This window comes from Centroberyx gerrardi, chromosome 1, assembly GCF_048128805.1.
Source record: "Centroberyx gerrardi isolate f3 chromosome 1, fCenGer3.hap1.cur.20231027, whole genome shotgun sequence".
NCBI lineage: Eukaryota > Metazoa > Chordata > Actinopteri > Beryciformes > Berycidae > Centroberyx > Centroberyx gerrardi.
Window position 1 is genome coordinate 24109715 of NC_135997.1, and position 144179 is coordinate 24253893.

At 42.9% G+C, this 144179-nt stretch overlaps 1 protein-coding gene across 1 annotated transcript; it reads left to right on the plus strand.

Moving 5' to 3' along the window:
* Nucleotides 1-8606: 8606 nt before the first annotated feature.
* unc13c (unc-13 homolog C (C. elegans)) lies at nt 8607-112225 on the plus strand. The gene is made up of 33 exons (XM_078284168.1): nt 8607-12233; nt 12324-12726; nt 18952-18974; nt 19718-19764; nt 21333-21411; nt 24409-24462; nt 29939-30158; nt 31719-31946; nt 37572-37713; nt 40051-40220; nt 41988-42103; nt 42355-42518; nt 47194-47350; nt 48190-48258; nt 57746-57835; nt 59276-59404; nt 65298-65431; nt 67808-67893; nt 83470-83596; nt 85945-86041; nt 90024-90167; nt 90404-90481; nt 92277-92354; nt 93035-93061; nt 96758-96846; nt 97264-97401; nt 99040-99163; nt 100085-100144; nt 102235-102315; nt 105148-105295; nt 108574-108666; nt 110508-110667; nt 111940-112225. The coding sequence occupies exons 1-33, from the start codon at nt 8607-8609 to the stop codon at nt 112223-112225; spliced, it is 7668 nt and encodes a 2555-aa protein (XP_078140294.1).
* Nucleotides 112226-144179: the final 31954 nt, after the last annotated feature.

Sequence of the window (144179 nt, forward strand, 5' to 3'; positions counted from 1 at the left end):
GAGTACGCTGATGAATAATCTGCACCCCGAATGAGCAATCATGTATGACTGAAATTTCCAGTGAGAGCCGTAATTAGATGATGTGTGAGTACGTGTGCGGCTGTTTGTGGTGTGTATGTGTGTGTGTGTGTGTGTGTGTGTGTAGGGAGGGGGGGCTGGGAGGCGAATGATGATGGATACAGAGGGGAATGGTTGTCGGTAGAGGCTGGAGGTTGGCTCAGCTCATAAATGTGAGTGAGACGTGTGTGTGTGTGTGTGTGTTTGACAGAACTGAAAAAAACTGCACTTTTGTCGCCCCTTAGGCATGTTCACAAACCCATGCATGCGCGCACACAAGCACTAACACGCACACACGTGCACGACACACACACACACACTTAACGAAAAATTATTACAATAGTCATATAATATTCTATTAGGAACCTATGCGTGTCTGTGGTGCTCAACAATGGGTTTATAGTGACCTTACTGTATCTCCCATCATTACTGTATTCCTATAGGAACATATAGTTGTGCTATGGTATTTGTATAGTATCCTTCTATTTTAATAGGATCTCCAGTTATTTTGCGTAAGGGACACACACACACACACACACACACACACACACAAAACCTATATTCATTCTCAATGCACCCTCCTTTCCCCCTTTCCTTTCCCTCCCCTCTCTCTCTCTCTCTCTCTCTCTCTCACTCAAGGCGTCTCGTTGTGTGTGTGTGTGTGTGTGTGTGTGTGTATGTATGTGCGTGCGTGTGTGTGTGACTGAGCTCATTTCTCTCAGCCCGGCTCAGTGAGCAGAGAGAGAGAGAGAGCGCGCGAGAGAGAGAGAGACTCCCAGCTCTTTCAGGGGAGGGACAGACATTCTCCAGCCAGGGAGCAGAGCTTCAGTCCGGGCAGCCAGGAGCAGCACCGCCGTCTGCCTCTCCATCACCATCACCTCCCGTTGCAGCCCGCTCTGGACCAGACACCCCCGTGCTGTGACACTGTCTGCAAGCAGGGGGTGTGTGAGTGAGTGAGTGTGCGTGTGCCTGTGTCTGAGTGTGTGTCATCCGTGGAGCAAAGCGGGATATTCTTTTTTTTTTTTTTTTTTTTTTTTAAAGAGAGCACCTACGGTTCACATCTTCAGCAAAACGGGAACGGGGGAAAAGCAGAGGAGCGAGGGAGGAAGGAAGGGAGGGAGGAATGTGGCATGGAGGAGAGGTGTGTGTGTGTGTGTCTGCGGGGAGGCAGGGCTGTGGGATGTGGTGTCTGACGGCCGCGGAGCGATGCTGTGCGCTCTGGTATTAGCAGGCAGCTGCGCACCGAGCCGCGCTCCCCTCCCTCCCCTCCCAGCCAGCCAGCATCTCTGCTCTCCTCGCACCGACCATTCGCTGTAACCGGGGAATCGGCTCCACACGGCTCGCTTCGCTCACTGCGATTGGCGTCCTGCGAGGGATTTCACACGACCAGGTATGTGCAGCGGCGCAGTCCATTTGGGCGCTGGGTGCGTGTTTGCATGGCACGGGGGATCTTTGCTGTGTGCTTTGACTTCAGCCTATTTCTTCTTGTTGCTTCCCTCCCCTCCCTCCGTGGCCCTGTCTATGGATTAGTCAAACGTTATTTGAGAATGATGCGGTTTGATGGCATCATCTGTCGATATAGCTGGGATGAATGATATGAAAAAAACGACTGGTGATCAGTGTTATTTACGTAGTCTATGTGATCATCGGTCGATTTCTTATTTCTTATTATTTATTCCAGCTATGGTACAAACAGTGTCGATAACACAAATGTGCCGTTACTCTCATTCTCACCTTTCCCCATGTTATTTTGCATAACCTACAACGTGAACGCATGTGAGCAATGCTGTTGTCTCACACTGGGCAAATGCGCGGAGAGGCTGGTTCTTGTCATGCCGGCCAAAGGGACGGTGATATTTTGATTCATTAGGGGAGACAAGCTGTTGTGGTGCTGGCTGGTTTCCTATGGTTGGCAGTCAGATATTTCAGTGTTGGGAAATACACAGACTAGGAGACGGAAGGGCAGATTGTAGCTGAGGATGGGCGTGTGGATAATATTGGTGATCTGACGATACACACACCCTCACACGCTCAACCCCCACTCGTGTGCACACGCAGCCCGCTGCTGCCGCTCTCTTCTCCGAAAGCAACATACACACATGCATGCTTAAAAGCATTCATGCGCGGAGAGGCGCACGGCGCACATGTGTGTGCACGCACACGGCTGCACACACACACACACACACAAACACACGCATGCACACACCCCCATGAACACTAATCCACACTCACAGCCATAATCCATAATCATGTGCTCTGGAGACATGACGTAACACATGAGCATCTTTCATCTATACATGCATTTTCAAAGATTTACCCTGAATATTGTGCTCAAAGTCACGCCAGCATGATAACAACAGGACCAGCACATCACAGCATGCAGCGTAATTGCTTGCAACATCATTACCTCAAATTGGCATACTTACATTTTCATCAGGAGAAAATAGCAGATTGTACTATTGTGAGAAATAGGTTAGCATGCCTCCAACTGACACTCATTTTCATTAGAGGGGAGTAGCGGAGATTGTACTACTGTGAGAAATGGGTTGTTTTAGAGCTCTGTGCTAATCAGATGCATTAGGATAGAGAGGAATAGGTCCCTGGACATCCATGCAGGCCCCGGGGCGTCAGTGCCTCCAGCGTAGGGAGTGGGTGTGGCTGAGGTGCTCCCCCTCTCTCCACCGGAGGTTTCTGTAGTCTGACTCACAGACGGGAGGGGCTCTACCTCAGGGCCACAGGAATGCCCAGGTTTTCCTTTACAGCAGGGACAGGCAACTCTTTTTGAAAAGCCCTTATTTGACCAAGTGAGTTGCTTTAAGAACAAATTCTGTTGCAACAATGTCCTAGGGAAGTAGTTGCAGGGTGAGTGAGAGTTACATACATGCACATACTGACATCATGGGAGCAGCTCAGTCAGTACAACCGCAATCTTGTACTGCTGGCCACAGAGCATCTCCACTGGAGCAGTAGGGGGTTAATGCCTTGCTCAAAGGCACATGGACAGTAATTGTTATGGCTGGAAGGAGCAGACCCAGAGGGTAGCGGGGATAAAAAACAATATAGACAAGTCATAAAGAGGGCTGTGGAAGACATGACGTGTATGAACATGTGCTGTTCATATCTGAAACCCAATTATATTATGTACCGAGGCATATATGATATAATAAACTCAATAATAGCTACCTAATGTAGGGACTGTATTTAAGGACAGGAATGAGCTGCTTTAATGGTAGAGGGTAGAAAATATGATGTGATGTGTGCGAGCATGCTACTCGCATAAGATACCTATGTATATTATGTATGAAGTCATCCCATAATATAAACAATAACTAATGTCCATCTTATCTCTCCATAGAACGTAGTGTTAGTTTCCATCATACTGAATCTGCTTACACTATGCCTACATACAGTGCTGAGGATTAACAATAGTGGAGATGGATTACCCGACATTTAATCTCATTCTATATGTGCTCGTCGTCGTACAATTGATCTGAAACGTTGGCTGTGAATGAACTGTAGCGTTTGAGTCATGGCATTTTGCCACTGGCTTTGCTTAGAGAGCCATGTCGGTGCAGATTCTGTGATCAGTTTGATACACACACACGACTGTGGGATAAGGTGATCTAGTTATCTGTCATCCTTTTCTCCTAATTCTTGCATCATTACCCTCTAATGGGACGATACAGGAAATACCTTGTGGGCATTATCAAGTCATTTGCATATCAACTCTCGCTCTGGGAGACGGTGAATGCTTCATTTGTCAAACCTTAACATGCAGATGTCAGGATGTAGACTCTGTAAAGGGAAAGGCAGCTCCCTAATTGGTAATCAACACTCATTAAACACTACCACTCTTTTAGTGTGACTTGTCCAGGCAGAGTGCAGCCACAGAGCAGCGCAGTACTTCATAGAGGTGATGTTCCAGTGGCTGCTAGAGTATACAGTGGCTCATCCCAGAGGCTGTCAGCATGTGGTCAGCTGTGCTCATAGCTCAGTGCAGCATGTACAGTGGTGGCAAAAAATAAAATAAAAATGCATGTTCTGTGGAGAAACAAATGCAGGCCAAATGTAATCCATTATGATAATTGGTCAAAATAGTAACCAGCATTAGGTGTAATTCGTAAGGAGAATTGTATCATAATGGTAGAGACAGTCATTTAATGAGATGATTTGTAATTTTGCTTTCTGCATACTAGGCTATATGACTGATAGTATGTGAAATGTTAAGCATGACCTTTTTCCTTGTCGCGGGATCTATTTTCAGATATCACTGTGTGTGTGTTTATATGTGCATGTGTGCATGTGTTTAGAATCAGAATAAAATGTAAGTACATTTACATGTTGAAAGATTTTAACCCAGATTGTGCAGTTAACAGATACAAGATGATATAGATATAGAACAGGGAGTATAGATTTCTGAGATAACCAGATACAATAAGACATGAACTCATGAAAAGTATAGTTACACTCTGTAGTGTTAGGTGCAGTTGCGTATGGTGTCTTTATATTGCACTGTAGCATTATGCTTGCTAAAAATGTGTATATACAGTATAAAGTGTAAGAGGTAACAATTAGCATGATAAATATGATAATGTATTCGTTGATGCGTGAGAGCTAGTTTTGCCAGTTTAACAGTGTGATTAGTGAGGGGCCTGTGGCTTGTTGGGGACAGTCACCACATTTGGAAAGTAAACTATTCAGTAGGTGTGTTTACTGTTTGTTCAGGTGGCTTGCGTGTGTGAAAAGTGTTTAAAATAGACATGAGAGAAAGAGTAGACTAGATTGTCTTTTCATAGGGTGATGATAGCTGTGTGAGTCATCTCGACTTTGGCTTTTGTTCATAAAGTCACACTGAGACTCTGATTAGCTCCGTCTGACTTCCTGCCTGTTGGTGGGCATTGTGATTGGCTACCTGCTTCTTGGCTGGCTCAGTGATTGGCTGCCTGCAGGCTCCCAGACAAGTGTTTGTCTGGGGTCCCATTTTCAGAGCGTGTCCTGTGGTCAGGATCCTGCATTTTTTTTGGCCCTTGGTATTTATTGGGATGGACACCAAGTTAGTAGTTCTCAACTAGGTTTGCAACAGGACCTAAATTTGACCTCACCTGATGTTGCACCACATGTAATAAACAGCAAAATAAAGAAGTTTTATAACCAAGGTAAACATCCGCAAGATATTAATGCATACTCCTCTAAAATGTATTGTGGTAACGTCTTTAAAGATTCCCCCAAAAACCGCTGTTGTTGCTGCCGGAAATGTAAAATGCATCACTTCCTGTGAGCCAGAGGATTTTTCACAGGAAGGACCTACCCAACACTGGGTGTTTAGAACAGCAAATGTAAAAGATTTTATGAACTTGGTATATGTTGAATTACTATTGTGTTATATCAGTTATTGACAGAGAGTTGCAAAACTGACATTTATTTATATGAAAATGACAGATAATTTCTTTAAGGTCCTGGAAGAATCCCTGAGTTGTATTGTTTTTGGCTGAGACATTGCCAGGGGCTAACCATTAAAGTAAGCCAAGAAAGAACAAGAAGTGTAGACAAGAAGAGGCAAAAAAATGCAATTCAGTCAAATTCAACTGATTTTCTCACCTAGGAAGGATTTTTATTCGCTGAGTGCGCACCATGCAATTGACAAAGATATATAACACAAACAGATATTGAAATGGGAAAAAGAATAATAACCAAATATAAAGCAATGAAAAGTTCACACTTTATTTGTTAATTACAGTGTGTGGATAATCTCAAGGACATGTAGCTTTGTGTCAGTTTGGGAAGCCTTTGTGAAAGCAAGGGCTGTTTTGAAAAAGAAAGTGATGGAAATCATGAGTGTTATCATAGCAGGATATAATTGGCATTCCTTCACACCTGCTGTTCACACAGGGAGGTGAGGTTTCTAAGGGGTACACCGATGGAGTGGAGGTAGTCTAAAGGTTAGAGAGGTGAATTTGTGACTGGGTACTGATTGGAATCCCTGGACTGGCCAGGAAAATCCTGGTGGGCAAAGCAAGACACTTAACCCTTAACTGCTCATTGGACAACAGAAGTAGGCTGTTGCTGTACTGCGCACCTCCCACATTATACATTATATATAAATGTACAGTTTATATATAAATGTACAGTATAAATGTGAAGCAGGGCATTGCTGACGAGTATATATGAGTAATGGTTAAAAATAAATGATTCAGGCACAAATGTTCACAAAGAGCTGAGGCTGGAAATAAAACATTGATTTTCAACTCAAATAAGTAGGCAAGGGAATGAGGATTTGGTCAATACTAAAAGACCCATCCATCTGAGTGAAAAGTTGATAGACACAAATTCAAGATAGGTTTCCAAAGAGATGCACTTTTTGAATTCATGAGAGTCTTGGAAATGTGTTGAAATCAGTTGACGCAGTCTTGGGCATTTTTTAAACAATATCTGGTGTGATTTTTTTTATGGGGGACACTTTTGGGTCGTGAACCATCAGTTCAAAAGACTGCCCTTGAGGTCTGGCTTTATGCCAGTTTACGATAGGGCTGAGTCACGAACCGCCTCATACCATAAAATATAGTCCCTCTACAGCTCATCCAATCGCCGTTTCAATTCTATAATGGCAAATTTTGATGTTTTACTTAACTAGGACAATTTTATGACAGAATTTTCAAATAGTCCGTAATTGACAGATGATAGTATGACAGAAACGGTCAAAGCACTTTATGCACCAAGTGGACCTACTCCATCTGTCTAAAAGTGACAGATGGCTTAGATCCTTATCCTTTCTATAAGGCATATTAGCTGCTGCTCACCCAATGGTTCACCCAAATTAAGTTTCTTAAAATTAAAAAGTTAAAATCACACAAGACCTTTCAATATTACGTATACTATATACAGTATGTTTGCCTTGTACAAACATTCTAGCCCCAGGCCTGGCTCAAACCTTATCCCATGAAGCTAACAAATAGTCGAGCCCCTGGATTCATTCCATCATACAGTACTGGCAGAGGCGGCACATCCATGCTGGCAACCTAGCCTTAAGCTCTATTTGCTAATGCCTGGTCCTTCTTCAGAGCCCAGCAGTAAAAGCTAACTGTGACGCTATGTTTCACAGCTCATTTGAAGTGAGCATGTCTCTGTGGTCATGAGACTGTGGATGCATCGGGCTCTAAACCCCAGAACTAATGTGGAGCAGCTGTCAGATCCTCTGCACAACAAACATCCCTCTTTCCACTCAGTTGGCCAGTTCCACTCTATAGCAAATACACACCTCCCACAGCCAGTCCAAGCTGTTCAAGGTTCAACACTATGCACTATGACTCAGGAGGTCTCTGGCCTCTGTTCTATGCTCCTCAGCCAGCCATCGTGTCCTCTGCATGGCTGTATAGTCTGTCCTAAACATACAGTAGACACATCACTGACGATTCAGCACAGGCACTGAACCATTCGAGTTATCGGTGACTGGGAAATCAAATGGGTTACAATATACTGTATGTCAGTAACTTAATCATCTAAATAAAGCGTCACTGTCATCATTATCATGATCGATAAATGGACAATTTACAAAAAGTTTGAGTATGTGCACCCTGAGTATAAACCAAATATCATCCAGGTTATTTAGCTTCAGCATTATTCATCACAGCCCAGAGACCTATTGTATTATATCATTTTGATGCCTGAAATTTGACGTGCAAATCCAAGCTAGCTATTTGGTTATCATTAACACACTGCTGAAGCATGATCAGGGTTTAGTTTGGTATTTACACTAAGGCACTCCTGTGTTCCACGGGGACTCTGTCTAACAGAGCGTTGGAGTACTGAAGCGATTAGAATAATTGGCCATCTCCTGCTGTAGAAACTAGGTACATCAATGCGGCCAATGGCTCTACTGAGCCTGACTGACACATAAGCACACACAAGCACATGCATGTGCACTCGCGCACACACACACACACACACACACACACACACACACACACACAGTAGTTCTTTCTCTCTCAGCACCAAAGGTGTACAGCAAAAGTGATTTTCTGGTAATGGGTGACTAGGATGCTCTGTGGGATTTGTAATGCCTGGGAATAAGTGTTAATTGAATAAAACAAAATAATTGTTCTTTGAATCGTATGAATCTTTGCATAGTTATATACAATAGCCTTTTGGATTGCTCACTGTGAGACTGCAGACACAATGTGTGTTTAAGTTTTAATGGGTAGATTAACTACTTTTTCACCTCACTGATGGCAAATTAATGACTTTCAATATAGTGCATGCCCTAATTGTTGTGCTTTGTGTTTAACAGTGAGTGCGAGCCAAACATCTTCAACCAAATTGTAAAGTAACTATTCTCTCTTTTTTTTTTCTTTCACAGAGATGCGCCTTGTCTTGAAGAGGGCCACTGGATTTAAAAGTATTTGTGAGTCTCCACTCAAACTGTGGTTTTAGTGATTCCGAGCTGGGCTTCCACTGTCAAGCACAGGTTGATTGTGCCTGGCTCACCAACGCTGTGTTCTCAGCCAACTTCTCCTTCACTGCATGAAATAAAACACTCTACAGGATTGCCCTCCATGGTTTCTGCCCTAATCAAGACCATATCATCCTACATTGAAAAGATTTGCAAAGGAATGTTTACAAAGAAATTGGCGAACCCCATAAAGAAGAAAGAGAGAAGCGAAAATAAAGAGCCCAAATTGACCACTGATTTGCAAGCACACAATCTAACTTTATCTACCACGCTGAAGACTACAGTTAAAAAGATCTCCAAATGCTCTTCGGCACGTAACATATCGCTTGAAGAAGACGACGGCAAGAACGACTGCTCATCCCTTTCACCCACATTCAGTTATCGTGTAGCCATAGCAAACGGACTCCCCAAAAACTCGCTTCTTTTGAATAATAATGAAAGTATCTTTCCAGAGGTTCTTTCAATTGATAGCAGCTACTCTGACTCCTTGAGTGAGACCAAACCTGTCCGCAGACTGGATGAACATAAATCACACACTATGCCAGTAAGACGGAACAGGAAGAGCCTCATCAGTTTGGCTCCCTCTGATGGTAGTTCAGAGGGTGAGCGGGTGGAACGCTCCAGTCTACACACACTCCGGCTGGGCGCCCTACGCAAGCTAAGGAAATGGAAGAAGAGTCAGGAATGTGTCTCCTCAGACTCCGAGGTGAGCAACTGGAGGAAGACCCTGGGCATCCGGAGCAAGTCCCTGGATCGCGCCGGCCGGCAGCAGAAGAGCTCCACCCTGGAGCCTGGCTCCTCCTCCACGGGGTGTATCAGCCAGACCCAGGATGTCATGGAGATGATCTTTAAGGAGCTTCAGGGGATCAGCCAGATAGAGACAGAGCTGTCTGAGCTGCGTGGCCATGTAAATGCCCTAAAGAGCTCTATTGATGAAATCTCCAGCAGTGTGGAAGTAGTTCAGAGCGAGATTGAGCAGCTTCGCTCAGGATTTGTCCAGTCCAGAAGGGAAACACGTGATATCCATGACTACATAAAACAGATTAGCCACCAGGCCAATAATTCAACACTGAGGTTCATCAATGTTCCTGAGGAAAGGTCAGAGAAAACGGAGAGTGTTATATATAAAATAATGAAAGACAAAATGGGATTTATTGATGCCCATAAATCAATTAAAATTGAGCTAGCTCATAGGTTAGGGCAACAAAGAGAATGTTCCAATGCAAAACCCCGCCCTATTATTGTTATTTTTGCAACACCTCAAGATAGGGATTTAGTCTTGAAAAAATGTTATAAACTTAAAGGGACAGGTATTACAGTCTCTACTGATAGCTTAACCCATGATGGAAAGGAGAGAAAAGACAAAGCAATGTCTTCCTCACAAACCTATGAAAGCATGGATATAAAGGTCTCAGGAAAGGATAAAGTAGTGGAGAGTGATGACTGGGACTCAATGGACAGTGATAAAGAGTTAGATGAATTGAGCAGAAATAAATATGCAATGGTGATTTCAAAGCCTGTTCACAAGAGCAAATCAGAGAAGAGGAGGTCCCATGACCATAGCCGGTCAGGAGATGAAGCAGGGTACTCGGGCTCAGTGCACTATGCTGATGACTCTTATGATGACCCAGACAAGCATGCAAAGGCATACTACTCTGATTTGACCCCTGGCTGGCTTTCCCAGAGTGACTACTCCACTCCTAAACTCAGCCGCTCTGAGTCTGACTGCTCAAAACTCTGCCAGTCATACTCTGAAGACTTCTCAGAGAGTCAGTACTTTACACGGGCTAATGGCTGCTCCCTGCTGTCCTCCTCAGATCAGGAACTGTGGCAGAGGAAACAAGAGGACATGGCCTCCTCCTGGTATGCTAGCCCAAGCCACCCACTCAGCCAGGAGAATCAACCCTATGCGGAACACAATGAGGTTGAGACCACAGAAACTATTGACAGTGGGGTGAGCAATGGACTTGTATGCATGTCAGGGGACAGAAGCCACTACAGTGGCTCCCAGGTCTCTCTGCAGGGTGACCTCTCACCCTGGAAAGACTGGCATCATCTGGAGCAAGGTGCTGACTCTGGCCTGGAAGCCTCCATAGAAGTCAGCAGCCCCTTTGACCCATCAACCATCCCTGGTTTCCCAGAGAACATCACTAAATGCCAGGAGGTTGATTTACAATTTGAAGGGGATGAAGATTTTATGATGCTTGACAGAGATTCCGCCCTGCCACCTATAACCACTCACATCATTCCTCCTATCACAGAAAGAGAGTCTGCCATGAAAACATCTGTTCGCCAGTCTAAAGAGGGATGTAAAGCGATCACTAAAGAAAGCGCTAAAGTGGCATCTAAAGATGCCTCTAAAGCTTCTTCTAAAGTGACACATAAAACGGCGACCAAATTGGCTCCTAAAGATGAAAACTCTAAAATATCATCTAAGGAAGGCCCTAAAGTATCTGCTAAGGTTTCACCTAAAGTGGCCTCTAAAGCAGCTCCTAAAGAGTCATCTAAGGACCTTCCTAAACCAACAGCTAAAGAATCTCCTCAAGGTGTCCCTAAAGAGGGTCCTAAACTCACACCCAAAGAGGCTACTAAGCCTCCCCCTAAAGAAGTGACTAAAGTGACATCTAAAGTCACTTCTAAAGAGGCCACTAAAGTCACTTCTAAAGAGGTCACTAAAGTCACTTCTAAAGAGGCCACTAAAGTCACTGCTAAAGTGACCCCAAAAGATAGCCCATTATTGACTCCTAAAGAAAGTCCTAAAGAATCACCTAAAGAGAGTCCTAAAATAACACCAATAGTGAGCCCTGTTGCAACCCCTAAAGAGTCTCCTAAAGAGTCCCCTAAAGAATCCCCTAAAGAATCCCCTAAAGTCATTGCTAAAGAGCCCCCACAAGTTACTCCTAAAGAGGGTCCAAAAGTTGCTGCTAAAGAGGTTACCAAAGAAGCTGCAAAACTGACCCCAAAAGAGGGCCCTAAGGAGGTTCCTAAAGTAGCATCTAAGGAGGCCCCTAAAGTGACCCCTAAAGAAGCTCCTAAAGTTGCACCTAAAGAAGCCCCAAAGGTAGCCTCTAAGGAGATTCCTAAAGTGCCCCCCAAGGAGGCTCCTAAAGTGGCCCCCAAGGAAGCGCCTAAAGGGGCCCCTAAGGAAGCCCCTAAAGTAGCTCCGAAGGAAACATTCCCTGAACTGGATGTCAATCATAGCTTTCACCAGACTCAACCTAAGTCTGCGACCATGTACCGCAGTCAGAGTGAGATTCGATCAGAGAAGGTTGAGGAGGTGCCCAAGTCCTGGAGCAGTAGGCTCAGCATAGATCTCAGTGAGAAGTCCTTTGGCTTTGGCTTTGGCTCTACACTGCAAAGGGCCAAGTCGGCCCTGGAGGTTGTCTGGAAGTCTGGCTCTCAGACCCCTGCTCCCACTGAGGAGCCCGCCAACTCCTCTTCCTCATTTATGGGCCGCTTCCGCACCCTGTCTACGTCCACTGCCAACGACTCCAGTACTACCATAGACTCAGATGTCTACACAGAGCCGTTCTACTACAAGGCTGAGGAAGAGAAACCAAATGCAGCAGCAGCAGCAGCAGAAGTTGGGGAACAGCCAGTGGACAATGAGACTCACTATGTTGAGGTGATGGAGCAGGTGCTAGCTAACCTGGAGAACAGAACTAATGCCAACGAGGCAGAGGAAACAGATGAGCCTGTGCAGGAGTATGAGACTTCTCAGGACTATGTTGTGTCTGATGACATTGAGGCCTCTCAAGACAATGATGCCTCTCAGGATTTTGAGGCCTCTCAAGATTTTGAAGCCTTAGAGGACTATGAGGCAAGCAAAGAGGCGTGTGTTCTGGAGTATGATTGCAGTTTGGATGAGCAATATGATGAAGAGTATAGCGAGGACTATGAAACCCAACTGACTGAGGACACAGCTGAATATGACGCCATGGTGGAATACGTGGACGTAGAAGAACCGGATGAGACAGAGGACAATGATGTGACAGAGGAGATGGAAGAGGGGGATGAGGAGTTAGAGGAGATAGAGGAGATAATGGAGGAAGCCTCTGAAGTGTCTCAAAAACAACAGCAGGAGGATGAAAACAAAAATGTTCCAGAGGAGAAGCCTGCAGAGGCCCCACCCAAGAAGCGTGTTCGTCCGACGTTCAAGGAAGCAGCACTGAGGGCCTACAGGAAACAGATGGCTGAGCTGGAGCAGCAGATCCTGGCAGGGGGTATGACTCTTTACTCCTTATTATCTGTCAAAGTGTCATTTTGATATTGTAGTGATTACATGCTCTTACATATGCATCACACGGCCATAACATAGTGCATTTATATACTATTACTCAACCATCAGAAATCTGAGAAAGAAGCACCTGGAATTTTTTTAAAACTTCAATTATGTAATAATAGTAAGTCCTAAATGCTGCTACAGTGTTAGCCTGCAATCAAAATAAAAATGTTAGTAAAAATCTGAATGTTAGTGTTTTGCTATTACTCACAATTGATATTAACAGTTATATGATATTAACAGTTATGATAACAGAAAGTTCTTCATGTTTTTCAACATTTTGCTCATAAAAATCCAAAAATATAGGAACTCACACCAGTTCAGGTTTCATTGGTTTATCTTTCAATGCTGTGGTGGAGACAAGTTTAAGACTTGGAACTTTGGTGGTATAACATCCTGGGATTTATGGGAACCTCAGACTTTGTTCCACCGGCATGGAGGATTTGTGGGACTTGAATTGACTTAGGAAGCTTGATTTGCCCCTTACATCTCTTGGAATTGGTAATTGATTTTGAGTGGAATGACAAAGTGAAGAGAGGACTTTCTCTGAAGGTGGATGCCAAGGTTAAGTTTGGTGTTAGACTTTGTATCCCCATGGTGCATTGCTAGATTCTCTTAGAGTGAATTAAGGATTTGGAGATAGATTTGTCAGGCATGTTTTCTCGGGATTTGTCATGTCTCATTGAAATTTAATAGACCTAAAATGCTACAGCAATCCTAGTCCCTGAAGCATATACAGTATAACAGACTTCAGTCTGTTATTAAGGATCATTGGGGCCGCGGACAGTAAAAGCAACTGTGAACAATACGATTCTTTACATAGCCACATACCACCTTGCATTGGTGTATGTTTGCGATGTTTGCCCTTTGGCCATTTTTTTAAATTCAATTAGCAGAATATTGTGCCATTACTCTAATTTGAGTAACCGTTTTTAAAACGGCATATTTCTTTCGTTTCTTTGCAGTGGTTGCCTTAAAAAATCATAACAAACAGACTGGAGCTGATATGTTGAGGCTTACTCAGACAGAGATATGGTTTAAGAAAAACAGGATTGTATAAGTGGTTAGGATTGATTAATTGAAGCAAAAATGAAAGTCTTTCAATTGGAATGAAAAAAACCCAAAACATTTTTCCATATGAGCAGTGGCAGGGCCCAGGGAATTTCCACTCTTACTTAAAATGAAAAGGCTCTTGACCTACATGTGGAGCAGCAACTGTGAGCTTCTGTGCTGTAGTACAGAGAATACAGGCTACAACTGAAGGCTATGACGAGTGTGTGATGGATATGTGCACAAACTGTCCAGTGGCCACATACACCATCCTGCAGAGAACAAATTTCAGGACTTTGAGCTACAGTATTCTTTCTCTGTGCTGTCTGATATGTTCCAGCCCATGCCTGCCACATATTAAAACCAACAAAATGCAAGTTGACATAAAACATTATAAGACAAGATATAGAGACGAGTACACTGTACACCATACATTAGTTTCTAAATTATTTTGGACATGTCATTCTGAAACCTCTAATAAGTGGCCTTAGTTTTGGTCTGGACCTATGTTTCTAATGATCTAAGATGAATATCAGGTCACATGACCATATGAACCAGCGCTTCCCTTTTATTTTTCTTGATGAGCAAAGCCTCTTAGATTTAAGCTGCCAGTACACACATTAGGAATAGAAGGTGACAGTACAGCTTCTTTAATAGGTATGACACCTTAGTATCCCTCCAGGATTAATAAAGCATGTGCCAACTCATCCATCTCAACACAGTGACAATACATGCAATATTTCACTAGATGGATGGCCGTTCTTTTAGGTGGGGTTTGTCTCACTGTAGGCAGGACCACCCTGCTTGGACAGTAGTACGGGGAACACTGATATAAAATTCAGCATGACTTACGTTGTAGACTGCTCTCAGATGAGCAGAGATCCTTTTCTAAGATACATATACTAGCCCTGGGTGTTATTTTGGTACATTTATAGCTGTCAGCCTAGATAAAGCCAGGGTGCTGGAGCAGTGCTCCCTGCCCTCACTGTGTAGATGACAGTGCAGCAGGTCTTTGGGCCCCCTTTTAGGATAGATAGTTAAGAGTGGAGTTCTCTCTCTCTGTCTCTTTCTTTTTCTCTTTCTCTCTCTCTCTCTCTCTCTCTCTCTCACTCTCACACACACACACACACTTTCTTTCTCTCGCTCTCTGTCTTTGCCTTCCTCTCTCTCGTTCTCTTAGCTGATGTGTGTTCTCCGTGCTCGTGCTCTGAAGCGTGCTGGCTGGGCTGTTTGGGAGCTGTGAAGGGAGTCTCAGCAGTACTGCCACTCCTGCCAGGCCTGTCTTCACTCGGCTACAGCAGTGTCTGTATTCAGATGCTAATTCACACTCCCAAGGGCATTCTGTAACCAGGTCAGCCTTGCTTGGAATATTTATAGAGGTCTGCTGCTAGTGAAGTTGCTGCTTGCTCCTAGGGGAGCCGAGGAGGCAGACCCTCTTCATGCTTAGTGCGCCATATCTAGAGGAAGTGTGGATATGAAAAATGCAGATAAGGAGAATGAGGAGCCTCTGTTGTTTTTAGGTGATACAGTCCCACTCTAAGCACTCACTGCTCCAATATCACTGCTGTCAGCTGACTGCCTTTGGAAATAGGGAAAGCCTCTACTCCCCAATTTACGCTCACAGCTGGGAGGAGCAATGACTCCTGTTTACAATACATCTGTAAAAGCAGGAAATATCTCTGCCCGCCGTCTCCTGTCCAGTTTTTTCAATACATCTTTTGTTTCTCTGCGGATACTTTCCCTCGGATGAAGACAGATCTCTGTCAACAGCCTGCCTGTCAGCCACTGGCATGGATGGAGACCTCACATATGCCTTTTGTGTTCCTTGGCAAAGCTCTTACATAATGTAGCGTGCTTAAGTGCTTTCTATCAGAGAACGTCAGATACCATTAGGCCTGTTAAAGGGAAAGGCCACCCCCAAACAGAATTTGCATATGTTATTCCTATGACTTAGACAGCTGAATGTGGGATAAATATGAATGCGTCCCTTTGCAAAAAAATAATAAAAAACTTGGAGGCATTAGTCACAGCTTTAGCAGTCATCCTTAGCACTCTATTAGCAACCTTAACTGTTACTTGGTAACATATTATCCATTATTTTGCTCTCCAGTGAAATCACAACATAGTTTACTCTGTTACCTCTGCCTTTCACACACAAGAAGAAAGATGAGAAATGAGTTCTTAATGATTGGACAGTTAGAACACCGTGATGGTGGAGTTAGCAAAAAATGTTTAGATATGCAGGTGATATTGACTTGAACAACTCTCTCACAAAGCACATCAAATGTAGAAAGTTTTGTTTATGTTGTTCGTCATGACATTATTATCATCAGTGTATTTTTTCCGCTAAAATTGCAAGACAATAATCTCAGACATCTACATCTACATCAAACAATAATCTAGCCTATATCAGTACAAACACAAATATTTGGCTTTGATTAGATTATGGTCGATTAGATTACACCATGTCATATCACAGTATTTCCTGATTGGTTTTGTGGAGATGAGCCCCCAATGCTCTATTCCTGGTTCATGCCTACAGGGATTCCTTTTTTGTGTTGAAATTGAACAAAATAAACCCTTTGACATCAGCCTGCCACAGCCACAATCGTTTAGTCACAGTTGAGAAAATAGGAGCTAGGGAGAACAGGGAGTGCTAGTATTGCAGATGTAGTTGACTGGAACAGTATGTGCTGCCCTCTGTGGCGGGAAGTAGTCCTATGTCCTATGTGGTATTGTAACTGTTTTGTGGTATTGTTTGAGTCAGCATAGGACGGGCAGGGGTCCGCTGCAATCTTTGTAGCCCATACTGCTAAAACTAAATTTACCAATTAAATTGAAAAAGGAGCCCATGTGTAACTTAAACTTCAAAGTAAGCATGGACATTTTGAATTGCTTTCACAGGTTCCCGCTCCTACAGTATTTTTTGTCTGTTTTAGTAAATGTTTCATTTCAGGAGCATGTGCTTCTTGGAACTATCCACCTACCTGTTGTTTGAAAATAAATAAAGAAAACTACACTGTATCTTTATCTTTACTAAGGAGTTTTCCCAAGGCATGGCCTGATTTGTTTACAATCTAATTTTCTTCCAAATAGGTGGCATATACTGTATATTGTTGTCACCGAATCAATAAGCTGAATACATTTCTTATATCACAAAACCTTTATAATTACCTTTTTATGATTGTCTTTCCAGCGCAAACAACTCTTTTATTGTCATGTTCATGGCAAGGACATGCTAATACTCCACCATACTCCCACATACACCCTCAGCACACAACTGTGCTCATGGCATACTTTTTTTTTTTTAATGAAGGCCAACAATGTTATTTAAGTGTTAGATTCCGTTTTTTTATGTTTATAACCCTTCACTTCTGTGAATTCAAGCCAGTCATGACTGATTTCCTTGTCTCTTGAAATTGTAATGATTTTTATACTGATATTGAGGACTCGCCTCCTTGTGAGTGTGAGTGAGTGTGAGACTGTGTAAGTGTGTACACACACACACTTACACAGTCTCACACTCACTCATGTGTGTATGTGTGCCAGCGGTCCCGTACATGTGTCCTTGTTTGTGTATGTATGTATAAATGTGTGCACATGAGTGTGTATGTGTGTCTATGCATATGTGTGTTTGAGTGTGTGTGTGTTGGAGCTGAGGTCGGTACCTGGCCATACTATCAGCCATGTGCAGGCTTTGCTGCTCCAGTGAGCTCCGGTCGATGTGCTGTGTGACCATGTGTGTCGCCACTGAAGTGCAGGATTTACCGCTAGTATTGCTATCTCAACACATTACCCACAGCACAGCCAAGTTTCCTCCACCAATCGATTACATTTTTATTACACAGATTTAAGGCCCCTCCGAAATGACCTTTATATCAGTGCCCTAGCCTATCTTTGTGGCCTGGCCTTAGCTAGTGTAGCTGCAGGCTTGCTGCTAGTGAAGATGGCTCTATCCTGTGTAGCTGTGCTGTAAGTGGCTTAGCTGGTCGCTGTCCATGGTACCCACATACAGCTCAGCTTCTCTTTGAATTGTTGCTCTGTGGTGTGTGCAAAGTCTGGGGTTTCCTCATGCAGTGGCAACATGGCGTCACTGTAGTGCCAGAAAAGACATTTCTCCAAAAATTCCAACTTTTCAAGAATTGAGACAAACTGGCTGGTTTACCTCTTGACTACCATGCAATTTTTTTTGACATTTTACAATTTAGCAATATAACCGGCAACCACTCATGGTGAAAAGAGAGGCGCTCATGGTACTGTAAGGCACTTTGGATAAAAACATCCACCAAATTACATTATGTTATCAATAAATGCTTAGGCCCAGGGTCATTAACTATTTTGATGGTTATAATTAAATATTTTAATGATGTATTTTTTCACATGCAGGAGACAACATCAACTTTTAAGTAAAACAACAAAAAGCAAATTAAAACTGGCAAAACTGTAGATAGATGCTTTCTGCAGGTCACCAACAATGTCTTACCCAGTGTTAGTACCGTAGTTACTGTACCTGTCAACAACAAACAGTGTATCACGTCTTTCTGTGCAGAGCAGACATTTGATCTCTGAACAGCTGTTTTCTGTGTGAAGCACATTTGATCGTGATTATGCTGACATTTATCACCCATGGATCAATAGCAGGGTAATTACGCCTGTGCATTTCATGGTTATTTAAAGGGCTTGCCCTCTCACAGTTTGTCTCTGAAATGGCAATATGATACCAACCGCTTATGTTTACCTAATATCCCATGTAACCATGGCTATGGGTGTTAAGTCATACAATGTTATTGATCAAAGGCACTGTTTACTATTTGTGCTATATTGATTTAAAACGTCCCATGTACTACATGAATGATCTTCACATTCTAACTGAGGATCTGAGGCTGTGTGACAATGCTTACACTGTGTTTCTACTGTATGTGTCTCTATTCATAGCCCTTATCCCTGAGGCGCATGTTGACTCTGTCTCCATTTCTGCATAAACTTGTTTGGCAAAAGAGAGTTGTGTCATCACACTGTACAACTAGATTAGTGTCCTAACTAAGTGTTTACCTATCTTTTAGTGAGCAGCTCCTTTCTAACTCTCTGCCCTCCTGTCCTCTTCTTCTCTTTTCAGATAGCAGTGCTTTGGACACTCAGGTTTTAAGTCATTGTTAAACATTTACCACCTAGACCCTTGTGATTTCCCTGTTTCCATTCATGTGTACATCTGTGCATGTGTTTGTGTGTGCATGTGTGTTTCTAGGTGTGTCTGTGTGGTTGTGTTTGTGTGTGTGTGTGTGTGTGTGTGTGTGTGTGTGTGTGTGTGTTTATATATATAGATGTAAATGGATGTGAAATAATACATCTACCCATGTGTGAGTGTATGTGTGAGTGAGTGTGTATTTGTTTACTTGTAGATAAATGTTAAGCAATATGTGTGTATGTGTATGTAAGTTCCAGCCAAGCATTAGAGAATGCTGCATGCACATTTTAGCCATCTTGCTGTCACGTTGTGCTGTTTATCTTTTTCTTCCTCTCTTGTGTTTCAAACGCTCCCTCCTCAGTGGGGAGGGAGCGTTATAAAACAGGCAAATCTGGCCTGAAGCGGCATGAGCGGCAAAACTCTCAGTCTTGAGCCCGCAAATTACAACGACGTGGAATAATTCGGTCTCTTGCCTGTGGTGCTTCCCTCCCTTCTCCCTGTGTTGTACTCCTCTTCTCCTCCCATTTATACTTTACCTCACTTGTGTCCTAAACTGACCTCCACATTTACTGTATCTTCCCAAGTTCTGTGGCTGTTGTGTGCTGCCTTCCCCTTAGTTGTGTGCACTTAAAGCGGTCATATGCTGTGGTTGTGTTGGGCTGTATCTTAACATTGCGCTTCTCTATTCTCGCTGCAGACTCGCAATGTCCTGGATCCCAAAGTGCTCGGCCTGCAGTCTGGAGGGTGAGTGGTGCCTCGCTTCTTGATCTGTGCAACAGTGATGTTTTGTATTAGAATCAGAATCAGAATCAGAATCAGATTTCATTTCGCCAGGTACATTTTCACATACTAGGAATTTGACTTGGTGAAGTTGGTGCAGTGCAATATACAAGCATTTAGACAGACAGACAAGCAGCAATCAAGCTTTGCAAATAGAATTTAAATATCAAATATCAGATACAAAGAAGAAGAAAGAAGAGATTCCTGAAAAATATATATAGTATATATACAATATATACAATAAGTGTGGTGACTAAGTGGGTCAGCGAGGGGCTTTTTACAAGGGCTCAGTAGCAAGTTGCATTTGACCAAGTACCAAAAATGAATAAATAGTACAAATACAAATACGATAGATACGACTATGTATTTACAGATGTACAATTTGTGTGGAATTGTACCATGTTAAGTCACATGTAGCAGAAATGTTACATGTTGTTTCTGTGGCCCTGGTATAATCACTAGCCTTGTTCTGTCATGTACCACAGAGAAAAGACAAACTGATTTGTGTTCATCTGTAATGGAACTTATCCTCTTGGCCTCACATGTCTGGATGAGGTCTTATCTGGAAATGCACATAAATTGTTGATCACGAAAATCTATGTGATGGATAGATGCAGTCAACTGTTGTCATTTGATGTCATGAGGAAACAGCATGGATAATCATCATACGTAGTTATTCAGCCCCCCCCCCCCCCCCCCCTCCGACCCCAGCTCCTGCCGCGACTCCGGGCAGCCATCTGTAGCATACGGCGCGCATAGCGGCAGAGAGAGAGAGAGGCAGGGGCCCTTGGGTGAGGCCAGGGCCTGCGCGGCTCGTCACGTTGAGGAAGGTTCAGGATTTTTATCTTCAGGGTCATACCGCTGACGGAACAGCTGGAGGAGCTTTATCTGTGTGGAGGCATTGGGGCCATGATGTCATGTCGAGGTCATTAGAGAGGGCTTGAGTGACGGCTGAGGTGATGCCGCCGAGTGCCTTGCGGGAAAGGAGCAAGACCGGTGGGAGAGGCGGCGGGGGAGCCATGTTGTGTGCCCAAGGGAGTTAGAGGATAGAGAGAGAGTGAGGGCACTGGAGTCTTTATGTGGTCCCAGACAGGTGAGAGAGAGAGAGAGAGAGAGAGAGAGAGAGAGAAAGAGAGAGGCATAGCGACTCATTTTAATGTCTTTCCATTGTTGAGGCTAGGAGCTAATTGCTAGGCTAAATTTCTTGCTGTACTGAGCCATCACTACCGAATGAATAATAATATATATCCTTTAATGGGCATTGCTGGAGTGGTTATCTTGTGACAGATTGAGATAAAGAGCGAGAGAGGCACTCTATGGAAACAGGGTGAGACGGATTACAGGGAGCCCCAGCGTAGGTGGTCAGCGCCAGGGGAAGAGGAGGGGAGGGGGTGAGACAGGTTAGGTAGGAGGCATGATCCATGGTGTTTGCTGGCTGTGTAAATCAAGGCCCCCCTTTCAGCGTAGTAATGTCTCCCCCAGCTCGGCATTATTATGATATTAATACACCCTAAATCTGTCTGCTTCTCCAGGGCTGGCAGTATTCTTTATGGTATTGACAGCATGCCAGATTTACGCCGCAAGAGGACACTGCCTCTTGTCCGAGACCTGGTGAGTCATCTGCCTCAACAAGGTTATGTGTGATTTATGTCAAATATATCTGACTGACCCCACATTATGCCACACCGGTGGAATCCTGCTCTGTATAGGAGGCAGCCTCAGTCCTGCTTCAGGCAATAACAGGAGTTTTACTTTACTGGCACCCTGAGAAACTTACAAAGCGCTGTAGAACACCAGTGTTTGTTTCTCATCATCATGTATAATAACCATAGGACTTAAATATTAACAGTGTTTTGTGAAGTGAAGTCTCTTCAATGATTATCAAAACAATAAGAACTTCAACTGGATTTGTAATTTCAAATATAAACATATTAAGTATCTGATCTGACAGGGATGACTGACATTATTTACCTCATTCGGCTGTGTTCTGCAATTCAGAAATGAAGCAGGTAAAAAATAACATAACACTTACATAGTGATAAAAAGACAGAAAGGAGTTGATTAGTGATAAAAGCAACCGCTTAAAACACTAGCAAGCTACTTAGCGTAGTGTGCCGCCATGCGGGAATGTAAAATTTAACCTTAGCCATAACTATAGCTCGATTAATTAGCCTAGAGAGGGTGTTTAAGGCGTTGCATCACGCTGATGCTCCCCCATTTGTTTTTATTGGAACATAATGTGTCATAACGTATCCCACAGAGAGGCCTACAACAGTGCAGTCCACTGTAGCACTGTGCCAGCACCATCGACACACTGTTAGTCTTTCTGAATGACAACATGCCGTCTTGATGCCAATAGTATTCCTGTCTGTTTATGACTGTTTGTCCAGTATGTTTTGCACAGTACCTGTCTGTCTTGTCAGTGTATGTTTCTCATCATCATATATTGTAGCCTATAGGACTGAAATATTATCCTTATGACAGCTCTTTAAGTGAAGTCTCTTTAAGCCACCCTGTCCATAAACTCTTTTAGTAAACTCTTAAAATTTAGAGTTTCTTGTCAAATTATACCAGACAAAATGCGTTTTATGCAAATGATAATGCAGCTTGATGTCATACACATAGATGCTGATGAATGTTTATATCACAGTGAACAACATGAGTTGATGCTGTATTTGTCCATATCTCTCATGAAATTAATAACCAACAATGTCTTGGTAAGTATGGGTTGTCGTTTTTTTTTTTTTTTTTTTGGATCTTGCGTGTATATTTGCCATTCCTACATAGACCCATAACAGCTATGGGTGATATTTTTCAGTGAGTTGTCAGATTTCAGCCTCGCCGATGCTTGACCATTTTTTTTTGCTTGGCAGGTTTTGAACATTAAATTGAATTTGAAATGTTGACAACTCAACCCAAAAATATATCCGAGGACTTCATTGACTTCTGATTTAACTGTGTGAGGCTTTTAAATCATGTAAAAGTGACACTGAGCAAGCCTTTTACACGTGGGATGAAGTCAGTAGTCAGCAATCTAATTGGTCCCCTCTCATGCCTCTCCTTTGTCAATGTCCCCCATTTGCTGTGTGATTGCTTCAGGGCAGCAACAGCGTTCTGATTGGTCGGGACGGGGGGGTTCCCCCACTTTATGGTGGGGTGCAAAAAGAAAAAAAATGTTGAAAATCGATTTGCAAAGCACTTTACACTGAATGGATAACATCTGGACACAGGATCATATTGTATTGCCCGCAGCAACCTCAGCACAGTGGCAGTGCATGTTGATAAACTTACATCAACACTCACAGTTCATGTAGAGGTCACGTTCCCTCCTACATTCTCCATGGCTTCCATGGATCTTTACCATAGCTGGGCTGTACAGACAAGAGGGTCGTGGTAAAGACTGATCCAATATTGTCAGCTGTCCATGTCTGCATTCCTCTGTTACGTAAGCTCCACTAGTATGGGATAAATGTCTATCTATTTCCCTCTCTATATCTCTGGTCACCCAGGCTCAATGGAGATTAACATAGTAGCTAGTGTGTGTGTATCTGTTTGTGTGTGTGTATGCGTGAGCTGTTTGTGTTTGTGAGGGTGCCCTGTGCGGGTGTGCACTTTGTATGTGAGTCAGTGTGTGTATATCTGAGCATATGTACGCGTGCATTTGTGTGTATGTGTTTTGTGTGTGTGTGTGTGTGAGTCAGTGTTGTGCAGTACAGCTGGCTTCACCCATACTTGAGCGTGTGTGTCTTGTGTTTATCTGTTTGTGTCAAACTAATGCGCAGAGCAGACAGCAGAAAATATTATCAAAGCTTCATCCAACAGAGAACCAAATTTAAATGCCAAGCATGACTGCAATTTAGTAACTTTCAATGCATGAATAGATAAGGAATTATGTAAGTGCTGTATAATTTCTCTCGATGAATAGTTGTCTTTCTAGAGCTCTATGCCCAAATCCAGCAGTCCTGCATGGCAGTTGAGGCACCTATGCACTCAGTATGGATAAATACTGTTCCTCTGCTGTTTGTGCTTTCAGCTGTTCACCCTCCCACTCCTTGCCTAATGCAATTTCTTTATTTCTTTCATCTTCTATTCATGGCTCCCTGGAAATCACAGGCTTTGGTAAGTTTCTCTCTCTCTCTCTATGTCTTTGCACGAGTGAAGAACATCAGATGTGACACACTGTAGATGAATGCCTTGTCTTCCAAGGGCTCCACTAAAGAAACTTCACAGAAACTTGAATGTTCAATAAATGAACTAATTGGACAGATGAACCAATCAACACAGGTCAAGGCAAAATGTGAGATACTGTGGCTCATTTTGGCTGTGGCTCAAGTCACAATTTATTATTCCATATGAATATTTTGCAAACTCATTTCTATTTAGAGTTGTACTTCTATTCTTTTTTTAAAATAACTCATCATCGCCCTTTTACCAACTGTTAAACTATATATGATGTGTATTAGATATATGATGAGTCAGCAGTTCTACATGTGAATCCATTTACATGTAGAATTGCTGATGGGCAAAATAATGTGGGTGGATTTAAATGTGTTCTCATCTCCCTTTTCCTCTTCTTTCTCACTCACTCAGACCCTCGCTGCTCGAAAGGCAGGCATCTCGTTCGCTCTGGTGAACCGGTCCACCCTGAACAATGAGGACCTGGTGAGTACCTACACGCCCGCACGGCCTGCACAGAAATCACTGTCCGGTCATGGTGAAGTCTTGGTGGGAGGCCAAAGCTCTACAGGAGCATGGAGCGTTGAGGGGAGGGGACACCAATCCCATGTTCTCTTTATCTTTTTTACGTAAGCTTTGCCAAGACTGGGGACGCAGGGTAGAAGGGTGGGGGTTGACCGAGGACACAGTCTGGATAGTGCGGAGGCGGGGGAGGTTGGAACACGGACAAACTTTCATAGCTCGCTGTTTGCTGCGGCCGTACTTTATGGCTCGGGATCACATTGCCAGGAACACGGGCCTCCAAAGATGAAAATTAGATGGATTGCATTAGTCACTGGCCTCATTTCTTTAACTGCGCATGCAGCATGCCGTCACTATTCAGCTTGATATTTTTTCCCACTGTAACAACCGTTGTATGTATGTATGTACGTGTGTGTGTGTGTGTGTGTGTGTGTATGTATGTATGTATGTATGTATGTACAGTATGTATGTATGTATGTATGTATGTATGTATCTATCTATCTATCTATCTATCCATCCATCTATCTATCTATCTATCTATCTTCGGTTTAATAAAGTAAAGATGCTTTCTGTGCTATCTGCGGTCAGCTAATCGCTCTTTGTGCTGTGCTCTGTCCGTCAGATGAATTTGGCACAGTACAGAAAGAACTGAAACGGTGGAGGTTATTAAGAGATGGCCCCATCACTTCATTTAGACAATGACCTGCGTTTAATAATGAACATTGTGTTTCAGAGAAGGCAGAGCCATAGAGAAAGGGCGGAATGTCTCAATCGATGGCGAGAGAATCTTTTGCGCTGACCTCCAAAGCTCTGTCTGCATTAATTGATTGCAATCCTTCCCTCCCAAAGGGAGGAGAGTGTTATAGGAGGCAAACAGCAGCAGAATGCAGTTTCTCAGAGAAACAAACAAGCAGACAATTTCATATCTCCTCGTACACTTGTCTGCCTAAGCCTACAAGATTGCGGGATTCAAATGAACTCTGTGCATCATGCACACATTTCTTCAGTTCTTTTCAATTCAACTTTTCCATGGCCCTTTATTTGCGCACATCAGTGTATTTATATGTTCAAATGACTCATCTATTCCACACACTTGACTTGGTCTTCATGGTCCACGTGCCCAGTAGCCTAAAGTGACAGGGTTTTGATTGCTTACTGAGGGCCATGGGTATGATTGAAGGGGCTGTTTGGACTTTAGGGATGGACGGCTAATGTCCCTGATGAGGGACAAACGACACGATAGATGGCGCGTGTTAATTGGTGTATGAGGGGAGCTGAATCTTGGGCAAAGTTGGAGATTGTGCAGCAGTGGTAAATAGGGTTTGAACTTTAGGGATGGATGTCCGATGTTCTGATTAGGGATGAACAAGGCGATGGACGGAGTGTGTTAATTGGTGGTCGAGGGGAGCCGAGTTCCGAGCAAAGCTGCAGATTGTGCGGCCTCGGTAAGTAGGACGAGCAGATGTCAGAGTTTTATCTGCTGCATTAAGTCCAGGAGAGTGCATCCCTGTGAGGACTGAGAGAGCGCTCAGTCAACGACCATATGCTGTTTAGGAGAGGATATAAGAAGAGAAAAAGGAAAGAAAGGAAGGAAGAGAAGAGGAGAGAAAAGAGGGGATGACAAGAGAAGAGCACAGCAGATCAGAAAGTGACAGTGTCACCATCACCCCATGGCCCTGATGTCTCTGATGTCACTAACCCGGCAGCCATGTTGAACAATCTGCCCTCTAGTCCCTTGGCAGAAGTTTAGACCAATTTAGACTCCTTCCCTCTTCCTCATCCTCTCACTGTCTCATCTCTCCCCACCTCAATTTCTCTCTCTTTTGCTTTGTCTCTCTCTTTCTCTCTCTCTTTCAATTCAATGCAATTTAATTTGATTTAAGTGGCATACATTGCCATATCCAACATACAACACCAGCAACAACAGTATTGACCATTAATAAAGAGTAAAGAGGGTGTTACGAAAAATCTATTAGCAGCTGAATATAAATTCAAAAGTATTTCATTAAGTATTTCAGAATGGATAATCAACAACAACCCTATTGAACGCATTTCTGTTTCTCGCTTGTCTCCCATGTTCCTCTGCTTTTTAGAGCAGAACGAAACGGTACGTGTGGGCTGGCTGACGGCCTGCGTGTCCACTAGATGTGCTGAACGGCACGTGATCTAAACACCAGAACCTTTTAACCGTGACTGTCAACATAAACCGTTTACCTGCTGAGACAGAGGGAGACAGAGGGAGAGACTCAGTTTTATTGCCTGGACAAAGGAGGGAGAATGGGACAGCCAGACATGGGTCAAATGGTATCTGCAAATAGTTCTTCAGATACATGGGGTTTACTGCTTCAGGGCAATTCAAATAGCATCAGACAAGTTGTCAATCACAAAAGTATACAACTCCACAGTGACTTTCAAATACTTGGCTATGATTCCCTTTGATTACTGCCTTGGGTAATTTCAGATAGTTTCATATAAATTGCCATTCAGAAAAATATACTAGATTAACTTTAAAATACGTGTTTCTGGCACTCATCATATTGTCCAGTGGGGCAAATCTCACCCAATTTGGCACCAAAGAAGGCAAATAAGCAAACCATAAAATGTAATTTGCAATTACAGAAGTCTGGGTGAAGTGTGATTCAAGGAATCCACATAGATTCCTTGTTAGGGCTGAAGGTGTACAGTAGGTAAAACCAGAGATTACAGGTAGAGAAGGTTGGAGTTGGATGAGGAGGATGACGACTGCAATGAAGCGGTTGACAAGAAGAACGGGTGGTGAAATTGGAGAGGAGTGAAAGGAGGAGCGGAGAGATTAGATTGTTTTCTGTCACGCCGTGCTCAGGAGGAGGCCGTGGCTGCCGATCAATTCTGCCAGTGTCTGTGCACAGCATCACCAGGGTTACCTCACAGTGTAACACATGAGACTCACACATGGAGCACACTTCCCACGCCTGCCGCTCAGTGTGACATGCCCTGTCAGGAGAGAGAGAGAGACAGAGAGGCAGAAGAAAACTGGCAGAGAAATAGAAAATAGAATGCCATATATTGTACCGGGACTAAATTCAGTTTACAAGGCCAATACACAAGTGAGCAGCATACACAATAGTGGATGGCATATGATACAAAAACTAGTTAACAGCATTCTCAGTTGAAGTTAAATTACGTTATAAATCTGATCTTTCTAGGAATGGAAAATGAGGTGTACAGTGCAAGTTGCTCCATGGGAAGCATATCAAAACATCCAGGGTGGGAAATTGTAACTTTAGGTAAAATTAGGTAAATTTTAGCTACAGTTGGTAAATGTGTCTGTTCTAACGACCACTCTGAAGGGTAACTAACCATCAGGTCTTAAAGGGAGCCGCAGCAGAAGTGTAGACTGGGGTTGACTAGTGGCTAAGTGGCTAATGCGATCTTCCATTGACCGTAAAGTAGCCTAGTATGTCTTCTGTAACTAAACAAAGCAACAAATGCTGTTGAGATTCTCCTCTCGGCACACTAGGTAGTATAAGCTTTTAGACGATTTGCACGTTTCTGTTATTTTAGGCATAGACACTTACAGAAAAGACTTTGTTTACAACGATGGAGAACTACAACGTAGAATGTACCAACTGTTGATAGTGGGGTGATCCGCCTGAGTAGAGAGTAGACACTGTCGCACATGGGTAGGTATTCACCTCTTTAGATGCAATTTGAGACTTTGCTCAAGTATAAGTTCAGGCTCACAACATGTTTTCAGAGTAGCCTGTGAAGCTGTAGCTAGCCAGCCAGCTAGCTAGCTACCGTAGCTTGTTCCTTTTGCAGGAGATGGAACATTCCAACTAGCGCGGCTAGGCTAAAAGCCTGCCAGGTAGTGTGTTTCAGTGTTCACGTAAATAATACTGAATGGATTTTTATGAAATTAAGCCAAGCGAGATGTGTTGATGCCCTGTAAACAACATTCATGAATTTAACAACATTAACTGTTGTCAGTCAGCTCAGGGAGAAAGATTGAGAAACCAGGAATTTTTAGCGCCTCTCTGCTCGTGGAAACTTCAGCTCACTCAGGCTGTGTCAGTATAAGAGGGTTCAGCATTATTAAATCTGGTGAGGAGAAGGTTTCCTGGTGTGGCCCTGGTCTAGATCGTGTGAAATCTGTGGATAACTCTCAGACATCTGGTTCATCTCATCTTCCTCAGATTAAAAGGGAAGTCATTTTCTCTCTGTCTCTCTCAATGTTTCATTAAAGGTCCTCCAGGGTTTGGGAGGCATGCTGTGGCGGCTCAGAGCAACAGCGACGCAAAACCCCACGATGTCAGATTGCCCTGTTGTCTTGTCATCTGGTGTCATTTAATCATCTGCGCGAGTTTGCGCGCGTGCCTGTGTGTGTGTGTGTGTGTGTGTGTTTGTGTCTGTGTGTGTGTCCAAGTGTGCAGTGTGGTAGTCTTTGCTGGAGTACAGTAGTACTGTTCAGATGTTATACATTGTCAGCACACTGGGGGCTTTGGGTGAGAAGAGAGGGAGGGGGGGAGGAGAGGGGGTGAAGAATGGAGCTCAATAGAAATGGAGAATAAGTACCTCCCCAAGATTTATTTTACCACCGTACATCTCTCTCTTGTGCGCTCTCTCTCTCCATCTGGACAATGCTCACTGTAAAAGCCTTATTTACTGCATCCATTGATTCTCCCATCAAGAATTGGCAAATCCTGCCCGTTATCCAGTCCTTGTAGACGGCAGGAGCGGTTCAGTAAAGCATTCACTTTGACGAGGCTTCTCTTACAGTAAGCAAACAGTCTAGACAGGCCTCTACTAGAGCAGAGTATTCGGTTTGGAGAGGCGTTTGACAGTAAACCAACCAAACCAGCTTAGATTAACAGCATCCCTAGCCTGCGGGCTAGGGATGCTGTTAATCTAAGCTTAATGTGAGGCAAGACTGATTTACTCTCATACAGCTGACCTCTCCATTGATGATCAGGTTATCACAAACCCATCAGCAAGGCATCATATGAGTTAAACCTGTTAGACTCCCTTTTCTAAGAAAAGAAAGTGCTGCAATACTGATGAATGATGCAGGTTGGGGGATTTATATAATTGCCACCGCTGTAGATGCATATCATCCAGCTAACATTGCAGATCAATCTGAATTAGGCCCACTGAGGCTGTGCTGTACTATGATATCTGGCTTTGCTGGTCCCTCATCAGGTGCAAAATAGTTTTTTTCAGTCCCAATCTCTAGATCTATTGAACTTCCCTGAAAAGCAATTCAAGTGCAAACTTGTTTTTGAACTCATCCAGTGGTTATCAAATCTGATTTTCCACAGCTCACGGTCCCATGAGGGATAGGTCAACCGGCATCAATCCTTCCTTTACCTTGATTGTATTTACTGTCATTTTTCTCATCCCTTTTTCATTCTCTTTGTTCCCTCTTGTTTCTTACACGCTCTGTGTGTCTCTCTTTTTTCAGAAACTACATGTCTTTAAGAAGACTCTCCAGGCCTTGATCTACCCGATTTCATCCACAACCCCCCATAACTTTGAGGTGTGGACGGCCACGGCGCCCACCTACTGCCATGAGTGTGAGGGGCTGCTGTGGGGCATCGCCCGCCAGGGCATGCGCTGCTCCGAGTGCGGTGTCAAATGCCATGAGAAGTGCCAGGACCTGCTCAATGCAGACTGTCTACAAAGTAAGGATGCAGATTTATTTTCACATCAACACACCAACAGCCTGTGGCTCAGTTTGATGCCTATTAGTTTGCTTGCCATAATGCTTTGATGTGCAGTTCACACTGATTTTGGAAGTCAAAGGCATGTGCTCACATACACACAGACACAGGCACACATGTAGTACAGTACACAGGTATTCATGTGGACACACACACACACACACACACACACACACACACAAACACACAGAAATGAGTGCTGACACCTCTGTCCAGATGGACTGCAAGCGGAGCCAACATAAAATAGAGAGGAGCATTGCTTGCGTCAGGGTTGTGTCATGGGAGGGGTCTGGGGAGTGATGTTCAGCGACCCATATACCAAGCATTTTTAAAATGCAACTAAAGTGAAGTGCATTGATCCTTTCCTTACATGCTGAAGCTAGATTTTTCTTCCTTTTCTACTTTTAACACTAGCTAAAAACATGTACTCAAAACAGTACATTGTAATGCCAGTCATGAGTGCTGACAGTACTGAAAGCTTTGTTTCATTTATCAAGATTTGTTTCATTGAAAACAACAAATATAGGCCATCTGGGTTCTTGCAACAGCTAACTGACAAACAAAGCTACCACTCTCTCTTCATGCTTTTAGCATTACAAAATGATTACGGTCTTACAGCCTGTTGGCAGCAGAAATGGACAAAAACAACAACAAAAAAATGAAAATAAACGTTTATATTTTGTTTTGTCTAAAAATACACAGTTTGTCTGGGAATCTGCAAGTGTATACCATGCTTGTGCATTACTTCTTCTCTACTTTTTATCCTACATCTCAATGTGTATCTATGAAAACCAGTGCTATAAAAACTATAGTACAAAACATGTGAATGTACTGTTACGGTTACTGTCCCCTTCCACTCATAGCTGCAAGTGACATGGCGCATTTACACTGCATGTTCAATCACTTGCAACCATCACAATCTCAAATCAGCTTTTTCAATCAGGCACACCCCCACTGTTGCAGTGTTGACTAACAGGAACAATGTGACATGCAAGCTTCAGGATGATCCTCACGGCAATCCTCACACACTCTAACTGGATTAGCTACACCCTGGCTGTTGTAAAACTCACTGTTTTTATTCAAATGGTGATTAATTTTTAATCGCATTTCAATCTGCACTCATAACCTCACTTGAGATACAGGATGATAACGTGATTAGATACAGAGGAAGCGGAAATAACTGGCACATGTCCGTGTTTTGCCTTATTCACACACGCAGATTCACATAAACAAAAACACACTCTCTCTCTCTCACAAACACACACACACACACACACACACACGCACTAAATGCATGAATGTGTGATTCCCCCTCCTCCACATATGCTCACACAGTCAGAGTCACAGCCACACACATTAGCTCTGGGGAGTTGCTCTATTTTAGGATGCTGTAACACTGGTTCTCTGTATATGTGTATGTATAGTTTGTATCTAGAAGTAGAAACACAGTACTGGTTTACAGTAGATTTGTTTCTCTTGTTTTGGGATGCTTCACCAGTTTTTATTATTTTCATGTTTCAGGAGCAGTGGAGAAGAGCTCCAAGCACGGTGCCGAGGACAAGACCCAGAACATCATCATGGCTATGAAGGAGCGCATGAAGATCAGGGAGAAGAACCGTCCCGAGGTGTTTGAGGTGATCCAGGAGATGTTCCAAATCTCCAAAGAGGATTTCTCCAGCCATCTGAAGACAGCCAAGCAGGCTGTGCTGGAAGGGACCTCCAAGTGGTCCGCCAAAATCACCATCACAGGTCAGCCTCATCACAGTGACTTTGTGACGTCAGAAAGCTCATTCTCCACACAATCCACTAAACACATCATGCGTTATGCAAAAAAGTTGGTTCATTTTACTTTAGATTTTACTTTAAACATCAAAATTTAATATTGCAAAATGCCTTGTAACTAGTAGGAAGCATGAGCTTTCAGACACACCCTGATACTGCAGCATCTGACCCTTGACCTCTAGACCCTGACCTATAACCCCTAACTCAATCCTCTAACCCCAAATCAACAAGATTGCCATTACAAGTCAGGCTGATCTCAAATGACAAACACTCAGACCATAATTATTATTTATTTGTGATTAACCTCCAGACCTTGATCGTTAACCTCTGACCCAGAACCAAACAGACCAATGCAGGTTTAATTTAATGAAATAGAAGTTTGGGAAGAAGCAATTTGTTAATGCCATGAGGTTTACTGCAACATTAGTCTCATGTAGACGGTGATTTACAATCTAGTCATAATCTAGACTTTTTCAATTTAGGACCTACATTTGAGAACTAAAGTTTAATTCTTAGACTGGTCTAAAGCATTGCCCTTGTTAATGACAGATTGAAATCAGATCTCAGTCTATGACATGTGGTGCTGTTAAAAAGGAAATATGGGCAACAATTACAGGAGTTGAGCAGTGGGAGAGCTCATCAGGTTGCGACAATACTTGCCAAATACGTAACAGCAGCAACTAATCACACAGTATTTGAGAAGGTGGTAATAAACACAAAGTGACAATGATGACATATGATTATAGTCTAAGAAATTTTATCTGTATACTTGTTGCAAATGACTGTGACCATTATGCCTTTTTTGAGCTCACTGGCATGCTAATCTGTTGTAAAGTTTTGCTCACAGAACCTTGTACAGTGTACACAGCGCCTTGGAAATGAGCAGCACCTCAAGCTCTCTCAGAGATGTCAATCAAAATGTCATGCTCCTGAGTGCAGTTTGACAGTACAACACTTCGCAATATGTTCCGAAGAAGAATGATTTGGGGTTGTTTTGAGCCCATATTTCTATTAGGCATAACTTTTGCACCTTTTTGGCCAATATTATCTCCTTGGTCTGCTTAGGTACATAGAACAAACATTTTCTCTTTGTGGAGTCTTAAATGGAAAATTAATGGAAAACATTGTTTTTCCTTTTCTTTCCTCTTACCATCCCCTTAATAGCATGTTATTGAATTGCCCACAACAAGTCCCATTTCCAGTCAGAATCATCTCAAACAACCAACCTTAATTATTATTCATTCACACTTCACCTCTAGAGCTTCATTGTTAACCTCTAACCGTAAACCTCCCACACCAACACCGATTTTACTATACTAAAATACGTTTAAACAAAGGAAACCATATCAGGTAACCAGTCTGTTGAAACCCTCAAAGCTACTGATATGTCTTATGTAAACAATGATTCACAGTAATGGCAAGGGATGCTACAGTTTATGCATGATTGCCAATACAAGGGATGTGATGTAACTCTCCCTTACGCAATAATCTAGGCCGAGTGCTTACGTAGAAGCCTTGCTTGAATACTGGAGGAAAGCGTCAAATGTGGGTCTGTTGCAGTGGTTATCGAGTGGAACCTTACATCTGTGTGGGGGAAGTGAATGCGCGCAGTCTCCCTTTCCTTCACAGCTATCATCAATGTACCCTTAAGTAAGGCACCGAACTCCCTACTGCTCTGGCAGAGCTGCTCAGTGGTAAACAGTACAAGACTTACAACTACTCACCCCAGGTCATAGTCAATAAGAGTGTGCACTTCATCAACTTGTCTTGTTAAATAAGGGTTGTGTATTTTTATGGCCCATGACACCACAAGAGGGCAAAACATGCCAATCCCTTACACTGATCAAACAGTCTAGTCTACAGTACCACCTCATCAGTCTCCTTAGCACCAACAACAACTTTAACATCTTCAACAACTTCAACAATGCCTAGTCAGTTTCTGTCCATATGTAAGGCCTAGTGGTGGGAAGACCGATTCCTTTAACTAACTCAATTCTTTCAGGCTGTCCGACCGTAGTGAATAGAGTCAGGACCGGTTCATTTGATGAACCCGGAACCCATTTCATAAACTCAACACCTTGGCCAAATAGGGTCTGTCAGATTCAGCTGCGTTTGCTTACTTGCCATTGTGTCCATTCAGTTGTCTCTGGAAACACGTTAAATGCTCACTGACCAATATACAGAATTGTGTATTTGTCCTGAATGCTCATTTTGTGTTCACAAGCATGTTGGCTCGCTGAGAACTGTTACGGAGACACTGAACCATTTTTAAAATTTGATTCAGTTCTGTTGGGAACCAATTTGACTCATTCACTTTAAAGCATCGTTCAAATGAACAATTTATTAGTGAATTGACCCATCACTAGCTAGGCTGTAATATTCATATATTGTCTCTTCATATTCTCATATTCCTCTCATTTGTTCTTTATTGCATATACTGTATGTTGATATATTTTTATATTTTTTCACTTGTTTAATACTAAACATATATATATATACTGTATATTCACATTCTTCCCCACAGGGATCATTAAAGTTTCATCTTATCTTACTTTTATCCTGTCTTAACATCAGTATCATTAACATATAATAGAAAACCATTGACTTAAAAGGCCACATCCCTGGGACTTGGTAATGTGGAGTCCCAAGTATCAACAGTTTGACCAGGCCCCTCTGTTATTTCACTGTTATTTCACTTTCACTTTTACTTAATTTTGCCGACTGCTCGCCCTCAGCCGGCGTGGCCCCTTGTTTTCGGGGTGTCGGCGCTCCTCGCTCCAATCCATTTCCATGGTAACAGTGCCGAGCCCGGCTCTGCTCTGACTTATTGCCCAGCTTGCATTTCTGCCAGTGTCAGTACACAAGAGGGAAAGAAAGAGAGAGGGAGAGAGAGGAAGAGAGGAAGAGAAAGGGGGAGAAGGAGGAGAGAGTGAGGAATAAAGGAACAAGATGAGAGAAAGAGAGAGAGAGAGGCGAGAAAAACCCAGGGCTGCCTTAATCTATCTCGCAGGGGCTTATCGAACTTCCCATTTTAGAATGTATTTATTGAGTCATTATTTATTATTCATTTGATAAACACCAACTGGCATTGATCCTGTAGCACTCTCACAGTGACCATGAGATATTCTGTATCAGCTGAATGCGCATTTTCTGAGCCATGGCGTTAAATATTTCTCAGTGACTGTGAGATATGAGCCTCAGAAGTACCACAATCAGCTAATTCTGATATATCCGCCAATCACCGACTCCATTACCTGCCAGTATAATGCGGCAGTGACCCCATCGCATGACCCTCGGATACTGGGGAATTAATGGAAGCTTATCAAACATGCAGGTGCCTTGCTCAAGGGAACCTCGCTGGTGGTCTTTGAGGAGAGTGTTAATCATTTACAGGGTTGTCGGGCAAAATTATACAGAGTCAACTAGATCTCCTCTATTCAGTTAGCTTTCCTTACATCATAAGTTTATCATCTGTTTACACCTCTGGGCACGCCTGCCCCATCTCTGCTCCTCTGTACTCCTCTAACCTGTGGAAATCTTTCACTTTTTCCACTTTATAATGATAAAAATGACTAACTTGAAACAACATAAGGATATATAAGAATAAAACAAGTAAAAATAAATAAAATAAACAAGAATATAATACCAACTAAATACCAACTCCCGCCAACTGTCTCTCTCCACCCTTGCATGTCTCTCTTACATCCCTCCTTTCCCTGTATGGGAGGCATTTGATTTTTCATCCGCCTGGGGCAAGCAGGCCATTGCTCCTCATTTGTCGAAACCCTCCATACCCTGCCCACCAATTCCTGTCAGCGTTTGGAGGAGGGATATATATGTACCCTGAATTATTTAGACTGTCACTTATGCATATTTAATGCCCCAGTGTCCTTTTTCCCTTTTATGGTCCTGTGAAATACTACTGTCTCTCTTCTCCTTTACCTTCCTCCACTTGGAGAGTCTGTGTGTGTGTGTGTGTGTGTGTGTGTGCGTGCGTCTGAGATTGCCTGCCTCGGTGTGTGTACATTGTATATTTCACCTTGCTGCCGAGTCTGTTTGCATCACTATGTCTAATAAACATATTTATATTGGACAGAAACACTTGAGGCACTTTATCATGACCCTGCAGACCATGTAAATGCAGATGCAGATGCAGCATGTCACTGAAACTCTTATATAATGGCTATTTGTTTCGCTGCTGCTACTGTGCACTGCTGCCCCATCACTGGCTTTGTTTATGTTTTGATGCATCAGACTGAAGAATTTTTTTCACTTTTGTTTTTATACAAAAGCTGAGAGTATGTGAAGAGGAGTTGGGAAGTGTCGCTGAAGCCAAGTCTTGACAGAGCGTGGGAATGTTGTAGTAAGGGGTGCACGATACCATTTTTTTCAGTACAATAATTTACTTTGAGTACTTGCTGATATCGGGTTTTGGTTCTGACATTTTGGTATTTTACAGTTAAAACACATGTGCCCCAGGCTCCAGGCTCCAGTTTATATATACCAGGCTATAAATTATATACTGGTATCGGCTCTGATGCTGATAGCGATAGCGAGTTGTATAGTGGGCAGACACAGCACACACAGGGGTGGAACTTAAGGATGGGGCACTAGCCTGCTGGGCTAGTAGAGTGAAATTTCTACTAGCCCAGTATAGATAATGTAATATTCACGTTCAACAAAGCAGATCACAAGTTTGTGTTTTTATTTTTATATTTCATATTTTATCAGCTCAGTATAAGTAATGTAATGTTCAAGTTTAACAAGGTAAATCATGCTTTAGAATTAGATACATACAAAAAAATATGAAAAAATACTTCTGTCGGTGAGCTGAAGAGCTAAAGAGCTGCCTGCCTGTCTGTAGTGTTGTTGCCTCAACTTTGAACTTTAGTAAGACATTATGGGCTCTATTTTGTGATGCCGCATGGCGGATGGCGGGGCATTTTTGTAGGCCGCACACAGGTTTTTTTATCGCCTGCGCCTGTTTGGCATTTTGGTGACTTGCCGTGAACTTGACTGCATCGAAGTGGGAGTAGAGGTGCGATGGGGTGTGTCAGTAACAATCAAGTGGCGCAGTACAATTTTGGTGTCAAGGGTTGCGGGGATTTTCACTTGCGTTGCCTGACTGCTCAGACCATGTCAAAAACGCAAGGTGTAGCCGTGTTATGTGCTATTTTTATTGGTTTCACCAAGCTTTTTGCGCATGAACAGTTTCCTCTTGGGAGAAGCTTTCGTGGCAAAACCGCTCTGGCGCCAGCCGCTACCATGTCTACTGCTGATGTATTTGTCCTAATCCAACCCGGTTCCCAACTGCGCCGCAGTTGCGCCACATGCCTCTGCCCACAGTTGCTTTGCGCCCTGTGCCATTGATTTACAAAAATAGAGCTCTAAGTTACAATGAATTAAGAAAGTTCTAGAAAATTTAATTTCCATCTTCCAAGTGAAAATCTTCAAGAACATTGTGAATATACACCAAATTTTAGATGGTTAATTTGCTGACCGTACTTTAATGCATCTTCCCCTCTCCTTCACCACCAACCCCTCCACCATACTCTCTCCTCCAACCCCCCACTCTACCCCAACCCATCCCAGTCATGTGTGCCCAGGGGTTACAGGCTAAAGATAAAACCGGCTCCAGTGACCCCTATGTCACTGTCCAGGTGGGCAAGACCAAACGCAGGACGAAGACCATCTTCGGCAACCTCAACCCAGTCTGGGATGAGAAGTTCTACTTGTGAGTACTATCTGCTTATTTGACCTTTATCCAACCACATAATCCCATTGAGATTAAGATTTGCCCGTTCAAGAGAATCTCAAGAGATTGGTAAATACTTAAGAGCTCTGCAGCCTCAACCCAGACCTGGGTGCACAATAGTATTTGCAATAGTTCTTAGCATTTCTTTTATTCTTCTTGAGGTACCAGATGGATGGAGCCAGTTCAGATAATGTCAGAAAAGTATACTAAAATGACTTTCAAATACTTTTCTGTGATTACTTTTACTTGTGGGCACTTGTTTTGTTGTCCTATGTGGGATATTCTTCCCATCTGATAAAACAAACACTAAGGGGGCGACCAGACAGAAATGTATATGGATTTGTCACTCTCTTTTCTTTGTCTGATTGGAATGTGAAACGGAGGCGTGGTGTTTTTGAATAAAGGCAATCGACTAGCGCAAGCTCCTTGCTATAGCCATTCTCGTATAGCTACGCTTGCTAGCTAACTAAAATATCAGTAACAGAATTCACAATTTGAACATTGTGTTTCTTTACAACCAACCTGGAAGACCAGTCTCTGCACTAATATTATCCCAGGCCATACTAGTTCTGTTTCTGTCCTTGTAAATTGGTGGTCTGCTGTCATACAACATATAGCTGTCTACTAGTGAAATTAGTTGCCCTTCCATTTTGAAAATAGAGCAAAAAGGTGAGTTCCACCTTTGCAATCTCTGATAGGCTAGTGAACATTTAGCGAATAATTACTTATACTGCGGTCCAAAAAAGATAAAATGGTTTCAACTTTTAATGTACAGAAAAATAGAGATAACGCTGCATAAAAAAGACGGACAGCCCTCCATTCTCTCCCTCAGCCGTCAGTGTATCAGCTCCATAGTGAATGCATTGGCTCAATTCATTTTTGACGTATACAAAATCTCTGTCTGGCCGCCCCCTGAGAATGGTTTGGACATATTATTTGACCCAGGCCCCAACCCATTGGGCATTAGTCAAGGCATTTTGTTTTGTTTTTGTATTTTTTAAATCTGTAATTCTATGTCTGTGGATGTGGCATTAGGGAGCGACTCCAGAAGGATCAGGGAGGGTTTGTCATGTTGATTTAGACAACTGAGAGAGCAGCTAATGGCGTTTTTTGATTCATGCATGCACTGATGTTCTGCAGTGCCATTCTTCCAGAAGATTCTTTCCATACCCCTAGCTAGTATTTCTGTATGAAACCATTATTTTCAAATGTGAATGGCCCTATTGGCCTCTAGTTTTATGTCCTTTTGTGTGTGTGTGCATTCTCAAACAAAATGTGGGTCTTTGAATAATTGAATATGTGAATGATTTTAATGGCAAAGAACTTATGGCAAGGCATTTCTGTGTTTCTGAGATTCTGTGTGTGTGTGTGTGTGTGTGTGTGTGTCCGATGGCGGTTACGGGCTAGGCTCCACACCTGTAATGAGACTCCAGTGGTGGCTGTAATAAAACTCTTTTCCTCTACTACAGGGATGTAGATTAATAGAGCGATACATTACTGTGTGCTCGGCAGAGAGCAAAGCCCCTGACTAGTGCAGCAGCAGCCTGCACTTAGAAGGGGATTAGTTAAAATAATACTGCAGATACTGTTTGTCTGGCTGTCGCACCCAAGATGTCATTAGAACAAAATGTAATCTGTCGGTTTTAATTCCAGAGCCGAACTTTTTGACCCCATCTAAAGCTAAGTGCTTTGGCCACCTCTGTTCAATTTAGCAGTCATTACTGTGAAACTTCTGTCAGCTGCACTGATGCAGGGAGGGATAAAGAGTAGAGAGACAATAATAGTAACATGTGTTTTATTTTGTAAAAACGAGATTTTACGATAAAAAGCATGTAGTTATCAAATTACCAAGTAATCCTTGCTTTGAACGGCCACACAGTTACTACAGTTATTCTTGCAGCACACTTAGCTATTTCCTGATGATTTTGGTGTGAATTAGCCCACTGGGAAAGTGTAACGACGTAGGAGATGGAGAGGAAAGGTCAATTTGGACATGTAGTATCTCACGAGAATTCTTCCTGTCAAGCAGAGAGCCGCGATCTGCACGCTACGCACGCACACTCACACATACACTCCCATGCACCTCACACACATACACACACTCACTCATTTGATTCCATGCAAGAATTGTTCCCCATATGTTGCTTAGGAAGGGATCAGGAAGTGTGAGTGTTTGAACTCATATTCATGCTTGAATTGTGCATTTGCCTGTCATTACGCTCCACTGAATATCCCAACCTGATGAGCTGTCACTAAGTATGCCGTTGCTGTTGTTGTTGTTGTTTTGACCCTCCATAATCATCTTCCAAATTGCAGTGAATGTCACAACGCCACTGACCGCATCAAGGTGCGCGTGTGGGACGAGGACGATGACATCAAATCTCGGGTCAAGCAACATTTCAAGCGCGAGTCGGACGATTTCCTGGGCCAGACCATCATCGAGGTCCGCACGCTGAGCGGCGAGATGGATGTTTGGTACAACCTGGGTATGTTAATCTCTCATCTCAGGGACTGCTTGCATTGCAAAATAAGATGTCCATTTGAAAATCATTTTGACGCTTATTCTAATAAAATGATTACTGACATGGAAGGAAGGAGGTCCACTTGAGGCCATCATCACTGTCCGGATACTGAGCAGCCAGACGGACATGTGGTCCCTTTGCTCTTACCTCAGGGTCTCTCGCTGTTTCCTCTCTCGTACATCCCCGCTTCACTGTCACCATGCTGCACGAGGTCGAATGGCAGCATAATGGGAGCTCCCACTTCTGTTGAAGTATTATGACTGGCGGATGCTCTCTTTGTTTGCCTCTCCAGCTAAAAGGAAGCAATTTGCGGTAATAGTGACCCCTGCCCACTGCTGCTGCTCAGTGCCTTTTTAAACGTTCACAATGAATGTTTAAACAGGCCTTTGCGGATGTGGGTGTCCACCCCTCCAGCTGCTCTCTTCTCTAAGCCTCTTCAGCTCCTCTTCAATCTGGGCTTCTGCGTTTTTCCAATGCCCGGCTCAATCTTTTTGTCACATTGTTATTTTTCACTTGTCTGTCTCTTGACCATCTGACTGTGGAGCTTTTCTCTCAATGGAAACAGCAAAAGTAGAATTGTGTGTGTGAGCACTGAGCGAGGCCATTTGAAGTCTGTGAGGTTAGGATCTGTGGTTTGGACACTGGGGTCATGAGTTCTCAGACCATGTGCTGGTGTGTGTGTGTGTGTGTGTTTATGCATGCACAGAGTAGTGTCTAGTCCCCCAGGCTACAGCACATTATACTGGACAGCAGAGGGATGCCAAAGCTCAAAGGGCTTCTGTGGAAAGCAGAGAGAGAGAGAGAGAGTTATAGAGGTTGAACAGTTACCTGTCACAGTGACAGTCATATCCTAACAGGGAATCTGACTATTGTCATGAGATCCGACAGTATCTTGACAAATGTAGTAGAAGTGAGCGTTAGTGAGTTTTGCTAGGCTGTCATTTTAAATATCAATGTTTCCTGAATTCATCTGCCTGGTTTAATAAAAGTTAATTACAAAGATTCTGATCCCTGCTCGCAAACCCTGTTTAAATCGATTTTTTTAAAACTAGACGGGGTGCGCAACAGTTTTCACTGCTTATTAAATGTACTACGTGTAGTATTTTAAACATCAATTTATCTTTGTCAAATTAATTGTGACACCTTGGTATAATTACTGTAATCAAATGAGACCATGTTCAAGATGATTAGTAGCCTCTATCTCAGGCCATTGATATTATTAGTGGTAGTGTTTCTCTAAATTAAAACATTTTCCATAAAACCCACTACTTCCTGTCACAAAGAGGATGTTTCTACTTGCCCCCGCTCCTCCTCCTTGGCATCGCACCATGGTGCATTTGCTTTGAAGAGGGTTTCTCTTTTGCTTTACTGAAGAGTATAAACACCATGTGCCGTTATAAGAAATCTCTGTAAGCTTTAGCTGTAAGAACAGCTTTTTGTTTTGTGCCGTAAAGCAATCCAGCAGATTTCCCATGAAATCCGACCCAGTAGCACACAATGTAAAAAGCAGTGGAGAAGTCGGTAGAGGCTGCCAATCTTCATGGCGATGGTCTTGTTTGTGTACAGTAATTGTATACTTTTTTTTTTAAATTAATTTGGAAATTACTATTTATGTTAAAATGTTACACATAGCAATTCTTGGAAACTGTCAAAAACACACAGCACCTGTCAGTATTTCCTGCTGTGGCAGTCCACATCATAGGACTAAATCAGCCTGGTTGTGTGTTGCAGATAAGAGGACTGACAAGTCTGCCGTATCCGGCGCCATCAGGCTCAAGATCAGCGTGGAGATGAAGGGGGAGGAGAAGGTGGCTCCACCCCACGGCCAGTACACCTGTCTGCATGAGGTAACCATCACAATGTGGTTCAGGATGACAGAACCCTGATCGACTTTAGACCGCGAAAGACAGAATCAAAACAATAATCAAACTAAGATATTGTTTTTCAACTAATTACAGTTACAGCATTGCTAATAGAAGGTTGAAGTTGTCTCCAGTGCTAACATTTTACAAAGAGATGTCACTTTCCTGACTCATTGTTCAAACATTCTGCTCCCTCATCTTATCCTATTCCTTCTTATCTTTCGTGCCTCTTACAGAACCTGTTCCACTACCTGACCGAGGTGAAGAACAGCGGGGCAGTGAAGATCCCGGGGGTGAAAGGGGACGAGGCGTGGAAGGTCTACTTTGACGACGTGTCCCAGGAGATAGTGGACGAGTTCGCCATGAGATACGGAGTGGAGTCCATCTATCAGGCTATGACGTTAGTACCACCCTGATCTATGGCCCTTTACCTCGCCCATCCGTCATTGTCTCATTCGGCAGAGTGGAGGAGAGAAGGAGATGAGAGGAGGAGAGCAGAAGGAGGGAGTAGTAAAGATGTCTCCTCAGCAGAATCGGAGCTCAGAGGACTCTCGGGCTCCTAAGTTTGATTGATTGATTGCTGGTCTCCTGGAAAAACTCTTAACCTTCTTTGGCTACATTGATCGTGGACACACATAAATAGTCTCTTTCTCTCTCTCTCTCTCTATCTCTCTGACCCTCTGTCTCACACACATGCACACGTATACACACACAAACACACACCAGCTCAAACATGAAACAAAGTCATTAGATATTGAATTCTCCAAAGTTTCCTTACACAAGTAGATATTGAATTCTCCAAAGTTTCTTTACACAAGTATACCCCGTGTGGTGAAACTCATCCACCGCCATGTTGCACTGTGGTGTGGGGTGTTGATGCAATGGTAGTCACTGCAGAAGTCCCCCATCATGCATCTAATTTGCATCCTCCACTACAACTCCAGTGGCTACTGTAGACGTTTTTTCCTCCAAAGGTGTACAGCGGAAAAAAGGTTTGAATGGAAAGGATGGACTGTTGAAGTGGTGAGAGTGGTTTGCTTGCTTTTGGTGCCAAGTGATAGAAGATATTTTTAAAAATAAGCAAAAATGTGTGAAACCTGTGAAAAAGGTTTTCAACCTGTTTAGCAATAAGAGACCAATGCTTCCTCTAAGCATCTGTTTGGCTCTACTAGCTAAAAAAGAGGAGCCTAGTCGACACAGGCACATATGTCTCTCAAATTGCTGGATTCCAGATCATTCCTTACACCTCCTGCTTTAAAAGAGCATGGCTAGATTATGCCACCTTGGCCTCAGTGCAAGCACATTTCAATGGAACTGAATTACAATTTAATTCAACTGAAAATAAAAGAAAAGGCAATTTAAATTCTAATTGTGCCTACGTGGACACATTCCAATGGAAAGGAAAAATATATTGCAAAATTTAGCTACATTCAAATGTAGTTCTGGCAATCTTAAGACCATTGGTGGTTGTATGCACCAGTTAATAATCCACACATGAAAAAAGAACAAAATTATAATTTTTCTGACAATTCCTCTCCCAGCAAAACAACAGTACAGCAATAGTGGACTGTTGTATGCAGTAAGGAGTGCGACGTCTACGACAGCAACACATGTGTATAACACTGCGTTGGTACCACATTCGATTGTTCTGTTGATGTGGCGTAGCCATCGTGGCATTGCTATATGACAGACTGTTGTTGCTATGTGACAGTGTATTGCAGCATGTGAGGGATTGTTACCACCTGTCGGGTTATTTGAGTGCAGACAAGCGGAGCAGTAAGTGGCTATATTACAGCTAGCCTAGGTGGAGTTAATGCTTCAGGCTTGCACCTCGTTTAAGCTTGGCGTTTTTCATAGCAACGCTTATTATGCTTCACCAGGAATTTATGAAAGGCCCTGCCTTCCCAGTACTCTTCATCACAACAGAACCTTGACTCCCAATCACTCCTGACATGATGGCTGTATAAATCACACGGCAGCTACAAAGACTCTGCTCTCCCTCTTGTGCCCCTCACCTAAACCCCCCCCCCCCCCCCCCCCCATATATCACTCTCCCGTTTTCCCTTTTCTTCATCTCGCTCTCTCACTCCTTGCTCTTCCCCTTCTGTTTCTCTCTCTCTCCCTGTCTCTCATCATCTTTTCCTTGTTTCTCCCATCTCTTGTTTCCCCTGACAACACAAATTGATATGTGAGTATGTGCATAGCATGCATATACATTGCTGTGCATGTGTGCATTAGCAACAGAGGCTTGCTAGCGCTGGGAGAAATGTCTCCCGTTTGAAAATTAGCTCAGGAGATACAGCTCTAAAAGCACCATGGGAATTCTGCAGAGGCCATCATCACTCTCTTTGCTCGCCTCCCCCATGTGCTCCTGGGTAATTTGGAGGCTGAAAGCAGAGTAATTAATTAGGCCTCCCGATGAGAACATTTTTGTGTTTCTATTTGTGTGTGTGTCTGTGTCTGTGTCTGTGTGTTTGTGTGTGCATATGCGTGTGCACGTGCATTTCCGTGCTTACTTCATCTGTACTCAGGAGGAGGAGTAGGTCTGTAATCTGTAATAAATCATGCCTCTACACAGCACAGTGCCATTTCTACCCCTTTGGCTTCTATGAAGCAATGACTCCCCTTCACAATGTTCCTCTTCACAAAATCTCTGTACGCCAACTCCATCATGACCCCATCTGGCTCCAAGCTGCTGACATGTATAGACAACAACGGCAAAAACAGAAGACAAAGGGTGTCATTTATAACAAGGTCTTGGACATTGTTGATTCATTTACATATTTATTTATTTATTTATAGGTTTGTGGTCACCTCCAAGCAAAAGTTATTATTTATGAAAAACTGATGATGACATAAGTTGATTACACTGATTTTTCCCAATCCTCTGTGATATATTAAAACCTAAAATTAATTTCTATCATCTATCTACAAGCTTCAATCTATCTATCTTACTAAAGGTGTGAATGCTATAGATATCCATTTCATTCATTTTCTATCATATTTTATCATATTCATATTGAAATGATCATAAAGTGGAATTTAGGGTAAAGTCAATGAACATTTGAGGTCTAAGGTAGTTTTGTGTGGATACAAAACTCAGCAGGGTTTAGGGAAATCTGTTTATCCATATATTATTCCAATATCCATATATTTCAGAGTGGGAACCAGACAAATGTTATATTTATAGAGCTCAACCTACTTTTGTCGGCTTTAAGCTGCAGGCATCTTAACTGTAAAGTATCCCACGCATCCAGATGTTTGGTCACAATGGGTGACCGCTAGAGGCTGATAAGAAAGCCCTCGCCTATATTACTGTCTGCATAAGACTACACATATAGATTATACACATGCACACACACAGAATCTTTACATTCGCTGTCTTCACAATAACATCATCCAGTACATGGAGCTACATGAATGGGAATTGAGTTGGCAGCCACCCTTGTAATGCGCTATAGGTACCAGTGAGTTATAATGTATGAGTTCTCCCATGCTGTTTGTGAAGCAGGAGTATGAAGTGTTAAAAATGAACATATGCTCTTCACCCAGACAGAGTTCCCTGCTTAAACCAAACCTCTCAGGCTTCCAGAATTAATTACTGCTGGGTAGTTCAGTCGCAGATGGCGTGTGTGTGTGTGTGTGTGTGTGTGTGTGTGTGTGTGTGTGTGTGTGTGTGCCTGTGTGTGTGTGTGTGTGTGTGTGTGTGGCAAATCTTGAGTGGCAATTCATGCACCCCTCTCATTGTCTGTAGTTGAAAGTTCAAGAGGATGAGACAGAGAGGTGGAGAGGGAAGACAGGAACAAAAGATACAAAAATTGTTTCACCAGGAGACATTGGCTTTGCAACAGTGATGCCCTGCCATGGAAAGATAACTTTTAGTTTCTGTCTTCTATTTGTTTACTGACATAGTGTTGAGACCCTGATTGTAAGATCAGGGATTGACGAGGGACTCACCTTATCAGAAAACCATTTAATCGGCAAGTGCAATAACTGTACATGAATTTGTCTCTGTGGCGTTGGTGCTGAAACATATCGATAACATAATAATAATATACTGTACATGTCCTCTCTAATGCACATGTCCCTCTGCTATACCACTCAGAACATCATTGCATCTTCCCTGTATCTTAGCCTCAACCGGAACCCCTGCTTTGCCATCAATCTTGCCTGCTCCATCTGATATTTTACAGCCTTATATCTTTAGTATTATAGGCTACAAGGCTCTGATTTATGGCATCATATAGCCATAGATATAGCTGTCATAGAAGTCGCACTTTTTATTACATGCACTGAACACAACATTGAACTAGCGCTGCACTGTAACTCTGCCCCCAAAAGTAATTGTTTGGAACGTTAAAATTGTATTCTCCTCTCAGCAGACAGAGGGTGAAAAGAATGAAGAGTGAAGCAGCGCTGTGTTACAGTGTGTCTGCTCGGTTCTGTTTTACAATGTGGCCGCTGCAGTGCTAAGTGGTGGACAGGTGCAGGGTCGGGGACATCTCTAGTGGCTGCAAATGAGGAAAAGAACAGCTGGTTTTATTTGTACACTGTTTTTCCTTCAAATTTTATGTATCCAGGGGAGGTTTTCTGAGCCCTTATGTTCCTTTTCAGCGCCGCCCTGCTTCACATTGATACGTTTCCACACATTCACACCTGGGAGCTTTCCAACACTACTGTGGTTGGGGGATGGATAAGGGCTTTACTCAAGGGCCTGTTGACAGTAGTGATGAGGGAAGAGAAAGCATTACTCACTCGCTTTGCCTGCCTACAATTTCCTAGCTGGTCTGGGGTTTCAAATTGGCAACCTTCTGGTCACAAACCTTCTTCTGTAACCTGTATTTGCGTGATTCCATATCGATCCCCGAAGGAGAAATTCTCACACACACACACACACACCCCTCCACCCCTCCCCTCTTTAGCAGGACAGATGCTTGCTGTCATATGGCTTGAACTGGGACTCCCTGGTTGAAGGGTGGTGTCCCCTACTCACTAGCCTGCGGCCCCAAAATGGCTACAGTGCCCCTTGTGCTTTGAGCCAAAGTATGATAATAGCTGTTTATGTTCCTCTGCAGGCATTTCTCCTGTCTGTCCTCCAAGTACATGTGTCCCGGTGTGCCAGCAGTGATGAGCAACCTGCTTGCTAATATCAATGCCTACTTCGCCCACACTACCACCACCACCACAACCACCGCCTCGGCTTCGGACCGCTTCGCTGCCTCCAACTTTGGGGTAAGACTTCAGCTACACCTGTTGCTGTCTTGCAGTCTGAAATCTGTAGGCTATACAGTGATGCAGTGGTAATAAAACCGTGGATGAACTATGACCTCCAGTTTTGATCATCACAAGGCAAACACCAGTATGAACAAAAATCAATTATATTTTCAGAAAGGCATTAACTGATACGTTTTTCCCACTTACAACACAGTATGTGTCCAACTTGGAAAACCTGATATCCAATATGTTACCATCGACAATCCAAAGAGATTTGTATTAATTTATTTATTTTTGCCAGTTGTCATTCTTTCAGAGTAGGTATCAATTTGTTTTTTTAAATTGTAGACATCTTATTTTGTACTTAAATTATCAAGCTTTCCCTGAATAAAGGTAACTAGTTATTACATTTAATTGTTTACAACTTCAGAGTAAGACAAAAACTAAATCTATTCTCTTGCAGTCTGAGATTTGCAGGCACTAACACCTTAAGTGGATATACTGTATGTGTGTGACATGAATTATTGACATCTGTAGTTTTTATAGTCAGTCCTTGAGTCATTTGTCTAAAACAAGTTGTGCAATTGAAATTGGTAAAAACCCCAAAGTTGCCAATGCTTTCTGATCGGACGTTTAATAAGCTAATGTTGCCAGGCATCAAATATATTTCCAGGCAGTACGCAGAGTTCTGACAATATTGCTTAACTACTAAATTTTGTTCCAGGAAGTAAAAAATTAATTACTGCAGGCGTAGCAACGTTATAGACCACTCGGTGTCGTAAATTTTTAAACTCAAGGCTTTGGGTGGGGTCAGATGACACTCTCTAAACTGAATTATGTAATTGTCATCCTAACAGAGGGAGAAGTTTGTCAAACTACTGGACCAGCTGCATAACTCGCTGAGGATCGACCTCTCCAAGTATCGGGTATGTAAGAGCCTTTTGTGTGTGGTGCGTTTGTGCTCCGGGATCATGTTCATGTTTGCTTCTGTGACTAAATGTTTGTGACAGAGAGGCAGTGGAAAATCACATCTTTCACTTCAAAATAAAGGCCCCCTTTAGTTACACTTGGTATTAACATGCATCTCATATCCGGATTGTGTCTTAATATGTATTACATTTACACCTGACATTAAAATGTGTCTCCGGTACACACATTGCAGTTAATGCCAGTTGTAAAGGGGGTCAAACGTGTGATGATGTCAGACAGTAAGGTATACTGTATGTCCATGTGTATGCCTTTGGGTGCAAATGAGTGTATATGGCATTGTAACAGGAATGTGACAGTAAGAATGTGTGACAGTCCCAGAAGGATGAAGTCTATGCTTCAGAAAGATGCTGAATCATGGCTTTGAGGATGTTTTTTTTAGGACTTTAGCTGTGATCCTGAAGAATGATTTGTGATCTTGAGTGAAGCTGAAAGTATGATTCGAGCATTGGCAATCAGATAGATAGATAGATGGATTCATTCATTCATCAACTTTTCTTTATAATTCAAAGAAAAGCAATATGTGCAATATGCTGCTCCACACCAGAGACCTTATTGTATGTGTTGCTGTTCAGCATTACAAAATCGACTGAGAGAATCAAACTTCACATGGATTGTATACAAAATTCTCCGAAGTACAAGTGTGGTTATAAGAAGAGTGTAGCCAGGCCCGTAAATAACGGCTATCAGCCCGGGGCGTCAAGGGGCCCATCGTTATCTAAAGAAATACTGGGCCTCATTGTCCAATAAATAGACCAACACTCTGTCTGCCATGGTGGTTATTAAATTTAAGATACTGTACACCTCCATTCCCATATAGTGTAAACAGCTGTAAACTATATGTACCACATTTCTATATATGTAACACCTACAGCTTTATTTGATGGCCGTGTGTCACGTGTTGACCAATATTACTTGATTATTGTTGGCCCATATTTAAAGTGCTTATCTTGATGCCAGAAACAAAAAAGCACATTGTCTGTTGTTTTGAAAGAATTTCCAAAAAATATATCCTTATGAGTCCAATAAAGCAATGGGTCAATCATCTGTGCCTCTATAATATAACTTAATGGAACCCAGTTCAGTTTTTTATGGTCAAGATGAAGTTAGAGGCTGCATTGGTAATCACTAGCTAGCTACTTAACCATATTGCAAAAAACACAAAAGTGGTGCACAGAAGGGAGAGAGGGAGAAAAAAAGAGCAGGAGGAAGAAACAGCTAAATTCCCTATGAGAGGCAAGTTTTCCACAGCTGCTGCTACATTGAGGCGGGATAGCCAAGTAGCTAGCATTAACGGCTACAAAGCCAAGACAAGAGACTTGAGTGAACGAGTTACTTGGAGTTAACTTCTGATGAGTGAGCACAAGTTTCCCCTTGGTTTGGTACTGACATGTGCGATATAATGATGATAAATAATCACCACGCTTTATCAGTGCCCAAAAAGAATAATGTGTTAGGCCAAATATGATTAACGATGATAATATACAACAAATGACAATGTGTGAACAGGTGCAGTAATGTTTCATAGCCCGCTGGAGTCTGTTGCACCTGTAGCCCTATAGGAGATCTCATAGTCCTATGAGATGTGTTTGTTCCTTCATTTATGTGATTGTCATTGAATGATGAGCAGCAGGCAACGTCTGTTAGTTGGTTGTACTGCTATATGTGTAGCATTTTCTGGTTGACCTGTTATCGTTGTTCTCTATATGAGAGGAATTTGTTTGATGTAGAGATCAGATTGTCACGGTTTGAAGCCTTATTAGGCTGTACACCTGCTGTCCGTGGTGCTGATCAGGGGTCACTGTTTGTGGTGTGCCAGCTGGCACACTGTCTTCTCCATGTCACTTTCACAATTGTCTGCTCGGTGATAGATACACATGCTTATTTTTGTGATGAAGAGTGTGATAGTGTGCAAGTGTTTATGTGGAGGAGGAAGGCCAACTGGGGACAATCACTAATATGCCAGTGAGTGTCGTGAGTGTGGTACTGTGTGTGTGTGTGTGTGTGTGTGTGTGTGTTCTTGGACATCATAGAGTGAGGACATTTTGCCAAGTGAAGTCATTTTCCCAGTCCTCACGTCTTCATGAGGTTAGTTTAGGCTTTGATTTGGGTTTAGGGTTTAAATTAGGGTAAGGTTTAATTATTTAGTTCATTTTGAGATAAATGAATTCAGATTGCTGTTGAGTCTGATAGTGCATTTTGTTTGTGCTGCATGAAACCAAGTGGTCTTGACTTTAATTTAGTTGAGGATCGGAAAACTTGTGTATTTAAAAAAAAAAAGATTTATTGTTTGTATTACACAATACCTGCTGCAGACATGCAAAATACATGTTCTGAACTTCTATAATTATACCTGTAAAAAATACCACCCCTACCAAAAACACTAAAACCAACTGAAACTAAATAAAAACTCAACAATAACTACACATTTCTAAAAACTAAAAACTAAACCCAAACTATAAAAACTATAAACTATAAAAGCTAATGAAAAATCCAAAACTATAACAACCTTGGTTCAGGTAGGGAATGAATGTAGTCGAGGATAGGTCCTCATAGGGATAGTAAGACAGTGTGTGTGTGTGTGTGTGTGTGTGTGTGTGTGGCAGTGCCAATCCCACTGGAACCCCGTCCAGAAAATCATCTCTGATTGCCATCTGCCACTCTCAGGCCGCTGAAGGTGCTGCTGAATTCTACTCAGGGAGATTGGAATCATTACATACATAATCTTCCACAACAAACCCAGGAGAGCTAATCCTGTTACGGACACTTTGGCCTGCACACACACACTTGAACCCACTTGGTCCTCCCTCCACATGATCATACATACACACGCGTGCACTCACGCACAAACACACTTAATGTTCTTGAGCTGTTGGCACATGCATACACGCACAGTCTCTCTCTCTCTCCCTTTCTCTCTCTCTCTCTCTTTCTCTCTCTCTCTCTCTCTCTCTCTCTCTCACACACACACACATCCACACACTGCTCTCCAGCTGCTGGCACTACATGATGAACTGTAGCTGACGGATGACCCACTCACCTTTAATGTGACACAAAAGGCAATGTGTCGTTGAGTGGGTGATTGCTTTAGTTCCCCTGCTCTTTGTCGCGCCTCACTGTGTGAAGCCACATGTGATTACAGTGACACGCCCCAATAGCAGCAGAGTCTGCCGTCTGCCTGCGAAGGAAGAGGGAAGGGTGAGAGAAGGACAGTCGGGGAGAGAGAGAGTAGTCTGATGGATGGGGAGAGAGAGAGGGGACTTGGAAGGAGACAGAGAGAGGAGTTGCAAATGAGAGAGAGAGAAAGAGAGAGAGGACTTGGGAAGGAGACAGAGAGAGGAGTTGCAAATGGAGAGAGAGAGAGCGAGAGAGAGGACTTGGAAGGAGACAGAGAGAGGTGTTGCAAGTGGAGGGAGAGGGAGAAAGAGAGAGAGGACTTGGAAGGAGACAGAGAGAGGAGTCGCAAGTGAAGACAGAGAGAGGGAGAAAGAGGATTTGGAGAGAGAGGAGATGGATGAAACAAGGAGAGAGAGAGAGAGAGAGTTGGAAGGAGAGAGGAGGAGGAGGATTTGGACAGAGAGGTGTTGGAGGGAGAGAGATTTGGAAAGGGAGCGAAACAGAGGATTTGGAGGGAGAGAGACAGCTGAAGAAGGAGACGGGGCGTGGAGGGTGGGAGTGAGGCGGAGGAGAGAGAGAGAGAGAGAGAGAGAGAGAACGAGAGAGAGGGTTAAGTGAAAGAGAGATGGCCTCTTTTATTTTCAGATGGCCTGGCTGTCTGGCGATGACACGTTCAGTGAGAGCAGTCACAGAATATCACATTTGGCTTCACCTGCCAGCGCTGCCCCACTGCTCTCTTGTCAAGCCCGCCACAGACCACTGGCTCACACACACACACACACACACACACACACTTCATACTCTCTGTTGCGTTCTCTCTCTCTCTCTCTCTCTCTCTCTCTCTCTCTCAAGCCATCCCGCAGAGCCTGCCTGCCACTACCGGACAGTAATAAGATTCAGATCTGGCTGGTCCGCCCGTTCACCGTATGGATTTCCCTATAATGACATTCTGAGGCAGATTGAGTTTGCTTTTGTAAAACAGAGGGCTTGAATCAGCAGAGAGGGACCTGGGGTGCAGCTGCCACTCTGCATTCTGCTACATTAGCGTTTCTTCTCCCCTAAACTTTATTCTAGCAGTCATGATACACACTGACACCTTGTAACAGCCAGTTTGTCCCAGCTGGGATTTGCGGGTTTCTACGGGTTTGGACATAAAAATTCAGTATTCAGCAGTGTGCGAGGGATTTGGGCTGTTGGCTTAGTTTGGACAGTTTGATATAAAGTGATGTTTGTTTAGTAAGCACCCCTGGGAGTTGTGCGCTATAGTCTTAAAATGGAATTGTGTGCACCGTTAGGCCTTTAGAGATGAGGTTACTTAATACAAACAGCTGGTTGGTGCTTTGTGTGGTGTAGAGGTCCCTGCCACCTCCAACTCCCCAGCTGAAACAGACCGCATTGTGGCAGTGCAGACATACAACAGTTAGTCCATACTGGACCTGTAGCTGTCCGCAGCAGGATTTTGTAATACTCAATAACATAAGTTTGAGCTGACGTCCAAGACGTTTTCCAAGTGTTGCACACAAATATCCACAATGTTGTAATATAGCACTGGGAGCTTGAATTCAGTGTGAAGATATACTTCCATTTGTGCTACAACACATCATATCTCATGGAATCACATCTCTCTGCAACCATCCTCTGCCTTCCTCAACCCTTAGACAAACAGTATTTTGTTTGTCTGAGGGGTTTTGAGGAAGAAAATGTTGAGAGAACAAAGCTGGATCTGCATTGTTGGAAGTATGTTGGATAATCTGGTTCTTCACAGAGGAAAGCCCACATAATCCAGAGCTAGCCCTTTGAAATTTATGACAGTGTGAAAAACCAAAAACACAAGAGACAGGCTGTATCACCTTTCGCAGAGTACAAAGGATGAGAAAAACTAGTCCCAACCCTGACACCTCTACTACCCCCTTACCATGCCAAATTTGTACATTACCAGAAACAGATGATGCTCTTGCAAGGGCAGAGAACTCAAAGTAACAAAATATGTAAAATTCAGCTCCCTGAGAAAATAATACTAAAATGACAGAAGAAGCTGGTTAATATCCATAATGAAAGACCAACAGCAAACTCAACAAATGTGCTTCATTAACTGCGGATAAGCTCTGTGTGCACTGAAGATAGTCACCTAAGCTTTATGTTTTAGGCTTAGAATATTTCTTCTTTTTACCGTTACATTATGTTGCATTATGGAGTATTTTTGAACATTTACTGCTCAGGAAGAGGGATTAAGGGACATCCTTTTTGTTAATAAGAAATCTGACATATATACCCATTGTGAAGTATTGTATTTAGGGAAAGAAATGCCACTCCCTATCTCCCTACCATCTCTCTTGTTAATTTAAACAAATGACTGCTGATCTCTGCTTAATACAAGAACCCCATATATCTGAAAATGATCTTTAGAGATAAAGAACACAAGATTGGCTTTTCGTTTCAGTAAAATCTCTAAAAGACACACACACACACACACACACACACTGGCATACACATATGCATTCCCTCAGAAGGAGTGCAGGGCAGACCACAGTGCAGCGTCCCTGTGGCAGTTTGGGGTCCAGTGCCTTGCTGAAGGTCACTGTTGCAGTGTTGTTTGGCAGCATAGATGTAATACCAGCAACCCTCCAGCCATTGGCTCAGCACTGGGATACTCCCTCCTCTTGGAAAGCAGATAGCAGGCTGGAATGCCTCTTCATTTGTAATGTTACAGACTGGTGCTCTTTGGATAGAAGAAAAAGGTCCTCTGGTAATCATGTGGAAAAAAGAGAGATCCATGGCACTCCTGAAATCGGTTAAAAAGTTTTTCTTCTGTTTGGCTAGTGACAAGTGTAAGGTGAAAAGTGCACCCAGTGCGCTTCGACTGAGGTATATTCTATACTCTGATGAAGACCATGTGGCTGAAACACTGTTTCTAAGAGTGCCTTGGCTCTCTCTTTTTTCCACATGATTACCAGTGCTCCCTCCTCTTGTTGCCAGGGGTTTCACCAACTATTCAGTCATTAGTCAGCCTCTGTAATCTGCAAACAAAGCGTGTAATAAACAAAAACAGTTACAATAGTCGCCTCTCATTCTAACTACCAACCCAAAGTTACATCACATAAACACAGATATACACTGAAAACCATTACTTAAGAAGATAGAGTGATATGGTTAAGTTTTATATAGTGTAATCCAGCATTAGAGCTGAAATGCCTCGTGTCGTAGTATGACAGGTCACACAGTGTGTTAAAAAGATTGCACACACTCAGCTCAGCACCACACTCTGTGCAGCTGAGTAATAGCTAAAAGAATGAATGAGTTCCTTGTCAGGTTTTTTTTTTTAAGTCAATTCATTTATAAAGCGCTTTGAATGCTTTTGAAGCACTTTGAAGTTTATCACACAGTGAAATATGTATTGATTTCATTAAAAGCCCAATCAGCCTTGGTAAATCAGTGCACTGATGGCTTTGTTTATGTTAGTGTCTTTGGATGGAATTAATATTTATTGTTTGCCTGAATTCTTGATCCAAGAACTGACTGAATGTCGCAGTTAAATGTGAGTTTTAAATGTGTGTGGAAATTGTGAATGGTTTACTTGCACTTGTTTTTTTTTAAAAAAGACTCATATTTCCATTGATGGTCTAGTTTTGGACTGGAGACAGTTACTTTCCTTTTTAGCACACTTGCCTTCCTCTGAGTGATTAATCTGATTCTTTTTCCTTAGATTTTCTTTCTTTCATTTTGTCGAGTTTCTGTGGGATTATTGTGGATTATTACTTTAACCTGTGATCATGAAGGGCACTTTGTGTGCAATAATTAATTAGTTTCACCAATTGTTTTTCTTACAGATTTTTAAACTGTTTAGGTATCCAAACTCAACAACAATCCTCGACTATAAAACATGATAAATCATATTCAAATCCTCCTGTCTGTACACAGATGTAGTCGACAAAGAATGCATATTTTTTTGAACCCTTGCCGTCTGCAATCAAAGCAGGTTGTCAAATTTCAGATCAGTATCCGACATCACAAAATTTTGTTTGTAGGCAGCATTTTTCCTTTTGCGAGGAACCCACTTACCTCTTTTGTCACTACTGTATGATGAGTATAATGAGTGTCAATGAGTACCTGACTGTAATCACTATAATTCCCAGTTATACACTAAATTGTTTGACATCAGAGAATCCACAAATTAACAGATTCAAGCTGCTATGCAGTAAAGCATTTATCCCATTTAAATATAAAGAATATGATATTTAAGAATTCAGTGTGTTTGCAATCTGAATGAATCATTTACTTTCAAAATCATTCAGCAGACTCAGTGAATGATCACATGCTCACTGAAGGGCAGAATGGCAGTAGTGAAAATGGATACTCAAGATTTTTGTACAGTTCTCTGTGAGTCATTTTTAGTCTTAGACTTCTTAGGGTGGTTTTCTTCTCCTGGATAAAGCTGTTAATGTTTTTATTGGAAAGGCATGAAACCAAGCATTAGTTTAACCTCACTTCAGAAATGCAAAGCTGTCAGTGGATTAGCTACCCTAAATTCTAAGGATCACTTCTTAGTAACGCAATTACAGTGCACCTTAATAATTTGACTCAATTGTAGCAATTGTTGCATCCAAATAAAACAAGAAGGATGTAGTTGTTTTAGAAATGAAGCATTTGTTTTTCAGTGATCACTCCCATCAGGTAGACATTACTAATAAATGTCGCCCTTTATTGATGTGATGAATAGCATCAGAACAGTACAACAAAATGTTTTGTTTGGGAAGTTAGTTGATATCAATAACTATAAGCTATTATTTACTACTATTATTTATTATCAGTTACCTGAAGCTACCATGCTCCACGATGTATGACTTTTCAGATAGCATTCAGATCATATTTGATTCAAGGTTACAGTGAAAGGCTGTTCATCCATATTTCAAAGGGAGTGAAGGTTTGAATGTATTCTGAAGGCTACATACATATGTGGTTATTGTAAGAGAAGTGTCAATGCCAGGAGACAAAGAAAGGAGTGTGTCTGATGGCAGTTATGAGCTTGGCTCCTGACCGCTAATGATAGTCTGGTGGTAGCTGCAAGAAAATTATTTTTTTTCCCTCTAGTACAAGCATGTAGATTAAGATGAGTGTGCTGGGGATTGAGTGAGATGGGATGTTGTATAGAGCTTCTCTAATCACATTTTAAAAATTTATACTGAATAACTAAAATTCTTCGGTTAGAAAGAAATGATGAAATACTAGAACAACTATATTGTTCATATAAAAGGCTCTGATGCAAACTGTCTTTTTTCTGAGGCAAAAAGCCCACTAGAAACAGAACCTTTTTTTTTTTTTTTTTTTTGCTGCAAATCAGCAACTAAATATTACTCTCCGACCCACATTTGCTTGTGCAGGATGTGTGTCAACCCTGTCTGCCTGGAGGCTGTTTGGTTTATCTTTCTGTTGGCCAACACTTTCCCTTCTAAATTACACCTTTCCCCTTAATCATAGGGTCCAGAGAAATATCAGCTCCCAGTAGACAACTGACTTGGCTCTTTGTCTTAGAAGCATCAAACCTGAGGCCATCCACATCCTCTGCAAGCTGTGGGCACGTTGCAAAATTCATGTTTTCTTTACTCTCTCTCTTGGTGTTTTTAAGACCAATGTCAGGTTTATTTTTACCTTATATAACTGTTCTGGCAAACTCCATTGTCTTTTTATTCTTTGGAAAGCGGTCGGCTTGAATCATTTCATTCAGCCCAATAAAAGTCCCTCGCGCTCCTCCTCGCGCTCAAACAAATATCTGGCAAGTTTTGCTTCTACTGATTGGCCATTATCTCAGATAGACCTCTCCTGTGCTTGTGCTGTCAAACCTAAAGGCTGCGATGAGGATTATTTTAGCTCAATTTTCTGGATGTTTGCTCAGGTTCCCCGGTGCCCATTTATTGACAGGGGCAGAGGAGGGATAGAAGAGGAAGAAAATTTTTATTAGGGTGTTGAGCGAGCGGGAGAAGTAGGATAATGTATGGGGCAGTGATGCCTTTGCTCAGGGCTGTCAGGCTTTATATGCTCCCCGTCACGCTGCTCTGCACAGCCTGATGACTTCATGGCCCTGAAATAGAGGTTTTCATCTGCAGAGACCTCCCTTGTCCACTAAACGATTAGACAGACAGTCATTTAGTTATGATTGCTGGGCGTTGTTCCGTAATCAATTTCAATGTGTTGGCCTGAGCGACGTGATGTGGTGGGTGGGTGGGTGGGTGGGTGGGTGGACGGGTGTGATGTTAAAAAGCTGCTCTCAACCAGATGTCTCCTCTCCTTCTTTTTCTCTCTCTCTCTCTCCAGGATAATTTCCCTGCAGGAAACCCAGAGCGTCTCCAAGACCTGAAATCCACTGTCGACCTGCTGACCAGCATCACCTTCTTCAGGATGAAGGTAGTGTGTGTGTGTGTGTGTGTGTGTGTGTGTGTGTGTGTGTGTGTGTGCTGAGTGGGCAGGGGATGTTTTGAAGGGGGATGAAGGAGGAGCATGTTACTCCGCAATAGCATCCTCCATCTCAACCATAGATTAAACTTCTGCGTGTGCTTGTCCACCAGCTATTTCGCACTACATGTACAAATGTGTGTGTTTGAAACTCAATCACAGTCGGTGAGTCAGTGAGGTCTCTGTCTCTGTTCAGGTTACTAACAGGGCTTATTTACTGTGTATCCTTCTTTCACTTTCCCATTCAATCCTGCATGCCCCCTTTGCAGACCTCTAATCTATGTGTCAGCCACTACCTTTCATCACTGAACCGCCCTGCCATTGGACTGAGTGACACACCTGAAAATTTATTGCCATTTCAATTATAGTCAATACTGGTCATGGCCATAAAATCCCCCCACATTCAATACTGAACACAAACCCAGATTGATTTATGCCATCATTTCCACAGAACTGTAAAACCTGTCCCTCTCAACACCATTGGAAAAATATGGACATTGATTCCTTTTTATATCCATACTAAGAAAAATGATCATTTGTTGTTACACACTCTCTTGATTGGGAGACTGCACTTTGTGGGAGAGTGAAGGAGCCGGCTGATGGAATGGGGTTGTGTTTATACAGTGTGTATTGACATGCATGCTACATTAGGCCTCTACGTTTTAAACCCCCTCTCACTGTACTCCCAGCTCTGTCTTGCTTCCTCTGCCTCCTCCCGGCAGGCAGGCCGTGTGCCTGGCTGTCTCCTGCTTTATGAAAAGCTCGGCTCCATTCAGCACTCTTTTGGCGGGAGCGGAGGTATAGGCCTGGAGCACTGAGGCATAGCTAAGATGGCAGCTGTGAGCGAAGGAATGAAAACTGTCACTTTGGGTTACCAAAGCTTTCACTCTGTGCCATGCCTGTGCATTCATACAGAGCCGTACCGTATATGGGCACCACCCGCTCCCACATAGGAGCGATACTGTACAGTATACATCCGCCGAAATGCCAGTGTAGGCACATGTCAGCTATGATATACATAATAGATGTAAGTAGGTTGCCACATTTCCACAAGGCACTACAATAGCAGATATCTTTGTATGAATATTTCAAACATGTAATATGATACTATTATATGAGAAAATGGTTTCCGATGTTGGGTGCTGCATGCAAATGTTAGGTTAAGGATGTAGATGTTGGTATCCATATGCACTTAATGTACAGTACATTTGGTTAAATTTGGTATTCTATAACATAATATGCAATTTTGTGGATGATAGTATCCAAAGTGTCCAGAGTACCATGAATACATACATTTTTAGCATGGGAGAGTGTATGTGTATTTTTTTGTTAATCATGTTAGTGTGTGTGTGTGTGTGTGTGTGTGTGTGTGTGTGTGTGTGTCTTTTACAGGTACAAGAGCTCCAGAGTCCACCCAGGGCCAGTATGGTGGTGAAGGACTGCGTGAGAGCGTGTCTGGACTCCACATACAAATACATTTTTGATAACTGTCATGAACTGTACAACCAGCTCCTGGATCAGGTAAACAAGCCTCCTGCTGACTCTCCCTGCTTATCAACCTTTTTGGCTCACAACCCCTTATACACAAGTGTTGCCCACTTGACATAGACATTAGATTGGTGAACTCTCACAATGAAAGATCATTTTATATTATTTTATTTTCAAGTTTCAATTGATTAATTGTTGGAGGAAGCCTAACATCAGCAAAGATTCATATTCATTATTTCACAAGAAAAGTATTTATCACAAAAAGTGGCAATGTCTACATGAGAATGTTTTCTTCCTCATAAATATGAATTAAATCTTACTACCGTATGCCCCAAAATAATGGACAGAACCATATTAATCTCTTTTTATCATTTTAATCATTCTTAATTTTTAATTGATTCTGTCACATCTAAGTGCTTTTGCTTTATAAGAAGAGCTAAAAATCGAATGACTTTGATAAGTCATGATTAAGTTCTTTACTACCTGTGCCCAGTTAAAAGCAGCCAATGTTGACACAATCCAACAGGACTTCAAAATTTGAAGCCAAGCACAAACTACAATACCTAAGATATCTGTATCGCCCACGTTAAATGAGCTTCTCTCCTGTAGTTTTGTCTCGCCGATGTAGTGATGTGCACACTAAACGATGGGGCACTACTTCTAAAGCCCAAATGTTCAATCAAAATAGTGCTTAGAATGTGTTTTGTTTAATGTTCATACTGTATATGTAGTATCAGCTTGGGAATACCTTTCCATAACCAATAATTTCAAAATGTGTTGTTTTATAGTTTCTGCCTTTTCAGCCTGGTTTCTTCGCCAGCTCTAATTGGCTGTTGCTGCTCAGTGTTCTCTAAGCTTGTCTTTACATATGCCACAATGCAAGAGCATTGCAGATTTTGTTTTGACAAAATCTTAACATGTTTAAAAATCTCTGAATGTCTGAGATGGCTCAAAGACTGGGTCAGATTGCCTGTCAGACCTGCTCAAAGTTAAAGCTACAATATTCAACTATTTGCCTTGGAGCAGGAAGAGTATTGTTGGTCAGGTTTATGCTCTAGTCTTGTCACTCATCTTGATGAGCTGCGTACCTTGAAACGGATTCTAACCTGAGGCTGAGGTAACTGGCAACCACAGGTGTTGCAGTTAAAAAAAAAAAAAAGCAATGCCGATGTTCACCGGTGTTTTTGAACGGGTCTTGTCTGGCGCACGTTTAGCTTCACTGTTCTATTGTTTGTTACTGCTTTCCGCCACTGTTGTTGTTGCTATGACTTGCCTGTGAGCCCACAAGAAAATGTATACGCCCAAAAACATCACAGCATCACTGAAAAGCCAATTTCAGGTAAACGGGGGGATTAGGCATGTATACACAGGGTCAGAGATAGACATGCACTGATAATGTCTAATATATCCTATTTATTTATTGTTATTATAATGTCAAAAAAGTTGCATATTGTAGCTTTATGAACTTGGGCCAAAATTGTCATGTATTATGCGCGAACAAAAAATGAGCGATCGAACAAAAAATGCTTAAAACTGGACTGAACCTGATTTCTGGACAAAACTGTTGCAAATATTGACCATTATTTTTTTTGTGATTTTCTCTCAAAAAGCTGTTGCTTGTTGGACTTAAAATCAAATAGCCACATAGCTAAAAAAAAAAGGACGAACAGGACCATTTCTTCCTCTAAGCTATGGAATATGACTAGCATACCATGAGCAGCTGGGGGGCGTGTCCTCATACGGAGATTGAGACAATACAGACCCACATAATTACACAGTCATTATACTCACAAAATACAACATCACCCAATCCCCAGTCAGGTTTGTTTGTCAGAGTAAATCAGGATTTCCGTGTGCTAGTTAACCTCTGCAGTGGCCTCGCCTGAGTAAATAATCAGGCAACAGGCGGCTGTGCCTGATTATTCACGGTTTCCTTCCCAAGGAGAATGGTCTCCACACCGCAAGAGATAATGTCTTTTTGGGTCGTAATAGGGTGCGATCCGCTCAAAAGTTGAATAATAAGCTTCCTTTGTTTAAACAGCCTGAGGGGTTGTAAGCAATTACCAAGCCGGAGAGATAGATACTTTCGCTAATTACATCTCCGTCCACCGCAGTTTCACAGTAGACAGCCTCTCCATCAACATTCCCTCCGCCGAGGAAGAAAAAGACATCGGCTCCCCCCCGAAGCAAACCTCAGTGTGACTAATCATTATTATGTTCATATATGCGAGGTAGCCTTTGACACAGCGGATGGATCACATTTAGGACCCCAATTCTCCAGTCGCCAGCAGTGACTGTGAGCGTGGCGACACAGGAGTTGACATGGTGGCCAGGCAGGCAGTGAAACATCCCAGCCACAACCAGGCGGCTTGCATAACACAGCAACAAAGCTCTCTGCCTCCGCCTGGGTCTAAGATGACTGAGAGGTACGGAAGGGGAGGGGAGGAAGGGGGGGGATCCAGCTTAACAGCTCCCTTAAATCCTAGCAGAAAAGGGAGGATTTGAAAAGCAAGATGAGAGCAAAAAGCAAAGGGGGCAGAAGGAGTGATGGAAGAGGGCAAAATGAAAAGAAGAAAGGCAACCAGAATTTTTCTTTGGCTCATCCGCTGTGAAGGAATGAGGAGCCGCAATGATGATGCACACACCAGAAATGCCTGCTCCCATGCGCACGCATCCATGCGAACATGTATTCATACACGCACACACATGCCCATAGATTATGCAAATGTTAATGCATAAGTAGACAGATGAATAGAAGCAATTGAGTTTTGAATAGTGTGGTAGGGTGTTCCTGTTTGGGAGAAGAACACAAAGTGAACTTGGAAACTCCATTTGTAAGTGAGCAAGCAGCTTGAATTGATCTAGTAAGTATCTTGTTTGCCTTCATTTATAAGATATTTGCCGATAATGCCCATGTGGTCCCTTACCGTGTTTGAGCAAGACATTGTTCGCTGTCAGGACATATAGCCGTGAGTGTACATTTACCCATATCTACACACATATACAGCATAATTTTGTTTGTATTGAAGCAGCAGCTCCAATCCAACACTTGGCCAGTCCTCTTGGGAATTTGATCACGTTTTACTGAGAACATCCTACTATCAGAGACTGGGGAATTCTGTCACATTGCGAGAATTGATGAGGAGCCAGGCGTATGCTAATGCTGATTTCTCTCACATAGAAACAGAAAGTGCTGAACAATAAACATAACATAAACCACTAGCTACTCTCCAGAAGAATGATACACTGTCAGGAAGCCATATACATTGCTGCTAGTACCCCAACCCCCACATGCTGGAAGTAGTGGGACCGCACTGTGCTCTCAGGTAGGTACAGTATTCACCTCCCAGTATGACTGAGATTGAAGCCCATGGGTGTGTTGTTGACTGTAAAAAGACACCAAGCTACTTAATCACCTTTAACAATGTATTTGTGTCGCCATGAGGGGAATACAGATGAGCAAAGGGAGTCTGCACTACACTGTAGTGGGATGCATACTGCATCCAATTTAATAGGGATGACACAACCTTCAATGTCCTTCATACACACAGACATACGTGCTCGCGCACACACATACTGAAAAATACACATACACGCACACACAGGTTTTGCATAGCTGACTCACCTCCTGCCGAGACATTTGTTTCATTATTCATATCTCCAATTTAGCAGACTGAAGATCACCTTCTTGCATTTAGCAGCATATCTCCTTGATACGAACTGCCTCTGCATATCATTCTGTATGATCGTAGCGTAACTATCTGTTTCTTAAATACGGGTCAGGATCCAAAATGGATCACAGGCCTACTTCTGGTAGCTTGGATCTATACTCATAAATCACTCATTTTGTGAGTCTGGTTTTCACTTGTTAACCACTCGATCATTTGAATTTCATGATTCATGGATCTAGCACATCTGTCTTTGGGCTGCATGCCTGAATTTATGGTTCCCTGGGCCAACGTTATTTCAATCCTCAGCCTAGACCATTCTTGACCAGTTACAGTATCACAGAGTTGATTTACTCCCTTGGGTACATGTAAACACAGGCTACAGTGTCCAGCTTAGAAATGACCAAGCCTTAACAGAGCACTCGGTGCCTGTAAGCTCAAACTGCCTCCCTGTTGCTTCCACAGTGGAAGCCAGTGCCACTTCCATGTATTACTACATTTAAATGGTCACATGATTCATGAGCAAACGAGCAAAAATGCAAATGATAAATTCATAGGCCTTTGATCAATAGGACACTTGTGTTGGGACCTCCCATGAAATGAGTTGTAATCTGTTTTCATGACCCTGGGACACAAGATGACTGAATTCAGACCAAGACCCAAATGAAAGAAGGTGAAGAACCCTGGGTTGACATGATCAACTGTCATGGGAAATCAGCTAAAAGCCATATCTGTGTTTCATGTTCCTGTGAGATTAAATTCTCTAGTTCTTCCAGCTTCATCATTTGCAAGACATGCAATAGATTTGCCCGCCTTGCATCACCGGATATTTCCAACAAATGAATGAACTGTCAGTGGACACAAGTTGTTTTTCCTAACTCCCATGAATTGATTGGATTCTAAAGACTGTGTTGAGGATAAATTGACTCATGTTGCGTTTCCATTTCCCCAACTCACCCTACAACATCCCCTCTGTGTGCTGTACTAAAGTCAATACGCTGAAGGTTGTTAAATAATTCAACCTAAATTATTCAATACCAGATTGGAACATGCTTCATTTTAACACAAATATATATTAATCAAAAATACATTTTGTTCCAGCAAGAGTTGTGTACATAGATGAGAGAGTGTGTCTTGGGTGGGAGGGCGCATCTCCATAGTCCACAGTGACAGATTACATTTTGTCCTTGTCAGTATGCGTATGTCTGTGTAAGTGTGTGGGTGTGTGCACATGTAATCATGAATGCCTGTGTATGATACAGTATATGGCGGTGTCACTGTTTGTTCCTGTGTGTGCACTCAGCTGTGTTTTTGTTGGTGTGAGTGGCCTTGCTATCGCTGCTGTTTCAGTGCTCCCTCTCTGTGGTACCTGCTTGTGGAAGAGTCAGCAGGGTGGAAGACAGTGACAGTTAGCTACTGACTAGAAGCTCAGTCTGGTCACACTCAGTACGGGGTGAACAGATGGCAAAGAGACAATAATGAGTGGTTTCAGAGTCAACGCGTTTCACTTCAGGACAGCAACAGAGATTTCTGTGACAGCATCGGAAAGCAGTGCTACTATATAAAAAATAAACAAATAAAACATCAATAATTAATGTATTTCAAAGGGGCCACTGTATGGCTGCGTGTTCAAACACAATCACACATCCACATTTACACAACACACACTCTCGGAGAGCGATGTGCTGAAAGGAGCAGAAGTGTGTCTTTGAAGTTTTAGAGCCGTGAATCTGGGTGGTCTGGGCTCAGTTGAACTCTGGTTATTATGTCGTGCCAAGGTATGAATAAAATATGACATGCAGCCATGCCACGCACAGAGTTTTTCTTACAAGGTCCACCTTACTGTAGGCCTTTGGCTGCCTTCAATCATGCAGTTTTTTTCCCCTAACACTGAAGGTCTGTCTGCCACAATGCTAAATCCCTGTCCCTCCCTAGCAATTCAATTCAATTAAATAAACTTAATTTTTTTCCCCCGAGGGGCAATTACTGCAATTATAGCATTAAAAACGCATAAAAACATCATCATGGCAAGACAGCACATTATGACACACAATGCAGAATGTATAAATTAATAAATAAGTCAATTTGCTAACTGCAACTTCCCTCTCCTTTTCTCTCTCTGGCTTTCCTCTTAACCATCTTTTCATTTTCCTCTGATCCCAAATTCTATTTCTCTTATCTCCACATCTGCTGCTTCACCCTCATTACACTCTCACACTTTCTTCCGACTCCCCCTTTCCTAATGTCGTTCTCCATAGGCCCGGAAGCAGGACATTCCCCGCGAGGAGCAGGGTCCATCAATAAAGAACCTGGACTTCTGGCCAAAGCTCATCACCCTCATGGTGTCTGTAATTGATGAGGACCGGACAGCCTATACGCCAGTCATTAACCAGTATGTACCGCTACATTATACTACAGGTGGTTTCAACCAAGCAATCTGATTGGTCAAAGACATGTTCCAGCTGTACTTTATTGGTTGCTATGCTAGCTTTTGTGGAATGGCTGAGTTGTTAATGTGCTCTAAAACTGTGCGCTGTATGTTTTATGCCCCAACTTTTTGTGACCAGATGGACATGGGTCAGGTTGGGCAGATTTGCTCAGGTTTGGGTCAGCCTTGGATTCAAAAATATTATTGAAAAATACTGTTGTAAGCGATTCATTATTAACAGATAATTCACAGTTTAACAGGCTTTAATATTGCTTGAGCTGACTAAACACTAGTACACCTTGGTCTCTGCGTTTGAACATAATGTTGCTCTTTTTTTCTTTTGAGTCAGGTAAAGCCAGTTTTCAAGGCCAAATCAGGCTCCAACATTTATCAGAGGGAATTTGAGGGAATTGGGTGGTATATGCTTTTTAAAGTATCTCCTATATTAAGTGCATTTTTATGTTAACCATGTGAGCTATTGATTTTTGAGAAAATGTGGGGGGAAACAATGATTTGCCTGTCCAATTGTTAAATTTGAACAAATCACCTGCTGATTGTGGAGGCATGATGAGTGCAGTGGTGCAGATGAAAGCTGTGAGGCAGGCAGAAAACCCAGCGCTGAAAATGCTCTGGTTTGTATGTTAATGCATAGTATGGATGGATAAAAAGGGAATGCAGACTGGTGCTGAATTATATAACAGATAAGGGATTTGTCTGTAGAAAACAGTGGGGGAGGGGTGGAGGGAGTCGTGAGGTGTTTTTGTCCTGCAGATGATTTGGGGTATGAAATCAAACACATCACATGACCTGAAGAAAATGGAGTGGTGCTTGCCTTAGACGAAAGAAGAGGAGGCATATTTCTCTCTTGCCCATATACATTCTCTCTCACTCTCTGCCCCCCTCCTTCTTTTCTCTTTCCTCTTGCTGATTTACGATGCTTATTAAGACTCTGTTTATGCCCAGAGCTTTCTCTCCTACACTGTGTAATGATAGATTTGCAATATTCATGCCTGTTTCCTCCACATTCCCCTGGTCAAGATCCAGAGTGACAGCAACTCAGATGTCTGTTCGTGTTAAACCCAAGAGTTGACTTTTTTGCCTTTTGAGTAATGGGAGCCTTAGCTAGAGAAAAAAAATTTGCATGTTCATTTTGCTCTGGCCGCTCCTTGCCGAGGATGCGTGGGAATCTAACCTGGAAATTCTCCAGCCTCAGGCTAAATGTCTGTAGATGGATTGATTGAATTTATTTTACAATCATTAGAAATTTTAAAAGTGGATGCTGCAGTCAGCGGACATCTCCGAGCACAAATCTGAATAGTTTCAAGGATAACACAATGAAGCTTGAGAGCTCATTATTTCTAGAAATAAATACTCATCATGCAGATTGTAAATCACAAAACGTCATCTGCTTTACCACATACATTGTAAACCATATAACGACTCGCACAGCAGCTGCAGATGTCACATTCATTTGTGCCATGGAGGGTTTTCATTGTCTACCTCGCCTCCGTTACACAACGTGGGAGTATGAAGAGACCGAAGAAGAATAGAAGTGGAGAGAAAGATTGAGAGATAGTGATAGAGACAACAGAGAGAGCAACTGTCTAGGATGTAGGATGTAGGATGCTTTTTTACATTTTTTCCCCTCTAGTTGCCACTGGGAGAATGAATCCACCTTTTAGTCTCAGCTTTTATTTCTTGCCTCGATAAAAGGGTGTGCCTGAGGTGGGGGAGGGGGGAGGAAAGTGTGTGTGTGTGTGTGTGTGTGCGTGTGTGCGCCTTGTGCATTGGTGTCTGCAGGAATGTCCTGGCTGAGCAGATGATTACTGTTGCAATAGAAATTGTCCGGCGAACGTGTTTGTTGTTAGAAACAGGGCGGTCTCGAGCAAAAGTAAAACATTTCCAGGGAAATTGACCTTCCCCGAGCCGAGGCCCCGTCATCTATAAATGTCCTCCCATCACTGTCCGAAGACACGGATAATTAAACCATTGACATCTCACATTCAAGGTTTGACTGGAAATCCATAGGCATTCAAAATAGCAATTTACTCGCCAAATGGGTTGCCACCCTCTCTCCCTCTTCTGCTGTGTCACTTCCTCCTCCTTTGCTCTTTCTCCCATCCCTCCGGCCCACACCCTCATGCCCATTCCGCTCCAAATAAAACATGTATTGAAATCACGGGGGATTATTCGATTACGAGATCCGCCGGCCATATCTTCTTGCACATCTGCTAACTCGTTTTGGTAGAGATTCAGGCCGGGCCGGGTCATCAAGCCGCCCGGTCGAGTGTGTCATTATGCGGAAACGAGTCTGATTGGAATCCGTTTCAATTCCACCAGGTTTCCACAGGAGCTGAATATGGGCAAGATCAGCGCCGAGATCACGTGGAGCCTCTTTGCCCTGGATATGAAGTATGCCATGGAAGGTCAGTAAAGCTGCTGGTCAGACAAATGCCTTGTGCTTGTTTTCATGTGTCTACGTGCCAGTTTGTGTTTTTAATGAGCACGAGGGGCTGATTGAGAGACAAAGATGAACTGAGTGAGTGTTTGTGAGGAATTATGTCTGTGTGCATCAGTGTTGTTTAGTGGCTCATGTCACAGTGTTGTTTATTGGCTATTTCTGGCTGTGGTCAGCTGTACTGCCTATCTAGATTACACTGCCTTGATTTCCCTCTATTGATCACTACAGAGAGAGGGTAACTTGTTTTAATCAAGATAAACCATTGATCAATGCCACAATCAACCACAGAAGAGATGCACTGGATTGTGTGTGTTTGTGTGTGAGTGTGTGTGTGTGTGTGTGTGTGTGTTCTTGTATTTCTATACTTATGAGGGCCAGGATAGAAAGATGAGGATAATTTGCCGGTCTGTATTACTTTCAGTAGGGAGGGATGGAAATTAACAACTGGGACAAAGTCAATCAATCAAAGTGGATCATGTGGTGGAAGTAAAAGTGTACAGTAACAGAAAATAACTGTTGGCAAAATGATCCACTAAAGCTGTCAGAATTACAGATGTAGCCATTAGAAATGTCCACACTACTGCTGCACTTTGGCTCCATCCCCAAGAGGAACTGATTGAAAACAAGTTTTTTGTTGCAATATTGCATTTTGTTTGTATTGTATAACAAGAATTACTATATAATATGAATTGTCTGCTGTGTGCGGGATCGGTGCAGGATAAATGAAAGGGGACTTCTACAATGGCTACCTCTGAACCTCATGAGGTTAGCCATTTATAAACGCTTCTAGCATTAAGCAGAAAATCACTTCAACATTTCATCAGTGGGATGGTTAAGTTCACACAGATATGGCAGGTTCCCGTTTGCATGGTCAAATACAACAGGGCTATTTTTTTCCTTTCCACTATCTCTGTATCACTCTAGGGTGTCCATCATCCATCATTCTGTGGCAGCCATGGTGCTGCCTCATTTAAACAGAAAATCCACCCCGAAATGTTATTCACATTTAGTGTTCTTATTATCTGGGACAGTTCAGTACAGATTTTGTCAACGTGGCAAAGTCTTGTTACAAAGCCGGTCATCAGAGGCCAAAGACTCTCTGGATGATCAAGCAATAAATCTCTGAGCTGCTTCATCGGCAGGAAGACAGACATTCTGGTTTTATCATGGATTTTGACTTCAATCCCCACCCCCTCCTTCCTCTCCTCACCTCCCAAAGGGCAGCAAACATATCCTGGAGGTTAATGAACTACAGTAGACGTGTTTTAGGTGGGAGGTTTCTGGTTCAGCCTCCCAGGATATAAGGAGGCGATACCCAGGAGGGGGCTGAGTGGAGGAGAGGTGAAGGGATTGGTGTTGGGAAGGTTAAAATGGCTGTGTGTGTGTGTGTGTGTGTGCATGTAAGGACTCAGTATGAAGCACCCAGGATTGTGCTTTTATGTGAATTTTTGCTCGGCAATTTGCCACGTCCGTTGCTTCAAATGACAACTTTTTGAAAACTGTTTGAACTTCAATACCCAGAAATCATGTAACATGACAGTCAGCTGCACTCAGCACACTCATGTTTACCAACCTGGCCAGTCTGATCACTTCATACCAAAGGATACCAAAGGGATGAGAATGGCAAAAGATATGAGCCCAGCTTACTCTGGAGAGAGCGCTTGCTTGCTGCTGTACAGGAGACAGTTTGTATTGCGCTCTTAGGTTTAAATTTGTCACTTCTGTGGGTGGAGAAGATTTCCCACCAGTGTCCATACCGACACCAGAATTGAATTCGGACAAATAGAGCAAATCTAAAGGGTCTGAAGTAGTGGGGAAGGGACACTCTTCTATATTGCAGCCCTACTGTGTGATTTAGGCTGATAAGAAGGGGGTATTTTTACATAAAAGTCTTGCCTAATGCAGCTTTAACCTGCAACCCCATTTCCATGGTGAATCAGACATGTTGAGGGCATAATTTTTCTAGTTCAAGAATGCCAGGAGAGGCAGAAAGGGAGCGGTAAGAGGAGCTGGGTGATGGGATTGAGGTCAAGAATTTGGAATGCTCCTTAGACGGTCTCCGTGCGTAGGAGAAAAGACAGAAGCACTAAAAGAGCTTCTTGGTGATTTATCCTCATCTACACAGCACACGCCTGCTGCTTTCTCCTTGCTAAACCGTCTGAGTTGCTATGGCAACCAGGTACCGAGTGTATACGGAGACACTGCGAATTCATGCACCTCACGCACGCACAGCATATATAGATACTGTATTTGCGTTATGGTTTAATATATGAGATGGTTTTAAATGTGATCTGTTTTTATTGCCGGGGAAGAGGTTACAGTATGTATATGCAGTATTTACTATACATATAATGGCTATACATCAAATCTTTATAAGACGTGTGCATTTGTGTACATGCACACATGTGTGTTTCTGTGTTGAGGCAATGAGCAGCTAAAGAGATTTCTGGATTATGTGAGCTGAGATTTACACATCACATCCCAGAGCTTAATCTTTTTAAAAGTGCCATGTGTAGCATTTTTAAACATCAATATATCATTGTCAAATTAATTGTGATACAGGAAACAAACTACACCATGGTCGAGACAATTGGCAGCCTCTATCTCACACCAGTGTTGTCAGTGCTAGTGTTTCTCTAGTGTTTATCATTTCTCGTTAAACCCCATTGCTTTCTGTCATAAATAGGATGTTGCGACTCCTCCCTGGTGTCGCTCCACGTGCTTTTATTTTCTCTTTTGCTTTACTGAAGAGGATAAACATGTTGGAATTTATTTTTTCCATTGGCCTTCCACTCGTTCCATCCTCTGCCATTGCGAGAAACTTTAAAAGCTTTATCTCCGTTTGCGCTGGAAGAACAGCGCCCTCTTGCTGTTTTGTATTGTAAAGCAATCCATATTTCCCACAAAATCGGTGGCACACAATGTAAAATGCAATGTTGAGACTGGTAGATGCTGCCATCTTCTCAGTGATGGTCGTGTTTGTTTGGTAATTATACTAATGCTTCAAAATGTTAATGTGTGTGTTAATGATTAAGTGCTACATACACCTTTAAACAGAATCACAATCAAATCCATAATATGCATCATTTGCCTCTCTATCTGTGAAATTTCCTTTCTCTATGTGCATTATATCACTGTGTGCAGGCATGTTTCTATAGGTGTAAGCAAATGTATGGGCACAAGTAAATATGTGTGCAAGAGACACACATACTAGAAATATACAGTGATATATTAAATGACAGAAACAAGCGATTGATTGAGAGAGAGAGGGAGAGAGCGAGAGAGAGAGAGTGAGCGTGTGTGTGTGTGTGTCTTTGTGTCTGTGTGTTTGTGTGTGCATATCTGAGTCAGGGTGGCCGGGCATGTGACCACCTAGGGTGTTACTGACTGCTGTCACAGCAGGTTTGGGCAGTGTGTGTGTGTGTCTGTGTGTGTGTGTGTGTGTGTGTGTGTTTGTCAGTAGCCTGAGGGTGTCCATGCTACAAAAAGGGGCTAAGAATCATGGATGCGCTCGGTCACACACACCCTCTTCCTCGCTCCTTGAGCCTGAACCCTCTTCCCCTTGCTCCCCTGCTCGCCTCCTCTTCCCGTCTTGTCAGTACATCACCGGCCGCCCACAGGGACACGTGCCAGGAGGAGGACATGACTGTCTTGTTCCTCAAAGGAGCACTTTGTATGAATTATTGCCCATTTGTTGTTGGTCCTACTGACTGTTGCCGTTCTAAGTTTGGTTTGGCGAAATCAGACTGGTGGTTACGGAGGAGAGTTTGAGAACTCATAAACTTCATTCCAGCGTGGCGCGTCGATGCAGATTGTAAACCACATTATGTGTTTTACCGTATAGATTGTAAACCCACAGGAACAGCAGCTGCAGGAGGCGGCGGGCATCACATTCATTTGTGCTGCCAAACGTTTTCATTGCCTCTCATGTTGAATACACAATATGGGACTAGTGAAAGACAGAAGAATAGAGAATAGTAAGAAGAATGGAGTGGTCAGTCGTACTGAAAGCTGCACTGAGGTCAACAGACAGCAGGCAGCAACAGAGTAGAGCACTCTCCAGCATCAGCACGTGTTGTTTTTGACGAAAACCTGATTGAACCTGATCATCCAGGGGGATGAATTGACAGAACAGATAGTTTTGTTTTTAAAAGGAGTGACCACCATCTAAAGTTGACAAACTGAGGTTGTTGAAAGAGCAGGCTAACTCATTAATTTGGGCAGGGAAAACAATACACTTGCTAAGGTCTATAAAGACTAAGGAGAATTCTTTCCTCTATAAAAGGGTGTGCCTGAGGTGGGGGAGGATAGACGCAAGTATATGTGTGTGTGTGTGTGTGTCCATGCCCCAGCAGACCGTTCCGGCTGAGTAGATGATTGCTATTCCAGTAGAAATTGTCTAATGAACGTGTATGAGGTCCAGTCGGATCATTTGAGGTTACAAAGAAGAATTTGAGGTCCAATATGACAACCTGAGGTGCTGCCGGAGAATGTGAGGTTACAGATGAGAGCAAGAACAGTTCAGTAGAACATGTGTCATACGTAAAGGAGAGCAGTGAAACCGCATGGGATTCAATTACTCTAATAATTGCTCACTGCTTTCCACAGAGATCAGTCACAGGACAATAATTAAGCTACATGTTCAGGGATCTCATGGCTGGCAGCTGTGAGTGGAACACCGGCAGCAGCTTGCTTGACGATTCGGCCCCAATTGCACTGCCAGTCACGTTTCAAGATGAGTCAGTGGCGTTTGACTGTGTCATACCTTTTACAGTGTGTAGTGGTAAAGGTTAGCGGCGTCTAGTTAAAATGCAACACAGCACGACCAAGGGGCAGGTAAGGAGGGTGTGTCTGTGTCTGTTACAATGTATTTTGGCCATTTATGGATTTATGTGAGTATTTTGTGTCGGTCATTTCATCGCTTTTTATTTGCCTGGTGTGACATTTTCTCAAGTGTGACATTTTATCAAGGTGCCTATTTCCCTGTCTCCACCATTATACTGGCAAGTGCCTTTACCTCCACTATTTTTATCTCTCTTGCTTACAGTCGCATCGTTACACAAAGGGTTGTGAGGGTGTGTGTGTGTGTGTGTGTATTGAGGTGATGAGCGAACAAAGCTGCAGAAAGGTCTCTGCACAAATGTGTACTCAATGTGTATGTATGCATGCATTTGTTAGTGTGTGATTGCAGTACACACATGCATCCTGCAGTGTGTATGTGTGCACATGCCTAGCCTACATGGATGCACGTATGTGCTGCACGTGTGCATTTGTAAGGTTTTCACAAGGTGAATGAAAATAATGAGGTGGAAGAGGAGGAACACTGAGCTAGTCCAGGTCGCTGCCTCTCTTTCTCATCCAAACGGATGGAAGTAACTCAGAGTGACCTGTTTACATAAGAAGGCGCACAGGAGTGGCAGGGTGGCTGACAGAGACACCCTGAAGGAGGCGGGCCAGAATGTTCTGCTTTGTTGGTGTGCGTGTGTTTCTGTGTTTGTGTGTGTGTCTGTGAATGCACGCATGCATGCATGTGTGTCTGTGCGTGTGTGCAAGCATTCAGTCGTGCAAGAAGTAAAAGAGAATGAATGAGAATAAAAGAGAAATCTGTGTGAGTATGTGTGTGTGTATCTGTCTCTCTATGTGTGTGTGTGTGTGCGTGCGTGTGTGTATGCCTGTGTATCTGTGTGCGCACACATGTGCACGCACATTACTTAATGAAGTCTTTGATGCATCCTCTGCTTCCCGCTCGAAGGCCTTTGGTGCCAGGGCCGGTGCAGAAATGGATGCTGCTAATTTTAGCATCTCTGTGTGAATCTCTGTGTGTATGTGCGAGAGAGAGAGAGAGAGAGAGAGAGAGCGCTGGAGAGAGAGGCACAAAAAGGCAGAAGAAAAAAAGAGAGAGGAAAGACAAAAGAGGGAGAAAAAATTAGAGAAAGAATGAGAGAAGGGGAATGAGAGAATCATAATAACTATGATTACGAGACAGAGCACGAGGAAGAGAAAATGAAGCAGTGGCATGTGGAAGGCCATGGCGGGCGAGCTGGTATGTCAGAGGGCCCAAGGGAGAGAGAGAGAGAGAGAGAGAGAGAGAGAGAGAGGAGAGAGAGAGAGAGAGAGAGAGAGAGGGGAGGGAGAGAAGAAGGCAAGCGGAGTCTGGGTTAGATCACATCCCAGTTCTTACTGCACTGAATCCCCTTTGATATCAACAGTTAGAATTACAGAGGGGGGGAGCCAGCTCACTAAAAGTCAGCATGACTCAGAAATATTTTGTGTATGTGTTTGGTGTTTATGTTTTTTTTTGTGTGTGACAGTGTTAGAGCGAAAAACACTGTCTGTATCAGTGTGTGTGAGAGAAAATTAGTATCGGCACTTGGGGAGTACAGGTTCAGTCAATATGAAAAATTAAAATACGTCTAATACCAACAAGGTGTTTGTGTCTTTGCCGTTGAAAGCAAATAGAGGGGATCCTTCGCTGATAAAGAGGGGAATCCCATACTTTTGAAGTGTAATACGTACGAAGTGTAATGCTTCTTCAGGTGTTGATTCAGTCAACACTGGAATTCATAATAGTTCCTTGATGAAGTTTTGTAGTATATAGCAACAGTACCGTGTAGTTGTTTAATGGCTGTGGTCTCCGGAGCGTGTCATTAAAGATCCAATGCTCCCGCAGCCCATTAACTCATCTTCAGCCTATTGGAACAGCTTCACTCTATAGAATATTTTAATTGAATTTCAATTCATGTTCCTCGGCCACGGGAGCTTCGGTTTCCACAGAAAGAGGTTGTTTACGAGGCTCTGGCATGGCTAAGCCGCATGCTGTCTTGCAGTCCGATTTTAATAAGCTAGTCTGTCCTCTGACCATTAGACTCTAATGCCTCTGTGCAGCTTGTCAGCGTAGCACCGCACACTAAATCCTAATCTCCTCTCTGCACCTCAGCTAACAGCCAATGGCTTTTTTTTTATTGGCATAGATACAGAGTTTATAAAGCACAGACGTCCTGTCCCCGCCACACAGGTAGTGCTTTCATTTTACACAGAGATTTCATGAAGGCTGGTTTCAAGTAGTTATACTCAGTCGTTCCATTTAAAAATCTATTGGTAGACCCAAAATGTCACACAATTTGTAGGTGCCATTAAAAAGGATGAATAATCTTCTTTTTTAATCAATCTTTTACAGGTGTTGGAAATCATGACATTCTGGGCTGAATTGAAATTTTTTTTTGACCGATTGAATGCATGAATCCAGCTTTTATGAAAACACTTTTTGAAAAAGGAATGGTAAAAAGGAGACATATAAAGGATCTTTATATTCTTTGTAAGTTGGGTGAGGAAGCATCAGAGGGCTCTGTAGCTGCTCTCTAAATGAGAAATCTGTGTGTCTGTAAGTGTGTGTGTTTGTCTTCATTATGCTAATAAAGACTTTCTACTGGCTATAGACCGATGAACAGATTAGTAAGAGATGTTTACAAATTAACACTGCGAGAGCATATCTGCAGGATGTGCATCATTGGTGATTCACTATAATGAACAAGAGTGGACCGTTACATTAGTGAACCATAAGATGGAACACGTCCAAATGTTCTGTATGTTGGAGTCACGTCAATAGGCGTTAGTGCCTCAGTGGGCTCCAGTATTATGGCAGAGCCGTGTCAGTAGGCCCCTGTGATGCAGCTTAGGACGCCCTTTGACAGAACTGGGTCAGAAGCCAAGATGAAGGAATTATGTCACAGAAATGTATACTGGCCTTGGCTGCCATTCTAGTCCTCCAGCCTCTTGTCTTGGGAATATCTGTCTATCCACACACTCATATAGATATATTCACAGAATGGTGATTGGAGGATGGAAGTGCTGCGGAGAATCGCTGCAGTTCATCATAATATCCAGGGCGTTTAAATCAATGAGGCAGAGAGTGAGTGAGTCTCCTATGAGTTTGTCTGTCCCTGTGGGCTGAGTCAAACAAGATGACATCCTCACCAGGGACCTTGAGCCGACTCCTCCCTCAGGACAGCCCGCACTGTTTACCACTAGCAGGGCACACACACACACACAAAAGGCACACGCACGAACACATGCAAACACACACACAGACACATGTGCTTACACAGATGCACGCATACACACACACACACACACACACACACATATTGAAATACACACACATAAATACATAGACATGCACGCATACACACACACACACACACACACACACATACACACGGTATTTTTAGTGTTTCTCCTTTTTAGTTGTCAATCTAAGTGACACAGATGGGTCTCAGGAGGTTGGATTTGCATAAACTGCATAAATAAATATGGATTGATTTTCCCTCCAAAATGACAAATCCGCCATTTGAAAAATGTGACACCTACTCTTACAAAATAATTACAGTCGTGGAAGTGAAATTCATCTTGAAATGATGAATTATCATGGAATTCATTATGAAGTTCAACATACTGTAGTTACATTTTTCAGGATGCCTTTACAATATCTTGGAACACAAGAAATACAAGTTGCAAAATGGATCCAACATTTTGAATTCTTAGATATCAAAGAATATAGACCCATTTTGTGAAATAGCAGCAGACTCATCCTGAAGCCAGGCAGCTTCTGTGTGTTTTATTGCAGAAGACTCCAATGTGAGCAGTATTTTTAAAACACTACTCCCTGCGGCCTCATTTCCCTCAGATTCTCTCCTCATTCATACGTTGAGCCAAATAAAATGAATTGCAAAATGTCGTTCTTTTGCTTTCTTTTGGAGAGTGCAAAGAAGAGTGTTTCCGTTTTCTAGGTAGTGGAGATGAGTTTTATTACTCCTAAATGAGAATGAAGATGAGTTTTCATGGTTGAAAGCTTTTCAAGAAATGAAAGCTTTATAAACCTGAGGAGGAGCCTTCTTTCTGCCATAGATTTTTAATATTGCTTTGACTGAACAGTCAACAACAGTGAAAGAGTTTCAATACGCAATACTCAACACAAAAGTCTGTCCAAACTTTGGACCTTAAATCCCATATAGAATGCAAAATTAAAACAAAAGAAGTAGCCTGTGATGCAAAAAGGTTTGAGAGAGAGAGAGAGAGAGAGAGAGAGAGAGAGAGAGAGAGAGAGAGAGAGAGAGAGAGAGAGAGAGAAATTCATGCTAGCTAGCTAGGTAAACAGATGAGAGAAAGTCTGACTTTTGGATAAAAATGCTGAATGCAGTATGCTGAATGCAATAGTGTACATCATGATGCAAGAAAGACACATAAAACAAGACCTGTCTAAAACAAAAAATATATGCACTACATTATCTGTTCCGCACCTACCTCACTGTAAAAGTTGTGTTTTTATGCAAGGCAAAAAACCGCCAAACCATTAGATAATTTAATAATAATGATTATTATACTTAATTCTACTGTATTCACCAAAGATGAGCAAATACAGCAAGAACAACACAGCTTGACCCATTGGGTTATTTCCTCAGGTTAGAGTCACACCCTGGCTCAGAAATGATATTGAAGCAGTTTGGGCTTTAGCTGGGCTTACCTTCACAAAACGCTGCACCCCTTTGTTGGAGTTTGGACAGAAATTTGGGGGTTTGGTTAAGATTTCCAAGCCTGAATCAGGGGGTGGGGGTGCTTTGAGGTAGGATGAAAGGGGAAGACATCTGCCTCTTTAATACGTTTAAAATGAATCTCCATGCTTAGATTTATATGTTAAGTACATTAACCATAGATCTCTGGGAAAATGGGACAGGAAAAACTATTAGCCAGCCCACCATCTCCCTCATTAGCTCTAAGCAGGTTTCCCCAGCCCGTTGTTCTCTCCACTTCTGTAAGCCAGCTATTTCACATCTCTCTTATGATTTTTGTGTATAGAGAGGTTTATGAATGTGAATCATTGAAACCTTCCTGTCAAGCACTAAATTATTATTTTTGGCAAAAGCAATGAATTATTTTTTTTTTGACAGCAGAGCCATCCATTACATTGACTGAATAAAACATATCATTTTGCTTCTCGACACCCCCCACTATGCTGGTATTGTAATTGTTGCAACATCAAAGGTAATAGGATTGCGGTCTGTGCTTGTGTAAATGCGTGTGTGCAAGCATGTGTGATTAGGTGCATGTACGTGTATGGATGTGCGTGTGTGCGTGTGTGCGTGTGTGTGTGTGTGTGTGTGTGTGTGTGTGTGTGTTAGAGAGAGAACAAAAAAGGTGATGGTGGGTGATGTGTCATTTATTGTGCATATAGGTATGTATACATGCCTTTGAGTGTGTACATTTGTGAGTGCATGACACATGCCTGTGTCTAAGTGTGTATGCACAGTGACGTACACACACACACACACACACACACACACACATACACACAGCAAGCTAGCAGAACCTGGCTGGCAGCACTTCAAACAAAACACCTGCTGACCCCTACTTTCTGTCTCCCAACTGACCTCCATCTGCTTCCTCTAGGTGACTATAGCTCTGCCTTAGTGTGTGTGTGTGTGTGTGTGTGTGTGTGTGTGTGCCTTTCATTACATGTGTTAGAGGATAAGGCTTTGGGTGGTTCTGTGTCAAAGAGGGCAGCTGGGATGTGTGTGTGTGTGTGTGTGTGTGTGTGTGTGTGTGTGTGTGTGCGCGTGTGCATGTGCATGAGTGTGTGTCTGTGTGCTTCATTATAAGTACGTGCAGACAGGACTCAGGGCAAAAAGGTTGGCCAGCAGCGATTGTATGTGTGTGTGTACATGCATGCACATTCATATAGGTTAATGTGTGTACGTACGTACGTGTATGTGTGTGTGTGTGTGTACGTTGTATACATTGGGTATGTGTGTATACGCTGTCCTGCAGTGCCTGCTGACTTATTGAAGTGGCACCGTCGCAGCAGATCACTCTGTCCAGATATTACACAGCCCCCACAGATGACTAACTGCAGGTCTTCTCTAGTCCGACAACCTCGACACAATAAACACTGAGTGAGCAAAATATTAGGACCACCTGCGCTTTCCATGGAACAGACTGACCAGGTGAATCCAGATGAAACCTTGAATCCCATATCGATTTCACCCATCAAATCCACTTCAGTCATGAAGGCTAGATGTAGATGAAGGGGGTGATGCAGGCTAGCTAGGGAGCTGTAACTTGCTGGGATCATTGTGCCTTTTTGACATCACTAACAGGCAGGAGAGGGCAGAACTTTGTACTGTATACACGTTACCTGAGAAACAATCCCCTAGTGCAGCTCCTGGGGCTAAGAGATGTCTATCAAAATGTTACAACCCCTAAGTGCCGGTTGAATGAGCTGCATTTACAGTAAGAGTGGAGAAAATGATTGTTCTGAGTCCAAATTTCTCCCAGGTATGTTTTTGACCTGTCCTGCACACTGCTCAACAACTCAAAAATGCAGTTTTTCATATCATGGGGTTTTTAAAGTAGTAATCTGTGAAACATCTTTGTTGCTCAGCGCTCATTGCTGTGTTGTTTCTGCACTGCACTTCCGAGAGATCACCTGTCAGTCAAACAGTGTGTCCAGTACTGAGACGTCTTTTTCCTCGAGATGTACTGTTGATGAAGTTTGAGTTTCTGTAGGTACCAGTGTTTGTCTGATCAGCAATTGTGGCTATCACTGGTCATGCTAATGACCCAGTTCCTCCTTTGTTTATTCCAAATAAACCGCTGTCGCTGCTGCCTGAAACAAATTGCATCACTTGTTTTCCCAGGAAAGACCTACCCAACATGGGGGGTTTACAACAGCAAATGTAAAAGCTTTAATGAGCTGGCTACAGGTTGAATCACTATCTTGTTATATCAATCGGTGATTAAGAGTAGTAAAACATACATTTATTTATATGAAAATGTTGCAGATTATTACTTTAAAGACTCATTTTTAAGCCTTGAGACAATTGCTGTTTTGTACTCTGTGTATACACATACACACACATGCACACACATACTTTCATTTCCTAGCCCCTAGCCATAACTCTAACCTTAACCTAAATCCTAACACTTAACTGCAGCTCAGAGACACCAACACCAGTATTATCAGGCTGTACAGGAATAGGTGTCAGTTAAAGGGTTATTTCTTACCCTGGCCTTGTCATTAGAATAAAATTCCCCATTAAGTGTATAGTCTAACTTCAACTCCAAGCAGGTGGAAATGAGCTGCAGTGACTAATCCAACAGATTAATTTGGGTGGAACCCTCAGAATCTCCTCCATTCTAATGTGTAAAATACTGCATTGTGTGTTTGAATACATTATCCACAGGTAAATATGTTAATTATATGTAAATATTTTCCTCGGGGCTTAGAGAGGAGACAAGGGTGGCAGGCGTTGCACTATTCATCAGAGAGTAAGCATCCAGGTTCTTATCAGGATTAAGGCATGACAGCCAGGGTGCAAGGCATGGATTTAAACGTGCCTTTGATGTTGTGTGGGTGTGTGTGCCTGTATCTGTGTCTGTGAGAGAGTGTGTGTGTGTGTATTGGTGTGTGCCTGTATTTTTGCCGCCTTTAGCATTTTGAAGCGCCTGGTGTAAAATTAAAATCTCTCTCCTATACTCCTGAAAATTACCCACTTCTGTCTTCTGTTCCTCTAAATTGTCCACATTTTATTTTTACTTTGCTGTGTTGTTAGTGTTTAGTCTCCTTCTTTTTATATTTAATGTTCGCTTGCTCGCTGGTCTTTAGCTTTCTTTTTGTCTTTAGCTTCATCTCTGTTCCTCCTCCGTTTCATCCTCTCTTCTATCACGGCAAAACCCTTCGGTTACTCCCACAGTAAAAAAAAAAAAAAAAGCCTTTAGGTGTTCTTATTTACAGCAATCGCCTGGGGGAGTAGCTGCAGAGGCAGGGTTTTACACACACACACACACACACACACACACACATTGATACCCCTGTGCTGCACAGTATTACCGCTGTCTTGGACTGCTGGGCACCCAGCAGCTCCACTGGAGCAAGAGGGGGTGGAGTGCTTTGCTCAGGAGCACTTCGACATGGTTGTTGATTGGCAGGAGAGCATTCGTCGTACACTTAACCTGCTCACATTTCCCCATATGGTCTAGGCATTCAAACTAGTGAATTTCCAATCTATATGCTGTCTCCTGGGTCTCACTTCGATGGTCTCCTCTATCTTATTTCAATTGTATTACCACTTCTCCCACAATCTCCTGTCTTGCCCCCATGGTATTTCCTCCACTTCAGTTGTCTCCTCTATGCTTCTTCTGTTTTACCGCCATTGGCTCATCTGCAGGGATGTAGTCTGATATAAATCTTTGTCACATAAACTCAGTGTCAAAAGTGTAAGAAAGCATAAATTCCTGCTTTTCTTAATGATGACCCACCTTTTTATTTACCACATCACTGATCATCAGTCTTACTCCCATGGTCTCTCCTCTATCTTCTCTTCTCATATCCATCACTCCTCTCCTCTCCTCTCCTCTCCTCTCCTCTCCTCTCCCTCTCCTCTCCTCTCCTCTCCTCTCCCTCTCCTCTCCTCTCCCTCTCCTCTCTCTCTCCCTCTCCTCTCCTCTCCCTCTCCCTCTCCTCTCCTCTCCCTCTCCTCTCCTCTCCCTCTCCTCTCTCTCTCCCTCTCCTCTCCTCTCCCTCTCCCTCTCCTCTCCTCTCCTCTCCTCTCCTCTCCCTCTCCCTCTCCTCTCTTCCTCTCCTCTCCCTCTCCCTCTCCCTCTCCTCTCCTCTCCCTCTCCCTCTCCCTCTCCCTTTCCCTCTCCTCTCCTCTCCTCTCCTCTCCCTCTCCCTCTCCCTTTCCCTTTCCCTCTCCTCTCCTCTCCCTCTCCTCTCCTCTCCCTCTCCTCTCCCTCTCCTCTCCTCTCCCTCTCCCTCTCCTCTCCTCTCCTCTCATCTCCTCTCCTCTCCTCTCCCTCTCCCTCTCCTCTCTTCCTCTCCTCTCCCTCTCCCTCTCCTCTCCCTCTCCCTCTCCCTTTCCCTCTCCTCTCCTCTCCTCTCCTCTCCTCTCCCTCTCCCTCTCCCTTTCCCTTTCCCTTTCCCTTTCCCTCTCCTCTCCTCTCCCTCTCCTCTCCCTCTCCTCTCTCTCTCCCTCTCCTCTCCTCTCCCTCTCCTCTCCTCTCCTCTCCTCTCCTCTCCTCTCCTCTCCCTCTCCCTCTCCTCTCTTCCTCTCCTCTCCCTCTCCCTCTCCTCTCCTCTCCCTCTCCTCTCCTCTCCTCTCCTCTCCTCTCCTCTCCCTCTCCCTCTCCTCTCTTCCTCTCCTCTCCCTCTCCCTCTCCTCTCCTCTCCCTCTCCCTCTCCTCTCCTCTCCTCTCCTCTCCTCTCCTCTCCTCTCCTCTCCTCTCCTCTCCTCTCCCTCTCCCTCTCCCTCTCCTCTCCTCTCCCTCTCCCTCTCCCTCTCCCTCTCCCTTTCCCTCTCCTCTCCTCTCCTCTCCTCTCCCTCTCCCTCTCCCTTTCCCTTTCCCTTTCCCTCTCCTCTCCTCTACCTCTCTCTCTCCCTCTCCTCTCCCTCTCCCTCTCCTTCTCCTTCTCCTCTCCTCTCCTCTCCTCTCCTTTCCTCTCCTCTCCTCTCCCCTCCTTCAGGGGGATCCCATGGAAATGTCTAATTGTTGTGAAATGTCTCCAGTGATCTGGACTAAATGACTCACCAGTCATGTCAGCTGTCAGGAAATTCTAAACCATTTCAGTTTCAAGTTGTTTGTTGTCATTGAAGGGCTTTCTCCTTTTTGAAGGGTGCTGGATTTATTCACCGCCTGGGTTTTATTTAAACATTGTTTGATTGCTGAAGGCTGTACATAATTCAGCCTTTTAAGATGTCAGATTATCAGCAATCACTGCTACTCTGGTCTTTCTTCTGCTTGTTAAGATGTTTGCACATAAGCACGAGTGTGTGCATGTGTGTGTGCTTGTTAATAATGTGGAGAAAGAAGCAGTTCTCTGGGCCATGTGCAACAATGTCACTGTAATATTGAAAGCTTGATACTGTAATGCTGGCCTACAGTCTACAATGGACTTTTGGTTGGGGCTGTTTGGTGACCCGTTCTGAGGTGTGTGTGTGTGTGTGTGTGTGTGTGTGTGTGTGTGTGTGTGTGTGTGTGTGTGTGTGTGTGTCCGTTTGTCAGGGGTGTTTTTCACTCTGTGACCACAACGAACCACCTAGTGGTTGTTGGAAGAATGATTCTTTTAACTAATTTGATTCTTTTGGGTTCAACAGTAATAAATCGCTTCAACACTAGTTCATTTGATTCACTTTTGTAAAAACTACAGTGTCGTAGCTTAGAGCAGTAGGTAGTGGTGCTGCCTACGTGTCTGAATGGTTTGTTCAGTTCAATACAGCAAGTGTGCTACTAACCCACACAATAGCAAGTGATAAGTGAATCGACCCATTACTAAAACTACCAATACTGAGAGCAAGTGAAAACGGAATTATCATATATCTTTAGTATTACTAAAGAGTCTGTGTATATATGTATATATATATATATATATATATATATATATATATATATGTATATATAGTTTCTGTATCTAAGGATTGTAGACTTTTCAAGGACTATGTGTATGTACACGCTAACATGTTTGCTTCTCATGTTTTAATCTGCATTACAGAGCACGAAAAGCACCGTCTATGCAAAAGTACTGAGTACATGAATCTCCACTTCAAAGTCAAATGGTTCCATAATGAGTATGTCCGTGATCTGCCGGCCTTCAAGGATGTTCCACCTGAGTATTCTCTGTAAGTGTCCTCTTATATTCACTCTCCCACACACAGTCACACATACACACATGCATGGACACATATACATGCATAAACGCATACGTACAAACACAAGCACACACGCACGCACACACATACACTGTTGAAGTAGGAATGATGTAAAACACTATCATAGAGGGGAAGTAGCATGCAAAAGTTGTGCATAATACAATGTGACTATTTATGTGTGATACAGGCTACTTGTAACAGCCCAGTTAAAATGTGTAATAGAAAAGGAGCAGCGGTTCATAGCACATGTGCAAAGCAAGTGTGAAAGCAAGAGTAGCATCAGTAGATCATGCACACTATCAGAGTACTTGCAGCGTACAGCAAATTCACTAATGTTTCTCTTCACTGGATAGGCATAGGTTATCCGCACTTTCAGGATGCAGCTAACCTACCAGTGTCTTTTTGTGTCTATTTGCACCCCAAAGTTATTGATTGACAACATTCTTCATCCACATTTCTTCTGACAATGGAGACAGCCACGCATGCAGTTAGTCAACATGGTGAACATCAAGACAGGCTAAGAAAATACAAAATGGATGTTTAGTTTTGTTTTTCCGACTATAGCATCACACATTAATGATGGATTTCAAAGATTGTTTATCTCTCAGTCATAAATTTGCACACATTAGATTAGGCGGGGACAGGGTCTCGTACACATACCAATATAAATGAGATTATCCTGATGACTCCCGATGCGTCACCGACATCAGGCCCTCTAATCTCACCGGAACTAGCACGATCCAACATGACACCAATCAAAACAACAATGGAGGCGGACAGCCAGACTCAGCTGACTCTACTTCACCTCACTGTAAACTGGCTATTGGCGGTCTTTAATCCCCCAAAAACACAGCACTTGTTCAGGCCCCTGTGTAAACAGCAACCTTGTTTGATATGGTGGGGGCCTTCACACTACATGTGTGGGGGCCATTTCCCCTACATTTGTCATGATGGGCAAATCTGGTGAAAAAATCGGCCCGCTAATCCTCTAGTGTGTCCCCAGCCGACCATATAATGTGTGGCTTGGATGAGGAAGCTAGTTTGTACCCTGCAAGCGTGTTTTTTTTGTAATACCTGTTTATCCATGGCGCATGCATAACCATGTGCAGCAAAGCAGGGGTAGCTGCAGTATAAACACATGTAATGCAGGGAATGCAATGTCCTCTCTCATCCGTCCTGCCAGTCTATCAGAGTAATGACTTGTCTCCCCTCCCAAACACTGTCACTCAAACACCACCTCCAGCAGGATTGATTCTTCCGGAGGCATACACACACACACACACACACACACGCACGCACAAACACACACAGACACACACAAACGCACTTTCTCTCTTTGCCTGTCTCTGTTTCTCGTCCCCTCTTTCTCTCTCCACACCCACCTTATTTATTAGCTTTCCTCCCTGCAGCAGACGCCCTTAGCCAAAGTACAAAGCAGTTATGGGGGGGACACTCGTTGCTCTGAGGACAAGCTCAGACGCTACATTAAACAAGGAAATGGCAAAGTGAAACAGACAGAACAGCATTATTATTCCACTAACAACTGTACTTCCTTGCCCGACTCATCTGTCCTGGCCTGTCCTCTCCTCTGCTGTCCTCTGTCTGAGCCTCCCAGTCAAATCTGTCGACAGACTGAAACCTGATATCAATGCCGTCACGAAACGCAGCCCGGGCCAAAACCACACCGAGGCCTGCGGGGCTTTCTTTACAGTGCCTTTTTGAGAATGACAAGATCAATTGGTATTGATCTGACTGAAATGCAGTGTTTCCCCTGTAAGTTTTAGGTACTGTAACTAAAAAGCCCCTATAACCAACAGTTGTGGTTAGACGCTGTGTTGGTTTCGGTCCAACATCCACTCTTTGTTTGGTCCCAGTTTTGGCTCGTGTGCGGGTTGTGGCATTGAAAGTCTTAATTGGATATCTTGTGATGATAAATGTATTCATTATAAACACGGGCCCAATGCTTATTTGTGTTAGGGAAGAAAATGAGGCTAAATTATAATGTTAGTTTAAAATATTTTCTCAAGCAGCGGTGACAGCATTCTTGCCATTGTGGCCCGGCCCTGCTAATGAAGAGGAGAAAAATGAGGAAAAAAAAAAACTGCTTACAAAAGTGACATACCTGGGTCACCTAGTATTTGACAGTACTTTCTTTAATGGTTTGTTTTAGCATACTTTTTTGTGGTGAACCTGGCATCTGAATTGTCCTCATGCAGTAAACCCCACTTGTCTGGTACTCCAACAGGATAAAACAAATGCTAAGAATTATTTCCAACTGTGATTTGACCCAGGTGTGATACAAGGCTTTTCTTTTCTAGGTGGTTCGAGGCATTTGTCATTCAGTGGCTCGACGAGAATGAGGATGTTGCCATGGATTTCCTCAATGGGGCGTTGGAAAGGGATAAAAAGGACGGAGTGAGTACAGCAGTTCAATCATTTTTTGTTTCTTTTTAATTTAACCTTTTATTTAACTAGCCAAGTCACCATTAAAACCACATTGTTTTTCACAAAGATGGCCTGGCATATTCACCTCCTGAAGGGTAGGAGGAGGGCGCAGGGGATAAAACGTTGAGTAGCTCTTTTGTGTACTTGTATTTTTTTTAGTATTTTCTTGTCAGTAATTTTACGTTGGTATGTTTTGACCTCAGTATTGTACTTAAATCACATCCATTACATTGTATAAATTTGCAGGCTTGCCATAACAGCCATTTCAAATAAACAGAACCTGATGTATAATCCTGCAGGTTTGAGTAGTGTTCTTGAATTCAGGATTTGGCATCTCTATCAGCAGCTGCTACCTGGTCAATCCTGGCTTCCTGTCTTCTGTTTGTATGTCAGTACATGTGTGTGTGTGTGTTTGTGTGTTGGAAATGGTTTGTAAGTGACTCAAGATATTTCTTACCCATGATTTCTGTCAACAAAGACTAGAGAGAAGTGCTCATTTTGGAGACAGACTATCCGTTTGACCTTTGTAAGGACCGAGCCTTGTCAGATAAAATGACAATGACCTAGGTTATGTTGGTAAGATGATGCTCCTGATATTTGCCAGCTTTGGACACATTCACAAACTGGCTGTTAGGGCCTTACTGACTGTAAGTCCATCTAAAAACAGCCAACAACTGTTGGGTTCAGTCTCTGCAGTAAGAGTTGCCTGGATCGTGTGGCGGAGACGATGACGATGCATTCTGAAAAACAGCCTTGTTTTTAGCTTGACCACCATGCATTTTCCAGATTTCCAATGGATTTTGAATGGGTTTCATAAGCACCAAGGGTCATAGAATTGATTCAGCCCATAGAGCAGCATGTAATCCTTAAGTTAAAACAGGAAAATCAGCAAAGTTAGAAGGTTCTCACAGGATAACAACATGCAATTCCTCTATAATAGTTTCTTCATTTTACATTAATTCACAGTAAATGAAAAAAAATTGACTGACATGGACTGAGTGCAATGCAAATTTATTTTATGCAGAGGGAATTTCAGTCCTTCTCTGTTTCTCGGCTGCACAGCTGGTGGAAGAAGTGCTGGACTCTCTTCTTCTTGGACGTTTTAATCCCTGAAAAGTAAAACAGGACAGTCAATGCCTCAGTTCATCCTTATGGACGCAGCCGTTAGCTACAGTGTGAACGAACCTGATGAATAACTCCTACCTGATGTGGTCTCAGAGGATTGTTCCACCTCCTCCTTCTCCTCAGTGCCAAACAGGCTGCTGGTCAAATCTTCCTGGACTGCAGTAATGGCAGGAGCTTCAATAGGAAGGGTCAGAGGAACCAGAGGAGCTGAATGAATAGCAGAGCCCATTTCTGGGCTTGGTGTTGTGTCCTCTTCCAGGCCGGGCTCCTCGCTCAAATTTCCATCAAGCGGGGTTGAGTTCACAGCTCCATCCACTACAGCTGGCTGGGTGGAATCATCTGGTTCCACCTAAAGTTTGAAGATGTTTGAATTTTGGAAAATGAAACTTTTTTTTACTCCACAGTATCTCATACTGCTTCTACAGGTCTTCTTACCTCTTTGGTGTTCAGCACTTCAGACATTTCTGTGTGTTTCTGGGGCTCGAACATCACACAGATTTCCCCCACCATGACGTCAACGATCCTGGTCAGCAGCTCTGGCCCAAAGCAGTTCAGCTCCTCCAGCAGTAGGTCTGGTGTATACTTCTCTCTGACATTCTCCTGGATAGAAAGGACCTTCTCGTTCCGGATGGAGCGGGAGAAGGCAGCCTGACAGTCCGTGGAGGTCAGAGAGGCGGAGAGCTTATCCTCAACAGCCTTCATGAGTCCGACAGCCAGGTCGATGAGCTGCAGCGAGGGCATGACACACAAGAGGCTCGTCGGATGATTCCAAAAGCCCTGCAGCACTTTGGGCACAACCAGCATCGCCACTCCCTGGTGGCCGAGGAGGCTGGCGCCGGGCCACCGCTGCTGCTTCTGCGTCAGGCTCCTGGTGGCTTCCTCAGCCAGCCGGATGATCTGAGGGTCTCTGTCGATGAGAGACGATCAAAATGAAATACACATGTTCGATTTTTCTTTACTGTATCCTATTACTATTGGCCGCTGCAAAGCCCCAATTTCCCCACGGGAATCATTCAAGTTTCATCTTATCTCATAAATGTGACTTACTGGAAACAAGGAGTGTCTCTGGTGAGTTTAGCACCATTCGGGCTTCAAACGCAATATCTCTCATTTTCATGCTGATGTTCACCTCCCACATCTGAAACAAGAACTGGGATGCACCAGTCAGATCTGACATATTTACAGGATCAATCTATTGTTATGTGATTTACTCCAAACTAAGTATTTTCATGATCTTGGTCTTACCAGCGTGAGGAGAGGCTGGACACTTTCATCGTAACCCTCGAGTTCAAACCTCCACAATCTTCAAATAGAAAGAAAACAGAAGGGTCATCTTCACTGTTGCTCTATTTTCTTCTCATTAGAAACCCACTAGCTTCATGATAGATTCAGTCTGTATGAGTCTCAGTAAGTTTCACCGCTCCCTGAGCGTTTTCTTGCCCTGCTCCACCAGCCAGTCAGTCATGTCCTCAGCTGTCAGCTCAGATGGGATCTGTGACACGACGTTGAATTTTGTGGAAGCATCTCTGCTGGGAATTTAACTTGGGTCTCCTGCTTGAGAGTCTGCAGTCTAACTCCCTGCGGGTCACGTGACCCATAAAGTGGTGAACAGAGTAACCGACTGACTGACTGACCGAGCGACCGAGCGACCGACCAACCAACAATGCCATCTACAGAGCCTATAGAGTATGAGGTGTAATGGAAGGATACTAGGCAATAATAATAAGAAATATATAAATGCAACATGAAAAACAACGCAGGGTAGAGAAGTTTTTGCTACATGATGATGCACCTGGTGCGCATGTGCGTTTGTGTGTATGCGTGTGTGCGTATGCCTCTGAATGAAAGCATGCATGTTTGTCATGACACCACTTGCATCATATCAGAGAAGGGATCATAGTGCAGCTCACATATCGTAGAGCTTTTCTCCACCACTTCTTTTTTGTAGCTAGCAGCTCTCTGCCTCCAGTGGTTGGTGCCCTGTTGCTATGAGACTATTCAAAATGTAGGCGTGGCATGGCACAACACTTTTTTTGGTACAGTTAATATGTTTTTAATTTTTAAACTGAATAGCACCAAAAACATGCCCAGCTTTCAGCGCTGTTGGGAATGTGTAAAAGCCTAAGAAAGTATAGCTTAAATCTCAGAGATAGCAGGAAGCTGCAGGATGCTGCAGTCTGTTGAAGAACTGTAGAAGGCCTGCTCACTTTCGCTGACGACAGAGCAAACAGTGGTTAGAGAAGTTAACGGTGTAGGCTGTTTGCAGAGATGGAGTCTAAAGATTTTGGCCTTCAGCCAGGTCGTACCATTTGGCTGTCAACTCCATGCCTTCCCCATTAGCCCACATTCACTCTGGCTATTGAGGGCAATTATTCACTAGCGTGGACTGAAAATTGTTAGCCACGGGCTGACATGTGAGTCAAATTCCCACCTCTAGTCATTTGTTTTCAGGTCGGGGTTTATGCATAGCCGCAGTTAGTTTGGCTTACCTCAGCAGGTAATAAGTACTCATGCATAAAGTGTTAACAGCACAGCTAGCATCATCAGCTGTATGTGGTCTAGATTCCTGCTCTCTGTGAGTGATGTTGGAGTAATTGTTGTGTTGATGGACTGTCCTCTACACTGTCCTAAATAAAATGTTATGAGATGTTGAGAGGTCTTAGGGTCTAAGATACTCTCTCTCTTTCTCTCTGTCTCCCTCTGTCTCTCTCTCTACCCATTACACCCATCTGTCCTTCCTCCTCCCCTCCTCTCTCTCTCCCACCCTTCCCTCAATCTCTCTTTCTCAATTCCCCTTCCCTTCTTCCGTTTCTCTTTCCTGCTACAGTTCCAGCAGACCTCGGAGCATGCCCTGTTTTCCTGTTCGGTGGTGGACGTGTTCACTCAACTCAACCAGAGCTTTGAGATCATCAAGAAGCTGGAGTGTCCAAACCCACAGGCTCTGGCCCACTTCATGTGCCGCTTCGCGAAGGTCAGGCTCTTTGGAAAGGCCCCTAGTCAACTCTGAATGTACTTGCAGAGAGTAATAACTCTCACTAAAAGAGTTTGCCATTGATCTGAGAGGGACCCATGGGTATTTATTTTCTGTTTGGCATCATCTGGTTATTGAGTTCTGACTGCTCCGAGTTTTCCAGCGAGTTCCAGTGATCCAATAGCTGCACAACAAATAAACTGTAATTATAAAATGGTCTGTCTCTTTCCCCGCAGACTATCAACAAAGTTCTTCTGCAATATGCTGCAATCATATCCAAGGACTTTCACTTGCATTTGAGCAAGGAGAACGTGGTAAGTGGCCACTCAATGTCTGCATGACTTTCATAGCAAGGTTACATTGACTTTTTGGGTACAAATGCAAATATGGGAAGTCACTTGATGGTGTTTCCATGGCAACTGTATCTATCAGCGGGTGGGGTGGGGGTCTTATAGAAAATGTTTCGACCCTCTGATGTATCCCGGTCCCTTTTAGGCTGAGCCCTGCCCTGTCTTCTTTAATGCACTCAACAAAGTGTCTCTATTAAACGAGAGGCAATTATTCATCTCACAGCCCATAGCTGATGGGGAAAAGTCATTGGTATTTTCTGGGCGCCCTGTCCATTGTTTAATGTGACGGATGACAAAGCACAGAGACTTCTGAGTGGCCTAATTATCCACACTGGTCTTTGAAATTGAAGTGAAAGCTAATACACAGGGTACCAGTGGAGGAAACAGATGTTTCTTTACAGTGTTGACAGGCTCATTACATTTGTCCCAGAGAAAACTTGAGATGTCCCACCTAGAGACAATAGGGAGCAATGAGGCGAGTGGACTTACAGTAGTAGGTTCTCACCCAAATCAAACCAAATCTAAACATTTGTCATATATACAGTATACTATATAGCCATGTCTACCAACAACGTATTTGTCTGTCGTCGCTGCCAACAGTCTGTAGAATGACATAATGATAGAAAACTGTCTTTGGATGTGCACTATAGGCATCAGTGTATTGATAATGCATTGCTAGTTGATCAGGGCCCGTTCATGACAACAGGATTCTTTCTCCACCTCACTAACAGTAAGGTAACAGTAAGGTAACCCTAACCCTTGTTAGCATCAATCTATTCAAATGGCATTTTCCCATCTAATTCTGCAATGCAATGAATAGATAAGCATGATTTCAGCATTATCAAATAGCATTGTACTTTTTCTTGATATCTCGACTGATGTCACACAAGTCTATTACCCTGTTGTTTAGCTGATACCTTGTATCCAACACCGATCTGTCAGTGGACCGAGAATCTGGATCTTCCAGCCTCTCTCAAGCTAGACATATAGATGAGGGAAATCTCTGTTGCTTCCATTCAGATTCAGAATTTCTAATGTAATATCACTCTCATATACAAATAAGCACATAAATCTAGTAGAGAGAAAGCCATTATTTGCTGCTGCAGAGACGCTATTGACTGCTCTGTGGAGTGAAAGACACCAATCATCCCCCTCCTGTAGGGTACAGCATTTTCATTCTATATTCGTTACAACTATCATATTTTTGGGGTGTTGTATTTTTGTCAGTTGTTTTCTGGGTAGATAATATGCATAACGTGGCTGACAGAAAACTGAGGAATTACTCATACCTTCCATAAAAAGCAATATGATTGATGTCTGTCATCTGTATGTGGCTGAGAATCGATATTACCTGATATATTCAATGCAGGCATTTCTCTCCCTCTTGTATTATGCATACTGTTTGTCTGCTGATAGTAGTTGTCAGTGTCATGTAGAAACCTTGCATCTCCATGTAGTCAAGAACACCTGGTGATTTTTCTGTTGACATCCATGCAATTTTTGACATTTTCCAATGCATTTTCAGTGGTTTGGCTTGGTCCCAAGCTCATGAACCATTATGTACAATGTTAAATGCTTAAGAAAAAATTGAAATTTAAGGAAACAGGTTTCTTGCAGGATGCCAGCAATGTTGATATATTTAATATTTGGATCAGACATGCTATATTTGCACACTCTGCTACACAAAGCATACTACAGATATTCATTCATGGCTGTATATGGTCATGAATCTCACATGTCTGTCCATGCTCTCTTGCAGCCCTGCATCCTCCTCAACAACATTCAGCAGCTGCGTGTCCAACTGGAGAAGATGTTTGAGTCCATGGGCGGCAAACAGGTCTGTGCCTTCCTAAGTGTATCTGCTGTATCTGTGTCAAGGTTGGAGTCGATTCACATTCAATTCATTCAATTCATCAAATGGATGTTTTTGTTTTGTTTTGGGGGGTTTTTTCAATTCAAAAACTGGAATTCTTCTGCCACAATTATGCTGTATCACTATTATGAGCTACAGTTTCAGTTCACCTTTGAGTTTTAGTTTACTTATTGAGTGAAGTGAGAGTGAATTGACCCCAACAGTGACCTACTGTAATCCTTCCCACAGCTCTTTGCATCACCGTCTAATGAACTAATCTTATATGTAGTTCATACCTTTCCTACTACTACCTCTTCTACTGTTCCTCTATGACTTCCTCTGTAGCCCATCACTATTTCCCCACCTCTAATCCCCCTTGTGTACTGTGTGTTGCGATAACCTGTTTTGTAAATGTTGATATGACTCCTCCTGAATCTGCGTGCTGGGTTCGCAACACTGTGGATTATTTTCCCTCCTTTAACCGTGTCAGTCTCTCTGTCATATCTGTCGGTCTAACCCCGAGAAGCAGCAGTCGCGTCTCCTTTACGACTTACACGCATGTTTCTCTCCAGTATCTAACGCCTGTCTTGCCCTGCGTTTTGTCTCCTGTCGTTGTGTCTTCTGTTTTCCCCCATTTCCCCTCTGTGCTCTCTCTCTGTCTCCAGGAGGAGGGGGTTGTGTCCTTCTGTAAGGTGTGTGCAATAGGACTCTTTAACATCCCTCCCCAACATTTACCGAATGATACTAAAAAAGCACGCCCCCTCCCCCCCCCCCTCGTTCCTCCCTGCCACCCCTCACGCTCCTATGCTTCTCACCCCCCACCCCTTCAGCAGCATGTGCCACAGAGCATACGGAATCAGAATTACCCATCACCCCTCTGGACAGGCTGCGAGAGCTCACCATCCCCAGCGCTCTGGGGATAGTGGCTCAACCCACCCGATCCCATCTTTATTTTTAGCTTGCTTTTTTTTCCCCCCTCTGCCACTTCTCTATCCATGGCTAATTTAGCAGTGAGATATATATATATTTTTTTTTATTTCTCTTTTTTCAACCTGGAGCCTGGAGTCAGAGTCGCTGGCTGTGGTTTTGATCATCTCTATCCATTCCCCAGGCTGCAGCCACAAAACGCTTCAGACAGGATTTTTCAGACCATGTTTGATGAGCTTCTCAAATGCTTACAAATCTCCCCAGCTGTGCACTCAGCTGAGGTGCTGCTGCCTCCTCACAGTTAGCAGGCCCGGGGCTGGATCACTCCCAGACCATAATTGCCCCTGGACTGTCATGACTTGGATTCTTTGCATCCCTCAATGAAGTAAAAGTCATATTATGAATATGCGCTGTTATTAGACAATTAACAATATAATTAAGCATGTCTGCACATAAGGATTAAACCACGTGTAAATATACTGTAAATTATACAGCTGAGGTGTATTTGAAGTGAAAGTTTTTCCATTAGGTACATTTCTGCACAGTATTCATCACAGAATAGTTCCCTATCAGCAATTAGCTCCCAGAGAGCCAGTGTAATTAGCGAAAGCTGTTATCATAGTATTACCAATAACAGAGATTAGCAATAATCTCTCACAGTGCCCGCATTTATAGAATCACCATTAACTGATCTCTCCAGATTGGCATCGGGCATTATTTTGGGTGCCGGCCTTTGCACTAATATGCCTTTCTCATTAAACCTTTATTTACTTGGCACTGTTAGTCATTTAGGACAAATTGTGTTTCAGAATAACAACCTGCCAGTGAGTAGATATTGTTGAAACAGGCAGAGGGAAGCAGGGCTGGGCTGCTGTTGATAGGCTGTCAGCCAGAGAAGAGTTTGTACAGTAGGGGCTCTGGATGCCTGTCAGACTCAGTCAGTGTCCACTGAACCTGGCTACTATAGAAGAGCCCAGTGCTCCACAGATTCCAAACGTGATGTTTCCATTGCATTAAATTGTATCCCCAGGATAAAAATGGTGTTATTCCACATACTGTATATATATATTACATTCAACATCCATACTCAATATTATATAACAGTTTCAAGGTAGTCCAAGATCTTAACCATAAACTGACATTTCTGAATTTGCGTCTTTGATATTTTCATACTGCAAAGCTGTCTTACTCGGCAAGTCCCAGAAATGTCTGCCGCTACCTGTGAATCAAGGCCTTTCTGGCAGGTGTGCAGACTTCAGATAGACATTTGACTGCAGCATCAGGAACCATATGGAGTCAGTATGGAATTTTCTCTTTTTAGGATTCGACAGGTACCTTGGTTTATCTGACAGCGTGGTGAATTTCCTTTACCAGCATTCCCATAAAGAGCACAGTGTTCTTGAAAGAACAGAGAATCTCAGTTTCAGAGATTGCCAGGTTGCAGATTAGAGCCCAGTCCAAAACTTTTCTGAGGCCAACTGGGCTGATAAAAGACCAAGACCTGTTTTTCTGCTACCACTTGAAAAGATGTTATCCGTTACTGAAACAGTGAAATAACAACTCCAACCTGTATGGGCAATTTTCTCTGTGACAGAAAAATGTTGCATGAACAATCAATACAAGTGACAGCGATATGCACCTTTGCGCACACACACACACACACACATTCCTGTCCGTACTGCAGATAGCGGTGTGTCTGCAGTATAATAGTGGCTATAAATGGTTTGGTTTACACATCCCCTTCCCAGCTGAGCCATCCGCCATTAGAATGTGTGAGATGAGCGGCTCCATGGCTAAGCTTATCGGGCCTAATGTGATGATCTGTCATGCATGTGGTGCGGCGCCTGGCCTCACACATCCATCTCAGGCACTGAGCCTCAGCGACTCGTGTTCTTCACCTCATCCCAGACATCAATATTTGGACATATACACATGGCAAACACAAGTCATAAGCACACAGACAGAAACAGTGACACAGACACAGATACTCAGACACAGACACGCAGTCATAGACACACAGATACACACACCACACCACAGCACACACACACACACACACACACACACACACACACACACACACACACACACGCGCACACACGCACCCACACATCCAATACCTACACATATGTTTTGCTCACAGTAAGCCCAAAATCACAGATAAACTAAACACAGACATGCTGAAGAGGTAAATCATGCACCTGTCTATACATCCATCACATGCTCATGCATAACACCGGGTCCGCCACAGAAATCAAGCACATGCAATGCATGGGCACATACAGTACATACTGTGAATTAATTTTGTTTGCAAAGCTGATTATATGGGCTGTTAAGGGTACTTGGGTGGGGATCTTGCAAATATGTGATGAGTGGACATGGAAATGAGAAATTCTAATGCTAATCCACTCAGGGATACTAGAGCTAAATGTTTGTGAGTATATCATAGGGCACTGGGGAGACACTCCAGATGGGCTGAAGAGGCCTGTAGTGAAGTAAACCCACTGCCATCAATCTAGAAACATCATTGAAATCAGGAAACGGCTGATTTAAGTTCTGATCATTTTGTATTGAAACAAACACAAACACATAAGCAGAATTTGGGCTAATATTATCTGGCAGTAACAATGGTTACTACAACAACTTTATTTGGATATTCCAATGTTGATACTCAACTATCAGGTGACAAAAAGTAGATGTTACAGTTGCCTATTTGGTGCTTCTCCACACACTATGTAAACCTAACAGGTTTAGCATAAACCTGAACTCTAACCCTAACCCTAACCCCATTACCCTCAACCCTAAGATTAACCCTAGCCCAGACATTGAATATCTATAGACTGCTTGGAAACACTTGAAACTCAGACTTATAGTGACACATTATAGTCACTTGTTAGGGTGTGAGAGTATCAATATTGGACCAAATAAAGTGTAACTGTAACAATTTTGTTCCTGAAAATAAAAACTCAATCACAGGATTTGTTACAAAGTCCCAGACCCTTTAATACCTCGACCTTTTTAGATACAAGTCTTTACGTGTACAGGTGACTAGGATAAGAAACTTTATTCCCCTGAGATGTTACAGTGGCAAAGCTGGCCGACAGCATACTGTAACTCTACTGTAACTTGTATAGTAGTGTACAAAAAAAAAAGTTCCCTTGCGAGCGCCCGCTAGCTGGCTGCTTCCATGCTGACACCATGTCTCATGAATCGGCGAGCAGTTATCATTGCAGCGTCGGCGGTGAGCCGTCCATTTGTATTCAGAGCGTTATTCTGCACAGATGGCAGGCAGAATGAGTGGGAGGCCACCAGCCAGGCAGGTTACCTCTCCTCTGTGCCTGTCCTCTCCCCCAACACCCCCACCCCGGTCGAGGCATCCTCCAGAGATACCGAGTTGTAGTCAGTGTGGTACAGTATATGTAGTTGTAATGATGTAATGACACTCTGTCCTCCTCTGACAGCTGGATGCAGAGGCCAGTGATCTGCTAAAGGAGCTGCAGAATAAACTCAACACAGTGTTGGATGAGCTCAGCGGAGTGTTCGGCTCCAGGTGAGCATGAGTGTGACTCAAGGTGTGTGTGTGTGTGTGTGTGTGTGTGGTTTTATTGTATTTTTGTATGTCTGTATGAGATCATTTTTATCAAGATGAATGTCTCTATATTCTGTCCGAATGCGGTCAAAGAAATTGTGCTTGAAGTCAGTAATATTATTGAAATATATGCACTCAAAATGAAATTGGCTCCACCTCTTGCAGTGTAACCCACATGTCCAGCGAGCACGGCAAGTTAAAAACATTTCAGCTTAAGGAAAAGCCAGCTGCGCTCCGAACACATTTTCAATAATCTAATTGCACCAGCAGGAGCCACAACTAGCACCTCCCCAAAGCATCTGCTGAGTGTTACAACCAAAGAAATGTGGATCCATTACCTAAGGGTTTAAATGATGGTCCTTTTATTCCACCACCCAGTTTTAAACCTGTGATCGAAGACTGTGTGAAGCAGATGAACCAGGAGCTGGTCCAGATGAAAGGCCCGGCCAAAGGGAGCAACGCTGCCATGGATGCAGAGTCCGTCCTCCGGCCTCTCATGGACCTCCTTGATAAAAAGTAGGTATCTGGGAATATCTACGAATATGAGCTGGTGATTAAGCTTTACACTGGAGTTAAAAAGAATGTACATTACTGTCCACTGCATTCGTGGATCACAATTACTTTGTTGCACAGGAATTTGACTTGGCAATATTGATGTACAAACATAATGACCGCTAAGAGGAATCACTTTATTAGCCAAGTATAATAAACACACAGAAATGTGACTTGGTGGCACTGGTGCAGAGACATATTATTATTATAAAACTAGCAGTACAAAGTTTTAGAGTACATACTGAGACTCATGGTGTAAGGACAACAGGATCTCACACATAGCACAAAGGTAGAGGGACGACATGGCTGTGAGATCAGACAGACTCACAGGCTAAGCTGGAATACAATGCCTCTGTCTGAGGCCTCTGTCTGTTCCTCCATTCATGAGGAGTATTGCAGTTCTATTTCATTTCCCTTTTTAATCTCAGTTCAGTTCATTTGAGGCCCCCCAGATGTGCCAGTCAAATCAAATGTATAAGTCTAGTCGTATAATAATCACTACAACTTTACATTTGTTCCAGAAAAATACTACCTTCTCATTCGGAAGGTAGCTTCTTTCTTCCTTGATGCCTAACTAGGAACCTTCCTAATAAGGTACCTCGTTTGACTGTAGGTAGCAGAGAAATAAATCATTTGAGCCTTCCTAGGCAACGTCATGTGACTGCAATTAACGTTACAATCTGCCAAACCAGTGTCATGATGAAGTGCTTTTTTAAAACAGATTGAAAGAAATGATAAAAATATGCTGGCTACCTTTGTGTACTTGTTGTCTATGAAAAATAAAATGTAACAGTAGATGCATTTTATTTTTTATGGTCATAGGTTCGTTTTGGAAAACTTTTTCTCAAAGCAGCATCCTCCTCCATTCTATTTTAGCAGATGTTGGGGAAGTTTCGGTCTTCTTCACTGATGTTGCAAGGTGTTGTGGGATTTCCTACCCCGCCTGAGGAACCACTGTATGCTTCCTTCAAAATCAAAGCCAAGCACCTTAAAAGGTGTCCTAGGATGTGTCCTACCTGAATGAGACAGTACTCCAACTTGAAAATGTTGACTGTCTACCTAGAAATGCTACCTAAATAGGAAGTTTCCTTGGGTCTGAGACAGAGCCAGCGGTTAAATGAGGAAAGACTTATTCCTGTGTACTTTACAAAAGCAGCATCCTCTATGAATATCTTTATCAATCCATGATTCAAGCTGGATTGATAGGGATTGTATTTACTTCTGTGGTATTCTTGAAAGAGCCATAGAGTTGGTATGGTTCAACTAAGCTCTATGAATCGCTCTCAGCCACTTGTCAAAGCAACATTTAGGCCAATGGGGTATTACAGAGAATCCTCTTAATGATATGGAAATGCTAAATCCTTCCTCCTATCTCCCAGACCATGCTTTTACAATAGGGCACGATTAATGTGTAAAGCTGCTGCATTTATTCAGTGTATCACGGGTGTGTTTTGTTTGTTTTGTGCTTTTTCAACCTGGGGCGTGTGTTGTTTATGAAGATGTCATTGGCTCGGAGCCTCCAGCCCCTGTTGCCTTGACTCTGTGTGCGACACGTGCTTGAAGTCATGACCTGACAGTTGGCCTCCTTTTGCTGCTTTGCAGTTTGATGTTATTTGCCAAGATTTGCGAGAAGACTGTGCTGAAACGAGTCCTCAAAGAGCTGTGGAAAATCGTGCTGAACACCATCGAGAGAACAATTGTTCTGCCTCCACTCAGTGACCAGAGTGTGAGTTTGATCACTTATCTGTCTGTCTTTCCCCTACTTTCTTCCTCTTATCTCTGTCTGCCATCCACCTCCCTCTTTTTGTCCGTCTGTTTTTCCCTCTCTTCCTCCATCTGTTCACTGTCTCTCTCTCTCTCTCTCTCTCTCTCTCTCTCTCTCTCCTGCTCCCTCACTCATACACACAAATTACGTACAGTAGATTGAACATGACCTCCCCCAATCTTTGCACACAATGAGTAATATTTTCATAATATTAATCCTTTTGGAAGAGTAGAAGTCACATTTTTCAGCTTAGACATATCTCATTTAGACTGTGGAATGCCCTGCCTGAGGAATTTAGGTTAGCTAATTCAGCATCATCTTTTAAATCACTTCATAAGCTGCACTAGGCAAGATTTTATAATGAAAATACAGCCGTCTTATCAGCCTACATCACAAAATGGGGCTGCAACATAGAAGGGCGTCCCATCTCCTCTAATTGAGACCCTGTAGATTTGCCCTATTTGCCCAAATTAAATTCTGGTGTTGGGTTTGCACACTGGCGGGAAATCTTCTCTGCCCACAGGAAGTGACGATTCGAAACTTAAAAGCGAAATACAAAACGTTGCCTCTGTCGTCCCTTTGGTATGCTTTGGTATAAAGCGATCACAGAGCGGCTGAATTGGTAAACATGATCATGCTGTTTACTGACATCATGTTACATGATTTCTGGGTGTTGAAGTTCAAATAGTTTTCAAACATTTATTTTAATTTATTTCTACTATTCTATTTGAATATTTATTTATGGAGTCTTATTATGTATTATACTTGTTTTTACTATCTATGATTTTATTATCATTTTTATTAGTAAACCTCAATTTGTGTAGACACTGAATTTATTCAGTGTCTAAAGCTGTCTTTCTCTTCCCGCTGTCTCTCCAACAGCAAGGAGCTCAGATGATCTTCAATGCTGCCAAGGACCTGGGACAGCTGTCCAAACTGAAGGTAATTTCTAGATGAGGTCATGGTGTGTGTTGCCCGCATCCTTTCCAGTCTCATCACGGCACAGAAACCTCATATCCCTCATATGGGTCTCTCCCCGTGATTCCAGAGGGATTTCTCACAGCTTAGCCGACTTGCTGTCATCTCAGCATTAGAACATGCAGTATGCCTGCAGTCGGCTGCGCTGAGATCTCCAGTTCTGCTGAACATGGATTATGTATTATATTGTATATACAGGAAACATGGTGTAGATGTACACAAGCGGGTTCTTGCAGCTATACAGGTAACTCACTAGCACTGTTATCAGTTTCTCTTTAAGCCTGTCAGTATTGAAAAAGGGATTAATTCTTAGCATTTTACAGTCTGTTGGTAGCCAGTGAGATATGTAGCTAAAAGTCGACATTGCTACCAGCCATGACAGGCTCCCAGAAATACAAAACAGATATTTAACTCACCGGCAATCTAAAGATTGTTTGGATGGGAATTTACAAGTGGAGGGGCGAGTGACCTAAGCCACATGTACTCCCATATAAACCCCATGTAGTATTTTCCTGTGATTCCAGCAGGATTTCTCACAGCATAGCCGATTCCCTGTCTTCTGAGCAGCAAAACATGCAATATGCTTACGATACACTGCGCCAAGATTTACTTTATCTCCAAATATGGGTAATGGATTATGTCAATTGGAAACGTGGTCTTGCAAGCTGAGCTTTGGCAAAGTACAGGTGGGGGAGGGGTGAGGGGGGTGGGACTCTGGGATGTCCTTTGAGGCAACATCTGGGTACTCTGCATTAGCACTGGGATGGGTGTGTTGCTGCCTCCTTCCCACAAGCACAGGAGTGATTCATCATCCTCTTGTTAATTCTGATTATAATCGATTATTCTTCTAATCACCTTATTGATTTGTTCTTTACATGTAGTCCATTAGATGAATATGCTGTTTGCGTGTGTGTCTGTTTCTGTGTATGTTTGTCACAACACATTCGTTTAGAAACTGCATTTATTAGTCATCCTAGTCATTTATGTAACAGAAGGAAGTTAATGGTGATGTAGATACCAGCTTTACTGGCCATGAGCAGACAATACCGGTGTTTTCGACGTGATAGTGTGTTATTCTTGTCTAGAACAACACTAATACCGCATCCCATTTTTGACATTGTTTTCCATTACTGAGATATTCCATTATATCCTTCCATTATATCTGAAATTAAATTCATCATGTTTCAAAATGACACACATTACACCCTCTACTTGACAGGGAATGGATGCTGTACCTCCCAGAAGTAGACATAACATGCTATGAGAATACCTGTCACATTATTATAATGTGCCATGACCTTTGACCCGTGTAAGGGGATGGCTTCATGGAACAACAAAAGGCCTACTAAATGTGGAGCTGTAACGCTGTAAGCAGCCCTACTTTGACAATCATGCCCTTTGACCCCCACAAATTCCAACTGTTCCACTTTGTACTACTCCTCTCTGCTGTTGAAGATATGACAGAGGAGGATCTTATGGTTATTATCTGCTTCCCATAATTCCACCTAAGCCTGAGAGAAAGATAATCAAATTTTATTTAAAGAATTAACCACACTGACCCACCCAGTACACTGACATGGGAAAATAAAGATCTCTTCTCATCTCTTTCCATTTGAACCAATTTGTGCAATTAAAACCTATTGAGAAGGGTGGACAGTTCTGTCCAAATTAAATTCAAAACCAAGGGATAGACCATGGAAATATGGGAGTATCAGAAGATAATTGCTGTAATGCATTCACAAATCAGGAAAACTTCAGAAAGACAAATAATGACAAAATAATGTCTTTAATGATTAAAATAAATAGGAGAGAGCTAGTCTTGCAACAACAAGGCTCAAGCACAGCAGACAAGTCAATCTCTGCAAGTCCATATGGTTGCAACCAAGGCTGTACTGTAATCAATAAATGCTACGTTACGGAGTGCCAAGGCTGATCATCGAAGCTCATTATCATTATGCTGGATGAATATCTTAAAATGTAAAATGTTTAATTCTGAAATGTGTAAAATACTGTGTCCTATAATCGTGATTTGATTTGATCTGTTCTTTCTCCAGGAGCATGTAATTCGAGAGGAAGCCAGAAGCCTGACTCCACGACAGTGTGCAGCCATGGACCTTGTGCTTCCCACCATCAAGGTGAGCTTCCTGCTGGGTCACACTGTTGGCCATAAGGCTCCTGGATGGCTGAGCTGTTGAGCTTAAGAAGGAGAGCGGAGCTACATTTATATCACAGAGCAGGAGCAAAGCCGGATTTGCAATTGGGACTTAAAGGAGCACGTTGTAGATCAAAGACACTGGGAACTCATGGGTGGCGGCTTGGCAGGCTGGGGCACATGTCATGTGCTTGGGATGTCATGGGTTGAAGTCTTCTTGTCCCCTGTCTTCCATTTTTCCTATCACTCTCTACTGTATATTGGCTAGTAAAGCAGAAAGACTGGGAGCTCAGTGGACTAGGAGAGCAGTAATGTGCATGTCCACATGCTGGATAAAGGTACACTTAAATCACAAAAGGAAAAATATACAAACTACTGGGAACTTGAATCTAGTATTCAGTTTGTTTTTCGTTTGAGCTCATCAGACTAACCATGGAAAACAACAATATTCACCTCACACTTACCCCTGTTTAGCACAGACCCCAAAAGAGACTTGGTCTTGTAATAGGAGCTGGTTAGACTTGTTAATCTAAATGTATGCTCTTTGATGATACTAGTTGCTCAAGATGTTTCTCAATGGGAAATGGTTGTAAGAGAACGATGCACACAAACAAAACAAAACCCTCTCAACGTGCTCTCAAGTAACACCGTCAGAATTTTAAAATACATATCATGCTAGTCTAGACCCGTCTGAGTTGATATAAATACTATGAAGGAATATGGAAAGTTGCCCAAAGCTGCCCACCAGGTGGGCCGCTGCCTTATGAATTCACACCACATTTTTACTGCCATACAACTGTTTATGGTGAAGGGGTACGAGGCAGTTTCAAGACCAAGCCACAGTTCTACAGGGACAAGAGGAGAGTTATGGAGAGGTGCCACCGGGTGAACACTGCATCGTGAAAGTGCCGAGAAAACTAATTGATTCTGGTGTCTCCAAGGAGACCACCTGCAGGTTTAGATCAATCATGCTGCTGAAATTCTCTTCATCAGTATTCCAATGAGAGCAGCCAATTAACACAGTTCAGTAATGCCTTTAGGAGAGCTTGGCCAATCAGAGCGAGAAAGGCCAGGCACAGGGTTACTTAAAGATTTTATGCCTCCAATATGAAAAGAGAGAGAGAGAATGGGAGAGAGAGACTGAGACAGAATCAAATATAATTGATTGGAAAATTAAAGCAATTTTAAACTAGCACTTCCAAATGTTACCCCAAGGGCGCATATTAACCAACCAAACGCATAGTTTATTTTAATGTGTTGACTGTTATATCTGAGAAGTACACAAATAGGTCAATGCATATCTACAGTTTAGCACAAGCAATAGAGCTTAAGATCATAGTCTCTATGAGAAATACACTGCAATGTATGATTTTAGCTTGAATACGTGCTGAATATGTACTGAACTGAATGCATATATAAACCTCTGAATGTTTGCAGTGAGTGCATTGAGTGATTATCCCACTGAAAGTACCTTTCACCCAAAAGGAAACTGAAAATGAACTATGAACCTGTGAACTCTAATGGATAAGATTATGGGTAAATGCACTCGCCTGTAAAAGAGCCCATATCTGACAAAGATAGCATTCAGTCTATTCAAATGATTTCCAATAATGCGGCATTTGTTCCTTTCTTTAGATTATCTCTGACCTGTGAGTGATTGTGTAAAGGAAAGGCAGCTGCTCCATCTCTTCCACCAAATCCAGCTTTGTCATTTCAGTGACATTTTTTTCACCTTATATTTATCCAGGGAAGGGTTTTGCCGAGCACATATGTGCCTGTCAATCACCACCCTGCTACACATTCATACATTTACACATATTCACACATGTGAGCCCAGTACAACCACAGTCTTTTTATGGTGGCCTCGTAGTGGCACAGTTGGACCAATTTAGAGTTAAACGCTTTGCTGACGTTGTTGTCGAGGTAGGGGAGAGCATTACTCATTGACTTTCTTCGCCCATATTTTCCCAGCAGGTTAGAGGATTCAACCTGCTGACATTCCGGTCACAAGCCTGACTCACTAACCTTTCAGCTACTGTCTCCACACAGAGTAGTGAACCAAGCATGGATTACCTCCAGGAAGGAAGAACATTTACATTTAAATTTTAGACATTTAGCTAATGCTCTTATGCAAAGCAATTTACAATGAGAAAGCAGTAGAATAAGTTTAAATTCACCAATATTACAAGCAACCAAGAGTAAGGAACGTAAGGGTCAGAGCCACAGCACCCTGACAATAGATGTAACAAATACTCCTGTGTCCCTAGAATGATCATGTATGATAGAGCAATCCTAGATAAAGAAATAAGAGCAAAGGAAACAGGGTAAGGTTTAGAAATGTGTGTGCAAGCACTTAGATTCACGGTCACTGCCTTTCAACACCCCCTTCCTTAATGAGATCTCTGTCCATGGCCATTTTCCTACACCACCTTCCACATGCGGGAGTGGTGACAGCACTTGACAAGAGAGCAAAGCCTTGTCTGTCCTAATCTATCAGTCTTATCAGCACAAATGTGCATTGCCCCTCCAAGCATGGGTCTCAGCTTCAAATGCATGGTAATCAGCTACCAAGGTGGCTATTACTGCTGTCTCTCGTCCGCTCTCTCCCGGTCTGTCTGCCCCTCCTCTTAAAACACATATTGTCCATACCCTAATCCCATGCTGTCTCTGGGGCAACTATAACCTGCTATTGTTTGTACACTCACAAGAGCTCGCCATCATATTCCAAAGTGACACAAATTTCTACTTAGCAAACTGTGATTCTGGGGTGGCCAGAGAAAGGCGTCAATGTTTGCTTGGTCTTTTGTCTCTGTAGCAATACTTCCATGCCGGAGGAAACGGGCTGAAGAAAACTTTCCTCGAGAAGAGCCCTGATCTGAAGTCCCTGAAATATGCTCTCAGCCTTTACACTCAACCTACAGATGCCTTGATCAAGAAATATATATGCACCCAAACCTCTCAAGGTAAGGAGGTATCCTCAGTTTTAGCCAAGGCTGGGTTCATTTCGTTTTGAAATTATTTCCACATTCAAATATTGGAAAACCTTGGGCTTGAGAAGGCTGTTGTGTAAAGAAATGCCATAGGTTGTTGTTGCACAGCAGCACTCATCTCAGGTGCTGGTTAGAGCAGGAATAATAGTCCACAACAGCGAACATATTCTACCGCACACTGAAAGGCCTCAGACCCTTTTAGGATGAGTGAACATGATGAAGCCTGGTAGTGAAATGCTTTGTTCGCCCCAATGTATTTTGCTGTTGTTTCAATACATTACAGGGTCTGAACCTTTCAGTGTACAGTAGTGTACTTTCATCATGAACTATTTAAGAAGTAACTGAGAAGAAAAGCCTTATCAACACCAAATCACTTGTGGTTTCTATTTCCATTTAGAATTGACTGAAAAGAAAGTGAATTTGACCCCAGCCCGGGTTTCTTTTAACCTCACCAAACTACAGTTTTCCCAGCAGCCCTAGCCCCTGTCCAGCTCCCTTTGTGTTTGTTCTGAGGATCTGGGTGGGTGGAATCTCTCTGTGTCACTTTATTTTCTCTAGGCTTGACTATGTGCAGTGGACATTGCAGTAATTGCGTTTGTCCCTTCACTGCATCAGTCATTTGTCTCTTTCGCTGTAAATATATAGAAAAATAAACAAATAAGCGAGGATTCTCAGTGGCCTCTTCACCCCGTACCCAAAAGGGCTTGAATGCCTCCGCTCTCTTTCTCTTTCTGACTCTCTCTCTCTCATTAGAAACATAAAAGCATTGCCTTGACAAATGTATAAACTGTATGTATATATCCATGAATTTGTTAAGAGCACTTTCCCTCTTATGCTCTCTTTCCCTCCATACGCCACATATTGTAGGCTAGTGCGGGCATGCCTCTTTCTCTCTGTCATCAATGACCCACTTCTATATGTTGTTGTTTCATCCATCTGTCTCTATACGGAACTGTTGGTTTTTCCCCCGTCTCTGTAACAAGGCAGAAATACCTTCAGGTGTCTGGAGCGATTCGAGGGGGGATTCAGCCCAGTGGGGCGTTGAAGCTTTGAGCTCCCGGTTGCCTGAGCGTGTGCAGCCTTGCAGAACGCTGCATAGGCAGGCGGCAGGAAACAGGCTGCCGATGGGAGCCAGCCAGTCAGCCAGGCAGCCAGCAGGCCAACCAGCATCGCCACTCTCACTGACTAGCAGATGGGCATAGATGCGCCCGTGTTTCAGCGTGCTATTTTGAGATCGCGCTCTGTGTCTCTCTCTCTTCCTCTTCCTCTATCTCTTTCTCCTTCTCTCTCTCTCTACCTTCCCCCCTCTCTCTCACCCCCCCCCCCCCCCCCCCCCCCCCGTGTTCACACCGTGTAGCTCTGTCGTCGCTCTTTATCTGAGATGGTCTAATGTGATGTCCTTAAGTGGAGGTAGTGAGGTGGTTGACGTGCATTAGGTCAATAAATAGTGTGGGGATGGGCTGATGCTTGATGTGGCACAGTGGACACTGATTCATTAATCACCAACCCCAGTGCTCTGACAGTGACACATTTAGACCGCGGCTTGCACTAGTTTATTCTAGCAAAGTGTGTGCTTAGAAGCATGCATGTGTCTTTCCGGTTGTTAGGGAGTGGAATGAGATCGCATACCTACTTTATGCTTCGATGGGAAAAGTAAAAAAAAAAAACATTAACGCCATAATCCTATGTAATTCCAATTCCAATATTTGACAGCAGCTTATTCAAACTATTTTAAAAAATTTAGTTTGTTACTGGGTGTGTGCTAAGGGTAAAATCTCGGTTGTTTTACACAAAGCAACAGGGTAAAAGCTCTCATAACAAACTGAACTGTACAACTCTCCGACCACGCCTACAACTCGGCTCCCTTATCTGCCACTTCCGTTTCTTAGCATTTTTCTCCCTCACTCCTCCTCACTATCACCGTGTGTTTTATCTACCTGTGCTCTCCTTTATCTTATTTCTGTACCATTCCTCTCCTTCACACTCGGCTCTCTCATGTCCCTCAAACAGCCCATTCCAGCATCTGGTATCTATTTGGACGTTTTTCATTTGACCAAAGCACTCATTAACAGTGTCTTTTGCGAGCAGTAGGAAATATTCCTGACTCTCGTCGACATACACGCAGCATTTTCTCTTTTTTTTATCAGTCAATAGCAGGGTGCCGTGGCATTGGTCTGTTAATTTCCCACAAGTCCAGGGCTTAATTGTGCAGTAGCAATGTTTCCCTGCCCTCCCCCACCCTCCCAAGGCATCATTATCATAAATCAGGATGCTTGTTTCTTCATTACCAGCTATAATGGGCACTGCTTGTTTGGCACGTATTGATTAGTTATTGGATCAACATGCCCCTTCATCAGCCACGGCCGCACTTGCCTTCCTGTGTTCAACATCTGTTTGTCCTAGGGTGGTGAAACGCTAGGCAATTTTGGGAGGCAATTTAGACGGGCAGCGCTCCCAGCGTCAGGCAAAGTGAGACGCAGGGTCAAAAATCGATTCAGATTGTTTCCTGGCAAGAGGATGTCCCTATGTGATAGAAGCAACAATGCTGACATAAGTCCTTAGGCTCTGTTGCCCGATGCCCGTAGCATTGCCCAAAAGAGTTGCCCTGTGTATCTCCTCCTTCACACTGTCATGTTGTCTCTCTTAACTCTCCCTATACTCCTGCTCTGTCTATGCTCTGCCTCAGTCACCCGTGTCTGATAGACTGTTTTGCTTTCTCTGTCACATGAGTTGTTGGTACGCAGTCAAATCTAATGCTTTGTTTGTATTTTCTTTGCTCCAGAGTCGAACGGTTCGAAGCGGATGATTTCACCGTGTAGAACATTACTTATTTAGTGCCTCCGTTCACACCCCCTGCCTTCTCCTTGAAACCAGGGAGATTGTTTTATGTTTTGTTGCTTTCTGGTCTTGTTCAGCCTCAAGCTAGAGGAACCCCTGGCTGCGCTGGTTGCTGGGCTGACATGGGGGTGAAATCAAGCGCGCCCCCCCACTGTTCTGCCGGGGTTTATTTTTCAGCTATGACACACTGAGAAGTGTTTATCCATCCCTTTTTGGATCAATCTCTGGGTATCTCATCTACAAAGACCTGCATCCTCAGAGTCTCTCTCTCTCTCTCTCTTCCTCTGTCTCTCTCTTGCTCTCTGTTTTTCTTCCTCTGTGTCCCGCTCTGCCCTCCCTCCATCCTCTCACTCTCTCTCTTTTATTATGCCTCTCTCTCCAATTCTCCTGTTGCTGTTTTGGTGTGTGTCCAGGTCAGTCATCCAGCGGATCGGTGGGGGAGGCGTCGATGCAAGTGGATCTCATCTCTCACCCCGGCACTGGAGAGCACAAAGTCAGCGTGAAGGGTGAGCGTTCCTATTCTCCGACTCATTATTCATCATTTCCTTTCAACTGTATTCACACCTGCAAATGTTCAAAGACTCACCAGTGACAGCACGTGGGTAGCAGTCTTGTTTGTGCAATAGCGATGTTATTGTCATTATCAGCGGGATTCTTGGATATCCTTGGAGTTTTTTTTTACAGAGAATAATAAGGGAATTAGCATTTTAAAGATCTCCGTTGGCATCATTAAAACAATTACACAGAAAACCAAGAGCACAACAATGACAGGGAACACAAGAACAAGAACTAGTGGTTTATTTTAGAGTGCTTGATAAGGAATACCGTAACAGAATACATTGCATTTTCTGTTACAGCTGACCTGAATGTATTTGAAGAACACCACTGCTATAGGCTTTTATACTATTCTAAGCAGCTGTGGTCTAGCCCAGCACTTTGTGATAACACTATAACTTAATTTACGAGTTAAGCACTTTGCTCATCCCATCCAATTGTGAATAGTCAAGACTGAGCTGGCTGTATTTCATCAAACTCTCCAAATACTGGAACTAATTACAGGAAGTGTGCTACCCAAGTTTCACTGAACTCTTTGCAGAGAACTATTAAAGTCCAAATGAATGCTATTACTTGTTCAGTTTCCAACCCCCTTATGCATTTGTTAGTGTTTATATTGTGAATTTTTTATGTATTGTTCTATGTTAATAAATTTGTACGTTTTTGTAAGGAAAAAGTTAGAGATGTTGATTCTTATGTAATTTCCCTGATTAAACAGGCAAAACCTGTTTTCAGAAGTCCATATCTATAATCAGGGACATGTTGATGTTTGCTGCGCTTCATCATTTGTCAGCAACGAAAAGTTGGACACAGCTGAAAACAACATCACCCGTCTGCAGCCAATTACATACTAGCATTGATGTGTGTTCCGCCTATCGCTGTAGCACCATATGCACAACAGCTGGCAATCAGCTCCAATCAGCCGGCAGTAACATGACAATGTGAATGCCAGCAGTCTGAACACAGTGTTAGAGTCCTATAGGAATTAAATAGGGATGTTCCTCATAAAGGAAAAATCCAACCTCAGATGCTGTTAGATCTCATCAACCTGTGATGTTCAGTGCATTCCAGGAATTGTTTTGTGATGAAGTGTTGGAATTTACTTTTTTGGTATATCCACTTTCCCTTACCCTGCTTCATCTACCTCTCCTTGAGTTAGTGATGTCCTGCATTGATGCTAGACTTTTGACAACCCCCAGAGAAGGGACCTGAACTTGTTGCATTCAATCCAAGGTGGACATATTGGCATATAAATATAGTTAGCTACTGTAGCCAATAGTTTGTGAATATTGGGGCGTGTCTATTATTGGGCCTTGCCCCTTACTCAAACCACAACATGTCTTTTGACTGCATTGCATTCTGGTCTATTGAGGCTACTGTAGGTGGAGAAACTGGTATCTCTGCTGCTGATACGATTGATTTCTCCCTGTATGATTGCTGAACATTGGTGCTAAATCATGAGTCTAAAAAGAATCCCTTGCTCTTTGATCCAGATGGTCTGACACAAAAACCTGATTTTAACTTGATATTGTTGATAGCTGAGAAAATTTCTGCTATGAAACTCCATTGTACCTGCCCTGGAAATATGTTGAAATTACATCAGATCATCTATATTTGGTCAGTTATCTGCAGGAATAAGAAAAATACACCACCAAACAACAGAATGGACCCAGGAATTCAAGCAACATCTCCAATAGCTGTTTTTCTATCAGTGTTTTAGGTTGTTTTTTTTTACCTTTAAGTTCTCCTGCACTGTATCTATGTTGCTGATTCCTTCCTCTGCATTTCCCAGTGGTGGCAGTGAACAACCTCAGTTGGCAGACCAACGCCATGTTCCGGCCTTTCGTAGAGGTCAACGCCGTGGGACCGCACCTGACTGACAAGAAGCGCAAATTCAGCACCAAGACCAAGAATAACAATTGGTCACCAAAGTACAACGAAACATTCCAATAGTGAGTAAACCTGCCTCATTCCTGTTAGTTAGAGAGGGGGAGGGAAGAAGGAGGGGAGCTGTGTGTGTCTGAAAGTACATACTGCAATACCACTAAATAGTATGCAGCATTCTGCCTACCTGCATATTACCTACAAAATAGTATGCAACATGAAATTAATACTATACTATAATTAACTATAATTAAGTGTGGCGTATTGCACGACTCGGTCATTTTTATGGTGTCTCACTAACAAAAACCTTCCAAATCTTCTAAGCCGCTGCAGTGAACAGAAGTGAAATAGTAATCAGTACAAGCTTTCCAACACAGCCTATCATCTAGTCTTTGGACCTCATTTGTTTGCGTCAAGGCTGTTGTGCCAAGAAGCAGTGCTCGTTCAGCAGTATTGCTTTGTTGAAAAGCAGTCAGGGGACAGGTGACTGCTTTAGTAATCTATAGACTTGTACGCTCTCCGACACTGTAATTCTCTGAGCTGTGCCAGCCGCTGTAACAGAGGTAGAGTGATCTTAGACTATGAGTTGTAGTAACGCCACTGAGATCAATGCAGGCTCAACGCTGTCTGCATATGGATTCACCGCCGGCATTGTCATTTGAATTTTAAGAAGCTATTAAGTTGCCGGGGATAATTAGAAAACAGCCTAAAGAAAGGCTGGCTGGGGATAATGGCTCATTTGAATGGAGACGTTCATTTCACTTGCTAAACATGATTGAATTGTCTCATCCCAGTCACACGTACAATAAGGCTCCCTCTCTCTGCTGAAATGTCACCCGGCCAGCCTCCTTTACCGACAAATTATATTCAGCCACGAACAAAGCCAAATGTCATGGTCCAAAAAAGTGATTGGTTTGCACTGACATAGATCTCTCCCAAATGAGACTGTTGGGCTTTTTATCTCTGTAATATCGATCACATTTTTAGCTGTGTCAGACGTGGGTCAAGTGGAATTCGCAAATTATTATTATTTTATCCTCTTCTAGTCCACACAGGTACCAGATGAGTGCGCTTGTAATATAGGGCAACACAATGAGTGGCAGTAAGTTCAGACAATCACAAGAAATAAAGTATATCAAAGTCAATACCTCCTCCTGTTTTTGATATATTTTGCTGTTAGGGTTAGGGTTAGATACATATACTTGTTTTTGGAGAACACAGAGTGTCAAATACTCTTTGACCCAGGTCTGTTACAGTATGTGAGTGCATGAGTGTGTATGTATACATGTATGAACTCTGGAGTCTCGCCTTTCTGATCTCCCCACATCGTTTCTCCCCAGCGTTCTGAGTAATGAACACGGTCCGGAGGCCTACGAGCTGCACGTCTCGGTGAAGGACTACTGCTTTGCCCGCGAGGACCGCATCATCGGCATGACGGTCATCCAGCTCCGAGAGCTGGCAGAGAAGGGCAGCTGCTCCGCCAGCTACCCCCTGGTTAAGAGCATCGCCATGGACGAAACGGGCCTCACCATCATGAGGATACTTTCTCAAAGGACCAACGACGAGGTGGCCAAAGAGTTTGTGCGTCTCAAAACAGACACACGCTCGACGGAGGAGGTGTCGTAATGGGGGGAAAAATGCAGTATTGAAACAGTTGTGTTGTCTTAACTAGAGAGAGAGAGAGACAGAGAGAGAGAGAGAGAAAGAGAGCGAGAGCAGTAGCAGGGGTTGGGCTGTCCAGACAGGTTGTAAACAGTAGGAGAATGAGATTGTCCAAAGAGAACAAGAGGAGGCCCAACTGGGTGCGAGACAGCGAGAGAGAGAGAGAGTTGTGTTTGTTTGTTTTTGTGCATGTGCGTAAAACATCTGTTGGAATGTTCATTTTAAACTACAGTATGTACAAGTGTTTACTTACCGTATGCTTACTATTAAGTACTATATTCTACGAGTTATGTTAACGAGACATGAAATACCTTTTGTACAACATTTAGTCTTTTTGAACAGAGATTTGTTCCAATAAAGTGCCAAACCAGAGAAAAAAAAGAACAAAACAAACGTATATGAATTATGGTGAACTTAGTATGTTTGAAATTTGCTCGATTATTTTGTCCGGTGTAAGTCATTCTCTGACCGTGTGGCGTTTTGATCGTTGAAAAGTCTTTCATTTTGCACCCTCGTTTTGCTTCACGTTCTTCCACACAGCACTGTTGTGCATGTCCCTTTTCTCAACCATGTCTCTCCCATGATTCCACAGTGACCACAGGGCAGGGTCCTATCCCCTTGCCTCCAAACTATTTGTATTTTAAGTCGACCTGAAAATAGAACATTTTTTTTAAACGGCGATGACTGCTATGTAAACCTTCATAGGTGTTTGTAATTTTATAACCATGACAACAATGACGACAGCCTCCAGTGCTAACAGTCTTAGCAGAAAGGATGGAAATGTTTTCTTTTTTTCCCTTTTGCTTTTTTTCCGTTCTCTTTTGGCCATCGGCTTCCAGCCTTTCTGAATGACCACTGTGAACATGAGCTTTGGAAGGCAAGCTTACATAACATTGCTGACAGTTTGATATTGTTGTTTCATATTTTACGATAACTTTGTTCCTGAGAAACTGCCAAAGTTATATAAAATATTTGTACAAAAGCAATCCATTACATGTATGAAGATATATATGTACATGTGATCTATTACTTTTTTCAATGCTAAATATTTGATTGTTGATAGGGTGGTACTAAGATTTTATTTTTTGATTTCTCGTGAAGCTGTTAACAAATATGAAAGTTGCACATGTTACTTTACACATTAGTTCTATCAGCTTCTGTCATTTGATTTATTTTTCTTCATAAAGGAAAGAGTCTAACATTTGGTAAATATGCAACATTCCTATGTATTGCACTGATGGCGAATTGTATGTCATGTAAATATATTTAGTGAGATATTGTACAAAAGTCTCCTTTTCTTCAATGTGGATAAAGTATGTGCAAATGTGTTAAAACATCTGGGTCATGTTGAACAATTTTCCAGTAAGTACTCCTTTAACAATACCCTCCAACATTCAGAATTTGTGTATTTGCAATTACAGTGTCTTGAATTATGGGTTGGGATCCAAAACGAGTCAGGGGGCTGCTGCTGTTATTTCTTGTAATTGTGAATATTTTTAACGGGCCTGGGTTCCCGGGTGAGAGACTGCATTTCTCATCATGCTTTCAAAAGTTGAAAGCATAATTCTAGACTGACCCTCTCCTGTCTGCACACAGTCAGCATAGTTGGAGATATCAGGGCTCCTTTTTCTACCTGCAGAAAAAGACATTTGCTGACATTCATTCTTGTTCACTATGAAAAACAACCTCCACAGTTTTGGAAATGGCCCGAGCTAGATAATCCGCCATGGTAAACATGACATTTTTATTTGGTTTTGTCAAAGTTTCTGTTTTATTGTTATTTCACTGTGTCAGTTGAGTGTGTTTTTTTTATCAGTATGCGTAGTGCTTCCTGTCAATCACCTGACACCCACAGGAAGAAATGAAATTCTTCTCCAGGAAATAATCCCTCAAAAAATGTCGCCTAACAAACTTTATTGTCACATCCATGTGTTTTTATATAGGGCGTCTTTGTTAGGCGGGACAGCAGTTATGTCAAGCTGGATCTGACATACATAAAGTTTGTATTTTAAAAACAATGAAAAACAAGTAAATGTTAAAAAAAATTGAATTACGTATGCCATGCATTTGGAGAAATGCAGACTAGATGTAGACAGAAGCAAATGTGCTACCACTGTAAAAGATACCAGCATAGTCCTTTAAGAACCCCTACTTTAAACCAAAATGGCGATAGCCTGTTGTTCAGATTTGACTTAAAGGCCGGCCCAGGAGTATTCATCCAAAGTTGCTTATTGTAGCCATAAGCTCTGCCTTGGTCAAAAGCCCACACATCTCATCACCTGAGCCCAGGCATAATCAGGCCAGACAAAGTAAGTCCATTTGTCATTGTCATCTTATTGTCTTTTCTTTACAGCCATTGTCCTGTTGGGGAGGAGCGAGGGAAAGAAAGAAAATGAACGGTATCAGGAGAGAGACAGAAAAAGCAGAGATAGAGGACAGAGAGACGGAGACACAGAGAAAAGATAGAGTGAGTTAAAGAGATATAGACAGTGAGGAACTAGAGCGAGAGGGAGAGAAAGTGAGGGAGCTATTTTTAGTCCTGATCCATAGTGCCTTTGGAGATCAATGCATCTCCTTCACACAGAAATGATGCCAGCGCTTACACTCAATTGAAACTAACGCATTTCCCCACAGGGATTTCATTACTGATTAACAGCAATGAATTTGTGTGGCTTAGTGAAGTTTTTTTTTTTTTTTACCAACTTGCTTGTGTCAGCACAAGGCAGAGCAGCAAGGATGCAGAATCATAATCCTGCAGACAGTATGTATGCACACATGCTATTGCCTACATACTCTAGTTCTCTGAACTAAAACCAAATAGAGAAAGGCTAACACTACCACAATATGCCTCACATTGCATTCATATTTAATGAAATGAGGATGACTTCTAGTGGTGCTTCTCAGCCTTTTTACCCAGAGAAGAGTTGAGTGTTAACATCCCTTTATTGACCAAGTAAGGGAAGTGTACAGAGTTATGGCCACAACCAAATCACACATACAAAAAATGTCAACCACCCCCCAGCTCCTGCCTACTCAGCCTAACACACCTGCAAAATGCAACTCCCCTCCCTGACAAAACAAAGCTCTTAAAAACCCCAACTACAGCCAAACTCTGCATTTGTCCCCTACTCTAGCTTTCCTAGACCCAATAGAAGATTAATAGACAATTTTTTAAACAAGATCTTTTTAAGATCTCACACAGAGAAAACCTCCCTTAGAGAACTAAACAAATACCCAAACAAACAGGGTATTTGCGGGATGAAACAATGCAACACTGTTTGTCTGAGTGGGCAAAAAGCATATTGACTACTAACATTAGGGTTCAGGACAGAGATAAATGTGTTCACAGCTATTACACCATGTAAAATTCTCCATTGCAAGTCCCCTGTCCACTTAGTGGTGGTCTGTAGAGTGACGTGCGTGGACAGTAGTGCACAGACTATGGGCCATCATTTCTTTCTTCAACCTGTCCTTGTTCAGGTCTTGAACAAAGGCTCTGTGAAATATTTCCCACTTAGCTGAGTATATGTAGGAGTGTTCTGCAGTCTGTAGTAGGGATGTCTGGGGATCCCCAGTCTAGGGAAAGCATCCCTCGAGTCCAGGTGCTGCTGGCCACACAGCAAAAGCCAGTCCTCCTCCGTCAAGGCCCCACTGTACTTCTCCAGCAGCTGCATGATGAATCTAAGTGACGTCACCCCCAGTGCCTCCACTACACTATTACATTCTGTAAAGCAGGTCCTGCCAGCTGGAGCAGCCTCCTCAGTGTGATGATGCTTGCTCTTTTGAAAGTCTCTAACAAGCCTGAAAGCCTTGGTGCGAGGTCCAGTCGTCCGTACATTGGATAAGGAATTCCTCTAGGAGCCAGCACAGTGAGGCCAACGGTGCCAGTCTCTTGAGTCTTCATGACACTCCATACTCTCCTAAGACCCCTGCAGAATGGTGGCAGATCATTAACAGACACTCTGAAACTATCAGAAAGAAATTCTGGTCTAATATGAGGGAAGTCACACCCTTCCAGTTTCCCTCTGTGCCATAGAGAAACTTCTGCACAAAGTGGAGATGGAAGGCGGCTGCCCTAGTGGCTAGATGTTCTAGATTGCCCACTTTTCTCCTCAGGCAGAAAAAGAACACTTTGTGGCACCCAGTGGTACCTACCACAGAAGAAATCGACTAATTGCTTGGACCTTAGCTAGAAGTCCTGATGGTGTGTCTAACACTACTTGCCGCTGTCACGGTGCTGAAGCTATCAAATTATTAGCAATGAGTGTGCACCCCTATAGGACATGGAAGGTACCACCCACTGCCATCTTTTTAAACACCTCTAGGCCAGCTTTAACACCCCCTCCCAATTTTTAATAGCATGAAGACTTCATCCCACAAAAAAACACATAATTACTTGAAACCTCCTCAGGGCCAGCTCAGGCCTCCTAGAGTTGAAGGCACTCCCCCATCCCAGTTCCCTATTTGAAGAGCACATGAGCTCTTAGCCCAATTAACTCACAATTTCACAAAGTTTATCCACATCTGCCTGGCTGTTTACCATAAAGGGAACATTATCAGCATAAGCCGAAAGACTTTTGGGAGGAAGAAGCGCCCTGAGGGAGTGTTATGCCTTGCAGGTTTGCCCTTACACAGCTCAAAAGGGGTTCAATGGCCAGACTATAAAGCATTCCAGACAGTGAGTGTCCCTGCCTTATCCCCCTGCACAGTTTGAAAGGAGCACATAGACACTAACCTTCAGCACAACTTCAATATCTGCACAGTGCCTTAATCAGAACAATAGAACTAGGGCTAAAACCAAAAGCTGTGCATTCCATAAATGCTGCTGTTCAAGCTTGTCAAATACTTTTTCCTGGTCTACAGAAATGAGACCAGTGCAAAGCCCAAAGAGAAACGTCCAAAACATCCCTACTCGAGGATATATTATTTATAATGGACCTGCCGGGAACACAATAGGACTGATCTGTGTGTATGACCTTCCCATCCCCTCTGTCAGCCTGTTTGCCAACGCTTTACAGAGGATTTTGTACTCAGAGCACAACAGGGACACAGGCCTCCAATTTTTGATGTCCAACAGGTCCGCCTCCCACCTGTGTCTCTACACCGTGTGCTGTACTCTGTTCCCTACTTGCAATCTTGGTGCTGTCCTGTATTGAAGAATCAGAAGGCTCCCCATCACTACGCTCTGCTGGGGATGATTCTCCTACTACGCTCAGAATATATCCTCGCTTCTCTCGACACGAGTGGGGGGTGCCAGCTGAGCTGAATTTTGTGACATGTGAGACTACCGCTGCTTTGTTTTTCTTTTACTTTTGAAGACTTCAGGTCTACGGATTTTCTTTTTGATCGCTGGGACTTTAAAAAGCTCAGTTTCCTGCTCCATGGGATCATCCACCTCCTGCAGCACTGATTCTAGCACTGCCATAGCAGTGCTGCCTCCTCACTTCTTTCCTCCTCCCTAACCCCCAGAGTTGGTGTGACAACCCCCCCCCCCATTCCCCAGCCTCAGATTCATTAATATCCCTATATCCACCCTCAGAGCCGACGCCTGTGCAGTTGGCGGGGTTTCAGCTGCATCGCTCTCTTCCTGTCTTTCCCTCAGCTCGGGACAAGAGTGCACCAAATGCCCCTCCCTCCCGCAGCCAAAACATTTCATGTTGTCAGTGGTTACATGAATTTATGTGTAATCAGACCCCTCAGTCTTAAGCTTGAAAGATCAATTAATGTCCATGCTATTATCCTTCAAAATCATGTGCACTTGCTTCCTAAACAAGACAACATGTTTCATTCTGGGTTAGGGTTATCTGATTGTGATGAGACAGCTCGTTTCGTGTCGCACTTTGTTCCTCGAAAACCGGGGGACATTGGAAATTATCTTTCTTTTGGCCAGACTGACAGGAGGAAACAGCAGTGTGTGCATGTCTCTCAAAACTATGGCACGCTCCACCAGAGTATTCACCTCATCAATCAGATCTAACAAAAAGAACAATGGCACAGTTCACTGTAGAAGCTGACTTGCGATGCGATCATGCCCTACGGCTAAGCCACACTTCTCAACAGAGCAACCCACATCGGCAGCCACTTTGACACTGTGCTGCCGAATAAGTTGCTCTAGCTCCAAACTACCTGCCTGAGCCTGAGTCAGGTGTGTCATGCCCATTGAGCTTGGGTAGGCACGTGTCTGCCCCCCCAAAAAACTTAAAAGTAATTCATAAGGCTAGACAACACTTGAATGAGTGACAGGACAACAGTGTATGAGTAGCAGGGATTTTAATGGAAGTTTAGAAAAGGGGAAGAATTAGATGAGGAGGGTCAGGAGACCGGGGCAGTCTGTGGATATTTGGTTTGAAGTCTGGATGAGGTCAGTTGCCGTGGCAGTACGTGGTGAGACAACCGTCCCCTGGGAGATCTGCACCGACCCTGAGAATGGAGAGAGAAGGGGTGGAGGAGGGGTGCAAAGCAATTGCTGTTGAACGAGGCATGTTAGTTTGGCAGGCTTTTATACTGTGGATACTGGGAATAAGTCATAGCGGGGTAGTGGGGCTTGTGAGGCAGAAGTTGAGAAATGGGAGGAGGAGGGGAGAGGGTGTTGGTAGGATATGTGGAAGGAGGGAGGGGGGGTGTGGCGAGGGAGAGACATGGGTGAGAGAGGGGGAAGGGGTGGATAGGGTACCTTGAGCGCCTCTACTGGTGAGATTGCTAAAAAGGAAGTGTATAGCACAAAAAACACCTAAATCCAACTTTTGTAGTATGTGCTCCAGCTTCTCAGTGTCTCCATTGTAAAGATTAGAGATTTTCTGTGGATGTTGACTTTATGTTAATGAACCACTGCTCTGATTGGCCGCCTCTCGTCATATGGTTGGACTTTTGGCTCTGACAAGAAAAGCAAGAAAATCAGACTCGGTGAGTGGGAGTGGTTATTCACTTTGGGGCGTTCAAATGCACTAAGGGCTCCAAATCAAAAGAGTTTATTTATAAGCATTATGGAAGGGCAATGAAAAATGTTTGTACAATATAGGACCTTTAAAACAAACAAGCACACAAAACATGAAGAAAAATATATCAAACTTAAATTTTGTTATAGAATACATAGAATAAGATTATATAGATTGCCTGATCCTGGGCAGGCACAGTGGTTCATTCCATCAGTCCCTCATCCCTCCTCCCCGTTCGGCTCTCCCTTTTGCTCAGTAGTAGTAGACATCAGTGAGTGGAGAGATGCAGGTGCACACTTTACAGTAGTCAGGAGTTATTAGAGGTCAAAAGTGCTGAAATTGAAGGAGCAATACTTCAACTGTGACGAACATCTCACATCTGACCAACCCTCTGAGAGAAAATATTTACAGACTTTCAATAGAGACACAGGCGTTAGATGCATGTCATGTTGGGTGTCATGTGTTCAGTTTGGTGTTCATGTAGTATCAGGTTAGAATTCACATGAACTCGCCTTCACCACACCTGCTTTACATCTACTGACCAATCATGTAAGGTTGAGCCCCTGGCCTGACAGAAGTATATCCTCGTACATACCTTGCCACACCAAGTCAAACATTAGATGCAGGTGTCATGCATGTGTAACCCCCCACTGCACCTGTCACTTTAAAGATAGTGCAGAATATCTAAGTAGGAACCAGGGGTTTGGGCTCTAATCTAGATTCGATGAGGAGATTGGCTGTAACTTACTTGTCTGACTGCTAAAGTAGACATGAGACATCCACCCCAAATAACGCACATGACAACAGACTGGCTATGTATAAGGGAAGTGTATTATAACCAATGAAACACCCTAAGGTCACAGTATCTCACAATGCAAGTATGTTGAAATGTATTATAAGTAACCAGACTACCTGTCAAGTAGTCAAGTAAGTAAGCAATGAAATTGGTGTGTCCAAAAATAGTCTTAATTATATCACAATTACACCAAGTGGATTTACAAACATCTTTCCACACATTAAATGTTTCTTTTTTCCTTTAAACCCTGTTGACCCACCACTGGCCAAAACCAGGTAATTGGTGGACCACCAAAAAAACAAAAGAAAACCTGAGATCTCAGAAAAGTTCAAATAAATAGAGACAAAAATAAGCAAAAAAAATAAAATAAAATGAGTGCACTCAAAAGTCCTACCACCCTCTTTTGCAATGAATGTCCAACAAGATGTCCCGGGTGACGACTGTGATGTTGGTTGAGTGGAGATGGAGATGTTTCTTGGATGAAGGTGAGACGGCGACTGGGATGGAGGTGTGGATGAATGATGGCGGATGAGACGGTAGACGGATGACGACTCAAGTTCCAACTGAAGAGCTCTACAAAAAACCAGCCGGGATATCAAATGTTCGCAGTTCTGAGCATCTCTAGGCGAAGTCGCAGCTCCTCGATCAACTCTTGTTGTTCAGTGTTAAACTTCAACTCACAACCTTATAATTATCAAGCTCTAACTTTGGTTCAACTCCAGAACTCCTACAGGACTGAACCACAGACGAAGGAAAAAAAAGATTGTGTGACAAGAGAAAGATGGCCACGCGTGGCGCTCTCTGCGCGCTAAGGCAGAGCGTATCAATAACTATCGACCTCATTTAAAGGGACAGTAACATAACACCACTCTAGGGCTAAACCCTGGTTACACATGCTAGTCAGACTTTCAAGAGTATCTCCCACAGTACAATTTTGACACTTATGACCCCCTCCCCCCCCCCCCTCCATAGGGAGATTGATGTTTTATACCATTATTTAAATTCATCAGCTGTCTACAGTAGTATGCATTTCATCTGTTTATTTAGCGATTAAGCTCGCCCGCCAAAACTGCTAATGTTAGTATATTTTGTTAGCTCTCTAGCTAACTTCACCGACTGTACTTTAGCTTTGACTATGAACTTCTAACGTTAGCTAAGCAGTCGCTAACCAGCCAATTTGACTGTGACATTGTTCTTGTTAACATTAGCTATGTTAGTTTCCCTGCTATTTAAGTTATTCATGAGTTCATATGAAGAATCATCAGATATTGCAGCCTACATGCCTGGCAAATTAATTTTTGATCCACCATGGAATTGATATGTGAGTAGAACAAGTAGGGAAAAAAATATGTGGAGAAGAATAAAGGAAGAGCAGAGAAGAACAGAGGAGAATTTAAAGGAGATGAGAGGAAGAATTAAACAGGAGGGAACAGATCAAGAAAAGAGATGAGAAATTAACGGAAAGGGGGAGGAGGAGAAGATTACAGTAAGAGGGGGCAAGACGGGAACAAAAGGAGAAATCAAAGGAGAGGATGGAAGAAAAGTGGAGACAACCAGACTAGATGAAAAAAGAGAAGAGAGGTATAAAAGTAGAGAGGAGAAAAATAAAAACAATAGGGGACAGAATAGATAGGGGACAGAAGAGAGATGAAAAAAAGGAGAGCATAAAGGAGAAGAATGTGAAGGAACAGAGGAGAGGAGGAGAAGAAGCAAAGGAGATGGGAGCAGTAGAAGTGGAGGAACAAAAGGGGAGGTGAAGACCACTGAGTAGGGTGAGTTACAAATAGTGAGTGACTGAGTGAAAAATGTAATTTTCAATAACCACAAGAGCACATACAATTATATAGACGTGAAAATCTCTAAACAAATATACCTTAGTTACAAAGAGTTAGAGTTACAAAGTTTGAGTTTGAAATAAGTCCAAACTCTTTGAATCTACATGTGAAATTGCAGGAAATTGCATCATTATTTTCCAAAATTGCACTACCCCTATCAGAGAATGTGTGACAGTAGGAAATCAAAGGGGGAAAACACACACAAAAAGAACAAAACATAAGGGAGAAGGCAGCCACTCAAACACAGTCACAGTCGCTCACTCATGCACTGCCAGCATGCTGAGAGAGAGACAGAGAAGAGCGCCCTGACAGGGAAGGCAGAAAGGAGGAAAGGGCTAACCTGACTCATCCTACAGTAGAGCTGCCAAGATGCAAAATTACATCAGCCTTGACCTCCAAGACCTTGACCTCTGATTCGCATATTGTAAACTCCTCCAGGAAATGTTAGTCATCATCAGCAGCACATTTCAAAGGACAAATTAATGGTGGGTAAGTTATGACTGCAGAGGTTGGGCTGGTTCATATAATTGGTAAGGCGATAACCATATTGTTAACTTCATGGTCCTGTGTGTGTGTGTGTGTGTGTGCGGTGTATATGTTCCCAGTGGCACATATACACCAACAATGGCTCAACCAAAATAATGCTGATTGAAGACTAAAAGTAATCTATGGTAACCAATGGTGTAAAAAAAATAGATGTAGGCCTAGGTTTAAAATTGTGTTTACAGGCCTTAATAGTTGCTTCTCAGTGCAGTTTGGCATCTCTCACAATTTGGATAGTTGTTTTGTCCGAAGGAGCTACAGACATTTTTTCTAAACAAATTGGAGGTTCTTATGACTTTATAGAGAGGATGAAAACAATAGTTATGCATGGTAACTCTAGTTCTATGATCACAGGTCGGGCCCTCTAACGGGGCTCTATTGGCTTAACCTCTCATCGAGCCTATACAACCCAATGACAGTCCGCCCTATATGAGGCTTGTCTTCAGCAACTCGTGGAGCAGCACTGTGACAGGCGCCACCTGTGATCGTAGAACTAGAGTTACCATGCAACTACTGTTCTATTTTACACAGGCTTTGGGGGCTGTATTGGCTCCCTGCTGTGGCACTAACATGCCGACAACATACTGCATCACAACCCTGATTGACTGTAATCAACTGTGTAAACAAGTATACCAATCGTGGTCTGTCTCTCTCCTTACCAGCTGAGCAACAGTAGGGGACAAACCTAATGCTATGCCCATCAGTGTTTAACACATGGCTCTCCACCATAACCATAACATAAATGATCCAGCATTTAAGACCATCACCACAGATCTCCTATTCACAGGGCCTGTGTTCCAGAATCAAGCAAGGACCTGGAAAAACACCCAGACACATCCAACAAATAATATCTGATGAATGAACAGGGCGTCAACCAAGATGCCTCTGTACAAACCTCCTCCACACTTATTCCACTGACAGGCTGTTGATGCTGCCACACTGTGTAGAATGTGCCCATATAGCCACAGGAGGGTCTCTGCCCGCCAACACGTAAGCTTGTGAAATGTCATCACAAAGCCAGTGAGCGAGTCTCTGTTTAGACAGGAGCTTGTCGGCCTCCCTGTCTCCATAGCATACAAACAGCTGTTGTGTGAGTCTCAGCGTAGCCGTAAGCTCCTCATAGCATGCCAATGCGTGCAACCTTTCCTCTCTCTCTCTCTCCAGCATAGGGAGGAAGATAGAACGCATCCAACCGAACCGGCCTAGACCTAATGTACTTAGGCGTAAAGGGCAGAATGTGGAGCCACTCAAATCCACTCTCACCAGTAAACAACTGGGGTAGACAGGTAGTGCACACAAATCACTCACTGTCTTAGCTGAAGTCAATGCAAGTAGCAATGCCATCTTGATTGTGTTGTCTCATCTTGTCTCATCTTGATATAGCAGCTTTCTTGGTTGTTGTATGTGACTGAGCATATCCACCCTTAAGAGAGGACAGTGCTGTGGCATCAGCGAGAACCACCACGCACAGTGTGTGTTCTGTGTCATGGCAAAAAGATCCACCTCAGGGGGACAGGGGACCGACCTTCAGCATGAGGTTGGCTCCCTTGTTCTTCAGGCCTGGAATGTGTTGAGAGAGTAATGATTTACCATGGTCCAGAGCCACAGGTTCTCTGCTGCCGTCAACAGAGGTGCAGACCCTACTCCACGGTCTGTGGCCCCGTGGCCCTGTTGTCCATCCGTACTAACACATCCTTCTCACTTATCAGTGGGGCTAAGTGTTGTAGGACTAACAGGGCTGCTGTCAGCTCCAATAGATAGTATTCGATTAACGTCATCACGGTCGCCGCGGCCATATTGTTGACATAGCACTGCAGCTGTCAACTAGTGACAGCCTAGGTGACAGCAGCGCTAATAGGAAGCTAGCCGGCGTTAGCGTTATCTCTATTGTCTATTACTGTTTCTGTTGCGTTAGGATCTATTACAAAATAGCGATGGTGTCCTGCGTTATACACTGCTGTAGTAATGACAGCAATAAAACCCCCTTGGTTTGTTTGTATGCTATCCCTACCGTCCGCAGATGTGAAGGGAAAGAGAGGATGAGAGAGATGTGTGGATAGTTAGGAGAAACAGGCGAAACCTTCAGCCAGCTCCTCACAGCAACGTCTGTTCACCTCATTTTACCACAGGTAACAGTGAACAGTTGTGTGGTGTACTTCTTCTCCAGCTTCTCCACCTCCTCTCAAGCCTGGTGATAAGTCCTATGAGGAGATACTGAAAATATTAAAGGTCCACTACGCTCCTAAACCATTGATCATTTCACAGAGATTAATAAAAGGAATCAAGAAAAGTGTGAATCTGTTGCACAATTTGTTGCTGCGCTAAAACAGTTATCTGAACACTGTGAATATATGGACTTGCACTGACAGATGGTGTGTGGGCTGCATAGTGAAGCTATTCAAAAATGCTTACTAACAGAAGCTAACCTCAACCTGGAAAAGGCTATAGAGATTAGTACGTCAATGGAGATGGCGGTTAAAGCGAATCGGTCCAAGTGCACATGCTGACCACTGATTTCAAAAGCAAGACAGTCAAAGGCAAGCCATGCTACTGCTGTGGGAGATCAGGCACCAGAGTGTTGGTATAAGACTGTCTTAGACTACAGAAGCTGTGGCAAGAAAGGTCACACTGAACAAGCCTCTAAAAACAAAACGACTCATGAGTCACAAAAGCAGTACATAGAGATAAAGAAAAGTGACCAAAGGCGAAACAAAAAAAATCATGTAACTGCAGTGTCAGTGTTAAATTGCTTTTTGGGTTCAACTGTTGGAGACTGCGCTGGCCCTCTGTGTGTGTGTGTGTGTGTGTGTGTGTGTGTAGAGATTCCTGTGAATTACAGGTACATAAAGCTCTACCAAAGAAAGTGATGACATTTTGAACACAATCAATCATTATAATGGCAAAAACTAGACATATAAGGCCCAGGTTGAAAATAACCGGAATGATCCTCTAAGACAAAACGTACATCTGATTCTTGCTGAAGAGGCAATGGGAAAAGCAATGCTGTAAAAGCAAAGCCTATCTTTAATTTGCCAATGTATCACATCAGATGTGACTTTAGGCATTTACAGTAAATTACCTTTACTGTAGCTATATACACTTGAAGCACAGCATCTTCTTCTCTGTCCTGGGGATAAAAGTATACTGGCTGGCAAGTACCAAAGCATCTGATATACCTCACTAATGATACTTTAGACTAAATCACTAAGAAATACCTTGTGAATTCCAGAGGCAAATGATTGAGCATAAGACAAGGGGATAAGACATAATATGGAGTTCAGAATGAACGAGAGGAGGATTCATTATACAGGTCTTATGGGGGGTGAGGCAGGAATGTGGCCATCTGTGTTATAATGTAATGCGGCCAGCTGTTATTCTGGAGTAACACCCAACAGACATTGAGCATCCAACCTGGACTTTCTGTGTGTCCTTCACAGCAAAGGTTTTTTTATTCATCAAGGGAAGATTGATGGAGCACACCTCAAGGGAAGGATTCGCTACACTGAGATTTTTCCAGCTTGGCCGAGGATTCAAACTGGAGAAGCTCCAGTCATGCCTTTAGGTCCACCTGTCGGTCCATCTCTGTCCACGTGTAAGCTCAGTTGCTTGGATACCTTTAATTATAATGCTACATAAAGGTTGAAACTTAAAAACCTGGTTACTCTGATTGAGTTCAAAGCAGCTGCTAGGACAATAGAACGTGAAACTATTGGAATTTGTCAATGCATTTATGAAGTTAACTTTGTGTCTTAAATTGTTTTAAGATTCTGCCACGGTTTCCCCTTGCTCTCTCTCTGCCTCTCTGTCTCCATCTGTCTGTCTGTCTCTATCTATCTATCTATCTATCTATCTATCCATCCGTCTATCTGTCTATCTGTATATCTGTCTATCTATCTGTCTCCTTGTCTCACCTCTTGTCTCTCACCTTTTCTATCCTCTTTTTTTTGATTATTACTGGGCCAGGTCTCCCTTGGAAAAGATAGACCAGCCTAGTTAAATAAGAGTTAAATGAAGAAAACAATTTAAGTTAAACAATAAAAATATCTTAAATTAAAAAAAAAGATAGATTTATTTATTTAGAATAGATTTATGCTACTGCCTCCCCTTGTGCTGTAGAGTACAGTATGTGGTTCCTAATTAGCCCACTGAGAGCCATGGGGCTGGATGGGAGGGCAGAGCTGGAGCTGATGAAGTGTTGAGTAAAGCGCTGGGAGCCAAAGGGCAGAGGGTCGACTAAGGCAGCGTTCCAGGGAAACACTGTCTTCATCCTTACCAGTACGATATGGTGACATACTGTACATTACATTACATTACATTGCCACATGATACGATATGATTCAATACGATACAATATGATACAATACAATTCAACAGAAGAGAATACCATACCATACAATATGATACGATACAATAAGATAATATACAATTCAATAGAATACAATACAATATGATACAATACAATTCAATAGAATAACACAATACAATAAAATACAATGCAATATCATACAATTAACTACAATTTGATACAATAAAATAAAACCTGATGCAGTACCATATGATAAGATACAATATGATACGGTACAGTATGACAGTACGATACAATATAATGCAACTTTGTTTCCTTCAAACAATTGAATCCAGTAGCCTATTGCTATATAGACAGAATAAATGAGCTCAGTTATCAAACCTACACACTTTCAACTAGAAACATTTGCATTACTGCAAATTAGACTGAATAGATCATTTCAGAATGTATGTATATACATGTTTGTTATTTTGAATATCCAATGGACTTTCAGTGATTCAGAGATTTCACTGCTTAAAACATTTCCCTCTCCTGAGTGAACTCCATTTTGTGACTTTCAGGGGTTTGGGTAAACAGACACACAGAGACATACAGTACATCTGTGAAGTGTATCACAGATGGGAAATAATGTGATATGAACCTGGTAATTTCATGTGAGCAAACAACACCTTTCAGCCCAGGTACGTTCAATAAACCTTTTTCAACTGGGTAGAACCATGAACAATTAGCATGTAAGAACAGCTAATTTATACAAAAGTATTGCCTTAATTCCTAGAAATTACACAATTAAACTTGGGCTATTGCTAATATAAACCTTCAGCATCTATAATTCCATTGATGGGTAATAGAGAAGGTGTAAAAAATGTATCGCTTAATTGTCAAGGAACCGTGCCGTTAAACTTGGACTGTTACCACCCTAAACCTGCGACAACTACAGTGTAGTGACTGATGAGTAATGCCAGAGATTGCTCAAGTCATTCAGCTGTTTTCTAGGTAAATACCTAGCACTTACAGTTACTGTAAAAGGAAGAGTTAGCCCTTTATAATCAATTAAGTTAGGCAAAGATGGAACCGATGTTATACTTTATGTTTTTCTCTGAGAGTGTATTGTCCAGCAGCTCCACATCCCCCTGACCGTCCCATGAGTATCACTGTGACAAGTCACATGCAGTCTTCCTGGTCTCCGCCCAGCTCATCTCCCACGGCTCCCCCCTCACCTCTCCACCACTGGTGCCTAGCGCTTCTCCTTTTCTCCTCTTACTGCATTAATAAATCTTCATGACCATGTGCCTAGGGAGGTGTGTGTGTGTGTGTTTGTGTGTGCCATGTATGTGTTGTACCACGGATAACATTGTGTGACCTGTGTGGGTGTGAGAGTGTGCATCGTATGTGTATTTGAGCATGTGTGTCCCCATGTCCTGTATATGTGTGCTCAAATGTGTGTGTGTGTGTGTGTGTGTGTGTGTGTGTCCTCAAGTACTGTATATGGGTGCATGTGTGCTCTGCCCTCTTTCCCTCACCAATCTGCCTGACTATAATTACAGCAATCTGGGTCTCAGTGGGCAGGGGAGCCTGCTCCTGCTCCTGCCATTAAATACAGGGAAAGCTGCTCTACAGCCACAATGGGATAGCGAGAGCGAGCCATTAAAAGACTGTAGTTGTTGAGCAGTGAGGAAAGGACTGCTATGGTGGCACAGGGTTAGATCTTATGGTCATTATACACAGCCAGGGATAGCTGCTGCGACCTCTGCAGCGTTGCACAGGACAACTGCTCAGGCTCTTTGGCCCTGATAGATGAGATGTTGAACTGAACCATGGCACCGTGCAGCCAACCGTTGGCCTGGTGTACAATGCGGTAATTGCTTCTGCTGCTTGACAGTTTTATAGCAAACACACATGACGGTGAGGGAGGCAAGGTGGTACGGGGGGAAAAGGGGGGGAAGCATTATTTATTTCCCTCTGGAATACAGTCATCTGGGTACAGTTTTCAAAAGATTGCACGCAATGTCATCTTTCAACTTTTGATTAAGTGTAGACATCTATTATATGGTCACCAGATCACTGAAAGGCGAGAGCTGTATATCACTTTGATTAGACTAGACTAAGAGGATCATTGCATTTGATAGGCCGGAGCTGTGCTCTCTCTGTCAAGTTGTTTTGCGAGGAGCGCCATTGTTTTCCAGGGGAATAAAATCTCCAAGAGCCTCTCCCTTGCTCCGTCTCCCTCTCCCTTCTCCACATTCTCTTTGCCTGACAAATCTCCAGAGATTTTCCCATGGTGAACTCAAAGCTGTTTCTGCCTCTGTCTGCACTGGGCCGCTGATACACAGCAAAACACAACAGAGACACTATTTGTATTCCTCGCTCATAAATCAGCTGAGTGATTTCAAAGAGAGAACAAAGGACATGGCTAGCACAGCAAGCATCTATTCAGCTCAGTCTTTATCTCGTGGGAGTCCACAGAAAGACTCTTGGAGAATGCTCAACTACGCAGTACTGTGTACCTTTTTACTTACTGCCACGGTCGAAGGACGCGGAGTTCAGTTTACTGTGAAAGAAAGTAAATGTTTCCCTTTTTTTTCGCACAATAGGTGTCTGCCCTCCTCAATAGGATGTCTCTCAAAGCGGCAACAAAGTGAGAACTCGACAAATCCTTCAGTATCAAATTAGTTTAGGGATGTCCTTTTTTTTGAAGGGGCTTGAAGAGCTCTCAGCTGCCACATTAGGCACAGTATAATGCGGAGTTTGTTTCTTTGCTCTGAGACACACATTCATTACCACATTTCAGTTTGTGGTGAGTGGTGAGAGCGCAGGGGGAGCCAGGAGCAGCGTAAGGGATCTCGCTCAAGGACACTTGGACAATTTGGCCGCCGCAGCGACTGAACTCGTGACCTCCAGGTAACAGGGCGGCCTCTCTAACCCCTTTGTAGACCGTTGCCGTGGACAGTTGTCTGAGTGCAACAATGCTTTGCGTGCAGCGAGAGCTCCGTGCGCTGCAGGTAGCAGGTCTGAGAGCGAGGGGGGGCTGAGGGAGGAGAGTCCTCCAGCAATGCCATCTGTCTGTGTGTAATTACAGCTCTGGGCCTCAGCTGGACCTCTCTCCGCTCCGCTCCGCCTGAGCCCGCCGCCTCCTGACCAACCTTACAGCCCGGCTAAGAGGTAAACACTGGCTCTGTCTCCTGCACCACGACTTACCTTTTGTTTTAAGTCAGGAGAGAGCTGTTAAATACTTTTCCACTGATTGGATTTGAGCATAAGGGAAATCAGAAAGGAAAAAAAAAATCAGACAATGTTTTAGGAATAGATGATTTAGGATAAGCCATAACGCATTTAGAAGTCTGGTTTATGGGCTATATTTTTTCCAACACTTTCAGTTATATGACAAATAGCTTGTTTACAGTCCCACTTTTTTCTACCCACCGCCCATTAAGATTTTTTAACATTTTCTGTCAAGCCAAAGGTGAGAGTGCCTCACAGACAACATGGCCGTTGTGTTTGAAATGCCATATAAAATTCCGTTTAGCGTAAGTGGCTCTGTCTCCGGGGGGCCGTCCAGCATGTTAAATGTAAATTAAATGTGGAGAAGCTCGTGTCCACGCGCTGCCTCCCAAGCACACCAGTGTGACATATGTTCATAGAATGGAACATAACCTATGCAGGCATTCAGCCATGGCTGTTGAACAGTGACAGTTGTGCTATTAATCATAATCACCGGAGTACGGCCACCTTTCACACTCCATACACACTGTGTGGGGGCCTCCCATTTGCTCAATGACATATGATGGTGTTTGTGTGTGTATTTGTGTATAGGTTTGATTGTATGTGCATATCTGTGTGTGCATGTGTGCATGTGTGTGTGTGTGTGTGTGTGTGTGTGTGTGTGACATGGGGGTGGCATGACAAGACATGACATTTGGAAATCCGGCAGGTTGTCAGAATCGCAAATATCAGCAGTGACAGTTTAAGACGCACAGCATCCCTGTGGTTACATATCCCACTCTGACCATCAATAACCAGGCAGGGATGAACTGCACAGTCGGACGGCAGCTTCGTCTCAGTTTCAACATTAGGCCACCGCAGTCTGCCCCTGTTTCTGTCCAGACTGCAGAGCGTAGTGGAAAGCCCCATGGCAGATGGTCAGAGAGAGGGATTTCATTGCTTTGCCCCAAACTGCTTAAGTGTCAGTGGTTCTGTAAATGGACGTGTCACTTTACAACGTCCCAGTCCATTCACTCTGAATTCTACACCTCTGAGTTTATTATACGTAATTACATTTACTATATTCATAAAGTTAGGCATATGCAGTGGCAGTGTTAATTTTCATAACATTTTTAAATTCAGTCATTCAGTCTTAGTGTTTTGATGAAAACAGACATTAAATTTAGTCAGATTTTAGTCATAGTATATTGATTACATTTTGTCAGTCATTTACTGACTAAAATTATGATAATGATTTTAGTCAACTAAAATAATTACATTATAGTTGACAAAAACACATCCACTTCAACAGTTCAACCTTAGAAAAGAAAAAATAGCACCACTATTTTAGTGTAGGTTACATTTCCAACATTTAAACATTTTCCTATTTTTCTGCTTTTGAACTCTACACTGAACCGTAGAAAATAAATGGTATTTTTTGTGAGGATGATGTCAGAAACATTAAATTTAATCCGTCAAGTAGTTAATAAGACACATCATGTGACTGCATTATACTGTAGATCAGGGACGTTGTTAGGATTTCAGAACATTTGGAGCTCAGCCCACAGTAGGGAGGCATCTTGTCGTGGAGAAACTGGTTAGAGAAGAATGGATCAATCTGGTGCACTCTGATGTGAACATGCTAAATGTCTAAATAAAGTGGCATAGTAAACACTTTGAACAGCAGTCTGTGCAGGCCTACAGTGATGTATTGTAGTGTGCTGTCTGTCTCAACTGTTGATGTCTCTCTCCTCCCTCCTCCCCCTCCCTCCTTCTGAGTTCTTCCCTTGCCTTCTCTTATTTCTCTCCTCCCCTCATCTCTGTGTGTCAGTCCTCTTCTCCTCTCTCTTGTTCAGTTCAGTTTGCCCAAAACATAAACAGAGAAACACGATTATTAATGATTATATAAAACTTTAAAGGCTATGATATACAATATGTGCTTGTCACTGTCTCTACTGTAAAAGAAAACTGATTAAATCCGATCCAAAAACCAATGATTAGGCTATATTTTAAGATTGTGCCACTCTGTATTTCAATAACTCATAATATTATTACAACCTAATAGTAAGCTACTTTGGTTTGTTTGGTAGTTATGAAAATTTAAGCATAGCTTATTTTAAGAAGCAAATTATTTCACCGGTCATCTTCTGTTAGAAAGCTGATATTTTTCTATGCTGCATCATAGCTGCAGTAACAAAGATCACATTGAGGCACAAATTCCAAATGTCATTCATTCTGGGATACCAGTAGGAAGAGGTCCCAGGCAGGCAGCCCTTTATTTTTAGGGGTCACAACTGATTAGGTGAAGATCCACACTGCATTGTCTAAGGAATGTGGATTGGTTGTCTTTACTTGCATGCTAATGGTTTGGTTATTTGTGGAGTGGTGTGGTTGTGGCCCCTCCATAGGCCAGAGTGGGTGTCTGGGTCATTAATCTCTATAAGGGGAGGAGACAGCCCAGGCAGGGCATGTTAAGGTGCTCCCCTCCATGTATGATGCATCAACACCAGCAGCCCGCCTGCGTACGCACTCGTCTTCGTTCCCACATGTGACAGGATCCCTTAACACCCACAGAGCCTCAGAAACCCAAAAACAATCTGACTTGTTGTAAGACGACACCAAAGTCACTTTCCCCCTGAGTAACTCTTGTGAATACAGATGACGACTGTTGTGATCATAAGTTTTTACTGCGCACCGGTGAATGATATCTCCAAGGGGAGGGCAAGGAGATCATCTTGAAATGATTATGGGATTGCTTTTCTCCCTCGCTGCTGCATAGAATTGGATAGGCCGATCAAGGATCAAGAGAGACGTAGACAACAGAGCAGTGCTGTTATATAGCAGGATCACAAAACAATACATTTTAAAAGCTCAGCAAAATGCCTGCACTGTATCCAATGCAGGCATATGCATTGATTTTCTGTGGCAGTAATTTATTAGGTGCAGTGTCATCACGGCCATGTTTGAGATGGATCTCCCATTAATCCCTTAATTAACCAATCCAGTGTGAGGCATACACAATGCAGTTTTTACTCACTGAAAATGCTTGTATTATGGAACTGCAGAAGAAGGACACTAACACACCCTCTCTTTAAAATGGCCTAATTGTTAGAGCTGTCCTTTAACTGGAAGGCCTAGGTTCGATCCCAGCAAAAAGCCAGTGTGTTCCCTATAGCAGATAAGCGGAGAGGTAGTTGTCAGAAAGACCATCCTGTAACTAGAAAGTCACAAGTTTGTTCCTCTGCAATGTCTGCAATCCAGGTGTAGGTATTGTTTTTCTCTAATGGTGTATTATTGGGTGCAGCTGTGTCAGCATGGCCACATTTGAAATGGACCTTTCATTAATCTCTCATTCATCAATTCTATCACCTTGGAAGGGTAGTACACACATTTTAAAACTAAATCTTTAGAAATTTAGTTTCTTATCTTATCCAGAGAGACTTGCAATACATGAGCAGGGAGGAGTTCAGTGTAAAAAATAAACACTTTGGCTGATGCAGGTCATGTCATCCTCCAGTCATTTACGTTTCACATTTTAGGCACTAAGTTGACGGTGTTATCAAAAGCGACTTAGAATGAGTGCAACACTAGAAAAGCTTCAGTTCAATGAAAACCAGCAGTGCAAAGGTAAGGGTCTTAAAAGGAGAGAGATAGAAGGGATTTTTTTGTGAACAACTAGAGAGTGAGCAGAGAGGGGATAACACTCAGTGGGGAGAGGGTGACATAAGGTACTTCTTGGAGAGATGAGTTTTCAGTCTACAATGGAAGATGGATGGTAGATGGGGTGTGACTCAGCTGTTCTGACTGGAGTGGGAAGGTTATGGGATGGCCTCTCTAACCATTTGGCGACCTTGTCATCAACATAGCTCTAACTTGCTAAAAGAATTTCCAAACCAAGGATATCAGTAGACTCTTACAGATAAAACAGCAATTTACTGAAGCAGAGCGATCAAGGCCCATGTGGGCAGCAACGTCTAGGCAAATAATTGGTTGTTTTATCTACAAGTGCCTTAAGTGCCTTGGTATCCCTTTTTTACTTTCTTCTCTTTTTTCACTTCTCAATTCACTTCTTTTCAAAGGACAGTCAAAGAACATTTGAATATTTTTCGCTGTAACTAGTCAGCTATTGTGGCCTAATGTTGCGTTGCTGATGATGGAAAGGCTATCAGGATGTTTAAAACTGTTTGTGGTTAATAAAAGGGATATTTTAGCAGCATGACAAAGACTGACTGCTCCAAAGTTCCCTTTGTTCCCAGGTGGTACAATGATACCTCTAGTTCCCGCACTGTTTCCGACTTGTCATCATTATTTGTACAGATGCCATTCTGCGCAGCTTTTTGTGTTCAGATGCCAAAAAAGAATAAGGTCAGGTTTGCATACGTTTGATTTGAGCACACAGGCTGTGCTTTGCATCCATACGGCCTAAAGCAGGGTGTGTTTGTGTTTGATCTGCGAATACCGGTCTTGAATAAAACATGAAACTGGGCTCTACATTGGCTCTAATAGACATGAGGTAATACCAGAGCAAAGACATGACGCAGTCAGATGTAGAATGCAACAGCGGAGCTTTGCAAGCATTTTTTTGTCTAAATAGGTGGAAGTGGCCTCTTGATACTCCCTTACAACAATTACCACTCATATAATTTAGCATTGCTAAAGGGCCTCTAATATACCCTGTTGTTAGTGCCACTAACTGAGGCCCTTGTTGATAATATAACCTGAACTGTGTCTGACTCAGTTAAACACTGTGTAAAAGGAGGCGCCCAGAGAGCTTTACCCAAGGCCTACAGTCCGTCCTCGCCCATTTGTTATCTATAGCCTGAGGCGAATGCTGTGGTAAATAAAATCGTTGAGTCAGTCAATTTCTAAACAGCTGAACCTATAAAGAGAGCAGCCTAGTCCCACCACCAGTGTTGGGGAATTTAACAGAGATACAAATCAGAGCGGAGACTGCTCTGGCATCCCTCAGAATTTTCTATTTGAAGTCATGTAAGGTAACGTTCAGTGGTTAAAAGTGAAAATGAAGGCGGGGGCAGCATAGCAGGGCTCATTACAGAGACGGGCCGCATGCAGCTTACCCAACAGGCAGTGCAGCAGACAGTTGGAATGTTATGGTGAATTGTTAATGACGGCATTGCCGATGGTTTGTTTGTTTCAGCTGGTGAAGTGATGGCACATTAGAATGTCGTTAAAGATATTGGTTGCATTCAGCCGAGGCTGCTGTTGCTGTGCTATAATGAAATGCTTTGGAATGAGGCCATGATGAGTTGTAAAAGGTCAGCCTCAGGGAGGACAGCCGTAATATCTCATACTTTTATCGTTGTGTTTTCAAAAGGGCTGCACTGTCAAACAAAATCTCACTGACTGTCCAGCCATTGATTTTCTACCATGGTCATTGGCAATGAATTGATTGGATGATTCAAAGTATACTAAACCAAATTGAACATGTCCATAGCGTAAGCTATCATTTTAGTTACACAAATTTGTCACTCTATGGCCAAATCGATCCCTCCAAGGATGCAAACAAAATGGAGTGCGATGCATGCAAAATAACAGTAGTGATTATTGATGCAATATTTAAAAAAACAAAATAACGGTGGTGATTATAGCTGTAATATTATAAACACTCCAAACAAAAGCAACATCAACCCGATTCTCTGGTACTATGGATTCCCTTGAGTGTTGATTTGAGTTCAGTCCTTGCACAGATGAAGTGATTGCATGTTAGGTTTACCAAATGGATTAGGAGGGGGCGCTGGGGTTGTTCAGATAGAGATTCATTGCCTTTTAGATTCAGGTCATTTGTTTTCCAAATGAAGATTCCTTTAAGAAGCCATTGAGAACAGCTTATGTGATCTCTCCTGAGCCGCAGGATATTGGCACAGCCTGACGAGCAATAGCATGCAGACCCAATAAACAGACATGGCAAAGAAAATGACTTTACATGACGGGGCCGAGAGGATCAGTTCGAAGGGCTGAGCGTCAATCCCGTATTGATTCCCCTCCCTCCCCAGAGTTCCTGCACACAGTCCTCTGCTAGCCAGGATCCTGGTAGGCTCAGCGTAGCTTGGCTGATAGCAGCTATGCTGTGTGAAAGCCACACTCAGCCTTAGATTAGAAACTTAGATGAGGGCAAGTGAAAGTGTTTGTATTGGATTCTGCTGACTGGCTGCGTAGAAGTGATCCCAGCCCCCTGTGAGGGATTGGATCCCCCCGTGCGGCAGTTAAAAACTCATCTGTCCACGGTCTCTCCATATGGCTGGATGTGGAGTGGTGGAGCACCTCTAATAACCTTTATGGTGCTGCTTGGGGCCCAGGGAGCTGCCTGCATAATCATCTCAGCCCGGGCAGAGCGCTGAAATCATAAATCAGCTGAGCATGCTGGGGCTGGGCTAGTGTCCTCGTGGCCCCATGGCACAAGTCATCTGTTTGACTGGGAGTGGCTCAGAGCCTTCCCTCTAGGACAATGATGCTTTGTTAAAATCCGTCTGAGATCAGAGGCCCGGGATTTGCTTAGACACTTTCAATATGTCAGTGTGTCCTAATGTGTAGACATGGGTCAAATTGTGTTTGCAAATACTTGATATGGTTTGTTTCACCCTACTGTGGAGCCAGGTGGATAGGGATTGTCACATAGGACAATACAATGTCTGCCAGAGAGGTTTAACAATCACAGGAAAGTATATGAAAGTCAAATTAATAAACTATTGTGACAACTTACCTGACACTTACCTGATCTACATATTCCTGAGATGGTGAATCCCACATATCTGGAGGTTAAAAGACACCCATGAAGAATTATTTGCAGAAGCTATTGCTCTGGTCTGTCACTGGACATTGTAACCTGTATTGGACATCTAGGGGATGCCTGATACTGCCTACCAGGAAGATTTGTTGATAACCAGGTACAGGGTATTTCTCCAGGGAGCTGGGTCGCAGCCCAACCCTGCCTTCACAATATAAACAGAAATGAGGGGCAGGACCAGGCCTTTCCTGCAGCAAGCCTCAGTGGGATTGCTAGCAGATGAAAGCTGATGAATAGAAAACCACTGCCAAGAAACATCATTCAAATCAGCTGCAAACAGCCTCTATTTTCTCTTTTGTATTGGCTGTTTTGGTTTGCAGATGGCTCAAGTTTGATTCTATAGCCAGATCCCCAAAGTAAGCATTATAGCTCCTGCTGAGTCAGAGATGAAAAGAGCAGTGAAATGAATATCCTGGAGACTCTCAGATCCGCACCCGTCTAAAGGTTGCCTCGGATCTCTTGAATCTTAAATCCATATGGGAGAATTTGCCTGGGTGTATTCCGTGGGGCACGGAGGGATGAGAAACAGGAAACAGATTTTCAAAATATGCAATTAACCTCTGCCTCTTGTTTTCTGTGTCTTCCTCTCAAAGAGCCAGCTGTTCCAGACAGGCAAGCGGAAGGGAAGAGGTACAAGGAATCCTCTCATTACTCTTTGTGCCCTGAATTTCACACGCCTCCACTTGAATGAGTGATATGATAAACTATAATGCCGTATTTAGCAGCAGCATGCAGCATAGTTTTTGACGCATACTTGTGTGCCCTGGATTGTACACATTTGTCTCTCTGGCTGTCTATCAACCATGCTGAAACAGAGCCAAGCTCTACTGTTGAAGAGGCTGCTCAGTGGTGAAGTAGTGGGAGAAGTGGGTTTGGGACCGGAAGGGTGTTGAGTCAAATCCCTTGACTGCCGGTGAAATTGTGGGCAACGACTTCACCTCCCTCAGGATCTGCTGCTCCATTGGAGTGACCAACAGTACACACCTGGCTTATTTCTGGATAGTTACACACACACAAATAATAGACACATTTACATATGCATGCACCGATGCATACATGCATGTATAAAAATTGATACATTTACATATGCACACTCAGACAGTTTGCTTGCCCAGATGGGATTGGCATGGGGATTCAAAGGCCACTGTAAAGCCCTCTTAATCACAATCCTCCATCATCTACTGTCCAGCTGTCACTGGACCTGCATACTATCAGAGGGTATGAATAATCAATCAGATAACTGAAGGGACCCCTACTAGGTGAACAGTCATGTAGAGGAGGATTCCTCATCATAGTGACCTCAGGAGCAATTTTAATATTATTCCACGTGTGTAGGTCTTAACAGTAGCCAATGATTACATGGCTGTAATAATCTATGAATTATTAATATTTGAAAATTTGAAATTTGAAATATTGCTTCTCATCCTAGGAGGAAAGGTCCTCTAACCTCTAACCTCCATACAAAGCTGTTTCTCTTTGCATGTAACGTATGGGCACACACTCAGTTAATGGTCAACTGTGACACCAAATGATCTCTGCTTTCTCCCTGCCCCTATTTCACTTGAGTAACTATTGGAACAAACCTGAGGGCTACAAATGTTCATTCATTCATTCATTCATTTAATCATTTGTTTTTAATTGTTAAAACGACACGACTGTTTATGCAGCATGTTGACTAATGTTACTGTTATGGTTACATGGCGAGCGTGAAACTAGCACTAAGCTAGTTTTAAAGGAAAAATAGTATGATTGATTGATTGATTTATATGATTATTGGAGTAAACCTAGGGGCTACAAATAATTGTTACTTTTATATGAAGTATATGCAATTACATATATGATTACATAATCATATATTTGTGCTATATATACTATGTACTAAAAAAGAATCTGACAATCCCCTAAAATCATCTCATGACCCAGGTTGAAAACCACTGGCCTAATAAACTTTATGAGGCGAGGACCACGCATGGACCGTGTCAATGATGATAAGTCTTTGTAGCCTGCACAAGAATACATCATCCTCCACCCTGACAGTCTTCTGCATTAGTCGTGTCAGCCAGACTAGATATGAACACTGTAGATCAAACTAGGAGCCATTTTCACAGCAGCACTCTGCGTCTCATGCATCAAGGCAGGCGAGCCTGTCCTGTCCCAGTGTTTGTTGCTACAGTAACAACAGACATGTCTGCCACTATCTGTAATGACTGATGCAATGACACACAGAGGTTGCCTAGTAACGAGACTCCCATCTCCATTACCCATAACACTCATCCCTATGCTATAGCCCCATGTGTGAATGATATGGTAATAATAATAATAGGGCAGATAACACTGTGATACCATAACACATTTTACAGGCACACGGCTCTGAAAGCACTTCATGGGCATCTAGTGTAAATAAGCGCAGCAATAAACAAGCCATACATAAATGGTTCGGCCCTTGAAGAATTTCCTTGGCTGGTTTGTTTCAAACCCTAGGGTCACCGGCGGTTCACTGCAGCTCCAGAAGAAGTGACATAAATGTAAAGTTCACAGTTACTTTGTATTTACACTGTGTCTTGAGAAAGGCCAATGCTAATTTTCAGTGTATAAATTGGCTCTACATTTTGTGTGTGTGTGTGGGTGTGTCAGAGGTGGAATGAAATCAGATCTATCATTTACCAAAAAGTCATTGATACTAGATTTTTTGATATGATTAAATACACTACCTAAACCTTGGGCTCAGAAAGATTTTTGTTCAAAAGTAACTACTTCACTTGTTTTCATTGAGCTATTTCACTTTTACTTGAGCGATCTTCTAGAGTACACCTACTCTTTACGCTTGATTAAAATTTAATTGTACAGTATAAAATATTTCACTACTCTTTCCACCTCAGGTGTGTGTGAGTGTGTATGTGTGTGTATTTGTGAATGCACATGTGTGAATACGTGCCAGTGTGTGTGTTTGTGAATGGAGGCCCACACATAATGCCGGTGCCTGTTTTAGCAACATTCTCTTAAGCAACAGCTGGAAATGCAGCTGTCTCCTGTAGACGGACAATATTGGCCATAGGGCACACACACACTGCAGGTATAAACTGCACTGGTGTAAAATTTGAACAGTGTGATCCAGTTAAGGAATCTTGTTTAAAGAACATCCCAGTCTGAGAGAAAAGTACCCAAATATGTTTAGGATAATGACTAGAACAAAAGTAGATTCACAATTACATTCAAGAGTGCACTCAAGACTGAAATTACTCAAGGATACCCACTTAAAGGACTGCACCGACTTTTTAGGAAATTGGCCCATTGGTCAATTTACCCTTTGTGTGACAGGAGGAAAAAAACAAAACAGAACAACTCCAACTCTAGATTACTAAAAGGTCTGTCTTCACAAATTAGACAATGCTAGTTACCAGATACAAAAAAGATGATTTTGGCAGTACTCTATTGTAACCCAATCAGTCAATTCCCAAAAAGTTGGAGTTTAATACAGACTTGTTGTCATTTAGCTCTGCACTACCAGGGCCAGCTACACCAGTGGTTCTCAAACTTTTTCATGTCAAGGACCCCTAAACTGACACAAATTAGACCACGGACCCCCATTTGATAAGATTTTGTCCCAGGGTCCCCCATCTGATAGGATTTTTGCTTTTAGATGTTTTATTACAGAAAGTGTATGAAACCCATGACCAAAATAGTCATACATTCTGTCATTGTGTTACTTATGGATGGAATTATAGTGAAAATAAATTATTCCCCTTTTTGCTGGGGACCCCCTGGAACCCCCTCAAGGACCCCTGGGGGTCCCCGGACCCCACTTTGAGAACCACTGAGCTACACTACCAAAGCTTCTTCACCAGGGTATGAAGGTAAAAACAAAAGTGACAGCCTATGTGACAGCCTGTACAACAAATCATTTTTAAATGAAGTTCTAGATGCTCTTCAGGATGTGTAAAGCTACATCAGTGGCTGCCTTGCCTCACTGTTGTTCCCGCCTCTTGCCATCAGAGGCTGGCAGTGACTTGTGAGTGAGTCCAGATAACGGAGTGCCGTGTGATGTGCAGCGCACAACGCTCACACAGACTTGGAGAGCTGGAAAGTGGGTCAGCCAGCCTACAGAGATTCAGCCTGTACCATTCACTGATGTGGAAATAAGTCTCTTCCTGCATCAGGCCCAGCTAGCAAGGCTGCACTACCGAACACAGCCACAGTCAGCACCCACTGCTCTCTTTAAAAGAATGTGTCATTTTCACCACATCTGTATTTTTACTTTAAGACATTAGTCATTTTTGTCAATTTTCAACACATGCTAATAACATCATATGTTGTGTTGAGATGTGACAAAAATGTGTGTTTTCCCAAACTGGACACACAGATGAGTACAAATGACTAATCCTGGCCTTAAAAGAAAATCCACCATAAAACACAATTCCTGTGATCTGACACAATGTGGTCAATATTTGAAGAACACTTCAGAGAGAACAAAATAGCTACTGTAGAAACCAGAGAAAAAGATCTAGTGACACCCTCTGGAGATATTTCACTGACAATGGATGAAAGGCTTAGAATGTGTATTTAATTTTTTTAAAAGCAATATTCCACTTAGTTTCAGGGTTATTTGGCGCTTGGCTGCCATGAAAACCAGAATATAGACTACTCACCAAGATCGGATGCAGCTGGACGAGTTTGTAGCGTTGCAATTTTTACTTCCCATTCATTTGAATGAGACCTAGAAAATAGCCTGAAAACTGACATTTAACATGTTGGTGAACAGATTCGACAACAGATCCTGCTGCTGTGATTTTCAACAAATGTTTTTAGAACATAATTTCGCCAAATAGCATTTTTATTGATAGAAGAGAACATAGCGGAGGGATACCATTTAGGAGAGATAGTTCCTGTTTGGGAGACCGGATCTACTTTATTGACTTAAAAGTGGTATATTGTTGAATCTGTTCACAAACGTGTTAAATGTGGCCTCATTCAAACACTACAAATGCTACAAACTCGTCCAGCTGCATCGAATCTTGGTGAGTATTTTATATTCCAGTTTTCATGCCGGTCAAGTGCCACATAACCCCCATGTTAAAACTAAGTGGAATATTGCTTTAACATTGTATTGTATTGCATTCACTTTACAATCAGAAAATGTACCACATGTCCACAAAAACACTTGTCAAAACAAGGTTAGTACAAGTGCTTTACAATAAAAAATCAAATTTGTACAGCAAACAATAAAACAAAATAAAAAGTTTAACACAACAGAAGCCTAAGTCATCATAAATAGATCGTCCCACAGTCTAGGGGCGTTGACTGAAAAAGCCCAGTCACCCTTGGTCCTTTGCCTGGACTGTGGAACAGCCAAAAGATTCCTAGCTGAGTTTATGTTTTTTTTTAAACTGATCAATAAAATCTTAAAATCAGTCCTAAATTTAACAGGGAGCCTATGGAGGGAAGCTGAAACAAGAGTGATATTCTCTCCTTTTGGTCCTTGTGAGGATTCTGGCAGCTGCATTTTGGACCAGTTGCAGTTTGTAAAGGATGTGTAAGGGTCTTGGCTCTTTTGGCCATTGGAATAAATCATGAGAATTCTGTTTTATGATGGTAAACATGAATTACTGCCTGAAAGGTGTGGATTGGCCGAGTATTTCCCCTGTATCCATGTGTATGAGATTTCCTTTGGCTCTACACATGGACAGGTGGGGCAAAGCAGAAACCAATTAGGGAAAACATGCTCGCAGGGTGCACTTGTGTCCAGCTTGCAGACTTTCATCCAAGCCGCATATTTTTGGATGCTGCTAGTCACTTGGCTGTCAAATGGACAGAACTTTGTAATGCTAATAGGTATAAAGAAACACCGGTAGCATCATATCCCACAAGTTTAGATGGCCTGTGTGTGTATGTGACTCTGCCAGCCTTGGCGTAATGTATACAGAGATTTGAGCTCCCGCAGCTGTGACATCAGGTCAGAGTTGGATGTAATGTAAGGGCAAGTAAAACCCTTGTAGGATGACTGATGGCCAGGAGCCAGCACTCTACTCTGAGCAAGCCCTTATTGGCAGACAACATGCAGGCTCTAACACACAAGTACTGTCCAAGGCTGAGGGATTTCATCGCCACGGCTGGCTCACACCTATAGCTGGATCGACCCATTATTGGCCCAATGTAAAGCCGATGTGCAAAAGGCCAGACATTAATAAGCCATCACAAGCATGCTGCCTGTGCATTACTCCTCATACATGGGCATGTGATCAGCCATAAACCTACAAGCTTGTCTGTAATGAAGAGAAGAGAAGAGAAGAGAAGAGAAGGAAGGAGAAGAGAGGGAGAACAGTAGAAGTGAAAGCAAAAGATCAAAAAATAAAACTGGAGGAAAAACATCTTCATCATAACCATCCCACATTAGCTATAAAACCCACTGAAACATCAAAACAGAACTCCTCCCGCATCCATTTCCCACTGTATGGTTTCAAAGCCTCTCACTTCTCCGGATGAGGGAGTCAGCGATGCGTCATTTCTTCCATCCTCTGTCACCAAATAGCAGACAGTGTCACACCTTGCCCCTGGTTGTAGCATAGGAAATTGGTATACAGTGAGTTTTAAAGCAGCTGCCCCTCTGGGGTCCTATTGTGACCAGTCAGCAGTGAATGGAGAGAGGCAGACAGGACCCAGGGGATGGAAGGAGCTGGAGCAAACAGCCCACAGCCATTACTGACACCTCCCTCGTTTCCGTGCCAGCCATGCCCCAGCGAACCCACCTTTTACAGCTATTTTACAGGGTATATTGGAGCTTATTGTAAAGCACACAGGATTTAGTATAATTCCTGAGATATGTAGTCCAAATAAAGCAGATGACTCTCTCCACATTCATCCTCTTTTCAAATCCCTCTCTCCCTGCCTTCCTTCATTTATCTTCCTCCTCGCCCTCCTCCCTCCTCTTTCTCCTCAGGCTGTCTCTGTTTAGTTTTGGAAGCATTTGATTGGCAGGTTATAACCCGCAGTAGGGCTGACATTGAGAGAATGTCTTATCGGGAAGTACTGTTATTTCCTATTTCCAGGGAATAGCTAAATGAATGCAGGCAAAGAGAATGGACACACATGTAGATACAGACACAGAAACAGTCCCACGCACGCACACACACACACACACACACACACACACACACACACACATACAGGCACATGACAAATTTATCAGTACAGGATCTGCTGCAGGTGTGTGTGTGTGTATGTGTGTGTGCAATCTTTCAATCAGAATACCATTTCATCTTTCACACTCCTGTGAGAAGAAAGGAACAGCTTAAAATATCAAGCACCATCACAGAATACAGATCCCCAAGCAAGACTGTGCAGTTTTTACGAAGGACACACTTGTATTTATTTATTTATTTTGAAAGATTATTTGATGGTATTTCTTCTTCTTTATTCACTGGCAAACCGAAGTGAGTGACAGGGAAGACAGGAGAGAGGGAATGACATTCAGCGAAGGTTGTGCACCAGGCTTGTACCCATGAT

Coding starts and splice junctions, on each gene's coding strand:
- unc13c (XM_078284168.1), top strand. CDS start 8,607: ATGGTTTCTGCCCTAATCAAGACCATATCATCCTACATTGAAAAGATT. Junction 31,947..37,571: donor CGCCAAAATCACCATCACAG/GTCAGCCTCATC, acceptor AACCCATCCCAG/TCATGTGTGCCCAGGGGTTA. Junction 108,667..110,507: donor GCACAAAGTCAGCGTGAAGG/GTGAGCGTTCCT, acceptor TGCATTTCCCAG/TGGTGGCAGTGAACAACCTC.